At 40.3% G+C, this 121,896-nt stretch overlaps 2 protein-coding genes across 45 annotated transcripts; one reads left to right on the forward strand and one right to left on the reverse strand.

The window, feature by feature from the left end:
- The first annotated feature begins 10,158 nt into the window (after positions 1-10,158).
- On the forward strand, positions 10,159-120,355 carry LOC146665411 (NT-3 growth factor receptor-like). 3 transcript variants are annotated; one of them, XM_085413086.1, is made up of 19 exons: positions 10,159-10,809; positions 25,343-25,417; positions 31,722-31,793; positions 62,522-62,593; positions 71,047-71,201; positions 76,387-76,529; positions 82,522-82,663; positions 86,210-86,322; positions 87,745-87,925; positions 89,296-89,310; positions 90,519-90,533; positions 90,680-90,726; positions 91,175-91,280; positions 99,420-99,608; positions 101,454-101,584; positions 104,151-104,323; positions 105,853-106,096; positions 111,186-111,344; positions 114,938-120,355. In XM_085413086.1, the coding sequence occupies exons 1-19, from the start codon at positions 10,553-10,555 to the stop codon at positions 115,121-115,123; spliced, it is 2,475 nt and encodes an 824-aa protein (XP_085269212.1). In that variant the 5' UTR covers positions 10,159-10,552; the 3' UTR covers positions 115,124-120,355. The 3 variants fall into 3 exon arrangements, with proteins under 3 accessions (XP_085269212.1, XP_085269213.1, XP_085269214.1); XM_085413087.1 differs by lacking the exon at positions 114,938-120,355 and adding an exon at positions 112,658-112,914; XM_085413088.1 differs by lacking the exons at positions 105,853-106,096; positions 111,186-111,344; positions 114,938-120,355 and adding an exon at positions 104,511-105,816.
- LOC146665412 (N-lysine methyltransferase KMT5A-like) lies at positions 32,551-50,552 on the reverse strand. Of its 42 annotated transcripts, none has more exons than XM_085413040.1 (15): positions 46,892-50,552; positions 46,161-46,304; positions 44,844-45,006; positions 44,564-44,756; positions 41,273-41,350; positions 40,524-40,601; positions 39,777-39,854; positions 39,028-39,105; positions 38,281-38,358; positions 37,532-37,609; positions 36,598-36,651; positions 34,430-36,419; positions 34,245-34,310; positions 33,518-33,796; positions 32,551-33,023 (listed from the first exon to the last, which is right to left on the reverse strand). In XM_085413040.1, exons 1-15 carry the CDS (start codon positions 46,932-46,934, stop codon positions 32,809-32,811), a joined length of 3,615 nt encoding a protein of 1,204 aa, XP_085269166.1. In that variant the 5' UTR covers positions 46,935-50,552; the 3' UTR covers positions 32,551-32,808. The 42 variants fall into 42 exon arrangements, with proteins under 42 accessions (XP_085269166.1, XP_085269175.1, XP_085269172.1 ...); XM_085413049.1 differs by having other exon boundaries at positions 41,306-41,350; positions 46,892-50,550; XM_085413046.1 differs by having other exon boundaries at positions 40,557-40,601; positions 46,892-50,549.
- Positions 120,356-121,896: the final 1,541 nt, after the last annotated feature.

Consider the following 121,896-nt stretch of genomic DNA (forward strand, 5'->3'; position numbering starts at 1 on the left):
GGACACCGTAAAGAACATCGACTTCGATAGAGTACATCGCTTGGGGGGCGCGCGGTCGCGGACCGGGAGACCACGGCCTATTGTGGCCAAATTCAGCCAATTCAAACAAAAGGAACAGGTGAAGAGTCGCGGCAGAGAGCTGAAAGGAACGGACTTCAGCGTGAACGACCAGTTCCCCAAAGAGATCCTGGAACGACGCAAGGTCCTGTTCCCAGTTCGACGTAGCTTTATCCAGAAAGGCTCCCGTGCTGTCATCGCTGTGGACCGGCTCTACGTGGACGGACAGCTGTACCGCGACCCCGGCACCACACCGTGGTTATACTGACTGCACTCCAGATAAGAACCCGCTACACTCTTTTCTTATTCATTCACACTTTCTCCTTTAAAATGTGTTTAACCTAGTAATATCAGTAGGATGTCATAGCAGATATAACACCGTCACCCTCCGTCATTGCTTTAATTGGAATGTTTCCGTTTCGTCTCTTTTTTTTTGTTGTCGCTCACAGTTCATGTGGTTTCTTTCTTTCTCTTGTCTTTCACTGCTGTGGTCACCTACTTCCCCACTCACCTACAAACAACACCCTCTATTTCTCCATATTTTCACAACACGATCACGCAAACACATCAGCTCAACGGCAGCACATTCACAACAGCCTCACAGCACGCACAGACTTGCAGGACACATAAGCAAGCCACGCTTGTTCATATTAGTGAATATTCACACACATAGTCAGACTTATGGAGTCTCTCACCACACTTCTTTTTCTCTTTCTATTTACAAACAAGGGATGTTTCCACATTCTCTCCACCTGTCTAAACGAAACACCCAGCATACATCATTAAACATACACGCACAATTAAGGGCATGCTGAGGTTTGTCACATGGAATGTAAATGGAGCTGGCACCAGAGGAAAGAGGTTAAAAATATTTAACCAGCTTAAAAAACTACAGGCAGATGTTGTTTTATTACAAGAAACTCACAAACCTGTCACAGGTTTAAATGAACTTAAAACACCTGAGTTTCCTAACGTGTTTGCAGCCGGTTATAATTCTAGACAACGGGGAGTAGCAATTTTAATACATAAAAATGTTAATTTTACAGTACTCGATACAGTTATAGATCCAGAGGGTAGATTTCTAATTATTAAACTATCAATATTGAACAAAAAACTATGTATTGTTAGTATATATGGTCCAAATGTTGATGAACCCTCATTCTTCCACGGTTTTTTTAGTGCACTCTCTGAACACCTTGATTGCACACTCATTCTTGGCGGTGACCTCAACCTTGGACTAAATGAAGAAATGGATAGGCTCAACACAACAGGAACTCAGCGTAATTGGCAGTCCACAAATATAATCAAACAGTATATGAACGACTTTGGTCTTTGCGATGCATGGCGCTCTCTTCACCCCACCAGTAAGGAATATACTTTTTTCTCGCATGTTCATCACTCTTACTCTCGTCTGGATTATTTTTTGGTCAGCAGCTCACTGCTGTGTGACATTTCAGACACTGAGATTCATCCTATAGCTGTCAGCGATCATGCTCCTGTATCTTTAACACTAATGCACAAGAATAATACTACACCGAGTAAAAACTGGAGATTTAATATATCACTACTTAAAGATGAAGACTTTATTAAATACTTTAAAAAGGAATGGACTTCATATTTAGACTTTAATGACACTCCCGGAATATCTGCTTCTGTTCTATGGGAAGCAGGGAAAGCTGTGATGAGAGGTAAAATAATTTCTTTCTCATCACACAAAAAGAAAGAAGAAAACAAAAATATTCAGGAATTAGAAAAAAACATCAAATCACTAGAAGAAGCCTACGCGTCCCACCAAGATCAGGAAACATTGAACAAAATATGCAAAACAAAACTAGAATTAAATGAAACTATTAATAAAAAAACACAATTCCTTATACAAAGACTTCGCTTGCAGAATTTTGAACACAGTAACAAATCAGGTCGATTTCTAGCTAACCAGCTAAAAATAAATAAAGAAAAAACAACTATATGTGCTGCTAAAGATTTATCGGGGAACACAATATATGATCCTGGAAGAATAAACAACATTTTTAGGGATTTCTATGAAACTTTATACTCACCACAAATAAACCCATCTAAAAATGAAATTGATCTGTTTCTTGACAACGTAACTCTTCCAAAATTACTAGACAGTCAAGCAATGGAATTGGATTCGCCACTGACGCCAAGTGAACTCCAGGAAGCCCTGATAAGTATGCCCAATAATAAGGCTCCAGGTCCAGACGGCTTCCCTGCAGAATTCTACAAAGAATTCTGGACAATTTTGGCACCAGTATTCCACAGCATGTTGCAGGAAATCGAGGAAAAGGGCAGATTACCACCAAATATGAATTCTGCCAACATTAGTCTCCTGCTAAAACCAGGCAAAGACCCTTTATTTCCCTCAAGCTATCGTCCAATTTCTCTTTTAAATGTAGACCTTAAAATAATCTGCAAAGCTCTCTCAAAGAGATTAGAGAAAATGACCCCCCTCTTAATTCATCCTGACCAAACTGGTTTCATAAAAGGTCGGCACTCCTCAACAAACACTCGTAGATTACTTAATTTAATAGACTACTCATACGATAAAAACATCGAAGCCATAATATTATCTCTAGATGCAGAAAAAGCATTTGACAGAGTTAATTGGAAATTTTTATTCGCAACTTTACACAAATTTGGTTTTGGAAACTCTTTCATAAACTGGATAAGAATATTATACAATTCCCCAACGGCTCGTATCAGAACAAATGACCAGACATCCTCCAGCTTCTGTCTCCTGAGGGGCACCAGACAGGGATGCCCACTCTCCCCCTCACTTTTTGCAATTTTTATCGAACCTCTAGCAGCAGCATTTAGACAGGCTACAACAATTAAGGGCATAAAATGTAAGAACATAGAACATAAAATCAGTCTCTATGCGGATGATGTGTTGCTTTTTCTGCAAAACACACAAACCAACCTCTCTGAGGTAATTACTTTAATAAACTGGTTTTCAAGAGTTTCAGATTATTCAATTAACTGGCCAAAATCTACAGTTCTCCCCATTAACTGCTCCTTCCATAATTCTTCCTCTGCCCCACTGCAATCCGGAAACATTAAATATTTAGGTATTAATATCTCTCCTAAGCTTTCAGACTTAACTAAACTAAACCACATCCCACTTCTAAAGAAAGTAGAAGGCGATCTGACTAGATGGAAATCTTTACCCATATCACTCATGGGAAGGGTCGCCACTATAAAAATGATGATCTTGCCAAAAATAAATTACTTATTTTTGATGATCCCTAACAAACCATCACAAGATTGGTTCAGATCTCTGGATTCATATATTTCCAAATTCCTTTGGAAAGATAAACCCCCGCGTATTAGCTTAAAAACGCTACAAAGAACCAAGGATAGAGGAGGATTAGATCTGCCTAATTTTCACCAATACTTCTTAGCCAACAGGCTTCAGTTCATCTCAGAATGGTTAAAACATACCTTCTTAGTTGAGCCCTGGCTAGATGTTGAACAGGCACTATGCAAGGATCTAGAGATTTCAGACCTACCATTTATTAGCTCAAACATCAAAAGACATGAATGCTTTAAAAGTATCAACATCAGCTTTTCTCTAACAGCATGGTGGGAGTTTCTAAAAATAACGGAGTCTTCATTAATCCCATGCAAACGTACACCTATCTGGAATAACCCTGACATATTACAAAACAATAATATGATTAATTTCCCAGAATGGAGTTGTAAAGGAATTAAATACTTAGAACATATATTAGAGGGAACAGAATTTATTCCATTTGACAGACTAGTTGAACAATATGGGATCAACAAGACAAGGTTTTTAGAATATCAACAAATTAAATCCATAGTAAAAAAGAAATTTAACCTCAGTCAAGTTGAATTACAAACACCACTAAGTGCGGCACATTTTCTTACTCTTAAATCCCCCAAATTATTATCTAAAATATACAGAACACTTTCTAAATTAGATGAATCAATATCCCTTCCTACTGCAAAGTGGGAAGCAGATTTATCAGTCAACCTAGACCAAAACTTCTGGTCTCAGATTTGCTTAAAAACTTTTAAATTAATTAAAAATCCCAGTCTGCAATTAATACAATACAAAATACTTCATAGAGTGCACTATACAGGTCATCGGATGTTCAAGATGGGCTTTACATCTTCCAACAACTGCTCACACTGTCAAGGCAATACACCAGACAATTACATCCACGCTCTTTGGTTCTGTCCACCAGTGCAAAAGTTTTGGCGCGAGATATGTGAAGACTTATCAAAGTGTCTGAAATGTAACATTCCAACTTCCCCCTTAGTGTGTTTGTTGGGCAGCTTAGATAATGTCACTTCAGAAAAGAATATAGCCCATATGATCTTCACTGCCCTATGCATAGCCAAGAAAACAGTCCTCATGAACTGGAAAAATAAAAATAATCTTAATTCTAACCAATATAGAAATTATCTATTAGATTACATTAGTCTTGACACAGCCTCTGCCACCACATCAGATCAATTGCTCTGGGCCCCTTTTATCAGCTCCATCACCTAGTGGGGGTGGGGGGTCATAGTTTGGTCCCGCCTTCACTGTTGTGATTGGTGAGGGGGTAGGGACAGGCTTAGGGCGTCGGGGGGTTCCCCGGAGGCATCTTCCTTGGGGGGCTCAACCCGGGGTAGCGGTCACGTCCGGTTGAGGGCTCTGTTGGCTCTCAGGTGACTGTTTCCTCGCGGCTGCGTGCAGCGGGGCTAGGGGAGGGTCTGTGCTGACGGACGTGGGTTACTGACCTGGCAACCTGGCTGCCCCTGGGTGGGTCCGGGATGGGCGTGAGGTTCTGGGGGTGCTCCGTCTCTGGGCGGGGGCCCGGGCCGGGCCTCGGGGGCTCGGGTCCTGGTTGGTGTGTTGCCGGGGTTGTGGGCGGGTGGGTGCATGGGGGCCCGGCCCTGGAGCAGGGTGCCGCCGGTGCATCGAGCCGCCTGGGGGGCTCTTCAACTGGTGGGGGGGATGGTCACATCTGGCAGGAGCTTTCTTCTCTCAGGAACTCTCTGCAGGAGGGGGAGATACAGGAGAGGTGGAGGAAGATCTCAGCCTGGGCGTTTACCGTCTTATGTAGTCTGGAAGATGTGTGGTTGGTGGGGTGGGTGCAGTTTTCTCTGTGGTGGGGTTGGGTGGACTGTCCAGGGCTCTGTGGAGCCGGGGGGCGCTACTGCACTGGGCCCCGGTCTGATGGGCCTGGGCCCCCCTTCCCTGGCGGGTCGCGGAGGGTGGGAGTGCCTACTGGGGTCAGCGGGGGAGCTGGCCCCAGGGAGGGGTTACCTGCCCCTCCCTTCCTTCCCTCCCCATCTCCAGCTGCCTCCCTCTTCCCGCTCCTCCACAACCACCCACACATGCAGGGCCTTGGAGTGGGGGTATGTCACCAGGGTGCAGAGGAGGCTACCCCCCCCCCTGTCCCCTTCTGGCTGCCTCTGCCTCAATTTTATCCCACATCTTAGACATTCACATTATTCACACTCTCATTACACATACATATAGGATCTTGGGGGTGGGCACAATCACGGAGTCCAAATCACCATCAGGGTGTATACCTCACCCCTGACGTCGTTGCCCACCTCTCAATTTTAAATACACTTAGTCATTGAGGGTTAGCAGGAGGGACTATGCGCTTACCTGCTGCTCCTTGGCAGGTAGCTCCATGCCCTCCTGGGTTTTAATTGCACCTTAGAACACATATGCATCAACACTACAATGAGCGGGTGGAGGGAGGTTTGGAGTCTTCTCCCACCCCCATTCTCTGCGGCCTGCTGGAGCGGGAGGGCTAGTAGGAGGAGTTGGCCGTCCGACTGCGGTCTGGGGTGTGGGGCCTCCCTGCTGCTGCGGAGTCGGGGTGGTCTGCCTCTCCCCACCGCAGGGAAAAGGGTAACACCACCTGGGTCTGGGTGCAATTCCCCCCTCCAGGGGCAAGGGTACCTAGACCCGGATTGTAGAGTACGCTTGGGGAGTGTGATTGTGTGTACAGCGTCTCTTTATGTCTGTCTCCACGTTGGTTGAGTGTGGAGTGAGTGCATATGAGAGCATGAGGGTGGGAATGGATGTTTGTGTCTGTGTGTGCCTGTATGTCTGTGTCTGTATGTCAGGTTGGGTATCAGACGCCACCTCTCTGGGGACACCTCAGGCCCTCCAAGGTTTGGAGGCCTATCTCCACCCACCACCACTTCCCCTGCCGGTGGCGGACTCCCTCAGGTGTCGGTGTGTTGGTGGTTCTTTGTGTCTGGGGGTGGGCGTCCGGGTACACACCGGCTCACTCCTTGGCGGCCGCTTGTCGGGGCCTGGGGCCTGGGGCTCGCTCGGGCCCCCTTTGGAGGTGGGGTGCCCCCGGCCTCTCGGCCTAGGGCTCGGTCACTCAGGCGCAGCTGGGGGCCGGCGGAGCTCACGGGCGCGTCACTGCAACCCCCCCTGGCTTCTGCTCCGCGGCTGCTGAGTGAGCCCTCATCTGGGACTCTCCTCAGCTCTTACTGGAACAGTGGCGCGGCTGCCCCTCTGTTGGTCTTCCATGGTCTTTTGTGTTCTGGGGGCCTCTGGATGTCTGGAGTTTTGATCTCCTCCATACCCGCTTCACACCCTGGAGGACGGGGCTGAGGCCCCCCCACACTCCCTAGCAGATCATTACATGGAGAAACCTTTGGAATGCAAGCATGCTGATCCACACAGGTATGCACACATGGGTATTCACAGACGCGGACTAAAGCTTTCTTGGCTGCTGCCTCAAAGCACACTGTGCGCTGTCTATCTTGCGTGCTGCACAATATTGTTTATTACTTAGTAAATACTGATATCTATGACTAGCTAGTTTATTGTGATGGTGCTTTGTTTTCTCTATTATTATGTTGCTCTTTGTTATTTGCTGTCTCCTTTGTTTGTTTGTTTGTTTGTTTGTTTTTTTTTTCTCCATACAGGTGACCCAGGAGGTTTTTTTTTTTTTTTTTTTTTTTGTCTCTCTTCCCCCCCCTTCTCACCGTCTCTTCTCCCCTTTGGTTTTCTTTCTTTCTCTCCCCCTCTCTCTCTCATTCATTCCCCCTGTCCTATTTATTAAAAAAAAAAAAAAAAAAAAAAAAAAAATGACAAAGGATGAACTGAAGCTCTGCCATCACGTAATGTCGCATACTGCTGTTTCTGATGTCATTTAGAGAAAAAAAAAAAAAAAAAAAAAAAAAAAAAAGATCCAACTATTTGCAGCAATGTGGGCCTAGTCTTGCAATGGTTATACAGTGACTGAAAGGCTCATAGCAGTGGACCCCCCACAGGGTCCCCCAAGAGATGCAGTTCAGTGTCTTCTCCAAGTCCACAAAACACATGTGGACTGGATGGGCGAACTCCCATGCATATTTGAATATCCTGAAGAGGATAAAGAACTGGTTTACATTCCTCAACTAAGATGAAAATGACATCGTTCCTCCTTAATCTGAAGTTTGACTAATTAGCTCTCCTTTCCTGTACCCTACTATAGAGCTTCCTATTAGTAAAACAGAGTGATGGTAACAAAAGTAGTTAATTTTATTATTTCTAGGCTGAACTATTATAATTGATTATTATTGGGTTGCCTTAAAACTCACTAAAAGCCTTCCCTTGATCCAAAATGTTGCACTAAGAGAACTGAAATAGACTAGAAACAGAAGAGTATATTTCTATACGGGCTTCTCTTCATTGGCTCCCTGGTAAATCCAGAATAGAAATTAAAATCCTACTTCTTGCATACAAGGCCTTGAATAATCAAGCTTAATCTAATCTAAAAGACCTCATGGTATCACCCCAATAAAGCACTTTTCTCTCAGACTGCAAGCTTACTTGTGGTGCTTTGGGTATTAAAAGGAGAATGGCGGGCAGAGCCTTCAGCTTCCAGGCTTCCTTCTGTGAAACCAGCTTCCAGTTTGAATTCACAGGACAAAAACCCTCTCTACTACTCTACTCAAAGAATACGGTTAAAAACTTCCTTTTTAATAAAGTATATAATTAGGGCTGGATCAGGTGACCCTGAATTGTCACTTATAACTTTTTTTCCATTACTACCTAATGGCTTGATACAGTTTTTAGGGTTTTCCATTTGATGATAGTCCCTCATACCAGCTACTTTTTTAGTAGCTACTTGAAGTGGTTTGAACGATCCAAAAAATGTGACATTCACAGCCTACGTGCCGATTGGCTAGTCAGTGGCGTCACTCGATGAGTCATGAGAGCGTGTCTTTGAGAAAAATCAAACCACCATTTTTGAAACTCGGCAATGAAGGAAACAGCTGCACAAAAACAACACTGTGGTCATCGAGCCTGACCAAAAACAACAGACCAAGCAGCAGGTATACCGTTGCCTCAAGATCCACCTTTGTTGCGGCATTCATGTCGCATACAAATATTTCGCCGCATTGCTGTAACGAGCCAATACACATTAGATGGTACTCGATTGTAATGGAATACAAGTCAAACTGACTCGACTTGTTTTAAAATGCGAGTAAATTGGGCAATAAGTATGCTTTCAATTCTTTTGCATTCACTTCATGTCTGGAAATTTGCTTCATAGCTGCAATGAAAGATACTGCCTATGGAGGTCAGGCTCCCCCAACACTCACACGCACTGCCCTGCCTATAGTTGTTGTTGAGATATTTTGATCAGAATTTATATCATTGATACTCTATAAAAGAGAGAGAAAATTAATTTCATAAATGATACTGAGATTTGATAAAGATTTATTCCAACCAGGTTGTTTTTTTTAAATATCTTTTTGACCTCTTTTATATCGATCAAAAAATAGAAAAGGATTAACAACTTCTTCCTCAGTGGACCAGTTATCAATGCCTGAGATCAGTTGTGTACCACTCCAGCTGAAGTGCAGGATGATACAGGATGCATCATCATTCTGTTTTGTCTGCCCCTGATATCAATTGCGAGTATACGTGGAATATATTGATATACAAATATACACCACTCCTAGTGTTGGTAATTTTTTCAAATTTTATACACATACCAGTGAACATGACTGTGCCATCGGGTAGAAAGAGCCCACTAGAGACACTGTGGTGGCTCCCACACAAACTCTTCCCCCTCGGTGTAAATTTGCCATCTGTACATAAAACTAGTGATAGGTCTCAAACAGTCATTAAAGTGGATATCCTCCTTATGAGTCCTTTTAATATTACAGGCCAAGTGACTATGAGATGAAAGTCACATTTTCAACTGATATCCCTGGATGGAGGAAAACTGCCTGACGATCAGTTTGATAAGCTGTGATTAAACGGAGACAGAGGAAAACATGAATGGAAGAATAATGGTCAGCAGGCTCATTGCTCTACATTAACATTCACGAGATGCTTTGTATAGACCGTTTATTGTTGAGTGAGAGTGTGTGGAGAACAGAATATGGGGGTAATATGTGTGGACACATTTCCAGGTGAACTGTGATTTCCACAGGACATGATCTGCAGGGGAGGAGAATCTGTGTAACATCTCCTTGGGATCCAACACGTATGCAGACACATATACTTACACGTAGATCACAGTATGCTCCAAAACTGGAGCTATACATTATGTTAGAAAGGAAAACTAAGCCTGTATGATCCCACAGCTACACTCTGTCATTCAGGGACCTCTAGTGGTCACATAATGCTATAGTTTCAGTCAGGCCAAACAGGGAGCGCTGTGGCTCAGCGGTCACAGCGCAGCTGCCTCAAAGGCCAGCTTTCATCCACCTAACCAAACCTTTACTCTTGCACCGTCACCTGAGAAAGAGTAGCTGCTCATTTTACAACAGTTCGAGAGCTTGATGGAGATAATATAACACACATATGTGTCTGATAATCACGAACTCGGCGTCATATTTATCCCAATTGCTATTTAAACTGTTCTTTACTGTAACTCAGCCTGATCAGAGCAGTGTGAATATCTCTCTCTTTCTCTCGCTCGTGTGTGTGCGTGCGCACAAAAGCAAAGCTGACGCGTGTCCACTGCGCTCCTCTGCCCAGCAGGTGGACTCAGGATGGGGCCTCTCTCTCTCTCTCTCTCACTCGACCCCTGGTGGAAGAAACGCCACGGGGAGCGAGAGAGAAAGAGAGAGAGTGTGTGGGAGAGACTGAGAGATGGACAGATGACTCAAAAAGGAGATGAAAATGAGAGAAATGCTCACTGCGACCGTACACATCAAACAGCGGGAGAATATTCTGGATTTTTCTTATTTTGTCCTCTTTGTTCCATCCAAACGTTGTTGGTGTGACGAGCAGGGAGGGGGGCGTGACTGGCATCATTAAAACCTCTGATACCCCCACAAGCACGCGCACACTCAGACACGCGTGAACACACGGAGGGAGATGTTTACAGCTTTGACCGTTTGGACTCCACTGAGCGGAATAAGGCGAGCGCAGCGTTCACACGGCTTCAGACTCTGACGGACTGAGTCATTTTCATTTTTAGTCATTTTCATTCTCGTTCAGCTTCAAAGTTGGAATCTGGGACTGAATCGTGACAGCATGGATTTGTTCGGCGCGCGTCGCCTTCTCGGGATCCGGTGCTGCTGGAAGGTTTCCGTTCTGCTCAGCGTTTTCTTTCACAGCTGCCCGAGCTCCTTGTTGGACTGTCCCCCCACCTGCACCTGCTCTCCCACTGAAATCTTCTGCAGTAAGTCCGACAACAGCCAGTTCTTCCCGCTGCTGTCCTTCCAGGGGACCGGGAATGCTGGGAATAATACCGGGAGCATCGAGGATCTTTTCCAGAACATCACCTCCATGTGAGTGCTGCTTCTCTAGATCAAAGCTTTAAGGATATTTAAGAGAAGTTTTGTCCTTTTAATTGGTGAATTTATTATAGTTTTTTTTTTTTTTTAACAAGTGGACTAAAAACCCACGATAAGATCCAGCTACAGAAATGAGTGATGGTTCCTCGGTTGGGGCAAAAAGGCGAGATTCCTGGTTCAAACAGTTCTGGTGTTTTTCTTTTCATAGAATAAAATTGAAATCACAGAATTGTTCAAAAAATGTAAACTTTTTGAAAATCTGGCAAATTTTAAATATAATACTTAAAATATATAAAAAAATAAAAATAATAAAATGAAATAAAATAAAATGATTCTTCTTCTTGTTAATGATACTATTAATAAATATTACTATGAATAACAGCAACATCAATAATGATCCAGATGACTCAGGGATCCAGGCTCAGAATACCGAAGAATGATTATGCAAATAAATGTTCCACTTGACTCAAATAATAAATGTACCTGCTTTATTCAGGACTTTATAATGAACCATCTTAAACATCCTCTTAAACATTTTTTGAGAAACTTCAGTCTTCTCCAAAACGTCCCTTCATCTGTGCACATGTGCAGTGGTTCCTCACTTTCGGGAACCGTACACTGTGATTAATGGTGATGGTAAAACCCCATCAGAACAAGCAGAGCTGGCAGGTCTGGAGTTACTTTATAAAAATTACATTCTGTTATTAATTTCTTGTAAAATAAATGAGCAATCTAAATGTAAAAGAATTGAGCAGGTCTAAAAAGATTAGAATGATGATGAATATGGTTTATCTCACATGAGGAGGCTTGATCTTTGTCTGTGTTTAGGGTATTAAACAGGTCTTTGGTATGCCACAAGTGTTCAAGTGTTCAAATTCAAGTGTTCAAATTCCGAATTCCGAACTGATCTAAAAGATGTGAATGAATAAATTTATATAGGAAATGGAAATCTGAAATGCATGAATATATTTGATACTTTTAAACATAGCCATCTGTTGATGGAAAGTGTGCCTCTCCCTTAGCTGTTCCTGCATAACATTGCTAAATGCCATGGTTTTATAGGAAACAGTCCAGCGTGAGAGGTAATAGGTCCAGATGTTTCCAAATAGCTTTTTTATTGCATTATAAGAACAGTCATGACTCAGATAATATTAAGCAAATTTTAGTGCAGAAGTCTGTTTCTTTAAGATGAAGAGCCAACCAGCCATCCAGATATCCATGAAAAATGTTATCTGGGCAGATACTGAAAACTGACCACATCAGACCACAAGTGAATTTTTCTCAAAAACTTTCTTCTTGCTTTGGAAGAGAGTGGCAAACAGTCCTCAGTATATCATAAGGTTTTAATATAACTAAATTTATATTCATTTCTTTGGTGAGGAAATGTTGTAATAATAATAATAATAATAATAATAATAATAATAATGATGGATTACATTTATATAGCGCTTTTCGAGACCCTCAAAGCATTTTACAATGCCACTATTCATTCACTCTCACATCCACACACTGGTGGAGGCAGCTACAGTTGTAGCCACAGCTGCCCCGGGGCAGACTGACAGAAGCGAGGCTGCCATATCGCACCATCGGCCCCTCTGGCCAACACCAGTAGGCGGTAGGTGAAGTGTCTTGCCCAAGGACACAACGACTGAGATGTGTGTGTGAGTGGGTTAATGTGGCTTTTTGTATAAATAAATAAATGTAGCACTCTGTCTAAGTTTAGGGATAGTGTTTAGTTACTGGTCTGTGACTAAACCAAAGTCCAGTCTTCTTCTGAGCCTTTAGTCTCTTGCTCAGCATTGCTCGTGCTCTTTTTGGTGGCCTGCTTAGTTCAGCATATGCCATGGCTGCATTTGTCAAATCACACTGACTTTCGCTGTACAGTATGTTTCCTTACTGTGAATTCAATCAGTCACTTTGCCCAGGAGGTAGACCAGCTCATCCATTAGCTGGAAGGGTGATGCTTTAAATCCTAATTCATTAAATCAAATATATGTTGAAATGTCCATGGGTGACATACTGAACCCCAAAATGGTGTGGTCAAAGTCCTCTAAGGGTGAGTGTGGTTGTAGTGTCGGGGTTAGTATATAAATATATAAATTTTCCTGATGCTCTGATAACTCTTCCTCATTAACTACAGATTGGTTTTATCTGAGAAGATGTGGTGTCTTCTCTCCTTGTCATATTCTTCCAGAGCCTCTTTGAGAACGTAGGTCATGCTGAGTGGACATCCTGCTTTGGGAGTGGCACTGCAGTCACTTTGATCAGAAGATCCAGATCATTACTGCCTCTTGTCTCCTCTAGTTGTCAGGAGTGCACCTGCTGCAGCACTGACAGTTTATATTAGAGCTTTGCTATAAACCCTTTCCTTTTAATATAAAGTCCACTCTAGTATTAGGTAAAGTTTACGTGGACAGTCCTAATCTCAGTGACCAGTCAAAGTGATTTTAAACTACAAAACCTCACCCCGCCATTCACACACATACACATGTGCTCAAGGGCTCAGGGATAATGCACATACACATACACGCGTGCGCACAGGCTGTGGTCCATCATGTTGTTGTTGTGGACTGAAGTGGACCTGACTGTCACAGCATCTGTAGGTTCTTTGTTTTTATCTCTTATGTAGCCAACAAAACACACATCTTGTACACACACTACAGTAAAACACACAGTAATTAATAAGAACGGGAAGAGTTTGTAAACTGTGGCCAGTCTACAACAAGATGGCAGAACACATTGCTACACGCACAGATTATTTTGTGAGCACAAAACCTCACTTCATTATTAACCTGGTTTTCTGAAAAATTATTACTGATCAAAGGAGCTGCTGAACATCGAATTCCCTCCTGCTTCTCCAACACTGATCGCTACACCCGGAAAAATAAGGGAACCGTGTAAAAAAGCAGTTTTACTTGCAATAATAATGATAATAATAATAATAATAATAATAGCCAGGAAGCCTAAGCAGAATAAGTGAAGCATGTGTAGTGTCAGATGTCAGCTCCATTGTTCCGTGTGCTCATCAGCACAATAGTGGAAAACTGGTTGAAAAACACAGGATTGGTTTCAGTTGCATATCCCACACAGTTAAGTGAGGGGTTGAGTTTTAACATGTAATAATATGAGATAAAGTGTGTGTAAGTACAGGAAATAAAGTTTATTTGAAGTCATGTCAGGATATTAACGTGAATAAAAGCATCTTTTCATTTCTGAAAGGAGCTTCGTTTAACTACGAGACCACCAGCATATCCTGGGTGGTTACGGTAACTTGATTAATAAAATGGTCAAATTGGCACAAATCATCATGAATAATTGTATTTATTGTGTAAGAATGTACTTTTTAGTAGGTTTGGGTTATCTTTAATTTGAAGTAAATTCACGATTTAATATATTTGGCTTTGAATTTAAATTTTTGGGGGGATAATTTTTACTTTGGATTTTTGTCTATTTCATTTTAAGTTTAATTTCAGAGAAAAGTATTTAAGGTTTAATATAATTCATTGCCACTAAATTATCATGGTTTCTGGCACTTTTCCCCCTTTAGCAGCCATTGTTTAAAGTTAAAATAAATTCAGTGGATATATATAGTAGATTTCTGAAATTTATGATGATGGAAAAGTGCCAGGAAAATCAACCAACGACTAATTTAAAATCATTAATTATTTGCTGTGAACAAACCAACATGCTGACTTTAAGAGCTGTATTCATTAAACAGTCATACTGACAATAAACATGTGACTGTGTCCTCTTTTTCATGCCTTTATGTATTTAACTGAGCTGTTTTTGAAAGACATTATGACACAACATCAATACTGTGCTGACATCAATATTAAAATGCTGTCATTTATGACCATGAAGATAAAGTCAATAAGTTCTTCACTAATGCACTAACTGAAATTACAGATTACGCAGAGAACAAAGAGATGTCTGATATGTCACAGTAAGTCAGAGAGTAAATAAAGTATCTGTTATCTGGAAAACAGTTTTTTTGTAATTGAATTGTGATTTAATAATAATAATGATAATAACAGTAATATCTTGGCATGAGTAGGATGGGTTAGGCTTTGAGGACTACAGACTGGAATGTACAATGTGACCCACATAGGGAGTACAGTTTAAATGTATCAAATTCTGTGAACATACCATCTTACCAACCATGGCTGTAAGACAATTTAAAACAATTAAAAAAAAAACAACTATAATTTAAGATATTATTATTTTAAGAAGAAAACCTGAATTTCTGAAGATGGGGACAAACTGAGGAGAGCATAGTACGACCTAAGGGTGAAACTGAGGACTCCTGCAAGAGGAAGCTGGACAGTATGAGCAGAACAGTGTGAGGGATGTGTGGAGTGAAATGAAGAAAATCACTGGTTTTAAGGTGACGGACAATAACCGGCACCAGCAAGGAAACCTGAAGGGAGCAGAAAAGCTGAACGATTTTTAAAACACTTTTGGTTCACAGCCCTCTGCTGCTTTTCCCCACAACACACTCTACACACTATGGCCCTTACACACATTCATTGCCTTCAGGGGTATTAAAAAAATTAGGCTAGATTAATGCTTCCCATGCCAACCCAGTACACACTCACAAAGGATATTCTCTGTCTCCAGATATTCACTTCCTGATTAAATAAAGTTTAAAAAAGAAGTGGATTAGCAGACTCTGTTTCCTAAGTACACTGAGCTCCTTTAATGTAAAAACATGGCTATTTCCTGTCAGTCAGTTGTGGTGTGTACACAGTATACTCACCAACAGACTAATAAACTGATCAGGACAGATTTTTCTGTGATTGGCTGCAAACTGGAGACTTCTGAAGTTGTGGTGTAAAGGAGGTCACTGAACAAACTGTTATGCATAGATAGTTCTGATCACTACCAAATAGTTTTACTATTGTACACCATGTTTTCTTATTTATTTATTTATTTAATTTTTATTATATTTCAAGTTTTAAGGTTAAGTCAAGTAAAATAAACTAAGCCATAAAAATTACCTGAATTTGTTCTTCTTGGAAAACGGTCTTACATTAATAGGAGCAAAAAGAGTTCTGACAGTGTTGTATCTCCTGGATGATGTGGATTTAGTGTGTGTGTTTCTGCATATTTAAGTGTGTAAGTGAATGAGTTTGTGTCTGTACGCCTTTAAAGGAGTATGTGGCGGCTGCAATAAACAAAGGCAGCATCTCAGCATTCTCAAGTCTGCCCGGTGTTTTAATGCAACATTTTTGTGCCGAAAACAGACATTATGTTGGTGTAGATGTTAATAATTAATGTTAATAATAGCTAAGTGTCCAACCCAACAGCCCTGAGTCAGTGGCCCAGAGTTTTACTGATCCATGTAGAATTTTATTGGCCTGTGGGAAAAAAAAAAGCTTTTATTTTTGAATTTTTAAAATATTAAAACAATTTAATAAATGTGATATTTACATTATTTTACTTTATATCTGAAAAATGTTTCAAAAGCTTTGAAATAAATATGGTCTAGTACACCCAATGCCGCCGTTTATACTCACTCCTCCTTGTTCTGCTTGCAGGTATCGCTGCCATGTAAAATGCAATTAGGCATGCAAGCTGCCTAATTTAAATATTTTATTTGACTAAAATTAACAGTTCTGTATATTTTAATGTAACTTCTGTAGCTTTACTGTAGATTTTTGCTGTGTATAAGAAATGAAGTTCACTTTCCTTCACATCAGAGCTTATTAAACAGGTGGTTATATGAAGCTAGCTTTTTCCAAGTAAACATCTTGATGGTGATAGCTGTGCTGCTCATTGGGATGCTGGAAAAAACTTTTCTTTCACTCCACCTGAAGTGACTGTCTCAGTAACAGCTCCGCGTCTTTGCTCTTTACGGGGTGTGTGCAGACGCACTCTGGCTCCATGTTCAACTATGACGGCATGATTGTCACTGCTGCCGTTTATCTGTGTTATCCATCTTTTTGTTTAAAAACTGGGGGCTGCATGGGCCTAATGTTGTCAGACTTTTTATTCACACACTGCTCCTTGATGCATGTCTAATGCACATCTCTTTTTAGTTGCAATGGAAAATGAAATGATTGCATTCACATGATGATATAGAGCTGTCCGTTTAACAAAACATCAAAGCAAAAACATTGTGTTGAGGATTCTTTATAATTGAGTTATTCCAATTACTCGATAAACGGTTGCAGTCCTTTATAGTTCTAATTCACATTTTGTTGCTGACCCTTGTGCTGCTGTAATGTGAATATCCCCATTGTGGGATTAATGTCTAAAAAAGTCAAGTCTAAGTCTATATATAATGGCTGCAGTAACCACTGCAGTCTCAAAGTGAGATGGAAGGAGGTGATTCAAATATATTATGTAAAAAAAGGTAAATGCCATCCATCTATTTTCTTTTGCTTATCCAGAAGCAGTTTGTGATGCCCAAATCTCCCTCTCCCCAGCCATCTCCTCCAACTTATCTGGGGTAACACCTAGGCTTTCCCAGGACAGCCGAGATATGTAATATCTCAGCTGTCCTGAGGCTGTCCCAGGACACCATGGAGTCCTCAATCCAGGTTGGTCCTTTCAAATTCTCCTCCCTCCAGTTAGCTGGGGATTCCAAATCGGCACCAGCCTGCATTCTGTGTACCTATGGAGAAACGGAAAACAAAGGCAGGGAAAAAACAAACAGTCTGCAAGACACATGCCCTTACAAGTCCAAGCAAGATGAGATCAAGATCATAGGGCACATGACAGTGCATCAGCCAAGACTCACCCTGTACAAGTTCCTCGGGCTATGTTTGGACAAAAAACTGAACTGGTCATGCAACACACTGCACCTGTATTAAAAAAGCCCAAAGCAGACTGTACTCCCTCAGGAGACTGAACTACTGCAGGAAGCTCCTGAGGATGTTTTACCAGTTAGTGGTTGCCGGAGTACTATTCTATGTTGTGGTTTACTGGGGGAGCAGCACAGCAAAGAAGGACTCATCCAGGCTGGAAAAACTAATCAGGAAGGCTGGCTCTGTGGTTGGCATGAAGCTGGACACTCTGGTGACAGTGGCAGAGCAGAGGACATTAAAGAAACTGCAGGACATTATGGAGAAAGCCGGGCATCCTCTGCATATGAAAGTAGCAAGGTGGTCAGCCCAATGATTGGAGTGCACGATGACCTCATAAAGATATACTCTGCAGTTTGGCACATCACACAGTGCTTTGTTTACAAGCTTGCCAATATCCTTTCAACATGTCAAGTTTACTGATATATGTGGCAGGTCCAATGTCATCAATGCAGTCAAGTGACATTTTGCCCGAGCTTGTGTCAATAGGTTCTGGTATGGATATAGTGACTTGATTAGTACTAAATTTGGAATCATGTGGTAATAATAGCCAAGAATTTCCTCACCAGCAGCTCTTAGAAGCAGGTTTCGAGGGTTGCTGAAAACCAGCACTGGACAGCTCTGCTGACAGTGTTTCCTCCTGCTGAATGCAAAGTAATTTTAGAGAACAGCTGATCCCAGGCTTTGTGGGTGTGTCGTGGTTGCCGTGGCTACTTTGGCTTCAGCGTTTGGAATTTGTTTGGACCACAAGCCTTTTAAATTAAATTTTAAGTCACACCACAATGCTGTATGTAATCTTGTGAAAATATTTCAAAAGTAGTGAAATAAACAAATTTGCCTTGTTTGGGGATTTGTGTTCAGTTGTATGGGTGGATTCTTGAATCTTAAGACTTTTTAGTGAAAACACTATGTTAAGTGATCTTGATGACCATGTTATCATGGCTCATACAATTGAATGCCACAACTAAAAACATATACCGTGGCCTATAACTTTTCTCGAGATTATGTGATGGAGATGTATCTGAGAATGCAAATGGGTATTAAATGGTCTTCAAAATCACTATGATATTCAATTTGCAGCAGTGTGATAATAGATAAGATAAGATAGATCTTTATTGTCACTGTTACCAGAACAATGAACACAGTTTAGCATCTCTCCATTGGCAGCTTGTAGGTTTTTACATTCACATTCTTCAGATAAGAGAATAGTATAAATAAAGATAAAATAAGTGCAAGTTACAGTCCAGAGAATTCATGCATGTTATTTGTAGCTCCTGTCTTATGTCTTGCCCAGTCTATCCAGGCAGCACTTTTGCCTAAAATAGACAAAGTATTTCCAGGAGTAGGAACATGACTATTGTGAGCTAAGTGCAAAAAAAGGAAACTTCAGATAATGTTCTAGCCTAGTTTCCTCTAATAGTCATGTGTGAAAAGACCTTTAGAGTCTTGTTAAGCTGGTGAAGTCAGATGAAGTCTAAACAAAATCTTTAAATTAATACTCAAAGAAAATGTATCTTTCTTTAGCATACTGATGACCATTTACATTTACCATTTACTGTGTTTTGAACATTTGTCTTCTTCTCTTCAACCCAAAATTTAGAGCTTTTTAATTATTAATGGAAATTATTGATTTAAGTCATTAATCCCCTCTTCTGCTTTTTTGTTTTTCTTACTCTGTTATGTGATCACTACCTGTCAACAGGTAAGATAATTGACACTCATGTCAAAAATGAAAGTAAAACAATGAGCAGTGGATGAACCATAATATTTTGGTGTCAGTCGGGATAAAGTTTTTTAACTTTGTGAGTCAGGACTACAGCGATGGTGGGTGATATACTCTGAGATGTTTCATTGGTAATTGATATCTAATGCTAAATGCTAATGCTAAAGACACACTGATGTATTACATATTATGTAAACAGACTGATTTTTTGCTAAATTAGCTCTAACAGGACAGAGGTAATGCAAGCATATAACATCCTTGTGAAACATGATATAGAGATAGATTAACTTACCTTAAAATTCATACATGATATGAACATCTATAATATGTACACTATATTGCATTTATCTTAACATGAGTTGGCATCTTATTCTTAATCCATTGGGTTTAAAAGGATGTCAGCCCACCCTGCAGCTATAACAGGTTTAATTCTTCTGGGAAGGCTTTCCACAATGGTTTAGGAGTGTGTTTATGGGAATTTTTGACCTTTCTTTCATAAACATATTCGTGAGATCAGACAGTGATGTTAGACGAGAAGGCCTGGCTCACAGTATCCACTCGAATTCATCACAAAGTTGTTCTATAGGGTTGAGATCAGGACTCCGTGCAGGTCAGTCAAGTTCTTGCACACCAAACTGACTCAGATGTTTATGGGCCTTGCTTTATACACTGGTGTGCAGTCATGTTGGAACATGAATGAGCCATTCCCAAACTGTTCCCACAAAGTTGGGAGCCTGACATTGTCCAAAATGTCCTGGTATGCTAAAGCATTAAGAGTTCCATACACTGCTAGTAGGGAGGTGAACTCCTGAAAAACATCCCTCACACCATAATTCCACCTCCACCAAACTTTTAACTTGAGACATTGGGGTTAGTATCTTGCCCTAGGATATTTGTCATAGCGATGGAGTAGCCAGGGATCGATAGTAGATGACTTGCTGAATTCTAACCTTCATTACTTTTTCCTGAAGTTCACTGATGAGCACTGAGTGTTTTAATTTTTAAGAATATGGCTTAATCATTTATTTCTTACAGTTTAAGCACAGAGAGTCATGCTGACAGATTTAATTCACCGACTACAGCAGCATCCTTTTTATGATTTAGAAAAAAATAGACATACTCGTGCAGTTATTTCTTATTCTGAGATATCACGGGGATTAAATGTGTAATTGAAGTTTAAAATGACAGACAGGGAAGTTTCAGATCTTTCCCAGTTGGCACTGTATGGATGATCAGAAACTGACGGTACCTGTCTGTGTATATAATTACATCAATTTTCACAACGCTGGCTGAAATTCAGCCCAAAAACATGTCAGCGCCTCCATCGTGTTTTACAGATGGCTACAGACTCATTGTTCTACCTTTCTTTTGAACACCTCCGTACTAAATAACAAATTAAATTTTTGAACCAAAAATTGAGAAGTGTTTTTGAGATGTATATGCTTATTTGTATATTTTGCACTTTATTTATGCTGATACGTGTGAATAAATAACAATTCCACAATTTTAAAAAATCTCTGTTTGACCCATTCAGCAAAAATCATGGTTATGATATGGCATGATTCAGCTTTCTAACAGGAAATAAAGGTATATTTAATGTATCAGTGTACACTTTATTTTATCACAAACATACAATTGATCACAGCTTGTGTTCTTTTTAAAGTCAAGAATTTTCTTGAGTTTTTACTGAAGCTCGCTATTTGAATTCAATTTCACTACTGTAAATTTAGAATTAAAAATATTTCATATTATAATACAATAAATGTAATGTTGACCATATTATATTAGCTAATGTAGTATATAATACAATTATTGTTTATTAGCTAATACTAAAATAATAATAATAATAATGGATTGCATCTATTTAGCGCTTTTCGAGACCCTCAAAGCGCTTTACAATTCCACTATTCATTCACTCTCACATCCACACACTGGTGGAGGCAAGCTGCAGTTGTAGCCACAGCTGCCCTGGGGCAGACTGACAGAAGCAAGGCTGCCATATCGCGCCATCGGCCCCTCTGGCCATCACCAGTAGGCGGTAGGTGAAGTGTCTTGCCCAAGGACACAACGACCGAGACTGTCCGAGCCGGGGCTCGAACCAGCAACCTTCCGATTACAAGACGAACTGCCAACTCTTGAGCCACAATCGCCCAAAATGACTGTTGTAGCCTAATAGTCATGGTTTTTCAGTCCCATGGGGACTGGTTTTTCAGTCCACCCCCCCAAAGCTTTTGCTGTGCAATTCCTGGACAGGGAGCGAGCTCACACTATCTATGTCCCAGGAAGCACCTGGCACTGGTCTTTCTAGGAGTTTCATCCTTCTACACCCTAACAGTCGGCAGATAACATAGTTAAGCAGCCTACAGCAGATCATATTGACACATATATCCTTCACCTAAGAGATAAAAGAAAATACAAAATCCTACAGTGAAATTCTAAGCACCTAAATATAAATATGAGAATAAACTAGAAATTTTCCATCCAAAAATTTCAAGGTCACTTTAAAGGTGGAAAGCTTTTAGTTTTTTTTAAGCTGACATCACCCATGTTTTAACAGTTTAACAAAACATTAAAAAAAACCCACTAAGACATATAAAACAAATGCTTCTATGAATGGGTGAATGAGGCATGTTATATAAAGCACTCTGCATGCTCAAGTAGAGTAAGCACTGTAAAATAATCGGTCCATTTACAGACATCCCAAGTTGACTGTTCTGTGCATACACCACATTGGTTCATTACTTGAGTTAGGTGTTTTTTTATGCTTGGGTGATTCAGGTCAATGATAAATGAATTGCACAATAATAAACTAAGTGAAAAAGTCCAAAGAAAAACTTTGACAGACCTGGACTGTTACTCAAGATCACTTGAATTATTTAATTAAGAGTCTGGCTCCATGTAAGTAAAATACAAAGCAATGGGGATTGCTCAAGACTTTTGCACAACACTGTATGTGCAATAAAATGTGCTTTTTAAAACAATATATTGATATATATTTGTTGTAATTACATCAAATAAGAAGGGAAACGAATAAAGACTTTAGCAATAAACTGCTCTTTCAGCTCCACACTTGGCAGTCATCATCCCTACGACCAAACAGATGACATTCGGTCTGTGAATTTCTTTCCAAATTTGCTTTCCCTCTCTCTACGGCTGTGTTTCTCACACTTTGGAGGCAGAGTGTGTAGGAGGCTGCTGTAACATTGCAGTTCCTTCTGGCAAGCAAACATTGATGGTTTGTTTGTGACTTTTCAAACAGTGCCAAGTTAAGGAAGGAAAGAGGAGAGGGGTAGAAATAGAAAGGAGGACTAGAGAGAGGAGGAGGAGTAAGGACAGGCAGTAGTAGTACTGTTGGGCACAAAAATAGTTGGTTTGAACATTTTCTGTTATATTTAGTAACCTCAAGACTACAGTATGTGCATGCTTTACCTGGGGGTTACGTAATAGCACTACTGCTCAAAATGTGGTTGACCACTTTTTTAACTGTCTGCTGTAAATATGCAATATGGAGAGAAATACTCAGAGATATCTGGACTGGTGTTGTGTCTAGCTGATCAATTTCTAGAGTGCAGTATTCACTGATCTCCACCAAATATTCATCTCTTTAATTAAGTCTGTGTTCAGCATTTTCTCTTTCTATGTGCTATAGCTTTGTAATTACAGGACAGTTTGGGCAATGAGCTACCAAAACTTCTTCTGCAGTTTTACACCTTTATTTCTTAAAATTAAAGCCAAAAACGTCAAACGGACACTTTTCATTAACTAAAGCAGTATTTTCTAATCTTTTGGAAAAACTGAGACAACCAATTGAAATTAAATGTATAAGTAAACTTTAAAATGACACAAAGAAGAGTTTCACTGGTCCAGTCAGTCTACCATGGTGAGTCTCATCAACACCGGCTTAAATCAGTCTCAGTTCATCTAATATGGTGATACCCATAGGGATATAGAGACTCTGACCCGTTAGATGGAGAGCTGGTCCAGACCTCCTGTACAGGGGTAACTGGGATCTAACCGACTATTTAATATCAAAGTGGGCTGTATGTGACCTACCATGTAAAATGAGTTTGATATCCCTGCTCTAATGTATTTATACCATGTCATATGGCAATCATCAGTTCAACCACTCTGCTCAAAGTTATCAAATATTTATTTTGCTACAGCAACGTTAGAATAATCAGTCAACCTAACATGTCACACTTCAGTGTCCTTGGACTGTGGCAGGAGGCCAGCATAACTGGAGGAAACCAACTGGGCTACAGGGCTAACTATCTGACATGTTATAGAATAAACTAGGGTGACCATATTTAGATTTCCAACAAAGAGGACACTTGGCTCAGTCATGAAGAACTTGCTTAAAGAAACATAAAATCGTCCCCGGCATTTTGACTACAGACCGGCCCACCAGGTATTATAGGAAAAACCATAAAGCCTTTGAATGAAAACAAACGCTGTTGTGACAGTGATATACACTGTCTTGTTGGTATATGTATGATTTCTATACATTTTACATCAGGTAAAAACTTTGGTTGTAAGATTCAGATAATAGTTTAATAAAAGTGAGAGATTTTAAATGAGAATAAGAAAGAAAAGTATTTCTTTGTGTCCCCCTCTCCCTATTAATGCCCTACCTGCCCCCCTGGCAAAGCTTTGCTAGACCCACCCCTGCACAGTTACCAGCTGTCAGCTACATAAAAAAGGATCCTGGTGTTATTTGTCTCTCAGAAACAGTTCATAACTTCCCTTCAACTCATTCATGTCACCTAAAAGGTAAACCTGTTTCTCCATCACTTGTTCAGCTCTGATGATTCAGTAAGGACATCTCCTGGTTTCATCCTCATGTTTCCCTCTCACCACATATCCAAACCGACATCATGACCAGCAGCTTTTACAGCTGTGGCTCCAGCAAACATCAGCTGATACTAGAAATTAATATTAAATAAATTCTAACAACAGCTGATCAAGCTTAAACGTGCTGCTGTTGTTTAGCGCGACATCTGGCGGTATCTTCTTTCTGTTCTTCTTTCACTTATCACTGATCAGTGTCATGATTGAAGGAGCAACAGGAGAGAGAGGGGGAGAGAATGAGAGAAGAAGAAGCAGCTGTGCAGCGTAATGATGCAGAATAACTCCAGCTTTGTGTCTTTTTCCATTCTAGCTGAAGTCCAGGACAAACTGTTCCTTTTCACCTCAATACGAAATGCTTAATATTTCCTCTGAATACGGGACGATTCCGCTTTTTACAGGACGGTTGGCAACTCTAATAACTAACCTTGTGAATAAAGTTCAACATCAGTAGCATCATAGCACCCACCCAGCTGTAGAAACTCTGTCATGCTAGCTAGTACGCAGTGCGAGTTATTGTAACTGACTGTAAAAGGTCAGCATAATGAAAATAAACTCCACCTAAATTTGGTTTATATCTGACTCAGACTGCAGGTCATAACTTCTTACCTGAAGTTCATTTCACCTGCAACCGCCTCGGGTCTCTCCTCCTCCTGCCTCCCCTTTCCCTCATCCACCTGCTGACCTCTGTGGAAGCTCCGCCACAGCCACCACCAAACAACTGAGTTATTTTTACACATCGGCCAGCATCTGGCCAATCCACCACCTTTCATTGTTTATACCGTTACAAAAAAAACCCCATCGGCCCATAAAAACGAAAAATCACCATCCAGCTATGGTCGGTACGAGGGAAATTTCTTTTGCAGTTCGTCTGAAAGATGGACTTGCGCTTTGGGATCTTTTAAACATCATTAGGTGCGTTGCTACGCGCTGTCTGTCCTGTCTGTGAGCGCAGAACAAGCAGCAGTTTGGGGGTGATGTCACACACACGGGTCCTCTGTCAGAATATAGGAAAAGAGGACGGTTGGTCACCCTAGAATAAACAGCCCAACAAATCTGATCCATGAAATAAATTGTTAGTTTATTAATTTGTTACTTGTAACTTGATACATTATACACCCTACTACAGTGTCTTGCCTGTATTCCTTTACAGACACATCGAGAATTGGACTGGTCTGCAGACCTTGAGGGATTTCGATATGGAGCTCTACACCGGCTTACAGAGGCTGTAAGTAGTAAGGCATTTTCTACAACATGTTATCACTGAAATGTCTGGCCAGTGAAATTTAACTTTATTCTTGGGGATCAGACCAGTGCTTTAAAAACACATGCGCAAAAGCAAATGTTTCCTCTAAAGAGGTTCAAGCAGCCCTGCACACTTCAAAGACCCACTGACCCAAGCATGGGGTTCTAATAATATTTAGACCCAGAGATATCCCAATCTCAGGAAAGAATCTGTTCACAATTCACAGTTTAGTCTACAGCAGATGAAAGGAAGCACCTCAGCATACTTTGGAGCTGGACCACTTGGGAAGTAAACAATATTGTCCAGTAAGGCTGTTAGCAGTGCTTTGATACATAGTTGTGTGTTGAATTTCAAATCCTGTTTCTTATTAAATATCTTCAGTTTGTTTTAATCTTTATGGAGTCCCTTAGTGTTTTCCAGCCTTTCCCTTCTGTGTTAATTCCCCCATGTTTAGTTCTATGTCTGTTTCCCTCACTTCCTGTTTTATTGTGGTAGCAAAATAATTTGTGGTGCAGATTACGTGCAGAATTCAATGCATGCATGCACACAAATGGCTAGTCTGGAGTTGCCTTTGTCATTTATTTCAAATCTAGGTAAGAGAGGGCGTCGAGGAAAACAGCATTTAACAGTGCATGAATAGGTTGGTTTGCTTTCACCCCAATTGCTGGTGACTTACTTAAACCAGCTTTTCTTTGTTTTTTACTTTTACTATTGTCAAAGCTATTAGGACTTTATTTCACTGATTCCATTCAATTAGATATTTAATTGTAATTAGATTTACTTCCATAAATACAGGTAGACTAATGACATAAACATTCTTTCACTATCATGGTATTAGAATTTCAATAGGAAAACAAACTTAAAGTAACCTGCATAGCTTTATAGTTATTTTTCTTCCAACAATAGGTAATAGATGTGTTTCCTCCACGTGCAATTGTTCTGTTGGTATCAGAAATAGCTAAAGTTTTTCAAAATAAATTAAAGCAAAATCCTTAATTTTTAAAATAGAAAGGAAAACAACAAGGAGCTACATATTAAAAAAAGAGTGAGCAAAATTCCTTTGCGATGTGACATGCTGAAAGTCCACCAGCTCCACAAGTTATTGTATTACAGGGTGTAGTCATTGGTTAAATTCAACTGAGTAATTACATCTGATAGGCAGTTGACTACAAAATAGGGTAATGTGAAGTGAGAATTTTTCATGGACTGCAGCCTGGTAGTTGATGCTAAACTGAGTATTTTACAGCATTGTGGTACAGGACCATCTCTGTGAACTAAGCCTGCTAAAGAAATTGTTTAGCTCATTCGCTCTATACTGAGTGAGTGTATGAGTTGTAAATAGTGAGCATGACTGTGTGAAAAACTAGAATGCTATTAAAATAGAGGAGACAGGTGTGACACCAGTCCCAGCAGTGGTCATCTTTGTATATTGCATATTTGTACAAGTACATTGTATAAGTTGTAAGAAGGGCTTTTAGTCATTTTGAATGTATTTAAGCGTATTTGTGTTCAGAAGTTGTGATTTGGATTGACGGAAAGATATCACTCTCACTTTGTAGTCGGAAGATTGAATCATCATTTTTTAATAAAAACTTACTATATACAGTAAGCTTTTATTACAAATTTTGATATACAGAAATGTAAAAATTCTGTTACCAAAGTAGGTATTTCTAAGTTCAGTTGATCGGGATTAAATCTTTCCTGTGTGATACATTTCAGTTGCTGATAATCAAGAAACTTAGTGTTGCTGATTCCATGTCTTGATGAGAGTTCCTGAAATTAAATGAAATGGCATTAAAGTTTTCCCCTTGAATAACATTTCCTACGTGTTTTATCCCTTTCTCGTTCCATGGTGAAAGGTTTATGCCTTATGAAAAGCAGATTAGAGATTTTTACTTTTCCACAGAGTGCTTGTCCTAGGTCCAGCCATGGGCTACCTAGCGAGCTTGATTTGATGCATTTTGAAGCATATAAGCAATCTATTGGATAAGAAATAATAATAAGAATTTGGTAGTTTTAAACCACCATTGTGTTTTGGCTTTTGTAGAGTTTTCAAACTTGAGATGTTTGAGTCCAGTGTCTTAAACCAGGCAGTAAATGGTTTGTTAGGGATCAGTGAGAACAAGTAGTTTATTTTAGGCAGATTTTAATTGTGACGACTGATCATTGAGTGCTATAGGTAAAGTTTTCCAAAACGTGAGATTATCTTCTACCATTTCTACTAGAGGGATATGGTTCAATCATACCGAGAGGCTGGTGGAAAAAATTATACCTAAATACCTAATGTTGCCCGACTGTAGTGTAGTGATGGAGGTCTTCTGAAATTTACAGTTCAGAGGCAGAACTGTTGAGTTAATGGAGTAGTCTGACATGGATGAGAACTTATCTATGAGTGTGATTGTCTTCAGAAGAGAGGTTTGTGAGTTCCCAAGGAACAGTAATGCATCATCAGCATACAGGCTTATCTTGTGGTCTGTATCTATTTATATCTACATTTTGTCGGATTGCTGCTGCTAGTAGTGTCATGGAATTTTGTAAATAAAGTCTGCAACATGGAAAGAGCTGTGATCAAGCTATTTATTACTGCGCAGGAGAGCCAACACACACATCAACCATCACAGTTCACAGTCATGCCAGCTCTGCCCTTGGGATGTCTCAGCTCCTCTTTTATACCCCTCCACACACAACTCTCTGCATCTTTTTAGTTACAACAGGTTTCTGTCCCACGGGCTGTTGCTGGGCAGAGAGCAACTGCCACTATCTTTTCCCAGGAAGCTCCTGACACCGGTCATCTTGGGAGTTTCGTCCTTCCACAATATCGTTAGGCGTAGCTAAGCAGTTCTTTGTGAGGTCATACTGACACACACTTGCTTCATCTTAAGCAGGCAAAGGTTTATACAAAATCATACAGTAAGATTCTAAACATATAAATCTAAATGTGAGGATAAACTAGAATTTTTCCATAACAGTAGTTTGATGAAAATGACTAAAACTGAGGTTGAAAGCAGACAGCGCTGTCTGGTGTCCCTCTTTAGATTGAAGCTTTGGAAAGTAAGGTCATTTGTCCTAACACGTGCATTTTGAGAACTGCTTAGTGTTTTGATCCAATACATGAAGAATGAACCAAATCCAAATTTTTGTAGAACTGTTGACATCCTATGAGAGAGCAAATGAAGATTTTGTGCTCAAAGTTGATGTGTTAAGAACAGAAAAAAATGGGAAAGCATGAGCATTTGAGTGATTTTGACTCACTGCACTGCGACGCTGCAGCAGTGTCGGTTCTGACAGAGGGTCCAGGGATTTCATCCTCATACCTAATGGCAGTCAGGGTGCCTGTAGAGGTCTGTGTGTCCCTCCATGGACATGTCTTCCCAGACCGTTGCTGACCCACCACCAAACCGGTCATGCTGAACAATGTTACAGGCAGCATAATGTTAACCGCAGATGTGCTCAGGGTGAACCTGTTCTCATCTGTGAAAAGCACAGGGTGCCAGTAGTGGACCCGCCAATTCTGGTACTCTATGGCAAATGCCAGTCAGGCTCCACGGTTCTCTTATTGTTTCTTCTCTAGTGCATCTTTAATTTAATTTATACCAACGAAGCTGAAACCAATCAACACCCCCCTCTGCCAATTAACTTACCAGATCAACATCCCAGAAGTTTGACTGACTCGATGCTGTACTAGGATTAAAAAGTGATCATTTTATATCTTTGAGCTTATATAAGATGACAGTCCCCTGGAGCAATACATATTGGCTTCAATTTTGCATAGTGGGAGGAAGTGGAGCCAGGTCTTCCATCTTTTGTACAGTCATTTTGCTTCACTGTTGGTTGCAACCAATACCATTGCAAGCACCTGATGAAGCCGGAAGAGCTACATCATCCGCCCAAAATAGAGGTGATCCTGAGGCCACCAAACCAAAAACCCTTTGTCACTTGGCCACACCTAAAATGTGGCTTTACTGTGCCTTAAAACAAACAACAGAGCAGCTTTTCACTGGCCTCCACATCAAATTTTTCTTCACTTTGTTAAATCATTATGATTTACTAGCAATAGGTTACTATAGTTACAGCTTTTTTTAAGATTCAATTTTGGCCTTAAATTTTCATTTATTTTTTTGGCAGGACAATAGTGCAGACAGGAAAGGATGGACAGGGAGCAAGTGAAATGATCCGCAGGGAATGTCCTGGCATGGGGAATCAGATCTGCAGTAGCCGTTCAGCATTTGGGTCGGCTGCTCAACCCACTGGGGTATACTGGTACTCAAATCATACTTGTTTTTTAATGAACCATAAAACTTCCAAACAAGAGACACAGCTGCTCTGTTCTTTCTGTGCATCTCTGACCAGTCAATTTTTTTCTTTTATCATCCTCCATTTCTTTCTTTTCTCTTCTTGTTATGCTAAACATTTATTGTCTCCACAACAAGATGCAAGTTATAGATGAGATTTGTTTCATCCCAGCTGCCATAACTCCTGTATGCTTTTGAGTTCAAAATGACATACTGCTGTCTAAAATCAGTGTGTATCTTAACATGTATTAAGAGTTTGGTTAAGGACTAAGAGGCACTTCTAGGGAAATATTAGAAAGGCTCACTATCGTTTGGACTTTCCTCCTCAGAACCGTGGAAAAAAGAATCTTTCCATTGAACTTTTGTTGTGATTTCCTTTCTCTTTGGATCTAATAGAGGCCACACAAACACATGAGAAATCAATGGAAAGCCCAGGTTGTACTCTTTTTAGTACATCAAGACTTAGTAGAGTAGCTCAAATAAGTCAAACGATAGAGAACGAAAACAAATGTCCATCACAGAGGACATCAATGAATAGGCTGGTTCTCTGGAGGCTATTACTCTACAACCATTTCCATTAATGTTTCTCATAGAAAACACTAAATAGCCTCTATTATAGCTTTATTTCACAGACATACATAATACTGTGCTGATATATAATTTCCTATTAAATGATTTTCAGCATGTTCTAGGTGAGCAAATTGTTGTAAATCTGTTTAGTTTATTAATTAGTGCGCTTAACACTGTGGAATAGCAAAGATCTCCAAAAAAACCAAAATCACTTACTTTCGATCACCTTCGTATCTTGATGAAATCTTTGCCTTAGCTCATCACTGACATCGCCCAGATTTGGTGGAAGAAAGTCAAAGTGTGATTTCAAAAAGTGCATCTTCACTGACATTCTGTCACTCATTAGCTGATGTGCTTTCATGTTATCCAAAGCTCTTTGTAATTGTGTGCTCTGATTGACAACCTGTATGAATCCTTCCCATGCCACTCATTCAGTTGACTTGAGTTTCCTTTTTAACTCATCATTAAATATCAGATCATGGATTTTTAGAACCAGCAACAACACCTTTCTTAATTTTGGCCTCACTTTTCTTGAGACCAAACTTATTTCTTTAAATGTTGTAAATAACATTTGTTACAGTACAGGTGAAAGAGTCTGAGTAGCAAAATGTGCTAGTTGTTGGCCATTGACCTTTAAAAATTGTCAGATTTACTGCTGCCTCAACGGTTGGGCAGTGCTGCTTATTAACTCGCACAGCCTACTTTCCCCTCCGGATTTAAAGTGGACCAGAATTGGCTGAAATCTTTTGCTTCTACAGGTATATGCTAAATGTTGGTTGTTGTGCAGCTCTCTTCATACACTTTCACATGACATATACAGTGGCTTGCAAAAGTATTTGGCCCCCTTGAACTTTCCCATATTTTGTCACATTACAGCCACAAACATGAATCAATGTTATTGGAATTACGCACACCCCACTTTTCAGTTATTTATTTGTAAAAAATGTTTGGAATCATGTATGATTTTCATTCCACTTCTCACGTGTACACCACTTTGTGTTGGTCTTTCACATGTAATTCCAATAAAATTGATTCATGTTTGTGGCTGTAATGTGACAAAATGCAGAAAAGTTCAAGGGGGCCGAATACTTTTGCAAGCCACTGTATATAAGTTAAGCAGAGAGCAAATATACAGATGTACTACGAGCAAAAATGGAAAATAATCCATTCATTGGCGCTGTTTCAAGCAAGAAACTCACTGTCAGAAGTGGGATAATAAGTTCTAATAATAATATACTTTCACTGATTTTCACATTTGTTGTGTAGTTGACCTGATTTTGATCCAACTATAAATCGTCTCGAGTTGTTAAGTTGTTATCTGCTCATTCGTTCATTCATTTTTAATTGTCTGTTTGTCAGAGTAACAGAGCTGAAAGTTATTCAAAGTGCTTTCTCTCTTCTTTGTCTGTGTGTGTGTGTGGTAGAACCATTATGAGGAGCAACCTACATACGATCCAGGCTCGCGTTTTCTCCAAGAACCCACACCTGCGCTACATGTGAGTATACACACACACACACACACACACACACACACACACACACACACACACACACACACACACACACACACACACACACACACACACACACACACACACACACACACACACACACACACACATACGTGTTTTCATGATATATCAGTACCTATGACAAAAATGTGACAAATGGGAACGTGCCTTTCTGAAGGTCCTAGAGGCATGGGAATCACAAAAAAATTTGACCCATGCTTCCAGGAACACGCCCATCTGTTGAGATTTTGGCTAGGGTTAAATTTTGGTCAAACCTGAATTTACTGCTACTTATGAGGACACTGTCAGGTTTATGTGACTTATGAGTACCATAAGGTCACACACACTGATATTTCATGTTTAGGTGAATTGTGAAGCCCATGGATACACACATAATTTTCAAGTATACATGACTTATAAGGACCAGGTAAGGGTAGGGTCTGTATTTTCAGCTTGGCTCCTTTTGAGATTACAATATAATAGGCATGGATGCACAATAGTAATGCTCACCAGTCGGGTAACTTCTGACAGAAATATCAGACATTCATGTGTTAATACAACACAGTAAATCTGAGCTGTATAGAGACTTAAAAAGAGACATAGCTCAAAAATGTGGTCAGTCTACTTTTTAAGTCTTAATATTGTATTGCATTAATTTTGCAGTGAATGTTTATGTGAATAAAAACATGGAACATTTTCTGCCTTTCTTATTTTTTAATTACAAAATGCACCCATAATAAACAGATTTATGGGTATAAACAATGCAATGCAGAGACCTGTAATACTGAAATAACTGAGTGACCTGCAATACTGAAATAACTGAGAGTAACAAACTATCTCCCTTGAGTATTAACTTATGATGGCAAAAACCAGGAGAAAGGACTGAGTAACTTAGTCATTACTAACCCAACAGACAAAGTCAAAAATTAAAAAAAAAATAAAAATGAAAATCAAGTTAATTTTAACTGATGCAGCATTCCTGAACCTGCATTTTGTAATTTTATTTATTCATCTTTCTTTTCAATGCTACGATCCTGTTGTGGATGTAATACTTTATGGCAACCCAGTCTCTGCCTTTCAGAGCTGCCGGCTCTGCTTGGATGCAGGAGTCACATTCCTTTTTGCCAGGTACTTTGCAGCTTGTTATGAAATGAAGTAAGTGCCGCTCAACAGCCTTTACTTCATCATCTGTCCACTTGCACCTTGCCTTCCCAGCTGTCATAAATGGAAACAAAAAATATATATCTTAATGCGAATGTAAGATAAGAGAGAAAATATTCTAGTTTCTAATGTGAATACAAAATGTTCTTAAACCTTGCTTTCTACTGGAGCACTTTAAAGGAGCAATAAGCACAATTCATCATACTTAGGTTGAAGGAATTAAAAATGGCTATGTGAATAATTAGAGGTGTAATTTCATCTGGAGTACAGCATGAAGTCACAATCCCTCTCTCTGTGTTGATCTCCAGCCATAGACTTTGGTTTGGTTTACAGGCAGTGCAAAACAGCACACCTAGCAGTGAAAAGATATTGCTTATTGCTCCTTTAAGGATGCTTGGAATGAACCATTTGAAGTGCTGTGTTCTGCTGGGAATCAAATAAGATGAAATGATTTATGATAAAAGCTCTGAATAGTGTCATGCCTGAAAAGAATAAACATGTCCATTGATAACAAGTATATTCACTTAAAACATTTTGTATATGGGTACCTTTACCCTTTCCTGGTGCAGTGTTGCTGATGTTTTTGCTGTCCAGGGTGGTTGAGGCAGAAGCGCCCTCCATATTGTCCAGGGTGGTTGAGGCAGAAGCGCCCTCCATATTGTCCAGGGTGGTTGAGGCAGAAGCGCCCTCCATGTTGTCCAGGGTGGTTGAGGCAGAAGCGCCCTCCATGTTGTCCAGGGTGGTTGAGGCAGAAGCGCCCTCCATATTGTCCAGGGAAGCTGAGTAAAGTGTGTGGCTTTGGTTCCCAGAATTCTTGGTCCTTGAGCCTTTGAAAAGTAACAGTGAAATATGAGAATTAATGCATTTTTTGTTTGCATTGTAGGCAAAGTCAGCATTGGGCAGTGTGTAATTTTACATTTGATATGAATATTTTACATGTGAACATAATCTACTAATAATACTCATCAATACTCAGGCATCTCCCTAGAAACACATTACTTGCATGCACTACCTCTCAACTTGTGTGCCTAATCTCACAGAAGTGGACCTCCTAATCCTTATATTTAATATTTGCCTTTGTATTGCTTATTTATGCATTTTGCCAGACTTCAATGTATCCAGATCTTTTAGTACCATATTAATGAATGGTGTCTACCATTCTGTCTAATTTATATACTGCTGTCCCTTAAGCCCATCTAACATGACATGAACCTATTAACTGTCTCCAGTCTCATAACTTAAAGATATTATCACACACTGGGCAAGTCAAGATACCTTTGTGTTGTTGAGGGTCAGTGATGGTTTCTCCACTGGAATCATCATCACTTGTAACTGCTTCATCTTGTTGGGGAAAAATAATCAAGACAAAATATTTATATTAGAATCTGCTGAACATTCACAAATGTTATATTCAAAGATAACTATGTTTCAAAAAAAAAAAAGAAAGAAAAAGAATTCACCATCAGGATTGATCACGATGTCATCCAGCCCTTTCCCCTGCAGGTCAGACAGTTTTCCTTTCTCCATTGCAATCAACAGTTTGCTGACTTTTGCAAGCTGCAGGGTACTCTCTGGAAGCCGGTAGAATTCTCGATGGACACGGATGTCGTGTCCGAGAAAGGTGGCAAGTTGATCCATTTCATTTTCTTTTAGATTTAGTACTGTGGACAAAGTGGCAACTTGTTTCCGCAATCTTGTTGAGGTAAGGGCCTCTGGGTACTTTGCACCACATTTATTTGCATACTTGCGAAAGCAGTCAGAGCCTCTGTAATGGGAAAGGACACCTGGGCGTGCAAACAAGTACACATTCTCTGTGTGGACTTGACACTCACTTCTGGCTTTTGCGAGGAGCTCCATTGCAGTGATCATGTCAGGTGTGAGAAGCACAGGTACCATTCTTGATCTTTTACCACGAATCTCAACTCTGTCAAAGTGCTTTGCAAGTTTCCTTTCAAACTCAGTTAGGCCGATCATAATGTCAGGATTCAACTCTGTGCGATTCCGGGATGTAAAAACCTGGAGCTCCATTTTTGAAACTTCTCCTTGCCTTTTTCTGTTAAATAGCACTACCTGCGTCAAAGTCACTTGAGCAAGATTTCCGAAGGTTGTGCTGTTGGGTTTTTCCTCAAGGTCCTTCATGTACATTGCGGACTTAGTAGCAAGAAACTTATGCAGCAGTGACACATCCTGTGTAAATGGCAAAATCTGTGGTTTATTCCATTTGGCTTGTTGAAGTGTGCCCAATGCAGCAGCTGAAATGGACTCTGACCACTTTTTTTCATACAGAGTGGCAAACTGCTTGGCTGACTCTGCAACATCATAGCGATTTGCAATGATGGCTTTACACTGCACAATGCTTGCAACTTTAGCCAAACTGTGTCCCAATTTCAAAGCCAAGGATGGGGTTTTATATGAGTTGCTCTCCTGCTCATAACCAGCAACAGCTCTGACTGCTTGTATGACATGGGGAAAGTTAGTAGGCATAACAAGGTCTTCTGTGCTCTTCAAAGGTGTCATAGCTCTGGCGGTTATCAATAACCTTGCGATCTCTCTCATTTTTTGGCGTATGTAATCATTCCTTTTCTCATTTGGTTTTCTGCCATTGTACAGTGACTCACCAAGGCTAAGAATGTCTCTTTCACTCGTTACTACAAAGGAAATGTCATCCTGATTCATTTCACAAGCAATCTTCCATACAGCTTCATGAACTTGATCAGGTTTCGGTAATTGCAGATGCATCCGTCTTTGCCCAGAGGGAGCTTCCTCATTAAACCTCTGAGGGCACCTTCTCACATGCCTCCAAAGGCAATTTCTTGCATATAGTCCTTGACAAAATTTACAATGACGGTAGTCCTCAGATCCTGTTGCAGTAGTGGGTCTTCGACAAGCAACCATTTCTCCAGCACCAGAAGTTGCCACAGTAGCATTATGGTTAAAGTTTCCCCTCTTCTTAATAGAGCGCAACAAATCTCTTCTTTTGCAGGATCTTTTATCATAACTGAAGGCGCTTGCAACTTCCGGCACATTACCGTGGGCAGATTCAAGGTGCCTTGCCAATTTAGCAATGGCCTTTTTACAATATAGACAGTATTGCTTCTTGTTGTACTTGCTTTGTCTTTCCGTGTTTGGCAAAGGTAGGACTTTTATGGAGCTGTTTTTAGGTGATGTGACCCCTGATGAATCAAAACTGCGGCTTGTTACCGAAGTACTGTGACTGCTACTTCTCAGTGACAAACTAAATGTTGTAGGTTTCTCTGAACTGGTGATCTTCCCACTGTGTCCTGAAGCCGTCTCCAATGCCATGTCATTTAACGTATTTTGGGGAACCACACATTCTGTGATTTTCATGTCCACACTATGGAGACTTGTGTCAGAGGAACTGCCACATGAATCTGGGAAATAGTCTTTATCTTCATAATCCGTACAATCTGAGAATTCATCAGTAGAGATCTGAACGAAAATGGAGAAAAAGCATCTTTGTATTTATTAATAGCTAGAATGTCATTCCCCCTCCAGTAGCAGAACATTCTGCAATCCATGACTTGATGAAAATGCATTCATGTAGTAAATATGCATAATTACATAGCATAAACAATTTGAATGAAGAAGAAAAAGGCAGCTGGCTTACCTGCTCTGAGGTAGCTGTCTGGTGAAAGGTGAGAACTCGAGATTTTTGTCTGGCCTTACATGAAACGTAACAAATTCAATGTTTGTAATTATAATTCATTTGAAAACTAACTCAAAATTATTATGCAATTCAGTATACTGTAAAAAACATTGCTAGTAGGTTAAGAAATGAAAAACAATGCATTGTAACTTAATAGTGAGAATGATTTAACATACATATCACACACTTTGTGTCATGTCATTTTGACATAAAATCTTGGGTGAAAATTCATTTGTGAACCCTGTCAATCATTAATTATATTTGCTGAGATGAAAGGCTGCATTGAGTTCACATATATGTCACAGATACATTAGTGAACATTATTGACAGGAGGATCTGAGTTCCTTATTCTAGATATTATAGAAACTTAACACAGTACAGTTCTGCTACCCAACAATATGAGGACAGTGTAACACACACACTAGAGTTGTTGGTCCAACCATATGAGGACGTATTCTGAAACACACTCATGTTCTTCACAGCTTGAAACAATATGAGGACATGACGACTGAACACATGTAGAGTTCATGTTCCTGACTTCTAACTTGTCCTGCTGTTGTCAATAAAAGCTCTAAACCCAACACTGATGTAAAGCCATCTATTTCCCCAGAAATCCAATCATGTAAACTGATCAGCTTCAGGTTAAATGGACAAAAACATGTGTAAAAGGACAAAAATATTAAATTTAATTGGAATAAAGACCAAATTGATGCTTTAAAGGGAAAGTTTGGACTAACAACTGGTATAGCTAATTTCCTTCTCCTAATGCTAATGTTGATTTTGGGAAACTTTCACTCAAACTGATTGTTTTAATACAATCAAAGTGCATTTCATTTATGCACTAGGCCCAACTGACTCATATACTTGATTCCAAATACAAAAATTTATGCGTAACCTGTTGGAGGAATGAAGTGGATTTGTCACTCACTTCTTGGTCTGTAGGAGGTTGGGACAGGGTCACAACACTTGGTGTCTGCAACAAAAGACAACAATATAATGTCAGAAACATTCTGTACTACAAATGCTGACTAGCTCATTAACTACAGATCATACTTGTTTCAGTGAACATTATTACAGAAGGATCTGACTTCCTTATGCCAGATTCTATAGAAACTTAACACAGTACAGTTCTGCTACCCAACAATATGAGGACAGTGTAACACACACACACTAGAGTTGTTGGTCCAACCATATGAGGACGTATTCTGAAACACACTCATGTTCTTCACAGCTTGAAACAATATGAGGACATGACGACTGAACACATGTAGAGTTCATGTTCCTGACTTCTAACTTGTCCTGCTGTTGTCAATAAAAGCTCTAAACCCAACACTGATGTAAAGCCATCTATTTCCCCAGAAATCCAATCATGTAAACTGATCAGCTTCAGGTTAAATGGACAAAAACATGTGTAAAAGGACAAAAATATTAAATTTAATTGGAATAAAGACCAAATTGATGCTTTAAAGGGAAAGTTTGGACTAACAACTGGTATAGCTAATTTCCTTCTCCTAATGCTAATGTTGATTTTGGGAAACTTTCACTCAAACTGATTGTTTTAATACAATCAAAGTGCATTTCATTTATGCACTAGGCCCAACTGACTCATATACTTGATTCCAAATACAAAAATTTATGCGTAACCTGTTGGAGGAATGAAGTGGATTTGTCACTCACTTCTTGGTCTGTAGGAGGTTGGGACAGGGTCTCAACACTTGGTGTCTGCAACAAAAGACAACAATATAATGTCAGAAACATTCTGTACTACAAATGCTGACTAGCTCATTAACTACAGATCATACTTGTTTCAGTGAACATTATTACAGAAGGATCTGACTTCCTTATGCCAGATTCTATAGAAACTTAACACAGTACAGTTCTGCTACCCAACAATATGAGGACAGTGTAACACACACACTAGAGTTGTTGGTCCAACCATATGAGGACGTATTCTGAAACACACTCATGTTCTTCACAGCTTGAAACAATATGAGGACATGACGACTGAACACATGTAGAGTTCATGTTCCTGACTTCTAACTTGTCCTGCTGTTGTCAATAAAAGCTCTAAACCCAACACTGATGTAAAGCCATCTATTTCCCCAGAAATCCAATCATGTAAACTGATCAGCTTCAGGTTAAATGGACAAAAACATGTGTAAAAGGACAAAAATATTAAATTTAATTGGAATAAAGACCAAATTGATGCTTTAAAGGGAAAGTTTGGACTAACAACTGGTATAGCCAATTTCCTTCTCCTAATGCTAATGTTGATTTTGGGAAACTTTCACTCAAACTGATTGTTTTAATACAATCAAAGTGCATTTCATTTATGCACTAGGCCCAACTGACTCATATACTTGATTCCAAATACAAAAATTTATGCGTAACCTGTTGGAGGAATGAAGTGGATTTGTCACTCACTTCTTGGTCTGTAGGAGGTTGGGACAGGGTCACAACACTTGGTGTCTGCAACAAAAGACAACAATATAATGTCAGAAACATTCTGTACTACAAATGCTGACTAGCTCATTAACTACAGATCATACTTGTTTCAGTGAACATTATTACAGAAGGATCTGACTTCCTTATGCCAGATTCTATAGAAACTTAACACAGTACAGTTCTGCTACCCAACAATATGAGGACAGTGTAACACACACACACTAGAGTTGTTGGTCCAACCATATGAGGACGTATTCTGAAACACACTCATGTTCTTCACAGCTTGAAACAATATGAGGACATGACGACTGAACACATGTAGAGTTCATGTTCCTGACTTCTAACTTGTCCTGCTGTTGTCAATAAAAGCTCTAAACCCAACACTGATGTAAAGCCATCTATTTCCCCAGAAATCCAATCATGTAAACTGATCAGCTTCAGGTTAAATGGACAAAAACATGTGTAAAAGGACAAAAATATTAAATTTAATTGGAATAAAGACCAAATTGATGCTTTAAAGGGAAAGTTTGGACTAACAACTGGTATAGCTAATTTCCTTCTCCTAATGCTAATGTTGATTTTGGGAAACTTTCACTCAAACTGATTGTTTTAATACAATCAAAGTGCATTTCATTTATGCACTAGGCCCAACTGACTCATATACTTGATTCCAAATACAAAAATTTATGCGTAACCTGTTGGAGGAATGAAGTGGATTTGTCACTCACTTCTTGGTCTGTAGGAGGTTGGGACAGGGTCTCAACACTTGGTGTCTGCAACAAAAGACAACAATATAATGTCAGAAACATTCTGTACTACAAATGCTGACTAGCTCATTAACTACAGATCATACTTGTTTCAGTGAACATTATTACAGAAGGATCTGACTTCCTTATGCCAGATTCTATAGAAACTTAACACAGTACAGTTCTGCTACCCAACAATATGAGGACAGTGTAACACACACACTAGAGTTGTTGGTCCAACCATATGAGGACGTATTCTGAAACACACTCATGTTCTTCACAGCTTGAAACAATATGAGGACATGACGACTGAACACATGTAGAGTTCATGTTCCTGACTTCTAACTTGTCCTGCTGTTGTCAATAAAAGCTCTAAACCCAACACTGATGTAAAGCCATCTATTTCCCCAGAAATCCAATCATGTAAACTGATCAGCTTCAGGTTAAATGGACAAAAACATGTGTAAAAGGACAAAAATATTAAATTTAATTGGAATAAAGACCAAATTGATGCTTTAAAGGGAAAGTTTGGACTAACAACTGGTATAGCTAATTTCCTTCTCCTAATGCTAATGTTGATTTTGGGAAACTTTCACTCAAACTGATTGTTTTAATACAATCAAAGTGCATTTCATTTATGCACTAGGCCCAACTGACTCATATACTTGATTCCAAATACAAAAATTTATGCGTAACCTGTTGGAGGAATGAAGTGGATTTGTCACTCACTTCTTGGTCTGTAGGAGGTTGGGACAGGGTCACAACACTTGGTGTCTGCAACAAAAGACAACAATATAATGTCAGAAACATTCTGTACTACAAATGCTGACTAGCTCATTAACTACAGATCATACTTGTTTCAGTGAACATTATTACAGAAGGATCTGACTTCCTTATGCCAGATTCTATAGAAACTTAACACAGTACAGTTCTGCTACCCAACAATATGAGGACAGTGTAACACACACACACTAGAGTTGTTGGTCCAACCATATGAGGACGTATTCTGAAACACACTCATGTTCTTCACAGCTTGAAACAATATGAGGACATGACGACTGAACACATGTAGAGTTCATGTTCCTGACTTCCAACTTGTCCTGCTGTTGTCAATAAAAGCTCTAAACCCAACACTGATGTAAAGCCATCTATTTCCCCAGAAATCCAATCATGTAAACTGATCAGCTTCAGGTTAAATGGACAAAAACATGTGTAAAAGGACAAAAATATTAAATTTAATTGGAATAAAGACCAAATTGATGCTTTAAAGGGAAAGTTTGGACTAACAACTGGTATAGCCAATTTCCTTCTCCTAATGCTAATGTTGATTTTGGGAAACTTTCACTCAAACTGATTGTTTTAATACAATCAAAGTGCATTTCATTTATGCACTAGGCCCAACTGACTCATATACTTGATTCCAAATACAAAAATTTATGCGTAACCTGTTGGAGGAATGAAGTGGATTTGTCACTCACTTCTTGGTCTGTAGGAGGTTGGGACAGGGTCTCAACACTTGGTGTCTGCAACAAAAGACAACAATATAATGTCAGAAACATTCTGTACTACAAATGCTGACTAGCTCATTAACTACAGATCATACTTGTTTCAGTGAACATTATTACAGAAGGATCTGACTTCCTTATGCCAGATTCTATAGAAACTTAACACAGTACAGTTCTGCTACCCAACAATATGAGGACAGTGTAACACACACACACTAGAGTTGTTGGTCCAACCATATGAGGACGTATTCTGAAACACACTCATGTTCTTCACAGCTTGAAACAATATGAGGACATGACGACTGAACACATGTAGAGTTCATGTTCCTGACTTCTAACTTGTCCTGCTGTTGTCAATAAAAGCTCTAAACCCAACACTGATGTAAAGCCATCTATTTCCCCAGAAATCCAATCATGTAAACTGATCAGCTTCAGGTTAAATGGACAAAAACATGTGTAAAAGGACAAAAATATTACATTTAATTGGAATAAAGACCAAATTGATGCTTTAAAACCCTCGGAGGGTTTAAGTCAAAATAGGGATCCTTTGGATTTTTGATTCTCAATATATCAATCATTTTAAAGACTAGTTGCATGAAACTTGGCCATGAGGTGCATTTTAGGATTATTTTTAAAATTCAATGATCCCCTCTATGGTGTGGTATATAGCAAAGGAGATTCACATAAGTGTTACCTCCTGTGTTCCTCGTACCATTTTGGGTCCCATTGACTCCCATTATAATCACATATTTTCGATATACTGTAATCCTGACATGTGATGATGCCTTTCTCGTGAATACCTAATGGATCTAAGCCTCAGCCTTCAAAATAAAGGAAAAATAGGTTTTGGATCAAATGAGCAAAATATTAGGTACAGCACCACCATAGACATTTTCAGTGGTTTTGAATGCAGGACATGGTTATCTTACTATGCAAAATACATGACAATAAAACAGCTCATCACCATAAAATAGTCTTGATGTAGTGGAACTGATATAACAGAGTGGTGTGAATGTGATTGAGAATATATTTATACTGTGTGTCGGTCGCAAACAAAACAGCCTATAGAGCCGCCTTCTTGAAGTGAACAACGGCAGCCTGCTCCGTTTTTTGTTTTTTTTCCCTTCTCTGAACCTCTGTCAGTGTTATGTTGCTCCACTTTGCACACACTGGCTCTGAGCAAGTGAGTGGAGGGGTGCAAAAGCAGCCACGTGTTTGCAGAGCAGAGGGGGGAGGGGTGCAAAAACAGCCACCTGTTTGCAGAGCAGAGGGGGGAGGGGCAGTTGTTACTCTCTCAGTGGCAAGTCAGCAGAGCTGGGGGAGAGACAGAGAGAGATCCTTTTCTATCTTCTTGGATTCAAGTGCACATTTGAAGTCTGTGAGAATAGTTTGCAGCCTTGTCTTGCGAGTCATTTCTGCACAGACGCCACGAAATGCACAGATGCGCGTACGGACAACACAAAGCGCACGGTCAATTTCGGGGAGGCTCTTGCTGAGAAAGAGCAGCAGTGCTCATCGTGCAAACAGCACATTATTATCGTAACTGCTGCAAAGATATATATATTCTGAAACACACTCATGTTCTTCACAGCTTGAAACAATATGAGGACATGACGACTGAACACATGTAGAGTTCATGTTCCTGACTTCTAACTTGTCCTGCTGTTGGCAATAAAAGCTCTAAACCCAACACTGATGTAAAGCCATCTATTTCCCCAGAAATCCAATCATGTAAACTGATCAGCTTCAGGTTAAATGGACAAAAACATGTGTAAAAGGACAAAAATATTAAATTTAATTGGAATAAAGACCAAATTGATGCTTTAAAACCCTCGGAGGGTTTAAGTCAAAATAGGGACCCTTTGGATTTTTGATTCTCAATATATCAATCATTTTAAAGACTAGTTGCATGAAACTTGGCCATGAGGTGCATTTTAGGATTATTTTTAAAATTCAATGATCCCCTCTATGGTGTGGTATATAGCAAAGGAGATTCACATAAGTGTTACCTCCTGTGTTCCTCGTACCATTTTGGGTCCCATTGACTCCCATTATAATCACATATTTTCGATATACTGTAATCCTGACATGTGATGATGCCTTTCTCGTGAATACCTAATGGATCTAAGCCTCAGCCTTCAAAATAAAGGAAAAATAGGTTTTGGATCAAATGAGCAAAATATTAGGTACAGCACCACCATAGACATTTTCAGTGGTTTTGAATGCAGGACATGGTTATCTTACTATGCAAAATACATGACAATAAAACAGCTCACCACCATAAAATAGTCTTGATGTAGTGGAACTGATATAACAGAGTGGTGTGAATGTGATTGAGAATATATTTATACTGTGTGTCGGTCGCAAACAAAACAGCCTATAGAGCCGCCTTCGTGAAGTGAACAACGGCAGCCTGCTCCGTTTTTTGTTTTTTTTCCCTTCTCTGAACCTCTGTCAGTGTTATGTTGCTCCACTTTGCACACACTGGCTCTGAGCAAGTGAGTGGAGGGGTGCAAAAGCAGCCATGTGTTTGCAGAGCAGAGGGGGGAGGGGTGCAAAAACAGCCACCTGTTTGCAGAGCAGAGGGGGGAGGGGCAGTTGTTACTCTCTCAGTGGCAAGTCAGCAGAGCTGGGGGAGAGACAGAGAGAGATCCTTTTCTATCTTCTTGGATTCAAGTGCACATTTGAAGTCTGTGAGAATAGTTTGCAGCCTTGTCTTGCGAGTCATTTCTGCACAGACGCCACGAAATGCACAGATGCGCGTACGGACAACACAAAGCGCACGGTCAATTTCGGGGAGGCTCTTGCTGAGAAAGAGCAGCAGTGCTCATCGTGCAAACAGCACATTATTATCGTAACTGCTGCAAAGATATATATATTCTGAAACACACTCATGTTCTTCACAGCTTGAAACAATATGAGGACATGACGACTGAACACATGTAGAGTTCATGTTCCTGACTTCTAACTTGTCCTGCTGTTGTCAATAAAAGCTCTAAACCCAACACTGATGTAAAGCCATCTATTTCCCCAGAAATCTAATCATGTAAACTGATCAGCTTCAGGTTAAATGGACAAAAACATCTGTAAAAGGACAAAAATATCAAATTTTGTCAATAAAACCCTGCACTGATCTACTCTGGTCTTCATAACTAGAATAATATCTATCTTTTCATCTACTAATATTTAACATTCCCTGTACTGCACAATCTATGAAGAGGATTTACTTACCAGAGCTCGCCATGGCCACATAGATTCTCCATAGTCATAGGTGATTTCACTCTCCGCTTGGATATTTTCAATAGCAAACAAGCAGAGATGAGGTTTATCCTGGACTGCCAGCTGTTTCATCTTGCAGTTTGGGTACTTGTGGTCATCATTAACCAGCCGGCCAAGTGAGTCGTCTTCACGGGAGGCATCAATGCTAAAAGTGAAGAAAAGAACATATGTTTTGTTCACTAAAAACATAATGTTGTAAAGAACAACTGATATTGTATATGCCTTTACTTACCACCATGTGCTATTTTTCCATTTAAAATCAAATAGGAAAGCAGTTTGCTTTTCTGTGTACTTTTTCTGCCGCTTGTCCCGTTCATGTTCTGAGATAAGCTCCCCACGGTACTCGACCACAAAGGATCCCTTTTCAATTGGTTCAGAGGCAAATACACCACGTCCTAATACAAGATGTTCAATAAGTAGCGTTAAGTAATACAATCCAAATCAGGTTTACTGCAGCTGATCAGCCACTGACAAAACATATGCAGAACAAACAATCACAAAATGTTTTAATTGTGAGGGGAACATCTAGATCAGGGGTGCCCAATCCCGGTCCTCGAGAGCTACTGTCCTGCAGCTTTTAGATGCATCCTTGTTCCCACACACCTGAATCAAATGAATGGCTTGTTATCAGGCCTTTGCCAAACATGATGGCATGCTGAAGAGATCAAACCATTTGATTCAGGTGTGTGGGAACAAGGATGCATCTAAAAGCTGCAGGACGGTAGCTCTCGAGGACCGGGATTGGGCACCCCTGATCTAGATGCTTACGTTCAGGGCTGCAACAAATGAGTTGATACAATAAATAAATGCTAATAATAAAAAAAACAATTATTAAAATAGTTGGCAACAAATTTCAAATACATGAAAATATAAAACATTTTTTAATCTAGATGATAGATAGATAGCTAGCTAGCTTTGGGAGGTTCCCTCAGGGAAACTGAAGCAATTGTTATATATTTGTCACGGTCCGGGGCAGCGGCCGTGTGGAGAGTGGAAGGAGGACCCAAAACGCAGCACTTATTCAGGTGTGAGGGTGATTTATTGATAATATCAAACACAAAGTGGAGATGGCAAACAGAACTAAGGACGAAACTAAACTGGGATAAACTACACAGAGGAGTGGGAAACCTGAACATGAAGGGAGAACAGCAGGGAGAGCACGCAGAGGATTACACCAGGTATGAACACAGACGACGCGACGAGGAACAGAGGCAAACACACACTATAAATACACAGAGAGACACTGGGAAGTCACACACAGGTGGGAGACACAGCTGGACCTGATTAACCTGATGAGACAGGGGAACACTAACACCAGGGACCAACAGAGGGAGCACAAACCCAGAACCCAGTGTCTAAAATCCCAAACACAAACCATCCCAAAACAGCCATGAATAATAATGAAAGTAATAACAATAAAGAACATAAACACAAAGTCACCGAGTCATGGTCGCAGGGCCATGACAATATTATTAAATATTATAATAAACATTAGTTGCAGCTCTGGTAATATTCATGCAGTAGCCATAAGGAACAACATATAACATACCTTTATAGTCATTGATCCATTGGGCCTTTAAACAAGTCTTGTCACTTCCAGATAAAATAAAGTGAGCAGCCTCTGCTTCAGGACGAAGTCTGAGTCTTCTTTTTGACATGTTCTTCACTCTCAATCTGCTCAACCTGTACACATCTTCATGAGAAAATGACGAAAAGTCAGCAAGACAAAACCAACCAGTACTTTCTTTACATGGTATTTTAAATAGTATTTTTCTGCCTTAAATCACAATGCATTTGCTAATCAGACTAATATACCAGTGCAAACACTTTGCAAATGTAATGTGACATTAAAATTACCTTCACGAATAATTTTAACATGCCAATACACGGACAAATACTGTAAACTGTGCACTTTACTACCATTACTGAAACACTAATGTCATTGATTTGTGCTAAACAGGAAAACATTAATATTATCATTTAAATCCCAGAAAACATATCTTGAAATAAAATGCGTGTTGCAGTAGCCTACACTTAAAAAGAGCTTAGACTGACTGTCTCTGCAGTTGCAGATGCAGAGAGGGCCGCAGGCCCTTTAACTCCAGTGGAAATTTAAAAACAATTAAATTTAACTTCTAATATCTGTTGCTGAAGATAAAGCTAAAGTATATTTATTACCATTTATCATCATGCACCATTTTAACTTTATTCAAATCGATTGTGTGTTGTTTCCATTCCATTTAGCTAACATTAATTAGCTTGTTAAACATACAACTTTACCTCGAAGCGTGCGTGAAATCATGGATATCAAAGGTAAATACATACGTCAAGATAAATCTCTCCTGAGTGCTGAAGGTCCCGGATGTGCCGTTCACGCAGAGCTCCGGCGAGTTTGTATCTTGCCGTGACCAGCAGCTCTTTGGTTGAGGCTTTCGAACAATCAGATGCATCTTTACTCACTTGTTGACCAATCAGAGACGTCGTTCTATGCTCCACTGACGAAATGCTGCATCCTCTCACCAGCCACGGTCTCTCCTCGTCCATTTAACAACAAAAACACAGCAACACGTGCTGTATTTGAGGTAGGAACACTTGAGAACTGTCACAATGTTTTGCAAACTGCTGTTACAGTTAATTTCGTTCCGTTAATTTGTTTGGTTCCTATTCTGAAGTAACACTTAATACACATGGGGTTAGCTTGCTGGTCTAGTTTAAGTTAGCATGGGCATGCTGTTCACTGATAGAGTAAGGCCAAAATTGTCCTGATATTGTCAGTGTGTTATCATAAACATGTCCTAATTTGTCATGAAAAGAAGAGCAGCACCCCTAGACCCCCAAGTGAAAATACAGATAATAGATAAGCAATTTAAGAAAATAAGTATAATGTATATAATAAATGATTTTACTGTCACTTTCCTGGGTCTGTTGACCCAGCGTTTTAAGTTTTAGTTTGTTTGGATGTCGATGTTTGTTTATAAGTTCTTTAGGTTTGCTAAGTTCATTTGTTTATTAGATTACCCTTGTGATGTCTGTTTTATTGGGAAAGTCCTTGTCCTATATGCAATGAGTCTAGTTTTGTTTCCCCTTGTCCCAGCTGTTCCTCATCCCCTCATTATCTCTCTGTGTACTTACAGTGGCTTGCAAAAGTATTCGTCCCTCTTTTCCACATTTTGTCACATTACTGCCACAAACACAAATTGTCATGGTCCTGGGTCGGTGACCTAGCGCTTTTAGTTTATTATCATTTTCTAGTTTATTATTATGATGATGATTATTATTATTGTTTGAGTTCTATGTCTTATATTTGGTCTGCCTCTGAGTCTGTGTCTCTGTCTATGGTGTCACCCCGTCTGTTTGTGAATCTGTCTGTTTAGTTCTGTGTCTTGTTTGGTTCCCCGTGTCTGAGTTTCCTGTTTTATTGTGAAGGTCTCTGTCTGATGTGAGTGTGTTCACTTTACGTTTCCCCTGTCCCGTCAGCTCTGATTCCTCCCAGCCGTATTGCCCTCCTGTCTCTCATCCCCTGATTACTGGTGTGTGTATTTAAGCCCTGTGTGTTCTCCTGCCTGTTGCCGGTTTGTCTGTGTTCCTCCGTGTCAGTCTGTGTTACTCGGTGTCCTGCTGGTCGTCGTCTCGGCCTCTCAGCCCTTTGTCGTATGCTCCCAGGTCTGTTATTTTAGTTCTTCCCAGTTTAGGTGTCTTCAGTTATTTGTCATGCCCCACTGCTTGTTTGCCACTACACCTTGTAAATAAACTTCACTAGCATTTTCATCCACTGCTTGCATCTCGGGTCCTCCTTCCTCCACACCACACGGCTCGCCTTCCCAGCCGTGACACAAATCAATTTTAATGGAATCCAATTGCAGCAAAAGGTGGTTCTACAAAGTATTGACTCAGGGGGCTGAATAATTGCGCACACCCCACTTTTCAGTTATTTATTTGTAAAAAATGTTTGGAATCATGTATGATTTTCGTTCCACTTCTCACGTGTGCACCACTTTGTGTTGGTCTTTCACGTGGAATTCCAATAAAATTGATTCATGTTTGTGGCTGTAATGTGACAAAATGTGGGAAAGTTAAAGGGGGCCGAATACTTTTGCAAGCCACTGTAAGTCCTGTCCTAATTTGTTCAGTGTCAGGTCATCTGTTGTCTTTGGTGCCACGTTTCCATGTTCCAGGTATCTTTGTATCCATGTCAGGTTTCATGGTTTTTTTGTTTTTTGTTTTTTTAATAAAAAATATTTTCCCCAGGTTAGGTTATTGTTTATCTTCACCTCTGCCTTCTGTTTTGTAATCTTTTAATTAAATTAAATTTTATTTATATAGCGCCAAATCACAACAACAATCGCCTGAAGGCGCTTTATATTGTACAGTAGATTGCACAATAATAGATACAGAGGAAAAACCCAACAATCATAGGACCACCTATGAGCAAGCGCTTTGGCGACAGTGGGAAGGAAAAACTCCCTTTTAACAGGAAGAAACCTCTGGCAGAACCAGGCTCAGGGAGCGGCGGGCATCTGCTGTGACTAGTTGGGGTGAGAAAAGGAAGACAGGACAAAGACATGCTGTGGATTAATAACAAGTATGATTCAGTGCAGAGAGGTCTATTAACACACAGTGAGTGAGAAAGGTGACTGGAAAGGAAAAAACTCAGTGCTTCATGGGAATCCCCTGGCAGCCTACATCTACTGCAGCACAACTAAGGGAGGATCCAGGGTCATCTGATCCAGCCCTAACTATATGCTTTAGCAAAAAGGAAAGTTTGAAGCCTAATCTTAAAAGTAGAGATTAATAAACGGCTTGCTTTCTGTTAATATTCAAATTTTCTTTCACGTTCCTTTGTGTCTGCGTTTTGGTTCCACTCCTCAAATTCATACATATGTCTAACCGTTTTTCCCCACTCGGCGACACACCCGTCGGGGGTCAAACTCTGGTAATTCTGTTCTCAGACATGTGAAGCTAGAGACACCGGCAACCATAGTCAATTGTCTTCCAGGGGCCAGAGCAGGCGACATTGAAGGAAATTTAAAACTGCTGGCTAAGGGTAAACGTAAATTCAGTAAAATCATAATTCACGTCGGCAGTAATGACACCCGGTTACGCCAATCGGAGGTCACTAAAATCAATATTGAATCGGTGTGTAACTTTGCCAAAACAATGTCGGACTCTGTAGTTTTCTCTGGTCCCCTCCCCAATCAGACCAGGAGTGACATGTTTAGCCGCATGTTCTCCTTAAATTGCTGGCTGTCTGAGTGGTGTCCCAGAAACGATGTGGGCTTCATAGATAATTGGCAAACCTTCTGAAGGAAACCTGGTCTTGTAAGGAGAGACGGCATCCATCCCACTTTGGATGGAGCAGCTCTCATTTCTAGAAATATGGACAAATTAATTAAACCCCCCATAATATGACTATCCAGAGTTGGGACCAGGAAGCAGAGTTGCAGTCTTACACGCCTCTCTGCAGCTTCTCTTCTCCTGTTACCCCCCCCCAAAAAAAAACATCTCCTTTGAGACTGTGTCAGCTCCCAAACAGACGAAAAACAAAATAAAAACCAGCAACAAACAACTTAAACATAAACAATTACAAAGAAAGAACAATCGATTTGCCTTACAGAAACCTGGTTGTAGCAGGATGATTATGTTAGTTTAAATGAATCAACACCCCCGAGTCATTCTAACTACCAGAAACCTCGAAGCACAGGCCGAGGGGGCGGTGTGGCAGCAATTTTTCACACCAGCCTATTAATTAATGAAAGACCAAGACAGACTTTTAATTCATTTGAAAGCCTGATGCTTAACATTGTCCACCCCAGCTGAAAAATTTTAGAAACCAGTCTTATTTGTTATCATCTATTGTCCACCTGGGCCTTACACAGAGTTTCTCTCTGATTTCTCAGACTTTTTATCTGATTTAGTGCTCAGCTCAAATAAAATAATTATTGTTGGTGATTTTAACATCCATGTAGATGCTAAGAATGACAGCCTCAACATGGCATTTAATCTGTTATTAGACTCAATTGGCTTCTCTCAAAATGTAAAAGAACCCACCCACCACTTTAATCACACTCTAGATCTTGTTTTTAACATATGGCATAGAAACTGAACATTTAACAGTGTTTCCTGAAAACCCTCTCCTGTCTGATCATTTCCTGATAACATTTACATTTACAATAATTGATTACACAGCAGTGGAGAGTAGACTTTATCACAGATGTCTTTCTGAAAGCGCTGTAACTATGTTTAAGAATGTAATCCACCCACTGTTATCATCTTCAATGACCTGTACCAACACAGAGCAGAGCAGCTATCTGAACGCTACCCCAACAGAGGTCAATTATCTTGTTAATAATAATTTTACCTCCTCACTACATATGACTCTGGATACTGTAGCTCCTGTGAAAACTAAGGTCTCAGATCAGAAGTACCTGACTCTGTGGTATAATTCTCAAACACGTAGCCTAAAGCAGATGACTCGTAAGCTGGAGAGGAAATGGCGTGTCACAAATTTAGAGGATCATCATAATTGGAGAAATATTTTGCTGATTTATAAGAAAGCCCCCCCAAAGCCAGAACATCTTACTATTCATCACTGATTGAAGAAAATAAGAACAACCCCAGGTTTCTCTTCAGCACTGTAGCCAGGCTGACAAACAATCAGAGCACTTTTGAGCCAACCATCGTTAACTAGTAATGACTTCATGAACTTCTTCACAAATAAAATTCTTATCATTAGAGAAAAAATTACCAATAATCATCCCACAGATGTAATATTATCTACAGCTACTTTTAGTACCGTTGATGTTAAGTTACTCTTTTTCTCCAATTGATCTTTCTGAGTTAACTTCTATAATTATTTCCTCCAAACCTCCGTGTCTTTTAGACCCCATTCCTACAAAACTGCTCAAAGAAGTCCTGCCATTAATTAATGCTTCAATCTTAAATATGATCAACCTATCTCTAATAATCGGCTATGTACCACAGGCCTTCAAGCTGGCTGTAGTTAAACCTTTACTCAAAAAGCCATCTCTAGACCCAGCAGTCTTAGCTAATTATAGGCCAATCTCCAACCTTCCTTTCATATCAAAAATCCTTGAAAGAGTAGTTGTCAAACAGCTAACAGATCATCTGCAGAGGAATGGTTTATTTGAAGAGTTTCAGTCAGGTTTCAGAGCTTATCACAGCACAGAAACAGCTTTAGTGAAGGTTACAAATGATCTTCTTATGGCCTCTGACAGTGGACTCATCTCTGTGCTTGTCCTGCTAGGCCTTAGTGCAGCGTTCGATACTGTTGACCATAATATCCTATTAGAGCGATTAGAGCATGCTGTAGGTATTACAGGTACTGCACTCCAGTGGTTTGTATCATATCTATCTAATAGACTACAATTTGTTCATGTAAATGGAGAGTCCTCTTCACCCACTAAGGTCAATTATGGAGTTCCACAGGGTTCAGTGCTAGGACCAATTCTGTTTACATTATACATGCTTCCCCTAGGCAGTATCATTAGAAGACATAGCATACATTTACACTGCTATGCAGATGACACGCAGCTCTGTCCATGAAGCCAGATAACACACACCAATTAGTTAAAGTGCAGGAATGTCTTAAAGACATAAAGACCTGGATGGCCGCTAACTTTCTGCTTCTTAATTCAGATCAAACTGAGGTTATTGTACTCGGCCCTGAAAATCTTAGAAATATGGTATCTAAGCAGATTCTTACCCTGGATGGCATTACCTTGGCCTCCAGTTATACTGTGAGGAACCTTGGAGTCATTTTTGACCAAGACATGTCCTTCAATGCACATATTAAACAAATATGTAAGCCTGCTTTCTTTCATTTGTGCAACATCTCTAAAGTTAGAAATATCCTGTCTCTTAGTGACGCTGAAAAACTAGTTCATGCATTTATTACTTCCAGGCTGGACTACTGTAATTCATTATTATCAGAATGTCCTAAAAACTCCCTGAAAAGCCTTCAGCTAATCCAAAATGCTGCAGCAAGAGTACTGACAGGGACTAGAAAGAGAGAGCAGATTTCTCCTGTTTTGGCTTCCCTTCATTGGCTTCCTGTTAAATCCAGAATTAAATTCAAAATTCTACTCCTCACATACAAGGTCTTAAATAACCAGGCCCCATCTTATCTTAATGACCTTGTAGTACCATATCACCCTATTAGAGCACTTCGCTCTCACTCTGCAGGCCTACTTGTTGTTCCTAGAGTATTTAAAAGTAGAATGGGAGGCAGAGCCTTCAGTTTTCAGGCCCCTTTTCTGTGGAACCAGCTTCCAGTTTGGATTTGGGAGACAGACACTATCTCTACTTTCAAGATTAGGCTTAAAACGTTCCTTTTAGCTGAAGCATATAGTTAGGGCTGGACCAGGTGACCATGAATCCTCCCTTAGTTATGCTGCAATAGACGTAGGCAGCCGGGGATTCCCATGATGCATTGAGTTTTTCCTTTCCAGTCACCTTTATAACTCAGTATGTGTTAATAGACCTCTCTGCATTGAATCATATCTGTTATTAACCTCTGTCTCTCTTCCACAGCATGTCTTTCATCCTGTTTTCCTTCTCTCACCCCAACCAGTCGCAACAGATGGCCGCCCCTCCCTGAGCCTGGTTCTGCCAGAGGTTTCTTCCTGTTAAAAGGGAGTTTTTCATTTCCACTGTTGCCAAAGCGCTTGCTCATAGGGGGTCATACAGTATGATTGTTGGGTTTTTCTCTGTACCTATGAAGCGCCTTGAGGCGACTTTTTTTGTGATTTGGTGCTATATAAATAAAATTGAATTGAAATTGAATTGTACTTCTGTATACTGTGACATTTACAGTTGCTTAGTTAATTAAGTGACTTAATTACTCACTTTTATTTACTAATTGAATTACTAAATGAAGCTGGAATTGTGCATTCTGCAGTTTTTAATAGTGTGTTATTAGTTTTTAAAGAAACAATATGCATTTTATACCATATTGTAAAAAGTATAAGGTAAGTTGAATTTAAAATATAATTAATAAAGTGTTGACTTTTTTCATCAATTCTTGTAGATACACAGAGTCGAGACTGAGCCTGATGATCATACTGAATCAGATGACAGCGGCAGGAATCTCCAAGTTCAACTGCGGATTGCAGATGCAATTATATTAATTCAGATTAATATAAACTCTTCAAGGGTCAAAATCTGCACACACATCATTCTGCATAGTGAAGGTCAGACAATTTGTGCATTGATCTTGAGAAGTAAGACTCATTAATTAATAGTAATATAATTAGACAAATGTTGAAACTTTGTATTTCGATACATTTTGTCAACAACAAAAGAAACCAAGCTGTGCAGGCACTGATAACTGAACCTAAAGACCTTCATTTTTGTCAAGATTTGCCTGATTTAACTGTTGTTACCCTTGTTTAGAGTTCACCTTAATATGTATAAAAATGTGAAAAGATTTTGATGTGTGTTAGAATGATTGTTTAATTGGCAAGGTTTGAACGAACAATTTTCAGAAGCCTCAAAATTCATCTGTTACTATTCCACGAATGTTTCAAATAAATTTCACCTCCATTTCAACATTGAATACGACTGTGGACATAAGAGCTAAAAGGTGCTGTCCACGCATGTGTCCGCTAAGCCCCAGAAGGGTATAACCTGGGTCAAATGTGTTATTGTGTCTGACACACCTACAATATGAGGACTCGCAGAGTGACGTCACTGAAAGTGTGTTTAAAGTGTGTTAAGTTCCAAAACTGGCCAGTAGGCGGTGAAACTGAAAGTGAGCAAAAACGCTAAACACACTTAAACACACTTTTTCATAAAATTGTGATGTTTCAGGACTTCCGAGATTTTTGGTTTGGGAGCATGTTGGGAGCCTCTAGAACACTTTAGAAGGCTCAGAAAAATGAGGACCTCAAAAATGTCCTCATTTTTCTGAGCGTCCTCATTTTGTGAGTGTGTTATCATAAAATTGTCCTAAGATGTCATGAAAACAAGTACACACACACACACACACACACACACACACACACACAAAAACTTGATTGATAATACTGATACTGAAACACTTACCGTTTTTGGGCACATACAAACCCTTTGTCCTGTCCATGCTGCACCCTGCACATATCGACTGTCTCTTTAACACAGTAACACAGGACACTTTTGAATTGGACTGATAAAAAAAACCTAATAAACTAGTAGCAGAGTGTATTAATGGAAATAAACATTGTGTCCCTTTAAAGTTTTTTTAGTGTTTACAAGCAGGGAACTCTATTAAAACTGAAGCACAATTAGTGGTTTGGTGAGCAGAACAGACAGAACTTAGACTGACACATGAAACAACCACACACTCAGTATTGTGTCACAGACAGAGTGAATGACTGACCGCAACAACACCTGTCATTTCACATCTGTCACTTCTGAAAATAGCACATACTAATCACCAGTGCTTGTGTTTAGTATTGTACTCAGATAAGATTTCACTACAGTCACTACAGATATGCATTACTGTAATATATGCAGTCATCCATGGATCCATGAGTATAGGGAGTGTTGCACTGATTCCACTACCCATAAACTCCCATCACAGATTCAGATGTAGATCACATGTAGATACATTAATATTACAGCTGTCCTTATTTATGTCTCAGGAGCTTGGAAAGAAAGCAACTGGACTTTTTAAAGTTTTGTGAAGATGTTTCACCTCTCATCCAAGAGGCTGCTTCAGTTCTAAAATCAAATGGTTTAAGGAGTGGCTGTTTGGTTTCGCCAAGGAATTGCATGCTGTGTGGACAAATGTTTGTGCATGTCGGAGGCATTTCCCATTTTTGTTGTGATCAGTGTTAAGGTCATTACTCAAAAAAGTAATCTATTGCACATTACTCGTTACAGTAATTATTACTCTCCAAAGAAAGTAATTTGTTACATATTACATTACTTTCTTGTTCCTTTGTAAAATGACCTGAAACATATTTACCATTTTATAATATAAACCTACAGACTATCGTCCCACATACCAACACAAATCCCTATACTATGAAGACACATACTCTTTCTCTTAGTATTTACGCATGAACACAAAGCTGACAGCCACAGCGATTCTACTTTAGAAACATGAACAGTTAGAAAGACAGACTGTTTAACCCCTTGTTATTTGTTGAAGGTCAGGGTCAGACTGCTGGGCTGAGGTCAGCATTCACTCGGCTTTAATATCAGTCTGGGTTCTTGGCTAGCTGGATGCAGTTTGCACTTTACCATCACACACTTATGTTCTTGAGCAATATAAATTAGTGTGTGTGTGTGTGTGTGTGTGTGTGTGTTAAGAAGGTTGAAGATAAATCTGTAGTCCCACCATCCTCAGAGTGCATGACATGCAACACAATGGTCGTTAGTACAAACAGAAATTTGAGAATGGTAGAATATTAGTCTTATATGATCAGTTGTAGTGATTATGACACTGTGGTAGTGTGTGCAGTACTGTGAGTGAAATACTTTTTTTTTTCTAATTTCATGTAATTTTTATGCTCTAAATTATTTTAAAGCAGGAAATGCTGCCAGTAAGATCTGTGATTACTGGTTTGTATAGAGAAAGGCTGACAGGAATAAGGAGGGTTTTATAAAATGAGACCTGGATTTTTATCATCACTATATTTTCTATTTTTACCTCTATTGTGAATCACTGGGTACAGCAAAATACATCCAAAGATCACATTTCGACTCTTTAATGCTGTTTGTCAAACAGCATTAAAGACTCATCAGAAATTACATAAAAAAATATGTATTTTATATTTCTTGCATGCTTTTTCTCTCCCAATCCTGAGTGGAATACTGATGAGGTATTGGATCTCAGCAGCTATGAATAATAAACACTCTTACATCACCAGCTGAAAGAAGAGGAGAGGAACAAATAGAACAAAATCAAAGAATTTGTGACCACAGAAGAGAAAAACAGAGTTTATTGTTTGTGAGCAGTGGGCATTTTGGTTTGTTGTAGCAGGAAATGGACAAGTTGATGACACTTAAAACTGAATCCCATTTAAGAAAGCTAATTGTCATGTGCACTTCATTTACTCTCACAGAATCTGAAATGAAAAGTATTGCTGCACCTAGAACTTTTCTGGAGAAGATGGAGAATTATATTTCTTTTGGTGATTAGAATTAGCTAAAAGCTACAGCTGTCAGATAAATGTACTGGGAATATTCAAGCGCAGTCCTCAACAGCAGGTTTGTCCAATGGATAGCTTGAAATGGTACAAATGTAAGTGGTGAACTGCCAGAGATTGAAAAAAATAAGCTAAGGTTACCTAAAACTGAAAAATAATCTACATTTCAGAATTATACAAAAAAGCTTTTTTCAACGAACACAAAATGGGTCAACAATGTAAAGCTGTTCTGCAGCTATGAAGGTTTATCAAGTCTTGAAAGCTGGTGCTACTAATTCCTACAGGTGTTCCAACTTTTCAGGATTACTTACCACCCCCTCTGTCTGCATAAGGGTTTATGTTGGAACACACTGTTGCAGCATACCCTCATTAGTATCAATGGAACATTATTGTACTGCAGAACAATAGTTCTCTGTGTTGCTACAAAAATGACAAGAAAAAGGCAATTAACAATGAAAGAGAGACAGACCATCATAACACTTATAAATGCAGGTCTTTCCTACAGAGAAATTGCAAAGAAAGTCAAGGTGTCAGTGATTCCAGTTTCCTTCACCATAAAAAGGAAAAGAAACTGAATCAGAGGGTGAGTTTTTGAGAGTTAACAGGTGGCTCAAAGCACAACAGCTTCAAGCACAGCTTAATAGAGGTCGTAGTGAGCAAGTTTCATTGTCAACTGTCAAGAGAAGACTTTGAGCTGCAGGTTTGACAGGATGAGTTGCAGCAAGAAAGCCATTGCTAAGATGTCAGAATAAGACAAAGAGGCTTTTCTGGGCCATTAAACACCATCATTGGACTACTCAAGTCTGGAAGAAGGTATTACGGACTGATGAATCAAAATCTGAAATCTTTGGTTCATCACTCAGGATCTTTGTACGCCGTAGAGTAGACGAAAGGATGGTTCCACAGTGTGTGGCATCAACTGTCCAACATGGAGGAGGAAGTGTGACGGTCTGGGGCTGTTTTGCTGGATCCAGGGTCGTTGACTTGTACAGAGTGAGAGGATCACTGAACCAAAACAGCTACCACAGCATTCTGCAGCGCCATGCAATACCCTCTGATATGCGCCTAATTGATCAGGGGTCATCCTACAGCAAGATAATGACCCAAAACATAAGTCTATGCCAGAACTACCTTAGGAAAAAAAAGAACAAGACAGTCAGTTGAAAACATGGAGTGACCAGCACAGTCTCCAGACTTAAACCCCATCAAACTGGTTTGGGATGAACTGGACAGAAGAGTGAAAGCAAAGCAACCTACAAGTGCCACACAATTATGGGAATTTCTGCAAAAGATATGGGAAGAAATTTCTTAATAATATTTGTTATTACTAATAGTTTTATTAATGTTAATATTGAATATTTATTTCTATTGTAGAAAGAATGCCACGGGTGTGTGCAGCTGTTAAATCTGCCAAAGGTGGTTTAGAATACATTTTGGTCTATAAATTTATTCCACAATTTCTCTTTTTAACTCAAATTGCTTATTTGTACTATGCTTTCATTTCAGAGTGTAATGAAATCTTAAACTGTCTAAATTTCAATTAAAAACTGGAACAATTGGGGTGTTCTAAAACTTTTGACCAGTAGTGTGCATTCAGTGGGCTACATATTCTTCATCACTGCTTGTGGTGTGAGTGGTAGTCTCTTCTTCAAACCGTCAGCTTCGCTTTTCTAATAAATTTTTCTTTCTCTCCTCCAAATTTTTTTGTTCCTCTTTCTGTTTTTTTCCTTCTCTGTGTTTTCTTCCACCCTCTAATTTCTCAGCTGAAAAGGACAAAGCACTATCAGCTGCTTTAATCCTATCACTATACAAAAGTTCAGATGAAAGCAAGAACATACTGCAGAACATCTGATGTGTGTGTGTGTGTGTGTGTGTGTGTGTGTGTGTGTGTGTGTGTGTGTGTGTGTGTGTGTGTGTGTGTGTGTGTGTGTGTGTGTGTGTGTTGCTGTTTTCACAGTTTTCTTATGGAAGCAGATAAATGAGATTCAAACCACTGCAGGGTGATTATTTAAATACCTGTTCTGTGTTCTATCAAAGGAGGTCAGGACAAGTAATCAATTAGTACATTGACCATAAGCTCACTAGTATTTGTTTTCAACTGAGTTCAATTTTATTTATATAGCAGCGAGTCACAACAACAGTTGCTTCAAGGCACTTTATATTTGAAGGTTAAGACACTACAATAATACAAAGAAAACAGACAGAACCCCAAAAGTCATATACCCCCTTTGAGCAAGTGCTTTGGTGACAGAGGGAAGGAAAAGTACATTTTAACAAGAAAAAACCTCCTGTAGAACCAGGGTTGGGGAGGGACAGCCAGAAGCAGAAAATTAGAGGTCATCTGTGTCTTTATGTCTTCAAGAAGACATTCCTGCAGTTTAACTAATTGGTGTGTGTTATCTGGCTTCATGGATAGATAAAGTTATGTGTCATCTGCACAGCAGTGAAAATGTTATGCTATAACTTTTAATGATACTGCGTAAGGGAAGCATGTATAATGTAAACAGAACTAGTCCTAGCACAGAACCCTGTGGAACTCCATAATTATCCTTGGTTTGTTCACGTACATGGAGAGTCCTCTTCACACACTGAGCCATAAGAAGATAAGAAGCCATAAGAAGGCAGCCAGCAATTTAAGGAGAACATGCAGCTGTGGTAAACTCTAAATGCTGAATGTAACTCTTTGAATAAACTGCTCTTTTGTAGATGATCAGTTAATTTAAAAAGCCTTTGCTTTTTAAAAAAGTGGTGTAATTATTGCAACCTTAAAAGCATGTGATACAGATCTCTATAAAGATTGATCATATTTCAGATTAAAGAATGAATTAATGGTAGGATCTGGAGTCAAGTAGATATGTTAATGGTTTGGAGGAAGTAATTGAAGTGACTGAAAAATCACTGAGGAAAGACAATACAAGTAAATATCAGCAGTTCTTTATTTTAAAAGTGGTTGTACCTAATGATGTATCTGAGGAATGGTTGGTTCTTTATGGTTAATTATGAAGAAATTTGTGAAGTCCTCACTATTGCTCTGGGTAGCTCCCCAACTGGGTCTAGACTGGGTCTAGAGAGTACTTTAAATTCAGGGAATTTAAAATAGAAAGTAGCTCGTCTACAGAAGGACTGGTAGCTCCCCTTGCGATAAGGGTTCAGATCGCGCGAACAGGTGTGAAATGTGTGTGTTTAGTTAGTTTGTTTGTTTGCTTGTTTTAATCAATTTTAAATCATGCTTTTTATTTGTTTTTGTTTCTAATGTCTCTGTAAAGCACTTTGAATCACCTTGTTGTTGAATTGTGCTATACAAATAAATTTGCCTTGCCTTGCCTTGCCTATTTCAAGTTAAAGGAATACTCGGCTAAACAGAGCTCTGATTCCTTGTCAGCCTCTTTGCAGCACTGAAGAGAAACCTGGGCTTATTCCTATAGTTGTGAGGGAGTGCTATGGGCTCAAATTGTGGTCATAAATATTTTGTACTTGTAAATCAGGATTTATATGTGTAAAAAGAATTTGTGTGTGCGTAAAAAAGATTTGTGTGTGGACATAGCCAAAAAATACGTGTGAAACGCTGCACTCAGGTTTCAACTTACAAGTATGGATTTTGACCCGATTTTTCTTCCTTTCAGCTGATTGGTCAATGTCATGTCAATCACAAATTTAACTATCGAATCAGAGAACAGATGGGTTTGGCTGTCTGAGGGGCGCTTTTCTGAACTGCAGGTCCTTGAAGGGTAATACCGTTTGAGGCTGGAGGATCTTTATATAAATATCCCATAAGGCTCATACAAGCTAGGTCCTTTAACGTTTGGTAGCTGTTGAAAGGGTACAGTTGTGGTATACCAGTGGTCAGAAACACTATTACTGTTCACATCTGCTCAAACAACTTTCATTAAGTGGGAAAATGAACCAGAGTCGATTTAAACTGACTAAACACCCTAAGTGGAATTCTGCTCTTTTATGAATTTCACTTTTCCCTCGTGTTTTGCACTCATTACAAAACATCATGTAGAAAACCTAACATCCATGAGCTTTTATTGTCACGTTTTTTTTTTGTTTTTTGTTTTTTTTTTCTTTTTTTTCTTGGTGTCTCCAGACAGCTGAGTCAACAACAACAGCTGGTTAAAAACATTATGACAGGTAACGTTAGTTATTGTTGCGAAACATGGCAGCACTTCTTTATCAGTTTTGAAAATCACTTCCAGTTCATTTCTTTGTAAGAGAACTGAACCTTTTATTTGTATTTTATATTTTTACTGACTCATCTATGTCCTAGTCTACTCATCTGAGATGTAAAACAGTGGCATGAATGTTTCTGTTGTATTTTAGCATCTTATATGAGCTCTGTCGTCACATCTGTTTTCCACCGGTTATCTGACCTCAGAACAGATTTAAATAAGTTAAATACAGGAAATAAATAGAACAGGTACAAACAGTGTATATATCACAGTAATATGCTGATTTATGAGTGTTATAGAGGAGGAGCATCACAGCAGCAACAGCTTCACCTAATGTACAAAGTAACATTCAAAGAATCTCACAGAAATGCTGCAGTTTGAACATCAACACTCAGCTACAGTTAGAGCTGAAATGAGCCTGTCTGTCCAGATGGTGGCACTGTAAGCTCACTTTTCCTGCTCTGTTACAGACATGATCTTATATTCTGTTTTTTTTTTTTTGTTTTTTGTTGTTTTTTTAATAAATAGGACAGGGGGAATGAATGAGAGAAAGAGGGGGAGAGAAAGAAAGAAAACCAAAGGGGAGAAGAGACGGTGAGAAGGGGGGGGAAGAGAGAGAGAGAAAAAAAAAAGAACTCCTGGGTCACCTGTATGGAGAAAAAAAAAAAACAAACAAAAACAAACAAACAGAGGAGACAGCAAACAACAAAGAGCAACATAATAATAGAGAAAACAAAGCACCATCACAATAAACTAGCTAGTCATAGATATCAATATTTACTAAATAATAAACGATATTGTGCAGCACGCAAGATAGACAGCGCACAGTGTGCTTTGAGGCAGTAGCCAAGAAAGCTTTAGTCCGCGTCTGTGAATACCCATGTGTGCATACCTGTGTGGATCAGCATGCTTGCATTCCAAAGGTTTCTCCATGTAATGATCTGCTAGGGAGTGTGGGGGGGCCACAGCCCCGTCCTCCAGGGTGTGAAGTGGGTATGGAGGAGATCAAAACTCCAGACATCCAGAGGCCCCCAGAACACAAGAGACCATGGAAGACCAACAGAGGGGCAGCCGCGCCACTGTTCCAGTAAGAGCTGAGGAGAGTCCCAGATGAGGGCTCGCCCAGCAGCCGCGGAGCAGAAGTCAGGGGGAGTTGCAGTGACGCGCCCGTGAGCTCCGCCGGCCCCCAGCTGTGCCTGAGTGACCGAGCCCCAGGCCGAGAGGCCGGGGGCACCCCACCTCCAAAGGGGCCCGAGCGAGCCCCAGGCCCCAGGCCCCGACAAGCGGCCGCCAAGGAGTGAGCCGGTGTGTACCCGGACGCCCACCCCCAGACACAAAGAACCACCAACACACCGACACCTGAGGGAGTCCGCCACCGGCAGGGGAAGTGGTGGTGGGTGGAGATAGGCCTCCAAACCTTGGAGGGCCTGAGGTGGAATTCTGCTCTTTTATGAATTTCACTTTTCCCTCGTGTTTTGCACTCATTACAAAACATCATGTAGAAAACCTAACATCCATGAGCTTTTATTGTCACGTTGAAGTGAGGTTTCTGACACTCTCTGTTACTTTCTTGTTCTCTTTCTTAGAAACCTGTCCAAGAACCCCATGTTGACCACGTTGTCCTGGCAGATCTTTGAACATCTGCCGCTTTTGGAGCTGTAAGTAGACCCATGTCTTTTTCTTAGTTCATTGCTGCTGACACACAGTAGACCTGAATACATCTGCAAGGAAATGGGTTGATGTCTTTTTCAACCGAGTTAATATGATCAGTGAATTGTGTTATGTCCTGAAATGGCACCTCAGTGGCACCTTTTCTACTCTAGACTCAAAGCACTTTAAACAACACACTTCATTCACCCATTTACAAACATTCATACAAGCAATTTTATCTACACCTAAGTGCTTTCTAGCTAACATTCATGCATTCAAACATTGCCCAAGGATATTTGGCATGCAGAATGGAGACTGGAGCAGCTAGAGATCGAACTACCAACCTTAAAGGGAACATGAAATGCTCCACACATACAGGCTAATATACACCCTTAAGCTCTGCTCTCAAAAATGAACAGTGTCTGTGACGCTGGATTTAAGAAATCAGTGCCCGAAGTTAAAGTTTGAAAAACATGCATAGCGCCATCTTCTGTCAGTACAACGCCACAACATGACGTCATGCGGTTGGTTGGTTGTGGCTAATAGACTTACATTAGTTTGTTCGCTAACTAGTGACATAATCGATAACTCAAAGTAAGAATTCTTCCTTTTAACTGGCTATCCAAACATTCATTAAAACCATCAGCATAATAAACAAAGTGGAGTCGATCATGTTCGTTATAGCTGCATTTTCCATTTCATGCCATAACCTGGTGATAAATTTAGAGGTTTTCTTTGTGTTTGTTTGTTTTTTGTTAAATGACCCGCTGAACTCTGAACATTGTAATGCTGGAATAAAAACTACTTCTTGAGTAGTTGCTGGATGAAGGACAGAATGCTATATAACCTCGAGATTATGATCTATATTAACTGATAAAAATGTGCTTAAGTTTCTGTATAATCAGTTTTCATTAGTAATGTACTTTGTTGTATTGCAGTCTTTAGGATAACCATAATTTTTACTTCAGGTTAGCTGGGATAACTGATGGATGGAGGAAATTTTTCTGCAGTCATAGAAATGCTGAACATAGAGAAGGAAATGAGTTACACGGCAGATTAATAAAGGAAAATAAGAGGAATTTAAGTTTTATATGATAGTCAGATTTACTTAATGAGGCAAATTGTTGTGATGTCCCAATCACAGGGTGATATACTAACAATGCACTATAATTTACTGTGTATACAAAGATGCAGGGAGTTCACTTCAGTAAAACCAGCATTCTGCAGAAAGAATACAAATTAGTGGTTCAAAACTCATCCAAGACCCACTAAAAGGTCTATTTCGGTTTTTTGATCAAATCCGATTTTTTTTTTGTCTGGTTGTTCACACTACAAATAAAATGTGACAGCAAACGCGCGCTAGTGTGAACGGTTCACGGCCCTCAAAGCGGCCCACATGAGGAAAAGAAGACGTCACACACAACCCGCTCTGTTTACAGAAGTAAAAATGGTGGCTACAGAGCTAGTAGGTGTTGTAACCGACAGAATTTTGACAAATTAATTAGAGAAAGAAGGACACTGAGAAAAAAGTCCGTGCTTTAACAATAGCCTTGTTTGGAGCAGTGGCTGCTACCTCAGAGGTTTATATGGACACGGAGTCATTTAGCTTGAATAGAATTGTCTCCCCATATGTTTTTTTTTTCCCCCCATATGTTAATCAAGTCCAAAACCTCAGTTTCTGTCCATTGACTTGCTCCGTCTCCAGTTTCCGCCGCCATGCTTTCTCATTTGTCTTCTCCGGCGCTGATAATTGGCTTCTGTCTTGTGTCAGTAACATAAAGGACGGATTTAATGCGACATGACCATTCAAACAGCAGTTGCTTTCTAAAACATCAGATATGTATCGGATTCAGTACCACATACGAAAGTGACCCAGGTCGGATTTGAAAATATTGGATTTGTGCTGTTCAAACTGTCATACCATGACCGGAAATGGGTCGCATAGGATCAAAAATGGCGGATTTGTTGCGCTTTTGCCTGCAGTGTGAACGTAGCCTTTGTCTGATCCTGAGACACCAGCAACTTAGACTTTAAGTTTGCAGATGATACAAAGGCCATGTTTTATTACATTTTCACTCTTCTCAGTGGTTGATCCTCCTTTTGATTTTTGACTCTCTCATTTTATTATCCAAATCATTTTCAGTTTTTGAAGTTTTTTTGTGTTTTTCTTTTTGCGTTTAAGTTTATAGTAGTGTATCCAGAACTTGTCTGCAATATTTTCAGAAGGTTTATTTGTTTAGGAGAGAATTGATACATATCATGCATTTTGTCTGCTTACCACAGATAGCCATGGCAAGCAGTATTTTCAATAGTGCCAACTTTTTACCCCTCCGTCATAAAAGACCGATGGTGTCATCACCCCATCAGTGGCGTAGACACCTAAATTCTGAATATGATAACTGGAGAATGCAATGTAGGAGCTTCAAATTGATACCACAAGTGCATCTAAAGAAAAATCTCTAGATGGTGCAAGACTGCATCCAGTAAAATAAATATTACATTATAATAATAGGAATATAGAAGATCAAAAAGTTTAAAGAACAGATTACAAGCTTTTGCTGATTTGGCCAATCTTATGTTTGAGGCTTTGTGAGAATAACCCAATATATTATCTCTCCCTATTTGCTTCTCTCTTATCTGTATTCTTATCTATAAAGTTTCAGCATGGCAAATTTGGTAAGCGATGAACAAAAAATAGTTTTTGTACAGTGTTTTTTACAGTGTGCTCTGAGATAGGCATGAGATGATGCCATACATCATTTCCTCTGAAGGTTCTCCCTCAGACACCTTAGAACATGACATTAGAAGAGAACACTGACATTCTCACTCTGGGGGATAAGGTCATGCTGCACAACCCAATGTTGAAAAAACCCAAAAGATTTTAAAAAAGAAACTGACCCAAATATGGTGTAGAGTAGGGCTGGGCCATATTATACCGTTCACGGTAATACCGGTATAATGTTAGGCAACGATAGGAAAATGAAATATCGCGATAGAATATGAGTAAAACGAGCATGCGCAGAGCCTTTGTTTTCATATGCACATGGCCGATTGTTGAGTGAAACAGATGAACCAGATTTGGTTTGTAAAAACGGTGCAACTTCAGTGATGTGGAACTGGTTTGGTGTTTGTCCGTCAGATACACAACAAAGCACATTTTTTTGCAGAACATGCAAGCGGCCGTCGTTATTGTCGTATTTGTCGGACTAAGATGCTCTTAAATCTGGGAGTAATCTGGGTCCTAAACTCCGTATCGTTCAGGTCAAAAGAACACTGCAGCATCACTGAGAGTTTAAAAACTGTCTAAATTCTTTCATCTTTAATAAAACGATCAGAATTGCTGCTTTACCAGGTGTATCTATGAAGTTTAACTTCCAGGCATCCATGAAAACAAAATTTATTACATTTAACAGAGTTAGAAGTTAGCAGGAAGCTAGCGGACGTTAGCTCGCTAGTTTCGCTAGTTACCTAAGCATGATATTGCATGTTCTGACTGAGAGATTTCTGAAAAAATTCAAACGTACAGCTCTGCTATCACTTCCAACATAAATGAAGACAGGAAACTAAACAGCAGTGACGTTTGTAGGGTTACTGAAGTTGGGCAAGCTGGTATACAATGATGTGCTACGTGATCGCTAGCGACACAGCTATGTTAGTATAACATACACAGTGAAGCTGGAGGACGAACACTAACACTTTTCCACTTATAAAAGTTAACATGAAGGCTCCTCATGGTTAGAGACAAATGCAATCGCATGGCAGGATGCTGTAAACGGACCAAACTTCAGTCAGGAGAACAACTGAGATAATCCATCCACAATACGAGGTTAGTCATTAATATACTGCAACAACATGGGAATAGAGCCGCTGCCAGAGAATTCAACATTAATGAATCAATGGTACAGAAATGGAGGAAGCAAGAAGAATGAGTTTAATAAAGTTTGATTTATCTGACTGCTTTGTTTCGATTAATGTGCCTTATAATCCCGCGCACCTTATGGTCCGAAAAATACGTACTGCACACTGCAGTTTAATGTTGCAAAGCACCTCTTTTTAACTTCAGTGGATATTATACATGGTTATGCTCAGGATATGTCAGCCCATTTCTACTGGAAATGCCTTTTGGTTAAACTTTCAGCAAGGAATTTGCATTTGCACTGTTACGTTTTTATAAAGCTTTAATGTACATAAAAAACAGCTTCTTGTTTAAGTGAAAATAAATGGAAGGTTGTCTTTTTGCGCTAGTAATGTTGTGGAGTTGTATTTTGTCTCGCATCAATTATATCGTCAGTTATATCGTTATCGCAAATTTTCATATATATATATCGTGATAAATATTTTTGGCCATATCGCCCTGCTCTAGTGTAGAGGATCATCATTGGTGATGTTGGTTTAAAGCAGAGGTTAATACAAATGTATTAAATGTTTATTCCCATAAACAAATAATGTATTGATAGTTTCCTTTTTAACATTCTCCATTTCTTTTAAGTGTAATATAGAAATGTTTTCAGACAATAATGATAACTAGTGATCAAAAGATTTGACAATGATGCACAATTATTGATATAAATATACCATTTTGTAAAGAACTGGCACCAAATAAGTAGCTTTTGAGCATCAAACCGGACACATCTCCCCATCTGTTTTGTAGTGCTTGTAAAAAATGCAGCCGTGTATTTATTATTTAATAGCACATTTAATTCAATTTTATATAGCGCAAAACCACAACAACAGTTGCCTGAAGGTGCTTTTTAAGATAAAAACCCTACAATAATAGAAAACCAAAACAATCAAGCACTTGGCAAAAGTGGGAAGGAAAAAATTCCCTGTCAGATGAAAAAAAAACCTCTGGCAGAAGGTGCAGACATCTGATGCAAAAGACAGAAATTAATAATAACTAAGAGTAGAAAGAGGCAAGTAAAGAAGAAGCGCCCAGTGCATTATGAGAAACCCCAAGAAGCCTGGGAGGATTCAGAGTCACCTGATCCAGCCCTAACTATATGGTTTAGGAAAAAGGAACGATTTAAACCTAATCTTAAAAGTTGAGAATGTGTCTCCCTCCCACGTCTAAACTGGGAGCTGGATCCACAAAAGAAGAGCCTGAAAACTGAAGGGCAAAATATTTCCAAGCATTTTGAATACAAATTTTTCAAGTGATTTCAAGTGAAGGAGCTTCAAGAAAAACCTGATAATAATGAATTACAGTAGCCCAGCCTAGAAGTAATAAATGCATGAACTAGTTTTCCCCACAGCTGTCAGACTCCTGAACTCTGCCTCCTGACATCTGACCCATGTTATCACATGGACTGGACATACACACACCCACAACCACCTACACACACAATGGACAACTGTACCCTCATACACACAATAATAACATGGACTGAACCACCACTCACAACCACTTGCACTTTATATAGCCTCTGTAGACATTATCCACATATCTCACTTATCTTAACTGCACTACTGTATAATTCTGTGTAAATAATCATTCTGTACATACGATAAATTTTAAATCTACAACTGTTTATAACTTGCATAGTTCACATTTCTGTATAGCTGTATAGCTCATATTTCTGTATAGTTTTTCATATTTATATCCTGTTTATAGCCGGTACATAGCTTGTACTCAATACAGCCTGTACATACTTATAGTTATAGCATATTCATAACATACTTCATACCGTGTACATTATAACATACCATAATAGACCCATTTCTGTAATATACTCACATATCTATATTATTGCTAATATATACTGTAATATATCTATATCATGGCTAAAGCACTTCTGGATGAATGCAAACTGCATTTCGTTGCCTTGTACCTGTGACATGTGCAATGACAATAAAGTTGAATTCTAATTCTAATTCTAGTTTTTCAGCATCCTTTTGAAACATGATATTTCTAATTTTAGAGATATTACGCAAATAGAAGAAAGTAGTCCTACAAATTTCTTTAATATGTGCATTGAAGGACATATCCTGGTCAAAAAGTATTCCAAGATTCCTCACAGTGTTACTGGGCCAAGGTAATGCCATCCAGAGTAAGTATCTGGTTTCTAATAAAGTTGGGTATCATCTGTAGAGCAATGAAAATGTATCCTATGCCAGGGGTGTCGAACTCCAGACCTCGAGGGCCGGTGTCCTGCAGGTTTTAGATATCCCCCTGGGTCAACACACCTGAATCAAATGACGAGTTCATTACCAGGCCTCTCAAGAACTTTAAGATATGTTGAGGAGGCAATGTAGCCATTTAAATCGGCTGTGTAGGATCAAGAACACATCTAAAACCTGAAGGACACCGGCCCTCAAGGCCTGGAGTTCGACACCTGTGTCCTATGCCAATGAATGGAGGAAAGATTGGGTAACAAAAAGTTTTTAAATACCGTATTTTTCGGACCATAAGGCACACAGGATTATAAGGCGCATTAAGCAAAACAAAACAATCAGATAAGTCAAACTTTACTCAACTCATTCTTCTTGCTTCCTCCACTTCCGTACCATTGATTCATCCATCCATCCATCTTCATCCGCTTTATCCGGGGCCGGGTCACGGGGGCAGCAGCCTAAGCAAAGAGGCCCAGACCTCCCTCTCCCCAGCCACCTCCTCCAGCTTATCCGGGGGAATACCAAGGCGTTCCCAGGCCAGCCGAGAGATATAATCTCTCCAGCGTGTCCTGGGTCTGCCCCGGGGCCTCCTTCCGGTGGGACATGCCTGGAACACCTCACCCAGGAGGCGCCCAGGGGGCATCCTTGTCAGATGCCCAAACCACCTCAGCTGGCTCCTTTCGATGTGGAGCAGCAGCTGCTCTACTCTGAGCCCCTCCCGGATGGCCGAACTTCTCACCCTATCTCTAAGGGAGAGGCCAGCCACCCTTCGGAGGAAGCTCATTTCTGCCGCTTGTATCCGCGATCTCGTTCTTTCGGTCACTACCCACAGCTCGTGGCCATAGGTGAGGGTAGGGACGTAGATCGACCGGTAAATTGAGAGCTTCGCTTTTACACTCAGCTCCCTCTTCACCACGACGGACCGGTGCAGCGTCTGCATTACTGCAGCTGCAGCCCCAATCCGTCTGTCGATCTCCGGCTCCCTTCTCGCATTACTCGCGAACAAGACCCCGAGATACTTGAACTCCTCCACTTGGGGCAGGAACTCATCCCCGACCCGGAGTGGGCACTCCACCCTTTTCCGGCTGAGAACCATGGCCTCAGATTTGGAGGTGCTGATCCTCATTCCCGCTGCTTCACACTCGGCTGCGAACCGCTCCAGTGCGAGCTGGAGGCCCTCACCCGATGAAGCCAACAGAACCACATCATCTGCAAAAATCAGAGATGAGATTCTGAGGCCACCAAAGCGAAAGCCGTCCGCCACTTGGCTGCGCCTAGAAATCCTGTCCATAAAAATTATGAACAGAACCGGAGACAAAGGGCAGCCCTGGCGGAGCCCATCACCCACCGGGAACGAGTCCGACTTATTGCCGGCAATGCGGACCAAGCTCTTGCAACGGTTGTATAGGGATCGAATGGCCCGTAGCAATGGGCCAGACACCCCATACTCCCGCAACACCTCCCACAGGACACCCCTAGGGACACGGTCGAATGCCTTCTCCAAGTCCACAAAACACATGTAGACTGGTTGGGCAAACTCCCATGCACCCTCAAGTATCCTGGAGAGGATAAAGAGCTGGAATTTCAAGCAGTACAACATTTTGCGGCAACAACAAAACGTGAGACATTTGTTGTTTTTATGTTTATTTATTGTTTTTATGTTCAGTCTCAACTGTTACGAAGTTGATGTGCAGTTAATAAGTGCAATAAATATTTATACTGGAAAAGAAAATCGTGAGAGAATCGTGATCTCAATTCTAAGCCAAAAAATCGTGATTCTCATTTTATGCAAAATCGTGCAGCCCTACTTCACATTAACTTTCATCGAGTAGAAAAAAGTTGTGCTAACATAGCTGTGTCGCTAGCGATCACGTAGCACATCATTATATACCAGCTAGCTGATTTGTGCTGATGTTGGTAAGATTCCAGTATGGTTGTCTTTCTCTAAATTTATGCCAGAAGTTTCTAAAAATATCTTAAATACAAGCTGACTCATTTATTTTAATATAATTACTTGGCTGATTCATTTCACCAGCCTGAAAATGCACAGTTCAAAGGAAATAGACCCAAATAGACCCATTAATGTTCACTGTTACACCAGTCTTTGTTGCCATGGATTCCAGGACTTCCAAACTGGAGTGTGTTCGGCTTAGGCCCGCTGGGGAGCAAGTCACCTCATGGAACATTGCACTTCTTGATTAGATGCTAGTTCTATAGAACTAACATCTAATCAGAACCTTCTTAAAAAGTTTTGAAAATGACAAACGTTCTTGTTCCGCTGGCAGTGAGTCTAAAGGTGAGTATGAGATTTAGAGCATTGCTAATTCTGTCAGTGCTCTTCTCTTTTCAGGCATTTGGAGGATGTGGTGTTCACCTGTGGCTGTGAGATTCGCTGGCTGCAGCTATGGCAACAGAGAGGAGAGGCAGGTCTTAGCAGCCAGCAGTTATACTGTGCTGACAGCTACAGGAGAATATTGCTTCAAGATATGAACATCAGCAGTTGTGGTAAGCTTGTGTGGTTATATTTATACTCTAAATATACACATTAACCATGGTATTCTGACTGCTGATTCCATTTAATTGCAGCCAGTAAATCTCCAGTAGTTGATTCTGTTCATCTGGATGTAGCGTTTTGTAGGAGAAATGTTTCGTCACTCATCCAAGTGACTTCTTCAGTCCCAGCTGACTGCAGGTTTCATCTTATAAACAGTACATTTGCACAATGACTGAAACCAGCCCACTGAAGGAACAATGGGCTGGGAGGTCAGTTCCTTAATCTTAATTATGCAAATTCTCATGACCGTTGATCAACAACCACTGACTAAAACCCACTGATCAAAGACCATTGATCAATGGGTATGAGTACCATTCACCAAGAGTTGGGGAATGGCTGCAATCACAGCATTGTAAGATGGCGAAAGATGTACCCTTAGGCGCTCTCCTCGATTCAGAGATGGTCTTTCCCTTTTCATGTAAATGGCCTCCTTGACTCCGCACTCAAACCAGCGTTCCTCCCTGTCCAAGATGTGTACATCCTCATCATTGAAAGAGTGTCCACGGGCCTGTAGGTGTGAATAGACTGCAGAGTCCTGGCCTGACGAGGTGGCTCTTCTGTGTTGTGCCATCCACTTTGCCAGAGGTTGTTTTGTTTCCCCGATGTATAAATCCTGACAATCCTCCTGGCATTTAACAGCGTACACTATGTTACTCTGTTTGTGTCGGGGGACCCGATCCTTGGGGTGGACCCATTTTTGGCGCAGCGTGTATTGGTGTTTAAAAGCCACAGAGACCTGGTGTTTAGAAAAAATGTGTCTCAACTGCTCTGACACGTACGGAATCACTACAGGTTTTCGCTTAAGCAGTGGTTGTCCTTTTCTCCTGGATCGGCTGGAGCTTGCTTTTGGCGCCTTCCCAGCTTTGACAAAAGTCCAGCTGGAATAACCACATTTACTCAGGGCCTTCTTGAGGTGCTGTTCTTCTGCTTCCCTGGCCGCTGTGTCTGTGGTGATGGTGTTCGCTCTGTGTTGTAGCGTCCTGATGACACCCAGTTTATGCTCCAGTGGATGATGAGAGTCAAACCTTAAATACAGATCCGTATGCGTAGGTTTACGGTACACATCAGCTTTTAGATGTCCCCCATTGCTGATGGAAATCTCACAGTCTAAGAAGGCTAACCTGCCACTTTTCATATCCTCCCTGGTGAATTTGATGTGATATGAACAGAATCAGCTATTGGAGATTTACTTACCTGGATGATTGAGCATCCATCAAGATGCAGCCAGTAAAATGATGGTCAGAGCATTTGTCTTTCTTTCAGTAATGCTGGGCATACGCTGTGTGATTTTTGGCCCATTTTGAGCGTGCGACCGACTTCATCGTGTGTCGTGCATCATGTAGTATACATGGGTAACGAGAAGCGATTAACACCTCACGTCCAGCTCCCGATCATCAATCGTTTGGTCATAAGAAAATCAAACCTGTTTGAAATCTTGTCGGCCTCACAAAATTATCACGACTACAACAACCGTGAAAATAATTGGATGGACATTGCTGCTCAATCACAGCTGCCTGTTCATAGTTTTTTATTAGCAATTTAGCAAGGTTGATGGTGGTGGTGTGCGTGTCTGTGTGAGTGAAAGACAGAGAGGAAGAGAGAGGGAGAGCGAGCGACAGATTTTCTGCTATAACCTTCATGTTATGGACGCACAGTGTGAGCACTCAGGTCGCATCAGAGCCTCGGGCTTTATAGTGTGAGACTCTGCATCGTGACCTACGAACTTCTAACCCCTGCAAGTCAATCATACAGTTTGAGCAGGAGCTGAATAACGCGACTGAAAAAATCGCACAGTGTTTGCACAGCTTAAGTCTGTCGATGCTACTGAGGTATCCCTGTCAACCTCATAAAATCAGCAGAGAGAAAAACTGAACACAGCACCTTTAAACAAAAATGGATAAAAGTCACTAGCTTGAGGATGATGATGATGATGATTATTGTTGTTGTTTTTATTGTTATTAAAAGATAATAATAATAATAATAATAATAGTAATAATAATAATAGAAATGTTGGCAGAAATGTTTTTTTACACACACACAAACATACACCATATACTGTATACTAGAAATGCTAGTTGGTTAAATTATTCTTATATGTTCAGTTATCAGTTACCTGTTGGTTCAAAGATCAAAGAAGAAGGCACCTGCCACTGACTGGACCTGCAGCTCCAGCAGATAGCTGTTCTTTCCCCCCCTTTGTACACACACAGGCACACTCTTACTAAAGTAATCAAGCAAAACACAATCGTCTAAGAATGTGTATCTCTTTGTTCTTCTTTGTTCTGTCTCTCTGTATTCATATTACCATGGTGCTGTGTTGAGATGCAAGCTGTTGCAGTAGCCCTTGTGTTTATGACTTTGCTACTTAAACACATTTTTTTTCTCATTGGGCTTTTTTTCTTTAATTTAGGTTTTTTTTTAACACTGGTGAGCAAGACCTGGTATTCTAAGGAGAATAATCTGTCTCTTCCGGAGGAGACAATGGGCTTGCATGGGTAAAGCTAAGTGATTCGAAAATAAGAGATGTAACCTGTCCATTCCAGCTAACATCATGGGGAATGTGAGTTCCTTGAGCATAGGATAGATTAAAGAGGGCTGATTATGACACAGAGGGACTACTGTGAGTTTAGTATGTTGTGCATCATCTAAACATGGCTGAACTCACACATCCCAGATGACAGCATTAGTGACTGAAAAATGGTACAATCCTGGACATGTTACTATGTGGGCCAGATATTGATCTGGATGGTGTTAGACTGCATTCATAGTACTTCTTATCGGTTATTGTTGGTGTTGTTTACATTGAACCATCAGCTGATGAAGATGCAGCATGTAACATCACTCTTTCCTCGGTAAAATGCCTGCCAGCCCTGAATTCTGGGGTTTTTATTGTTGTCACTGCAATCCCTCTTCTGACCATCTGACCACAATGTAGTCCTGCTGACACCAAGGTATGTTCCTCTTGCTTAACAACACATTGTATCTACAAGAGTTGTTCATGAGGCTGTGAAGACACTGCAGGTCTGCTTTGAGTCTGGAGCCTGGAAAGTACTTTATAATCTGCATGGAGGAGACATTAACAGTTTCCCTTGCTGCATCACAGACTAACAAAATGAACAATAAGCCTTGCATTGCTAGTGACCAAAAGGAACTACTTAATTAAAGGGTTAAATCCAACATCTTCAGGTTCGGGCACAGAGAAGAACTGAGGAGAATGCAGCATGACCAAAGGGTGAGGCAAAGGAAATGCTAGGACCCTAGGAGAGCTGGACAAGGACGTAGAAGGCCCTTAACCAATCAGTAGGACCAATACCTGCTGCTTTGTGCAAGGAGGAACAGGATGAGCACTGCCAGAGCTACAAAATTACCTCCATCAAGCAACTGATGTGAATATCTTTGACCAAACTATCAGAAACAGAATTAGGAGGGTGGCCTCAGGGCCCAACATCCCCTAGTGGGCCCTGTCCTGACTGCCTGGCACCATGAAGCCCAATGAGCGTTTGCCATTGAGTAATAATAATAATAATAATAATAATGGATTGGATTTATATAGCGCTTTTCAAGGAACCCAAAGCGCTTTACAATACCACTATTCATTCACTCTCACATTCATACACTGGTGGAGGCAGCTACAGTTGTAGCCACAGCTGCCCTGGGGCAGACTGACAGAAGCGAGGCTGCCATATCGCGCCATCGGCCCCTCTGGCCAACATCAGTAGGCAAGTAGGGTAAAGTGTCTTGCCCAAGGACAAAACGACCAGGACAGAGAGCCCAGGGATCGAACCGGCGACCTTCCGGTTACAGATGCAATTCCCAACCCCCTGAGCCACAGTCGCCCAGTACCAGAATTGGCAGCTTCACCTCTGGCATTGTGTGCAGATGAGAGCAGTTGAACCCTGAGCACATGTGACAGATGTGAAAGGGTCTGGAGAAGCTGTGGAGAGCATTATGCTGACGGTAATGTTGTTCAGCATGACTGGTTTGATGGTGGGTCAGTGATGGTAGGAATAGGAGGGACACACAGACCTCTACATGCTTGGCAACGGCATCCTCACTGCCATTAGGTGTGAGATGAGAATATGCTGGAAATTGCTCAAGGATGAAGGAATTGATACCATTGACTGGGCCCACGCTTGCCTGACATAAATCCAATAGAACCCCTTTGGGACATTATGTTTCAGTCCATCCAATCCCACCAGGTTCCATCTGTCCTGGATCTTAGTGATGCCCTGGTCCACACTGAGCTAGGTCAATTTATTTATAATCAAAATTTAAAAACAAAAAGGGTTAACAAAAGTGTTGTATAAATAAAAGGAATAAAACAGAGCAGGAAAATGCAGAAAAAAACTTAAGACAGACAAGAAAAAAAACATAGTGTCACATTTAAACACAAGGGCGTAAAGATATGGGTGTAAAGATAGGTCTTCAAGTGTTTAAAGGTATTAAGTGTTGGTGAGTTCCTAATTTAAAGAAGCAGACTGTTGCAAATTTTAGGTGCAGCTACAGCAATGGCCTGATCTTTTCTATGCTTTAGTCTGCTTTTGGAAAACCAGAAGAATCTGATCAGCTGACCCTAAAGTTCTATTAGACGTGCATTGTTAAAATTTTGGAAAGGTGAGAGCGTGCTAATCTATTTAAAGACTTAAAATGACAAAAAATTCTAAAATGTACTGGAGGTCAGTCTAAAGAAGTCAAAAAATCGGAAATATGGTCTTACTCTATTTGCATGCACATGTCAGGAGGAGCTGATATGGTGGGGCAAGTACCTGGACATCCACAGTGACAACTTGGTGAACTTGAAACCTAACACAGTTGGAAATTTTAGCCATTTTCAAACATTTAAAAAAAAAAATCTCTTTGGGGTGGTATCAGATCAGTTTCAGTTTGAATCTCAGTGGTAGAGCATACTCAGGGTGGAGAGAGCAGTGATTAGAGCAGACTTTAATAGACCTGTAGCTGAAGGGAACAGAGGTGATGAGGAGGTATTAGGTAGGTATGGTGTTACGGAGAGATTGTTCAGATGATGGTGGGTTTTGTGAAAAGGATGGAAACGACTTTGGTGAATACATACTTTAAGAAGGAGGAACATAGGATAACATATTTTTCTCTTTCTCCTTCTCTGTATTCCCTTCTCAGACCTACCAGATATCAGCGTCAGCCACAGCAACCTCACAGTTGTCGAAGGTGATCAAGTAACGGCAATCTGTAATGGCTCTGGTTCACCATTACCTGAAGTGGATTGGCCTGTCACTGGCTTGCACTCCATCAATGCACAAGAGGTAGGGAGGGCATGCACAAATTCACAACTTCACAGAGAACGGACTAATCCTAGGCTTGAAATGACGGCATTCCGTAAATTGATACCAAATGGCAGCAGGACGTTCCTTCATAAATAGCTTTTCTATGTCTTCTTGGTATCATTTATTGACATAATTATTACTAGAAAGAGACCACTGTACTCTTTGGATTTATTTTAAAAGTTAGCTTTAGCTACTGATATGAAGGGGTTAATTAACAAAGCTGCAACAACTAATTGTTGTAGCTCAATCACTTGCCTGTTTTTTATGGGAGTTGATTTTAACAATCACGTAGAAGCTTGAAATAACTGCCTCAAGACTACTTTTAATTTAATATTTGAGTCAACAGGCTGACCTCAAAATTAAAATAAGCTTACTCACAAGTTTAATCGCATTCTGATCTTGTCCTGGGATAGGACATAAAAACTGATCATATACCAAAAAACCCCTCCTTTTTTAATGACCATTTTTGACAACTTTTAAATTTACCATAATCAATAGAATCAGGGGTTTAGAGCAAGGGTTCCCCACAGAGAGCCTTCTTCACCAACACATATGCCACCTAACACTGCCCCGTCTACCGAACCAGACTCGGGGCACCCTTTTGGGGGGCTGGTCAGCTCTGTGAAGTTGAGAACGAACCCGCCGTCATAGCCAGCAAGCCCCCAAAAACTGCCTCACCTCTTTGTTAGTCTTCAGCTGTTCTACCAACCTGTCAGCCGAGGGTGGTAGACCCTGGTCCGAGCAGATTTTATGCTCAGTAATTCTGGCGACTATACTGTATATTAATACAAAAAGGATTACAAATGGAAGCAATGGTTTCTACAATCTTCATTCTCCAGCTTCGACTTTACCTCATTTCAAATAAGTCGCACTAACCCAGTTTTCTGTGCTGTCATCTGCAGCTGCCTGAAATACAATAAGAACTTCATAAACAACTTCCCTGATTTTTTTTTTTTTTTTATACAGTGGGGCAAAAAAGTATTTAGTCAGCCACCGATTGTGCAAGTTCCCCCACCTAAAATGATGACAGAGGTCAGTAATTTGCACCAGAGGTACACTTCAACTGTGAGAGACAGAATGTGAAAAAAAAAAATCCATGAATCCACATGGTAGGATTTGTAAAGAATTTATTCGTAAATCAGGGTGGAAAATAAGTATTTGGTCAATAACAAAAATACAACTCAATACTTTGTAACATAACCTTTGTTGGCAATAACAGAGGTCAAACGTTTACTATAGGTCTCTACCAGGTTTCGCACACACAGTAGTTGGTATTTTGGCCCATTCCTCCATGCAGATCTTCTTGAGAGCAGTGATGTTTTGGGGCTGTCGCCGAGCAACACGGACTTTCAACTCCCGCCACAGATTTTCTATGGGGTTGAGGTCTGGAGACTGGCTAGGCCACTCCAGGACTTTCAAATGCTTCTTACGGAGCCACTCCTTTGTTGCCCGGGCGGTGTGTTTTGGATCATTGTCATGTTGGAAGACCCAGCCTCGTTTCATCTTCAAAGTTCTCACTGATGGAAGGAGGTTTTGGCTCAAAATCTCACGATACATGGCCCCATTCATTCTGTCCTTAACACTGATCAGTCGTCCTGTCCCCTTGGCAGAAAAACAGCCCCATAGCATGATGTTTCCACCCCCATGCTTCACAGTAGGTATGGTGTTCTTGGGATGCAACTCAGTATTCTTCTTCCTCCAAACACGACGAGTTGAGTTTATACCAAAAAGTTCTACTTTGGTTTCATCTGACCACATGACATTCTCCCAATCCTCTGCTGTATCATCCATGTGCTCTCTGGCAAACTTCAGACGGGCCTGGACATGCACTGGCTTCAGCAGCGGAACACGTCTGGCACTGCGGGATTTGATTCCCTGCCGTTGTAGTGTGTTACTGATGGTGACCTTTGTTACTTTGGTCCCAGCTCTCTGCAGGTCATTCACCAGGTCCCCCCGTGTGGTTCTGGGATCTTTGCTCACCGTTCTCATGATCATTTAGACCCCATGGGATGAGATCTTGCGTGGAGCCCCAGATCGAGGGAGATTATCAGTGGCCTTGTATGTCTTCCATTTTCTGATGATTGCTCCCACAGTTGATTTTTTCACACCAAGCTGCTTGCCTATTGTAGATTCACTCTTCCCAGTCTGGTGCAGGTCTACAATACTTTTCCTGGTGTCCTTCGAAAGCTCTTTGGTCTTGGCCATGGCGGAGTTTGGAGTCTGACTGTTTGAGGCTGTGGACAGGTGTCTTTTATACAGATGATGAGTTCAAACAGGTGCCATTCATACAGGTAACGAGTGGGGGACAGAAAAGCTTCTTACAGAAGACTTTACAGGTCTGTGAGAGCCAGAGATTTTCCTTGTTTGGGGTGACCAAATACTTATTTTCCACCCTAATTTATGAATAAATTCTTTACAAATCCTACCATGTGGATTCATGGATTTTCTTTTCACATTAGGTCTCTCACAGTTGAAGTGTACCTCTGGTGCAAATTACTGACCTCTGTCATCATTTTAAGTGGGGGAACTTGCACAATCGGTGGCTGACTAAATACTTTTTTGCCCCACTGTAGCTGGGATTATGCCCAACTATGATTGTGTTCTCATTGTTAGAGATTTTAATATACATGTGTGTTGGCTCGCTGGTCGATGGCAGCAGACCTACTGTGCAGTCTCTCCAAGAAGGCACTGAACAAATTTTTTGTAGACCACTGTTACGTTCCCCTGGGGGGGGTCTAGGCGGTGAGGGGGAAGTAACAAAAGTGACCGGGTCAGAAAAAGGAGTCAAGGAGGCGAAACAGTTTAAATAAAACAGTTTTATTGAAGTAAGTCAACTAAAAGAGACGGACAAGCCGTTATCACCATAAAACACCAACAAAACACAAACAAAACTCAGGCGTTGGTCAAATAAAGCAAAAAGTCAAAAGGAAAGCGCAGCTCACTAGCTGGACAACACACTACACAGCTCACTAGCTGGACAACACACTACACAGCTCACTAGCTGGAAACCACCGCAAACACTCAGCTCACTAGCTGTACCCACACAAAATGGCACTCTGGCCCAGAGCTCACCCTGCTCTGGGCTTAAATACCCTTAATTGCTGATGGGAGTCAGCTGCGCCGGAGGGAAAGGTGGCATCTCAGGTAGGAGGTAGTGGGACACGCCCACACAGGCACCCTCAGGAGAGAGAGAGGCCCTGCTAGGGCCGTAACACCCCCTCCCATAAATGCAAACCCATGGTTTGTCAAATTTATGTTAGCAAGGGGTGCAGATCTGAAGGGTGGTTTTGAACATGAACCGGAGAAAGGATCAACCAGCGGCAGCTCAGGGTTAGTTGGCCTCGTACACCGATTACGGGGTGCTACCGAGCAATTGTGCTCCAGGTTTAGCCTTTCCGTAGGCCTGGCAAGCTTGTCAGTTTGAGAGCCACGACTGACTTTTCTCAAAACAGGCCCCTTTTGTGTTGAGTGGGCTTTCTGTTTGAGTGCCAGTTTGACACAATTGGCAACCACATGGCCAGGCTTGTGACAGAAAAAACACAGTTTGGGCCTAGGTCTTAACACCATAACTGCATTTTCCTTCTTAGCTGGCCCACTTTTACCTGTCCAGGCTGCGCTATAGTGCAGAGGGATATCCTGTCCTACCGCACTTGCTGTATGAATCAGCTTAAACTCATCTGCCAGGGTGGCAGCTTGCTGTAGAGTTGTAACCCTCTGTTCACTTAAAGGGCCACAGACTTAGGAACAGAGTTTTTAAAATCCTCCACCAGCATAAGCTCACGTATGGACCCCACATCATTAACCTGGCTTTCCGCACACCACCTATCAAAGAGCCTTGCCTTCTCCCTGGCGAAGTCAAGATAGGACTGTCCCTGCGCCAACTCTGAAAAAGCTGTGAACACTGGATTCACAGAAGTCTGGAACCAGGTGAATGTTATTGCTCACAAACGAGCCTCTAGACACCTGTACACTAGCAGCTGTGTCAACCATTTTGGGGATGGTGAAGAGTTAGAAAAACACAACCTAATTAAGACAGTTAACAGACCACTACACAACTTCCTTTAGCTGACCAACTAACCTCCCGCCACACACACACACACACACACACACACGTTAACAAAACAACTTACCCAGTTCCAAAACCTTGCCCTGTCTATCTTCCGGAGCGTGCTGGGCTCGAGGCAACTTTAAAGGCAGAACTTCAGCGACCGGAGCCCTGAATTGCCTACCCCCGACAGAGAATTAATCCCCACCCAGGATTACTCCAAAAACAACAAAGGCAAAATAACAAGAGTGCCCGAAGGAGGAACTTAAAAAGCTCAGCTGGGCACTCACCTACCTTAACTGGGAAGTTATTAATCTCTAAAAGGTGCCAAAGCGAGATAATCAAAAAGAAAACCAAATCCAACACAGAACTCCCTTTTCAAATATCCCGGACGAGCCCCCACTTGTTACGTTCCCCTGGGGGGGGGGGGGGGGTCTAGGCGGTGAGGGGGAAGTAACAAAAGTGACCGGGTCAGAAAAAGGAGTCAAGGAGGCGAAACAGTTTAAATAAAACAGTTTTATTGAAGTAAGTCAACTAAAAGAGACGGACAAGCCGTTATCACCATAAAACACCAACAAAACACAAACAAAACTCAGGCGTTGGTCAAATAAAGCAAAAAGTCAAAAGGAAAGCGCAGCTCACTAGCTGGACAACACACTACACAGCTCACTAGCTGGAAACCACCGCAAACACTCAGCTCACTAGCTGTACCCACACAAAATGGCACTCTGGCCCAGAGCTCACCCTGCTCTGGGCTTAAATACCCTTAATTGCTGATGGGAGTCAGCTGCGCCGGAGGGAAAGGTGGCATCTCAGGTAGGAGCAGCGTCTCCAGGACATTGCATCTGGTGCTCAGCTTAGTATTGCAATTTTTCCATTTATTTAGTGCAGCTACACTCCAAAACTTGTGCTCTTGGTTTGAGTTGTAGTATAATTCTCAAACGCACTCCTTAAAACAGATAACCCAGTAGCTCGAAAGTGTTTCCGTAATTTAGTAGATATTTATTAAAAATGTTTTGTTACTCTAAGTTTAAAAAAAAAAAAAAAAAAACCTTAGTAAAGAAAAGACATCTTACTACTCGTCACTGATAGAGGAAAACTGGAACAAGACCAAGTTTCTTTCTTCAGATTAAGAACTCTGAGCTGTGTGTTTTTAAACTAGCGATGAATTTCTTCATAAATAAAAGTATAACTAACCGCTGAGACTGTTTCTCTTCGATTGGTCTTGCTGAGTATAGTTCATTAATTGCTTCCTCTGTCATATTTAGGCTGTGTGCAGGCAGGATGAGGACCCAAGCGCAAACTCACGGGAGAACAGGACTGAACTCAAAGTACAGCTTTATTGCTGATGGAAGTTAAGGCGATACAAAATAATATGAAACTAAACTGGGGAGTCATAAAGGAACTGACTCACGAGGAAACACACGGAGGGGCACACAGTCATGAGGGAGAACGCGACACTGAACTGAGGGAGACGCGGACATAAATACTCAGAGGGTTAACAAGGGAAGTAGGAGCACACGGGGAACACAGGTGACACTGATAATTATAACAAGACACGGCAGGAGTAAACAACACTGATGGGAGACTGACAAAGTGAAACAGGAAGTGCACAGAGGTGCAGACAGGAGGGGAGAGAGAGAACAGACATAACGGGCTGGGGAAAACATTGAATGAAACACAAGGAGGGGAAATGAGGGCTCACAGATACACAGAGGGGCACACAGGGGGTAATCAAATAAGGAACATTTTAACAGGACAACCTGGGAACCAAGGCATAAATAAAGAAAAATACAAGACGCATGAAAACTGAGAATGCTGGGCCAACATGGCCCAGGACCATGACATCCTCTAAACAATCAATGTTTCTATTGGACCATATTTTTGTTGCTTATGCTTGTTTATTTTATCTTGTTGTCCCTCCAGGCTAGAGTCTACGACAATACTATTCACTCCATCAACATAACCTTGGTCAATGTAAGCAGAGATGACAACAACTTCCTATTAGTATGCACTGCCACCAACATAGTGGGCATGACCAACGCTTCAGTTCAGCTAACTGTTCACTGTAAGTAGATACACCACAGACACAACGTTATACACAAAACTGCACTCCATAAAAACTGTGAAAAGTAGCATTATAAATAGTTGTGGAAATGTGAGTTGGCTACTGTATCCATTTTAAGCTCTCTTCTTTTAAATATATAAATCTTAGTAAGATGCACTCATAAATTAAAACTCTAGCTTTACTTTACGAGATTGTCTTTGAGATTTCTATGAGGCAGTTAAGTGACTGAAATACTGTGGAAGAGATTAATAATAGTAATAACTAGTTAAAGATGGGAGCTGACAAATTCATTGTTAAAATTTTGACTTTACATCTATTTTTGTTTTAGTTCTATTTTAGCTGCCAAATTTTGTAATTGTCTTGAATCAATATTTATAAGTATTAGTATATAGTAGTATATAATATATTAGCGTTATTAGATAGCTGCTTCTTTGTACTTAGGTTAATGTTTGTGCAAATCTTAGAATATTGCAGGGAGAAATTACTGTGGTATCAGTTGTCTTCTTTGAGTGCATACTAGTGGTATTTAAGGTTTATTGCAGCCAAGGGTACTGTATATGCAGAGGGCTAAATAATGTCACACAGTGACTAATATGTTGCAGCTGTGTTTGAGATTGTAGGGTAGGCCTTGGATTGTAAAGGACTGAAGCGGCTGCAAGAATATTATAGCAATAAAGGCCTATGCACAACAGACATGTAAAATCAGTGGACATATTTTATGTGTTAAAACTAGTTTTCAGACTCAACTATTCTTAATGCAGCTGTTTACACCAACCATGTAACTGGCGGAATTTATGTTTTCAAACCAAGCTCGATTCTTTTTAAATTTTCAGAACCAGTACTGATAAAAAAAAAAGATTTGGGAAATAGTAGAGTAATCCTATTTAATCTCAGACCCACAGCTACAGTAGATGCTGCTCTGGGTCAGTGGGCACTCTAAAAGGATTTCACTGCCTCCTTAGATGTGGTCCCAACTCTGCCAGCAAGAGCTCAAACTGTCCCACTGACATCCTGAAATATGTATAAAAGCCATTATACAGCTTTAACTCCTGGATCAAACCAGTCTCCCTGCTGCTGCTTCTCCTCAGAATTGGATGGAACGGAATCTCAGTTTCTTACATTTCTTGTTTGGAAACATCACGGCCAGCTCATGATCACTACATGTTGACTTCATTTTCTTACAGTGTGGTTTTGTTTTCTGCCAGTCCAGAAGTGGCACTTCTGGATGTATGCAAACTGCATTTCGTTGCCTTGTACTTGTGACATGTGCAATGACAATAAAGTTGAATTCTATTCTATTCTATTCTATTCTATTCTATTCTATTCTTGGTACCTAGTCTCACACTAAGTGTTGTAGAGGCTGTGTTCAACTGCCGAAAGACCACTTTGTTTTTGTGATGTATACTATAACTATTTTGGTTATTTTTTATTTCTATTATTATTTAGCAGTGTTTAAAGTGGGATCTGGCAGGTGGAGAAACCGAGTTCAGGGTTAACAATGCAGTAATACAGGGGGATGAGTCACCTGGAAATAAGCTGCATAATTATTTTTTTAAGCTGCAGTAGATTTTTTCCCTCATCTGTATCAACAGCAGGTTATTGTAGTATATTGATCTGGACCAGTCTGAATAACCCCATGAGGGGGCAGCAAATGCAAAGAAACCAATAAGCTGTCTCCCAGCATAGTGTGGGGGCTTTTTTGGCAGGGGTCATGCACTGGGTCATCCTCCCTTTGATCAAGACAGCTGTGTGATTCCAGTCTAAACATCTGTGTAATGCTATTCTTAGTAACCATTAAAAGTGAGGAAGGTCTCCATTATACAGAGATCTATATATTTATCAAATTTCCTGACTTGCTTGGGCTCACTCTGCTGAGCTGCCCGGGACCTCTGACCATATAGTTTTTATTTTGTATGTATTCATTTTTTAAATTAATTATTGTATTGCTCCAATTTCCAGGTATTTTCAGGTATTTAGGGATTACCCACTATATTTCACCTATTTACTGGGGTAGCTATAATCTAGTCTAGTCTGCATGCAAAAGTGTCCTTGGGCAAGATACTAACCCCAAGTTGCTCTCCAATGCATCCATTAATGTGTTAATATGTGTATTAATCTGTGTGAATGAATAAAAAGAAGTGCTTGTATGAATCGGTGAATGGGGTACCTTCTATAAAACACTTCGATTACTCAGGTAGAGAAGAAAAGCTTTAGGACAAGGACATGCCCTAGAGATGAAAAGGAATACAGAAATGAGACTGACTTCAGGACAGGACAGACTGGACACAAAGGGGAATTAACACAGTTAAACAAGGAACTAGAAACAAAACACAGAGGCACTAGCAAGAGCTATACTCAAGACTAAATAATGCAGAACTAAATTTAAAAGCAACAAATTATGAGCCCAAAACAAAAACTCAAAATACTTGGTAGAAACCCGGGGACATGACCAGTCCATTTACCATTACCACCCAAGCTTTTTTTTTTTCTTTTTCTTTTTTTTAATGTGTTCATTACAGCTTTAAATATCTATATACAATCATCCATTTATGTATAATGATATTTGTTGTTATTTTTTATCATTATTATTGTTATTATTATAATAAACTTTGTTTAACTCGGAAGTCCCACTGACATCAAAACCCGTTTTAATGGAGACCTGTCCAAGGTAACAGCTATATAAACTCAGTACATCTAGAAAAACATCATCTAATATTATCACCTCTTGAGACATCTCCACTGTGTTCCTGATGATGTATAAATTCAGCACTAGATGTAAGCATGTTTAAGTTCAAGTTCATCCCATACACAAGCATAGTTACACACAAAGGGATCCATGAGGAGGAGCATAGAGGATTATTATTGGTACTAAAACAGAAAATGTTACAAAGGTAAACTGGTTTATGTAATTTACTCAGTATTAGTTTATTGAAAAAATTATACCAGCTATGGCCAACTGACCAAAAGAACATGTAATGAACATGAGCCGAGTCTGGCTGTGGAACTTGCTGCACTGTCTATCCGCTATCTTGGTGTTGTTAAAGGCAAAATTATTTAAAATACCTATAAAAATAATTTCATACTTGAAGTTTTGTCCACATGCAAATACCCTTTAAATTTGTCCTGATGTGTAGTTTGCTTTGATGAGACTTTCTGGAGGCTGATGGTGAAGTGGGATTTAATTTCTGACACAAGCAGATCAGGTGGTAGAAAGGGTAGAAATACTTCTGTCATTTTGTTGCTTTCTACAAGACAGCCAAAATCATTCAGTTTTTCTCAATCTTTTTTTTTAAAACTGCTACTTTAAAACCTTAAAAACCTTAAACCTGAAAGGAAATCCAATGCAATTTCAGAAGTGCACATTTCAGTGTTTTAAGGTTTTTTGACAGTAAAAACGATCAAGTTTATATGGGAAACACAAAAATAGTTTACTTCTTTCTTTGGTTTAATTTTAACTTAGGCAGGTGAGTACCTGTTAACATGTGCTATACAAGTGCAGATCGTTTACATTTTTTTCTTTATTCTTTGTCCTCTTTGTCTCTCAAGTTCCTCCCACCATTATTAGGCTGAAGGAGCCAGAACGCCGCCATGACACGTGCATTGAGTTTACCGTTCGTGGTTCACCCCACCCAGTCTTACGATGGTTCTATCAAGATAAGGTATATTTTTAATTTCATGCTCGTAAATCTATTGTGCACTTTTTTTTTTGTTTGATAAAAATGTGTTGTGTACTTGTTACTCTCTGTAAAAGGAAATGTCATTTATGAAAAAACAGAATTTCTGTGCTCATCAAAAAAGCGGTTACATTTACAGCCCCTTGGTTAGTATTTACTCAGTACATTACAGTAAATTGTTGGGTAAATGCCACTGGGAAGAGGTAAATAAAATAAAAAAAGACATACTCATCAACTCTAATACAAGTACTGCGAGGTTGTGACTGGTTTAGGTTGAAAGTAACTCAGCAACCATTTATTAGAAACATATTGTCTGTAAAGCTTCAATTCCACTTACAATTGTAGTTATCCAAGGTTTATTTTGGTAATTCTAATAACCTTACTATGGATTATATAAAGTTGAAAATAGTCCTTTCAGATTTTAGTTTTTTGGTTTGTTTCATGTACCATAGAAATGCTAAATTTGTTATTTGTAATCCTAAATGGGGATGAGATAGGATTAGAACTGAGCATATGAGTGGGACAGTTCAGGTTTTGAGGCAAGACTGAAATAGTTTGGATATGTGCAGATGAGGGGTACAGGGAACTTTCATGGATTAAGTGGAGGAGGACAAGCAGAGGGTTGGTGTGACAGAGGAGGATTCTAGAAATAAGAAGAGATGGAGGCAGTTGATCTGCTGTGACTTCTAAAGGGAGCAGCTGACAGAAGAAGAAAAGTTATTTCTGATTAAATATTCATATTTCCTGTGGCACCCCTCAGACTTGTTGCTGTTTCCCCAAGTGACAAGTCCTTTGAAAGATCCTGGAAACAACCGTGCTAGTATGTATGTGGCATTGCAGTTAGAATTTAAAAACAGGAGGTGACTGACACTAAGCATAAAAATACAATTTGGGTCCACTGAATCATAATGCAATATGAATTAGCAAATGCTAGATATGTTGTTCTATTTTATGAAATGCAGGAGAAAAGGTTTGTTTAACAGTCCAAATGTTACACAGAAGCTACCATAACTGTTTCCATGTCATTTTCTTCACATCATTACCTCAAAACAGCCAAAAGGGCAATGTTTGGAACATAGGGGAAGATGAATTTCAATTAATATCAAATATCATCCATTGTTATCAGCTTATTAATATATTTTATTTAGACTTCTATCTAGCTTTATCATTACATTTCTGAGGGACTACTATTTGCTGTTTGGTTTAAGAAAAAACCTGCTTTGTTAACTACCAACAATAACTACTAGGGTTTTAGAAAAAAATATTAAACTTACTTTTAAAGTAAAGGTTTCTACAAAGTCTTAGAAGAAATGTTACAGAGCTCTGTATACTGTATCATGCACATAAGTTTTCAGGGCTGTAGCTGATCTCTTTCACATCAATCCTTGTCATTTTTTGACAATGTAGGAAATTTCCCACACTGAGTATGTGCGGCCTGACATGGATATTTACCTGGACTACATAGAGGGATGCCTAACCTTTAAAAACCCAACACACCACAATAATGGCAATTATACTCTGGAGGCCAGAAACTACCTGGGCATAGCCACCAGTACTGTGTATGGGCACTTCCTGGAAAAGCCTTTTGGTAAGTTCAATCATTTAGAGTTATACTAAAGTAAATCAAAAGCTTTGCCTTCACCCCAGCTGTGTCTTCACCACAGCACCTGCATCGCTGTCGGCACTACATCAATCTGTCACTCACCTGCTCCAGTTTCCCCTTACTTTTGAACAAGACTCAGAGAAAGGGCAGTACATTTTGAGTGGGCACTCCATCCTTTTCTGATTGAGAGCCGTGGCTTTGAATGTCGAGTTCCTAATTCTTTTTCCTGCCAGTTCAGATGAGCTGCAAACCATCTTAGTATTGGCTGGAAGTCAAACCACGGTTCTCCGTCTGGGAATCCGATAGTTTGCATTGTTTCTTCTGAATCCGAGGTTTAACTAATTGCATCCAGTCCAATACCCTGGCATAGATCTACCTAGGGAGGCTGAGGAATGGGATCCTCTTGTAGCTGGAGCACATTTTCCAGTCCCTTTCTTAAAAGGTTTAAATGTCATCCATTTCTGCCAGTCCAGAGAGAAATCTACATGTATCATTGCAGATGTGTTCCATGCCATTTCTATTTTATCAAAATCTTTCACAAACTAGAACAAGAAGAATGTTTATCCTGTAAAAGTTACGCAACCTTTTTGGGCTACAGCACCATAGGGTCCCACTCTTGCAAGTGCCCCCTGTTAAAGTGAACATGGAAGTTTCAAATGTATCAGTTGTCTGAATCAAGGAAAAATCTTTACTCTTGAACATGACCCTGAATTATTAGTCTGCATGGTGATCGAATGTTAAACAATGGCAATAATGAAACTCAAAAACTGCTTTGCCACATTAAAAGTAATATTCAAACAAACAAAACATGAAATGTTCCCTGTCTAATTTAGCCTTGTACCACAAGGAACCACTGCATTATTCTGCTGCTTTCAAGCTCAGTTTTCAGTTTTGTTTAGAACCTTTGCAGGAAAAAGTAAAAAAAAACAAAACAACAAGTTTCTGCTAAAGGGACATTTTAGTTCCCTGTGCTTTATCAGAGATTACGATCAAGCACACTGTCATGACTTAGCATTCAGTTTGACTCAGTGTCACAGTTTTCTTATAAAACAAAACATGCTCTAATCATCGCCCTGTGTTAGTACTGGATATAGTTGTGAAATAATGCTTATATTTAGCCTAAGTGTAAATTAGATGCGGAGAAATTAGAAAAGTCATACAGGATATGATAAGCTTCTTAGTAGTGTTATTTATTTCCAAATTTTTCACATTTTCAGTTTTAAGTCATTTTCAGTCATTTACACCTGCTTTCTTTGAAGTGATGCCGTAGGTTGTTTGATCAGATTCCTTTGTAGAGTATGCCTTACAGAGGATCTTTTCCAATCGTCACTTTTTCTCTTCTCTTTCTTTTATAGATGATTACGATTATGGTGAGTTTTATTATCCATCAATACATTATCAGAATCAGAATACTTTATTGATCACTAGGGGAAATTATGTAGTTTTCCATTTCATTTGTTTTCCTTTAAAAAAAAAAAAAAAAAAACAATACAATGAAAAGCCCAACAATCATTTGACCCCACTATGAGCAAGCACTTTAGTGATGGTGGGAAAGAAAAACTCCCTTGTAACAGGAAGAAACCTTCAGCAGAATCAGGCTTACAGAACTGGCAGCCATCTGCCGTGTGAGGGGAGGAAGACAAAGACACACTGTGGAAAAGAGTCAGGGATTATTAATAAATAATAATCATTGAATTCAGAGAGGTGCATAAACACAAAGTGAGTGAAAAAGCTGAAACACTCAAGGCATCATCAGCCTAGAGCTATTGCAGCTGAGGATTCAGGGTCAAGCCCTAACTAATTCCTTACTAACGCTAATAACATTTACAATAATAGATTACAGATTATTTGGGAATAAATTTCATTGCAGTAAATGTCTTTCTGAAAGTGGTCTAACTAAATTTAAGGATATAATTCCCTCACTGTCAACTTGAGTGTCATGTGCTAACACAATACAGAACAGCTTCCTGAACTCGACTCCCACAGAGGTAAATTATATTACTAATAGTTTTACATCTTCACTGTGTAAGACTCCATACTGTGGTTCCTCTGGGAAACACTACCAGTACTTGAATCATTGGTATAACTCTTAAACACACACCTTAGAGCAAATAACTCATATGCTGAAGATGAAGTGGTGCTTGTTTATGTAATTACAGACCCCTCTTCACACACCAAGGTTTAATATGGAGTAATGCAGGCCGTGGCAGATAGTTGCTCCTCCAATGAGCCTGGTTCTGTTTGAGGTTTCTTCCTGATAAAGGGGATGTTTTCCTTCCCAATGTCACCAAAGTGCTTGTTCATAGGGGTTCATAGGGTTTTCCTCTGTTTTCTCTGTATTATTGTAGGGTCCCTTATCTTACAATAAAAAGCCCCATGAGGAAATTACTGTTGTGATTTAGCAGTATACAAATAAAACTGAATTGAGTTGAATTGTTGCATGTATTATTTTTTGTTGTTTTGTCTAACATTATGAAAAAAAACATTCAACAAACGAAACTGTTCAGCAGCAGAAATCATATCAAGCAAAACTGCAAGAATTTGTTAATAATGTGTGATTTCTTTCTTTTTCTTAAAGGACCCACAGAAAAAGGTGAGTGGAATAAGATGCCACCGCCTAAAACGAGTCAGTTATGTTGCCCCAAACACTAACCAGCTACACCCAACAACTAAGAGATGCACCTGTACTTTACCTCTGCCTGGGAAAACAAACTAACATTTTTTGTGTTTTTCTTACAGTAATTCCAACTGCAGAGACTCACATACCGGAGGAAGATACTTTTGGGGTAAGAGAAACTGTCTGCTGCCTACAGTGCAGTTTTTAGACCCCTTCCCAGGCATCTCAACTGCCATTCACATCTTGCATCAGGTGATTTCAGTGGGTCAAATAATAGGGTGAGCTAAGGTCTCCCAATCGTTTCACCCGAAACCTCTGCTGATAATGACCCACAGCTTTTTTCACACCTTGGCATGTGGTGAGGCCCATGATTGATAGTGAGCTGACGACCCTCATATCTAGGGATTAAATACTTGGGATTCTTCACCATTTGGTTTTAGAACTTAAAAATCTTAGTAGTTCAAAGATTACTGCCTGCTGAAGACAGTATTTTGTGATGTTTGTGGGTCTAAAGATACTGAGTCCTCGCTCCTGAAAATACTTTAGAAGTCAGGTACTTTCAATTCAATGCCGTGAAACTGTGTGACTGTGACGTTTAGACTTCATGTGATTTACAGGTATCCATAGCAGTGGGCCTGGCAGGGTTTGCCCTAAGTTTAATGCTGGTGGTTCTCTTTCTTCTCATCAACAAGTATGGTGGACGATCCAAGTTTGGCATGAAAGGTAAGAGCGAATGTATTTTTAGTCTTTCTACTCTGTCTTTGATCTGGAATAAAAATCACATGTGTGACTTGTATGAAGGTGGGCAGCAGAAAGAGGAGCTCACAGTGCTGATTGTAGTCGTTCTAAATCTGCACTATAGAAATAAAATTGAACTGAATCCTTGGAAGGAAATATTAAAAGTGTGAAATCTGCTTTGCTCGTTTTTTCATTGTGTGCACACACTCATATGAGTATATAGTGTGGTGGGCTGCAGAAAATTGCAGATAATATTTGTGACATACTATGCAAACATGGTACTATACTATGCAAGCAATACAAGTGCAGTCAAGACCAAATGGAGGAACAATGGAAGAACACATAGGAGACAACAAAGTGCCAAAAAAACAGTTTGACTGTTTGGCCAGTCTGGGCGTTTTTTCACCTTTGACCTCTACAGCATCTTTCTTTTCCCCCTTTGTCACTTGATGCATGCTGGGATGAAATCATTTTTTTGGTTGGATAAGACTTTTATTTTATATTATTTACTGACTAGTAAGGAACAACCAGCACAGCATTCTGTTGAAATCTATATGAACTGATTATGATAACATATTGCAAGACTAAGCAATACATTGTGTTGTATGTTATTTGATTAGCTATACTGCTGATGGCAAAGATATTGGGATTTTTAGCTTGCTAAATGTCACAAGTGTGTACAAAAGCAGTACAATTCCTTGGAAATATTGGGAAACAGATGTTTCCATGCATAATTTATTCTCCCTATTGTTATTCTGAGAAGCAATTAGAAACATGCTCGGTATTATTGTAGGGTCTATACCTAACAATGTAAAGTACCTTCAAGCAACTGTTGCTCTGATTTGGCGCTATGTAAATAAAACTGAATTGAATTGAAATCAAAATGTTACATTGAAAATAAATGGGGAGACACTAGTGGTGAAAACTTGACTATAAAAAAATCAACAAAGAGAAGCATGCTACTGGCATGCAGTATGGGTGGAACGGGTACACTGAGTAGCATGTGGCCTTTGCCGTGCAGTAGTACACACTCCTAGCTGAGTGTCTGCAGCAGAACAGAGGTTTAAAGCTACTGCATGTCAACTCACACACTGCCATCATGAGGTGGTATCTAGAGGTGGGTGTTTGCACACATCAAATCTAGAAATAGTGAAAGTAAACTGTCCACAGAATGCTCATGTTTACCAGCCTGACTCATATCAGTGGATTCGAAAGGGATTAGAGTGGGAAAAGGTCCAGGCATGATGAGTCAAGCTTGGATTTTTCTCAGCTTCACATTGTCACTCTGTTTGGTTGGAGAGTTTATGTGCTTCAGTTCAAACCAAATTTTCTTTTTAGTGTCTTGATGAGAATTAAAGTTACTAGACAATTTTTATTTCTTCTGTGCACCAACACAATCCATAAATCGAACAATTGAGATGTGATTGAAGTGCAGCTTTTACATTTTTAATTTAAAGGGTTTCACAAAGGTGTAAAAGAAAGAGGCAACAAAAGCCCAATTAGATGAATGTTTTCTATCCTGAAACTGCTGTCAGGCAGCTTTTTCTGAAGAGAAACTGACAAAAAAAATGGTGTTTCACCTTGCAGAAGGCACAATCACTTTGTGACTTGTGTGTAGGTTCATTCTTAATAAAACTAAAGGCTGTTAAATATTGGAGTTGCAAAGATACCCTGTGCTCTCTGAGGTAAAATGAGTTGAACCACTTAAGGTGATGATGTTCTTACACAAATGAGAAACCCCATAGTTGCAGTTATTATGATAATTATTAGCTTTGACAGTATGCACACAGGTCAGAGCTCAGTGATGGGTGACCATTAACTGTGATACTTATTGGGACAATTTCTCATCAACAGAGAAATACTGAGTGTATCACTTCATCTTCACATTGCTGTACTGCAGTGTAGTTAGATTACAGTTGTTTCGTAGTCTCCACAGAGAGATTGAAAATTTCAAGAATATTGTGCTTCTCCAACATTCCTTAATTGTGTCTCAAACTTTTGGGCACATATTTTGGCAATGAAAGGAAGTTTGGAAATGGGCCTGTAGGTTTTCTTCAGTGGTGTGTCAATGTTTGTTTTTCAGTGGTGGTTGGATAAACCCGTTTAAAGCATCTGGCGACACAACCTGAACGCAAAGAGCAATATATCAGAGTGACTACAGAGGACTGAGGTTTCATTTTGGTCAATATTTCAGATATATCTTCTAAGTCATTTTAAGACCTCATAGGGGTCTTCAAAAGACCCCTATGAGTAGAACATTGAGGGAACAGTTTACCCAGCCTGGGATAGGATTACCAGGGCTCCCAACCATGGAGCCAGGCCCGGGGAGGGCAAACGTCTGGCGGCCAGGCCTTAGTCCATTGGGCCCAGCCAGGTACAACCTGAAAAAGTGACATGAGCTCATCCTCCTGTAGGCCCACCACCCACAGCAGAAGCCGTAGGGTTTGGGTGCAATGTGTGTCGGGAGGCAGCCAGGAGCAGGGGCCCTGGCAGACTGATAACCGACTACCAAAACTAATGGGACATGGAATGTTACCTCCCAGGTGGAGAAGGAGTCTGAGTTAGTGCCTGAGGTTGAGAAGTACTGGCTAGATATAGTGGGGCTCACCTCAACACATGGCTTGGGGTCTCAAACCAGTCTCTTGGAGAGGGGCTGGACTCTGTCTCAGTCTGGAGTTGCCCATGGAGAGAGGTGGTGAGCCGGGGTGGGTATCCTAGTATCAACCCAGTTTCCTGCCTGTACATTTGGGTTTCTCCCAGTAGATGAGCAGGTTTGTTTCCTGCACCTTCAGGTTGGGGAACGGGTCCTGACTATTGTCTGCGCTTATGCGTTTTATGGCAAACTCCCCTAAAACTGTGGATGGATTCAGAGATCCAAGGAGTGCTGGCTTGACTAAAGTGGCACTTTGCTAGTATATTTAAACACAGTGAAAGCAGCACACACTTCCATATCATCACAAAGATATTTCTAGCAAAAAGTTCTCCAAATTTTCTCCACCAGTAATGTGTCAAGAGTACTTGGTATGTGCAATAGAGAAGCTGTCAAGGCTAAAAAACAAACAAACCATCAAATAAAAGACATTATAATCACTAATAAAAATGTCCAGGCCAAGTGACAGAATCATAGTTGGTTGGCTGGGCCAGCTATGTGTTTACCGAGTCACATGTTGAATAAAATGAAAAGATTCTAGAAGATTATGAAAGTCAGAAGCTATGGAGCACAAGCTGTAATCAACATGAAAATTTAAACTCCCCAACAGAATGATTCTTTCCAACTTAATGGAGGACAATAAGAAATCACCAAAATACACTAAGAAACTCACAGCTGATCCTGATGGTCTACAGATTAAAATGACATAGAAAGGATGAATCCAACCAATCGTCATCATCTGTATCTCAAAGGATTTAAAAGAAGAATTATTCAACATTTGACAAAAAAATATTGCTAAAAATTACAGCCAGCGAATGGCAAACATCATTAATAATTTTGTAACTAATTGTTACAAAGCATAATTAATTGTATCTAATTGATATAGATTATGAAAAGAGATTGTTAGGAGAGTAAATTCAATTCAATTTTATTTATATAGCGCCAAATCACAACAAAAGTCGCCTCAAGGCGCTTCATAGATACAGAGAAAAACCCAACAATCATATGACCCCCTATGAGCAAGCACTTTGGCGACAGTGGGAAGGAAAAACTCCCTTTTAACAGGAAGAAACCTCCAGCAGAACCAGGCTCATGGAATGAGCCTGGTTGAATGAGATGATAAATGATATGATATGATGAGATGAATGAGATGATAAATGAGATGCCAATTTTACTTTACATTAAAATACATCAGTGACCTATGTCTGGCCCTCAGTGTGATCAGTGTGGCCTGAGTGAAGCCCTAGAGAAACTGTGTTTTAATTCTTAACTTACAAAATATCTGAATTGTAACTTTATTGTATTGAGAGGGTTCTTTTTCATTGTGTCTGAGGGATTAAATTTTAGCCGCCCCCCCTTTAACAAGCTGCACATGTTAAAACTATATTCATCTGTGGATTAATCACATATTCTTTTTTTTATTCAGTTCATTTCTTCAAAGAATGTCATGTTTGCAGTTTGTCAACACTGCTGTAACATTCAAGGCACAAAGCAGCAACCAGCATCACAATGAGTTTGTTGCTGTGACAACTGAGTGTTTTCTCTGAGTTTCCCACCCAAGCCAGTGAAAAGGCTCTGAGTGTTTTAGCCATCTTTATATAGTCCGTCTGTGGCTGTACACTCACTTTTTCGTGAGCGTACAGCCTTTTTTGGCAACTATGACTAAATTATCTAATAAAGGATAAACAGTTTCGAACTCAAATGTTCTTAAAGGTCAGGAAGTGAACTCACAGCCAAACCATAATCATCCATCCATCCATCCATTCGCTTCCGCTTATCCTTTTCAAGGTCGCGGGGGACGCTGGAGCCTATCCCAGCTGTCATAGGGCGAAAGGCGGGGTACAACCTGGACAGGTCGCCAGTCTGTCACAGGGCTAACACACAGGGACAGGGACAACCATTCACACTCAGATTCATTCGCACATTCACACCTAGTGGCAATTTGGTTTATCCAATTAACCTATCCCCACAAGCTGCATGTCTTTGGAGGGAGGTGGGAGGAAGCCGGAGTACCCGGAGGGAACCCACGCAAACACGGGGAGAACATGCAAACTCCACACAGAAAGACCCCGGCCTGATGTTGGAATTGAACTCAGGACCTTCTTGCTGTGCGGCAACAGTGCTAACCACCGTGCCACCGTGCTGCCTTATTAATACACCTTAATCATAAAAAACAAAAAATGATACAGCAGTCTAGCTGCGTCATTTGTTATATTGTAATTGTTTACACTGATATCTGCGATAGATATCCAAATATTTGAGTGAAGATGAGGTTGAAATTATTTGAAGTCAGTAGTAGGGGTGCAACGATACACAAAATTCACGGTTCGGTTCGGTTCGGTTCGATACTTTGGTGTCACGGTTCGATATTTTTTCGATACAAAAAAAATGTTCATGCCTTTTTAATTTGTCATTTATTAAAATTATAAATATATATTTTAACTCAAAAGTACAGTTTTTAAATTTAACCCTAACCCTTGTGCGTGTTTTTTATTTTGACAGCGAATGCGCACCTGCGGACCACTTATGTGCAGCCCTGGTTATTTAGCTCGTCATATTGCAGCCACAGAAATTCTTTTGTCCATGAAACCATAAAGCTGCACTTTCTTTTTGCCTTATAGTCTGATTTGTCATAACTTCTCCTGCTGCTTTTACACACACTCACATAAGCTCAGCGATTCTCTGCGCAATCAACCTCTCACATGTTTAAGCTGCGGGAGATTTCACTTGTCATGTTTGCATAGTAAGCTAACAATTAATAAGACGATGTCAGAGGAATTGGTGCACAAATTATCATCACTCACAGATCAGTGCTGTCGCTCTCTATACACAGTTCGCACGATTGCAAAGTGAAAGCAAAAAAACAAGCGCAAATTCAAACGCGATTTCAATATGTCACATATTGACAGTGGCTCACCGATGCCAATGACATAATTACCCAGCTACATTTCTGAAAGAATGCAAAAGCATTGACATATATTTTTCCTTCCTACAATAGCCCGACGGGTAGGGAAGAGATAGATTTTGGTAGCCCGACTGAAAAAAATACCGCGGTAAAGTGAGCCGTCATTTGTGAGCCGCGGTCAAGCCAGCCGCCTCTTATCCGCCGCATAAATTTCCTTGCGCTTTTACACCAGTCTTTACGGTAGCGCCTTTTCGCTTTATGTGCCGATTGAAAGCCTATACCCGCGCACGTACTATATGAGCAATATATATATGGACATCAACTACTCAGGATGACTTTTAATGAATTTTTGAAATAAACATAATTATAGTGTATTGACTGTATTGCACTGAATATGAGTTTACTGTGATTTCTGAGTAATATTACAGTAAATCTGGGTAAAACCTGGCCCAGAGGTAAAGTAGGTGTCCGAGAAGAGGATTGTGTTGAAAGCTTGGCATCAACTTTTAAGAATGATTTTTAATGAATTTTTGAATATGCAACCAGACTGTCACGATGGCTGTATTGGGCTGTTCCATTGTAATTTGTGTTCGCGCGCGCGCACGTGTGCGCGAGTCTAGGCTTTCAATCAGGATATAAAGCGAAAAGGCGCTACCGTAAAGACTGGTGTAAAAGCGCAAGGAAATTTATGCGGCGGATAGGAGGCGGCTGGCTTGACCGCGGCTCACAAATGACGGCTCACTTTACCGCGGTAAAAAAAATCGCTAGCCCCAGGACGTCGGGCTAGCGATATTGCAAGCCCTGTATCTGATTGAGGAATCATGCATCTTTGGAAAAGAGAGTTTATTACAGAGAAATGTCTCTTTCCAAAATAAAAGCTATACTATCCGCTTCTTCTGGGCTTTATTCTCAGCAGCATAAGGAGAATCATGTGCTAACAGCTGTCTAAATGACTCGGCTAAAGTTAGTAGCATGCTTGTTGTTTTTGTCTTTGCACTAGGATGATGTCGGCGTAAATGTGCAGTCATATTCGTTGTGTTCCCACTAGTGCTTTCAGGTTAATCTCGTTGAAATGACCTTAACACCACAACACGGCAAATCTCCGTTAACGAGCTACCACCGATCGCCCCGTGCATGGGGCTGGACAGCCAACACGTTAACGAGCTAACTGCGCTAACACACTAGTTCCCACCCATGTAATTGAGCATTGCATGGCACATCCAACATACTGTTTTACTTTAGTCCATGACTCGCTTACCTTCAGGGTCATACGTCACATGAAAACCAAAATAATTCCAAACGCCAGATCTGAATGAGGGTGGGGGAGGTCCATGTTGCAAGGAGAGCTTAACTTCTGTCTTGCTAGCTTGCCCTGCGCTCTTCCTTCTGACTATGCTGTCTGTGTTGAGCGCTCAGTGGATCTGCGCTCGACAGTGCAGCCTAGGCGGAGTAGTCAAACGCAGATTCACTGAGCGCTCAACACAGACAGCATCGTCAGAAGGAAAGTTGATAAAATAAATTACAAATGTTGTATTGTTCATACATATGCGTACCGAACCGAAAGCACTGTATCGAACGGTTCAATATCGATACGAATATCGTTGCACCCCTAGTCAGTAGGTAGTGATTTTAAATCAGTTGATCTCGAATCTGCAGTGCATGTTACTATGGAGATTGTACTTCGATAAATAATCAACCACCTTCATAGTACAGAAAACCCAGGGTTAACCCTGACGTTACAGAGATAAGGTGAAATCCTGCTTCGTAGTACAGTCCTCTGGGCAGCACAGATACATAAAAACTCTGGACTGACCTACTGAGTAAACAGTTGACAACTTAGTAGGATTGCTAATAAGGCAGATAAGACAAAGCTGTAGTACTGACAAAATTATTCACTCACCCATCTGAATCATGGAATTCAGAAGTTCCAATAACTTCCACTGCCACAGGTGTATAAAACCAAGCACCTTGGCATCCAGACTGCTTTTGCAAACATTTGTGAAAGAATGGGTCGCTCTCAGGAGCTCAGTAATTTCCATGATACTGTGATAGGATGCCACCTGTGCAAGTCCAACTATGAAATGTCCTCACTACTAAATATCCCACAGTCTACTGTCAACAGAGAGAATTAAAGCACTTTAAACAACTACTGTCACTAAGACAACAATATAATTCATGTTTGCCTTGTTTTTATATTTGTCATGTTTGTGACATAAAGTATATCTTGAACTGGCTTTGAAGTACAAGCTGTTTGGATTCTAGTATGTTGATTGATTGTTATGACTGATTGTTAAGGTTAGCTATATCGTCCTAAAACACAGCCTATTCATTATGTCCTCTGTAGCGCATAAAAACCGTTGAACTGAAAGATACTTTTTTCCTCGGTTCTCAGGAGGATAAGTCAGTGAAGAAACTCTGCTTTTACCCTTGCATCACATCCCTTTGTTTCAGAGACTCTTCTTATAATAACAGGAAATATTTGAGGAAGTGTCCTAGACTTAGAAACAGTTAGTGACTGACAGTATAGAGATATTCATCCAATCTAAACACTCCATCTGTGTCTTTGTAGGTCCGGTGGCAGTGATAAGTGGTGAGGAAGACTCTGCCAGTCCCCTTCATCATGTTAACCATGGGATCATTAGCCCCTGTACACTGGATGCTGGACCAGCTGCAGTGGTGATTGGAATGACTAGAATTCCTGTTATAGAGAACCCACAGTACTTCAGACATGGCCACAACTGCAACAAACCTACCACCTGTAAGTGAAAACATGTATTCAGTTTTCAGTTCGATTCACTTCAGTTTTACCTATATAGCACCGATTCACAACAACACTCTTGGAGTATTTTATATTGTAAGGTAAAGACAGAGGAAACCCAACAATCAGACGACCCCTATGAGTAAGCACTTGGGGATAGAAAAAGTCCCTTTTAACAGGAAGAACTGGTTGCAGAACAAGGCTCAGGGAAGTGAGTCCATCTGGCGCGACCATTTGGGGACGAGGGGAGGACAAAGACATGCTGTGAAATAGAACCAGAGATTAATAATAACTAATGTCTTGATGCATGCTCAATCAACCAGGTAAGTAAATGCCAGAAGCTTGATTCTGTTCATCTGGACGAAACGTTTTCAGTGAGAGAAGTGCGCTTTGACAGTCATCCAAGTGACTTCTTCAGTCTCAGCTGACTGCAGTTTCCCCCAACCTTATAAACAGTACATTTGCACAATAACTGAAACCAGCCCACTGAATGAACAATGGGCTGTGAGGTCAGGTCTTTGATCATTAATATCCAAATTGTCATGACCATTGATCAACAACCATTGATCAGACCACTGATCATTGATCGGAGACCATTGATTAGTCGCCATGAGTACCACTCACAGAGAGTTGGGGAATGGCTGCAATCACAGCAGCCACTGTGTACTCATTGTTAACAGTTCGATTACTGTGCTCTTAAAAAAATATCAATATGGACTTAAAATAGAGGTGGATTTAGTCTGATATATTTGTCTCTGAATAGCTTCCCCTTGAAAATGAGGGAACTGTTCAGATGCAGGTATTCAGATTCTCTCTCTCACACACACATACACACACAAATTTTGAGAGGAGAATATTTAAATGAATCTTACAATGATTCACTAAGGCAAACTGTGCTTTGCACTTGATATGGTTCTGGTGGAGCAGAGCTTCACACATTTCTGAGCATTAGAGGCAGGGACAAGAAACGCCACAAAAGGCCTTATACCCCTGACATTAAATGGTCAAATGCCAATAAACTGGTTCACTGTTAAATAAAATCTTGATGCTGATGTTTTTGAATAATTCCACAAAGTGTTATTCAGTCATGAAACTCATTGATTGCGTATGTAACAATGTTATCTTTATTATCATTTTATTCCGATGATTATTATGATATGCACTTACTCTGCTGCCATCACCTTCCTCAGCTGTGGTAGCAGCTGTGTGTAAGAAACTCAATGATGATGAGTCCCATGGTATATTACAGTGGCATTAATTGTGACCCAGTGGTGGAACAGTTTTCAGTGTGTGTGTGTGTGTGTGTGTGTCTTAGATAACTTCCTCCTTAATGACAGTAACTGTACTAATTACCAAGCAGCCATATAATCACATAAATTTATATTAAAATAATTCCTTGCATAAATATACGCTATTTGAGATATAATATTAAGGTGTAATCGAAGCCCATTTTAGTCTCTGAAAATGTGTCATTCACTGCTACAGGCAGGAAAAATATCTGTTGTAAATAAAATCCACTTGTGCTAAATCCCAAAACAGTGTGTTCAAATGAAAAAAATCTTCTTTTTTTTAATCCACAAAACACATGTAAAAAAAACAAACCCAAAACTATTTTAGATCATCCACAGAGAACAGTTTCAGTAATCTTCTGTTTGATTAGTTTAAAGTAGATCTATTCATAAGTTTTGCAGTTTTATTCAACTTCATGATGTAAATTGTAGCCAACAGGTGGCAATCAAACATAAGCAGCGGGAATGAATACTTGGGAGGTTTCATTTGAGTGGCTGCTTTGTAGTAATAATAATGGCTGAAAACTCATTTCCTCCTTATCTCTGTCTTTTTCAGATGTTCAGCATATTAAGCGACGGGACATAATTCTGAAAAGAGAGCTTGGTGAGGGAGCCTTCGGTAAGGTGTTCCTGGCCGAGTGTTACAACCTGAGTCCCACTAAGGACAAGATGCTGGTGGCTGTAAAGGTAAGCTACATAGATATAACTAGTGTGTGTGTGTGTGTGTGTGTGTGTGTGTGTGTGTGTGTGTGTGTGTGTGTGTGTGTGTGTGTGTGTGTGTGTGTGTGTGTGTGTGTGTGTGTGTGTGTGTGTGTGTGTGTGTGTGTGTGTGCGCTCAGAGCATTATAGAAACAGACTACTGTCTAAAGAGGCTTTAGCTCAGGTGGTAGAGCGGGTCATCTACTGATCGGAAGGTTGGTGGTTCGATCCCTGCCTTCCCCAGTCTGCATGCCAAATATCCTTGGGCAAGACACTAACCCCAAATTGCTCTCTGATGCATCCATCGGAGTATGAGTGTGTGTGTGTGAATGTTACTGTATTTCCCGGACTACAAAGCGCACCTGAATATTAGCCGCACAAGCTAAAATCAGGGGAAAATCCTGTTTTGTACATACATTAGCCGCACGTGACTAAAAGCCGCAGGTGTTTCAATTTTGACTTATCATATGTAAGAGAATATGCACAAAGGGAATTGTCAGGAAAAAGATGGCTGTTTGGAGACATCACTTTTATTAATATTTTGAAAAACAAGTTATGGGTACATATTTGCATAACTTTTTAGGTATATGTACAAGTAGTGGTAATTACAAGTACGAAACGTACTGTGCTTCATAAATGAGTAACAAATGTAGTACATAACAATAACCTACAGCACACCAGAAAAATAGATCCGGACTACCTTTTAGGCTCAGGTGCAGTGACACGGCTTTAACAAGAAGAAAAGTCAGTCATTCACCACCATCTTCCTGCGCACTAAAACCACCAAAGTCCTCTCCTCCAGTGTCGGATACGAACAGGCTCAGGATGGCTACGTCATCCACTCTCCGCTTCTTTCCTTCGTTGTCACTTTCAAAACCAAACAAATCCTCGTTGTCAGTGTCGGAGTCGAACACCCTCAGAAGGGCCGTGGCGGTGTCCTCCTCTCCATCATGCAGCAGTCCAGCCCTTCAAAATCCGTTGGTGATCGTGGATGTTTGCACACTTTTCCACGCTGTCAGATTCCACCGGTGGAGTTGAGCATAACTTGCTTTTCGCAAGTTTATCGCCGCTCGTCATCCACGACTCCCGCTGAATGCGTAGCGCTACTTTGAAGTTTGTTTTTCGCACTATGTTGCCTGGCGGATGGACATGTGACCAACATACCACTCTTGAACCCCGATACTGTGTGTCTGATCACACGCCCTTCCGCCAGGCAACGTAGTGCCGTACAACAGCGGAACAAACAAAACAAATCGTCTTAGGATATGACAAAAATCATAGACAATCCATAGAAAAGCTGCACCTGACTAAAAGCCACAGGGTTCAAAACTTGTGCAAAAAGTAGCGGCTTGTAGCCCGACAATTACGGTACTTAGAAAGCACTTAGAAAAATGTGCTGGTGTGAATGGGTGAATGTACAGGTTGTGTACTTGTACATTGTGTACTTGTAGAAAAGCGCTATATAAGAACCAGTCCATTTACCATTTACTATGACCTGGATGACTGAGAACCTACACAGATGAGTCAGACTACTACACTCTCTTCGGTGTCTTTTAACTTGACCTCTGATGTTGCCCAACCCAAAACCCTGACTTCTTTAAAATATTTCTGGCCCATTCTTAAAAGCTGGGTCTGTGGCAGGAAATCAACCAATTTAAATCAACTCTACCAATTCTGCCAAGAACTGTGGTCAAATATCCAGCCAGAATTATGTCAGAAGCTTGGTGATGACTACCAAAAGCATCTGGTCGAAGTTAAAATATATTAGTGAAGGAATCTAAGCACTGTGTTGATTCAAACTGAGTTCAAAGAGCAATGGCAATAACCCTTCACAAACAGTGCAGTCTCTGCACATTTCTCATTAACATTGAGGTTATCATCCCTGTCCACTCAAAAAGCCAGTGTGAGTGTGAACACATCTCCATGAAACACTGCAAACTGCATTCACAGTTTTCCTTTATTCTGTTAATAAGCTTACCTAGCTCGTCCACCCTATTTTCCAAGGACTTTACATCAATTACAGCTGGTACATCCTGTTTATATTTCTTCTTAGCTGTCCACTTACTTCATGGTCTGTCTCCCCTGTGGCTCCTTCAGAATTACAAGTCTTACTCCAGGCTGTAGGACATGAGATGCAAAACAATGAGTTATCTCAACTTAGTTGTGCAAGGAAGGTCAACCTTATCGGGTGATAAAGTCATTTAAAACAGCACAGCAACAACAATAATGGGAAGTGCTGTAACAGGCTGCCACTTAACAGGGTGCCAAAAAATGGAAGTCTGTGTGACAACTCACCGGTGTTAAGTACAGAAAATAACTGGCATTTGTGGTCAGATGCTGGCAGAATCTGGCCCAATTTAAGGATCATTTACTGTAAGTAATTAATGAAGTTTCTGTTGAAAAGTTCACGAGTGCATATAACTCCCTTGCTTTGAAAAGCTTATGGATATACACATGAGGGAGGACTGTTACCATAGCTATCCGAGCTATCCGAGTGTAACATTTGTGCTGTGATACCATTGTATGACAACAGAATACTCTCTGAATCTCCCAGACGCTGAAGGATCCCACACTTGCAGCCAGAAAGGATTTCCAGCGTGAGGCTGAGCTCCTCACTAACCTTCAACACGAGCATATAGTGAAGTTCTACGGAGTGTGTGTGGATGGAGACCCTCTCATCATGGTCTTTGAGTACATGAAGCACGGAGATCTCAATAAGTTTCTCAGGTAAGTCAAGCATTGAAGCAGCAGGTGTGTCTTTCTTCTTCTACAGGGTTTTGATGACAGTTTTACCAGTAGATTCTACTTGTAACAGTGCTATTCACTAATGTGTGTCTGTGAGAGATATGATGACAATATTAAAACATCTATCCATCCATCCATCCATCCATTCGCTTCCGCTTATCCTTTTCAGGGTCGCGGGGGGCGCTGGAGCCTATCCCAGCTGTCATAGGGCGAGAGGCGGGGTACACCCTGGACAGGTCGCCAGTCTGTCGCAGGGCCAACACACAGGGACAGACAACCATTCGCACTCACATTCACTCGCACATTCACACATTAAAACATCTATTGTTTCATATTGTACTCTATTATTTATTTCGTGATGTTGCAAAACACACTGTTTACTGTCAACATTTTTCATTGCTTTAGATAACAGTAATGGTCACCAAAGAACTTCCTAAACGAGGGGCTACCTCTGTAGCATGGACATGGTTTATTATGGAAAGTCTGACACTAAGCAGGAAACTGTATTGAACAAATTACGCAGCAAACATGTCCTACAGACATTAACACAACAAACCTCTTCCACAACCTAAGCAAGACTCATAAAAGAGTATGGACTCAAAGGTTAGAACTGGCTTTTCCCAGTAGCACGCCATATAATAAAGACTCATGGAGATAATTGCAGCCATTACACTTCCATCTATAAATACAGTTATGGCCAAAATGATCGGCACCCCTGGAAGTTTTCCAAAAAATGCACAATTTCTCCCATAAAATTGTTACAATTACATTTGTTTTGGTGTACACATCTTTATTTCCTTTGTGTGCAGTGGATCAACATAAACAAACTTGAATTTGACAGCTTTTCCCACAAAATGCAAAAACTGGGCTGGACAAAATTATTGGCACCTTCAACTTAATATTTGGTTGCACTCTCTTTTGGTACTGCAATCATTCACTTCCTATGACCATCAACAAGCTTTTTACACCTCTCAACTGGAATTTTAGACCATTCTGCATTTGCAAACTGCTCAAGGCCCCTCAGATTTGAAGGGCACCTTCTCCCAACAGCAGTTTTGAGATCTCTCCATAAGTGTTCAATTGGATCTAGATCCGGACTCATTGCTGGCCACTTCAGAACTCTCCAGCACTTTGTCTTCAACCATTTCTGAGTGCTTTGAGAGATGTTTGGGGTCACTGTGTTGCTGGAACACCTATGACCTCTAATGCAGACCCAGCTTTCTGGCACTGGGCCCTACATTGACTTCCAAAATGTTTTGGTAGTCTTCAGATTTAGTGATGCCTTGCACACAGTCAAGACATCCACTGCCAGAAGCAGCAAAACATCCCCAAAACACCTTAGAACCTCCACCATGTTTGTCTGTGGTAGGTGTTGTGTTCTTTTCTTCGTAGGCCTCATTCCGTTTTCTTTGCAGAAGATTACGTTTTTTAAGTCGAACCGTCTTGCATTAAAATTGTCCTGAATGTCCTGCAATTCTAACAGTGCAACCCTCTGATGATTTTCTCATCAGAGCCCATGGGCCAGATGCCATGATCCTAGTGGATGGACAGCCTTTGCAGACGAGTGGTGAACTCGGTCTGTCCCAGATGCTTCATATAGCCAGCCAAATTGCAGCTGGGATGATCTACTTGGCATCTCAACACTTTGTGCATCGTGATCTGGCAACCAGGAACTGCTTGGTGGGGAATGGTCTTCTGGTCAAAATAGGAGATTTTGGCATGTCCAGAGACATTTACAGCACAGATTATTACAGGGTAAGGACATTTTTCTTCTTGTATTTTTGTCTTCCTCTTTTTTATCAAAACTGGAAATGTTTTCAAAGATGAGCAATGAAATGGTAAGTTTAATTAAGTGCAGCTCTTCACATATGGTACACTTATACTGTGAGGTGTTACAGCAGTAATCTGTGGAATGTTTACATTTACCTTCAAGTTATATTAGTAAAGCATGGTTATAAATCAAGTCAAATAATCAAATCTTTAAAAAAATCATGGACATTGTGCCTATACTGCATCAGTTTGGTTAATAAGGCCACCACTCTTCCCCTCACACCCCCTTCTCTGGTCTGTGGATTTTTGAGTCACTAATTTAGGCTGCTCAGTCAAAATGGTGGTTATTACTGAGGCGAACACGCTTTGCCCAGAACAATCTAAATTAGTTTTATTTGCAGATGGGCAACATTGCTAAATTGTAGACTTGTAGTCAAGATTGCCAAAACCAAGACCAAAACAATACCAAGACCAGAGGGTATCGAGACCAAGACGAGACCGAGACAAAAAAGTCTTTAAACTGCAGCCAGATGCTGCTTCGTTTACGGGTGTCAGGCATATTTATGTGTTTTTGCGATGCACTCGCACAGCCCTCCTCACCACTGTCTACTGTCTCACTCACTTACTGAGAGGACAGACGCACGCTCCACTTGACTGTCGCGTCTCTCACCCTCTCTGTTTTTCACATAATGATATTATCCTATATCCTCGCATGTGATTGGCCACAATATGGAGGGATTGGAGCATAGCTGAGCCACTGTGTGAGAGCTGAGCAGTGAAAGGAAATTGAGTGAGGAGCCGGCTCTCGCTCAATGGGAGTCGACTCTTCTTACTCACTACAAAGCACTCTCTAAGCACGGCGCTTAGAGCTGATGCTTTTGCACACAACACATTAACAAACGTAACGTTGTGTGTCATGGATACTGTTGACTCCAAATCTCCCGACCACTATGTCGATCTGAAGCTGCAAGACCGAGACAGCGAGACCAAGACAAGACCAAGACCAAAGTCCGTCAAACTAAGACAAGACAAAGACCACATAAAGTGGCCTTGTGACCGGATGTAGAGTTGGATGTCTCGAGACCGGTCTTGGTCTCGAGACATCCAACTCTACTGAATTGTTCATCATTAATGTAAGACCTGTAGTATCAAAAGCCTTTTTAAAAGGCAAGAAATACACAAAGTGTTTCTTCGTGAGTACCATTGCATTTGACATATCTTCTACACGTTTCATTACAGTTACACTGATGTGTTTACTCTGAAGACATATTGGTAAACGCTTAATGCCAGTTTATAAAAACAGCTTTTCTGAAATTTTCAAGAGCTGGAAAAGCAGAGGAATTGTTCTGTAACATCTGTTTTATGACAGGGACCTTTGCAAGTGCATCCAGAAAGCGTTGACAGCACTTCTTTTGTTCCACATTGTGTCATGTTACACCCTTATTCCAAAAGAGATTACATTTATTTATTTATTTTTCACCTCAAAATTTTACACATAATAGCCCATAATGATGAAGTGAAAATTTTTTGTGTGAAATTCCTGCAAATTTATTAAAAACAAAAATATGATATGTTCTATATATTTTCTGAATACAGGGTGGGCCATTTATATGGATACACCGTAATAAAATGGGAATGCTTGGTGATATTAAATTCCTGTTTGTGGCACATTAGTATATTCGAGGGGGCAAACTCCTCAAGATGGGTGGTGACCATGGTGGCCATTTAGACGTCGGCGATCTTGGATACAACTTTTGTATTTTCAATAGGAAGAGGGCCATGTGACACATCAAACTTATTATTGTCGCAAGTAATGTAATTGTCGCGCTGACCTAGTAGGTCTGTGTGGCTGTTACTCCTCTCTTCCTCCTCCTGCTCACTACCTGCTCTGTGCTGCTGCTTGCGCGTGGCCGCTAATTAGACCTTGTGCAATCTACAACTAAGCGCGGCCTGGTGCGAGCTGCTCCGCCAGGTGAGCTGAATTAGAGCAATCAAGGGCTGGCGTGCCTAGTAGACCTTAAAATGCATGCAGCAGTCATTTGACCTGGGTGCAACATACTGAGAGGACAGCAAACAAAGCACAATCCACTTTCCACTGTGAGGAAGACTTTGAACTAGATGGGTTATCGGTTTTTCACCTATCCATCTACCTACCTACCTACCTACCTACCTACCTATCCATCTACCTATCCATCTATCTACCTATCAGCTATCTAACTAGCTGGTCAAAATAAAGTGAGTGAAATTCAAAGTCTGGTCTTTTTCAAGTGTGGGCACCTCACAGACAGAGAACACTTGACAGTAATGTTAAGTAATGTCACAAGAAAAACAATGGTGTGCTTGGTTTCACCGTAACTTTATTCTTTCATGAGTTATTTACAAGTTTCTGACCACTTATAAAATGTGTTCAATGTGCTGCCCATTGTGTTGGATTGTCAATGCAACCCTCTTCTCCCACTCTTCACACACTGATAGCAACACCGCAGGAGAAATGCCAGCACAGGCATCCAGCATCCATTGTTTCAGGTGCTGCACATCTCGTATCTTCACACCATAGACAATTGCCTTCAGATGACCCCAAAGATAAAAGTCTAAGTTCGGGAGACCTTGGGGGCCATTCAACTGGCCCACGACGACCAATCCACTTTCCAGGAAACTGTTCATCTAGGAATGCTTGGACCTGGCACCCCATAATGTGGTGGTGCACCATCTTGCTGGGAAAACTCAGGGAACGTGCCAGCTTCAGTGCATAAAGAGAGAAACACATCATCATGTAGCAATTTCAAATATCCAGTGGCCTTGAGGTTTCCATTGATGAAGAATGGACCCACTATCGTTGTACCCCATATACCACACCAAACCATCACTTTTGTTGTTCCAACAGTCTTGGAGGGATCCATCCAATGTGGGTTAGTGTCAGACCAATAGCGGTGGTTTTGTTTGTTAACTTCACCATTCACGTTCATGAGTTATTTACAGGTTTCTCTTTGTTCACAACCATTGACATGTCGAAGAGGTTAACACGTGAGGAGCGGATCGAAATTGTGTTGATATCTGGTGAACGCAGTAACCGGGTCATTGCAGCAGATTTCAATGCAAGACACCCTACGAGACCACCCATCTCCCATGCTACAGTTAGCAAACTGCTTGCTAAGTTTTGTGAAACTGGTTCAGTGTTGGATTTGCCAAAATGTGGATGCAAGAAAACTGTCACTAATGAAGAAACATCAGTGGCTGTCCTAGCTTCATTCAGCAAGAGCCCACAGCGTGGCACTAGCCGCATGTCACTGGAGAGTGGCATTAGTCCAACATCCCTTCGGCAGATATTAGCTACTCACAAATGGCACCCTTACAAACTCCAGCTACTGCAGCATCTCAACGAGGATGACCCAGATCGGTGCACAGAATTTGCAGAATGGGCAAAACAAAAATTGGAACAGGACCCTCAGTTCATGCAGAAGATTTTGTTCAGTGATGAGGCAAACTTTTATGTGAATGGTGAAGTTAACAAACTTTGTTTGTTAACTTCTGGGTCAATCTGGGTCAATCTGGGTCATCCTCGTTGAGATGCTGCAGTAGCTGGAGTTTGTAAGGGTGCCATTTGTGAGTAGCTAATATCTGCCGAAGGGATGTTGGACTAATGCCACTCTCCAGTGACATGCGGCTAGTGCCACGCTGTGGGCTCTTGCTGAATGAAGCTAGGACAGCCACTGATGTTTCTTCATTAGTGACAGTTTTCTTGCATCCACATTTTGGCAAATCCAACACTGAACCAGTTTCACAAAACTTAGCAAGCAGTTTGCTAACTGTAGCATGGGAGATGGGTGGTCTCGTAGGGTGTCTTGCATTGAAATCTGCTGCAATGACCCGGTTACTGCGTTCACCAGATATCAACACAATTTCGATCCGCTCCTCACGTGTTAACCTCTTCGACATGTCAATGGTTGTGAACAAAGAGAAACCTGTAAATAACTCATGAACGTGAATGGTGAAGTTAACAAACAAAACCACCGCTATTGGTCTGACACTAACCCACATTGGATGGATCCCTCCAAGACTGTTGGAACAACAAAAGTGATGGTTTGGTGTGGTATATGGGGTACAACGATAGTGGGCTCTTTGGGGTCATCTGAAGGCAATTGTCTATGGTGTGAAGATACGAGATGTGCAGCACCTGAAACTACAGATACTGGATGCCTGTGCTGGCATTTCTCCTGCGGTGTTGCTATCAGTGTGTGAAGAGTGGGAGAATAGGGTTGCATTGACAATCCAACACAATGGGCAGCACATTGAACACATTTTATAAGTGGTCAGAAAATTGTAAATAACTCATGAAAGAATAAAGTTACGTTGAAACCAAGCACACCATTGTTTTTCTTGTGACATTACTTAACATTACATTACTTGTGACAATAATAAGTTTGATGTGTCACATGGCCCTCTGCCTATTGAAAAAACAAAAGTTGTATCCAAGATGGCCGACGTCTAAATGGCCATCATGGTCACCACCCATCTTGAGGAGTTTGCCCCCTCACATATACTAATGTGCCACAAACAGGACTTTAATATCACCAACCATTCCCATTTTATTATGGTGTATCCATATAAATGGCCCACCCTGTACAGTGCACACATGAAGGCTAAAAATATAGACAACATTTTTAAACTTTAGATGGGCTATTCTGGTACATTTACATTTGGTGTATGGCATAATTTTCTTTTACATTTTCTGAAGACAGGTAATCTAAGTGTGATGTCATTCTTCTACAGCCATTGCATTGTGAAGTCAGCATTTATTTTATAACGTGTTAAAGCCAAGAAAATGTCTTTTGCTTGTTTGAGTAACTAAGTGGAATGTGTTACTTTGTTATCTGCAAAAAAGACTATGAGTGCCCAAAATTCAGTCCAGCATGAATTCATGTATTTACTTTTATATTCAAATGATTATCACAAATGTATAAGTCAGATTTGCCATGTTGATTCTGACTTGTTTGTGTACGTTTTGAAGTTATCATACTGCTTATACCTTTCCCATAAAGCATTTCAATGTGTGTGTATGTATCTGTATGTTCAGGTGGGAGGTCACACCATGCTGCCTATCCGCTGGATGCCCCCAGAGAGCATCATGTACAGAAAATTCACCACAGAAAGTGATGTGTGGAGCTTTGGCGTTATTCTGTGGGAGATCTTCACTTATGGAAAACAGCCATGGTTCCAGCTCGCCAATAATGAGGTAAACTATTATTTCAACACTGTCATTTGCTGAGGACATGATGTAATTACCAGGAACAAAACATTTGAACATTTTACTCAAATTAGCTTTTTCCCCTAGGGACCCAATTTATTAGTCCAGCTTTGTGAAAAAAAATAGAGGTGCATATATCACTGTAACTTAATGAGCAGAACTAATAGCCACTCTCATTTTACCTAACTTCTCCAAAAACTTATGAATTTCCACAAAATAATGTTGTAGGGTCTTTAACTTACATTGTAAAGCACCTTGAAGCAATTCTTGCTGTGCTTTTGTGCTATATAAATAAATTTCAGTTGGACTGAATCTGTCTTTTGGTGGTGTAATTTTCTTGGAATGCTCAGTTGGTGCCCTGTCTCTGACATCCCCTGTTATATGGAACTGGGCCTTCAATTTAGAGATGCTACTAGGACTCACTCCAGATACTTCTGCCACTTGGTTTTGCAGAACATCAGCTTATGGTTGCCCTATGGCACGAGTCCTAGCTAATTTAGTCAAACATGGCAAGTTCAGAACAGACACCAACTGACCACTGTAGCAGGGTCCAAACTCACAGGTATCCTTAATCAGATAACTGATTGTCAGTACCTTGGGTACCAGAAGCTCAAAAGAATTGTCAACAGCAATTGACAATAAGCTGTTTGTTGTTGTTTAGAGTCTAAGCTGTGTTTAATTACTACAATGTCAAGTGCTTGATGTAGTTTACAAGATACTGTAACCACTCCCTTTTGGATATAACAAATAAAACCAAACACCCTCAACTTAGACCAGAAAGTTACAGAGATACTCCAGGGGACTGAGACTTCTCTGCTGGATTACCACATCAACGGACTCTATCTCACCCAGAGAGGAGACACTGGGGCAGTGAGAGAGAGCACAAGTGGGACAAGTATGAAGGTATCTAGATTAGGCTAGCCACTAGCCTAAAGAGGCCATTCTGGCCAATGTTCACTCATTAAACAACAAAATTGATCCAGTATATCTTACACACAGTGCAAGATGTGCTTTTATTTTCATGGAATCCTGGACTACATCCTGGACTCTTCCATTCAGCTAGATCAGGTAACAATCTATCATGCCAACCAAGTCTTAATGGAAGGAGGAAGGACTTGTGGCAGGGCAGTGTTGATGTTTACATCAGCAGCGTTTGGTACTGAAATCTACTGCTGTGCACAAACACTGTTCTCCACTGTCGGAGTTTGTTATCATTAAGTGCCAACCAGTCTACCTAGCAAGGGAATTTACATCGATTGACCTTATTGCTGTTTGCATCCCTCCCACCACTAACGCCACAGCTAGGACCGTGGAAGATAACTACTGGATGCTGAGTACACCAAGTCAGGCTCTCTGATCACATCACCATCATTCTGAGACCTGCATACAGACCCAGAGTGAGGGCCTTCAGACCAACACAAAATCAGATGTGTGTAGCCAGAGGGGGCCTCCTCTGCTCTGAAGGATTGCTTCAGCACTACAAACTGGTACATCTGACCGGTGATCAGCATCGCGGAGCACGACGTCCGAACGGCATTGAGGAGAGTGAACACAAGGACAAGAAACAGGGTAACTATGTGAGAATGCTGTTTGTTTATTACAGTTCAGCGTTTAACACAATAGTGCCCTGCAGACTGTTCACAAAGCTCAGGGATCTGGGACTCAATAGCCGTCTGTGTGCTTGGGTGTTAGACTTCCCCACTGGCAGAACTCAGGTGGTGAGGGTGGGCAGATGTGTCTCTAACAGCATCAACACAGGAGCACCACAGGGATGTGTCCACCCACGGCTCCAACACCATTGTGAAGTTTGCTGACGACACAGTGGTGTTGGGCGCCATCTCCAACAACGATGAGACGGCCTATATGGATGAAGTGAAGAATCTGGCATCGTGGTGCCAGGAAAACCACCTCCAGCTGAACGTTGGCAAGACCAAGGAGCTGGTGGTGGACTTCAGAAGGAGTCAGCACAGAGACTACAAGCCCATTATCATCAATGGAGCTCCAGTGGAGAGGGTGCAGTCCTTCAAGTATCTCAGTCTCCACATCTCCTCAGACCTGACATGTCTGCCCACATTCAGGTCCAGACCAAAAAGGCTAGGCAGCGCCTGTATCACCTACGACAACTGAGGAAGTTCAGGGTCTCTCCAAAGATCCTCAGGATTTTCTATACAGGCGCTGTGGAGAGCATCCTCACACAGAACATGACATCGTGGTTTGGGAACAGCTGTGTGAAGGACCAAAAAGCTCTCCAGAGAGTGATCCGTACAGCAGAACGCTGCTGCAGGATTGCTCTCCCCCCGCTTCAGGACACCTACACCAGGAGATGCCGGACTAGAGCAACGCAGATACTGAAGGACCCGTCCCATCCTGGCAACAAACTGTTCCAACTTCTGCAATCTGGTAGAAGGTTCCGCATCTTCCGGGCAAGGACAGAGAGACTCAAGAGGAGCTTCTATCCCCAAGCCATCCGGGCCCTAACTATGCATGTGACAAATAAAAAACCTTGAACCTTGATCATCAAACAATCACCCACCTAAAACAGACATTAAGGAATACGCTGACGCTGTTGCAGCATACATTGCAAAATGCACTGATAATGTCACTCACTGCAAAACTGTTACTGTCCATGCTCACCAGAAGCCATCGCTCACAGGACAGGTTCATAGGCCCCCCAAGGCAGCCTTTAGGGCCGGTGACACTACAGGACTTGCAACAGCTATAGAAAACCTACCCTGTGGTATCAGGAAAACAAAATGACAGTACAGTAAGAAAATATCTGGTCCTTTCACAGTAACAACAGAGGTCTTTCTGCAGGGTCTTTCTGGTGTGGAATCCAATCCTCAGTGGACACTTGAGTGCCCATTGAGGTCATTACTGGCGTAACAAGGGAAGAGTCTGTTAATGATCTACAGATGACGACACAATTATTAGCCCCCCTATTAAAAATTAGGTCAAAATTATTACCCCAATCATGCTAAAAGTAGGTTGTGTATCCTTGTTGTAAGGTTTCATACATGTTTTCTGAGCAATCCCAGGCTATTTTTGTTGGACCTTAGTCTTCAGGTCACCCCGTGGGTTTCCAGTGGAATTTAAGTCAGAGTTTGAAGCAATAACCCAGACCCAGTTTTGCTTCAAAATCTTCACATATCCTTATTTCTTTCTTATGATGCAGATGACACAAACAAGTACAATCACTGGCTTTAACAATGTTCAGATTTTCCTCATACTCCTGGCATTAACAGGAAAACTCAGTAGATGTACTGCTTGGTTTCATTTGTAAGAAGGGTATTTAAAAGAAGTCTTCCTAAGGTTCAAACATTTTAACATTATTGTTAAAAGGCTGTTTTGTTTTCTAAAACTGTACTCTACAGGATAATATGTACCTGGATTATTTGTATGATGTAGTCATTATATACTGTGTGCATCACTTGTTGCCTGTCAGTGTAATGACACTCCACAATACAGCCATAGCCCCGGCCAGTGCATTGCACAACTGATGCAAGTCTGGTTGCATAGCAGTCCTTTCTTAAACAAGACAGTAAAGTATCTCTGCTCAACTACTGGTCTCTGTGTCTTTACAGGTAATCGAGTGTATTACTCAAGGCAGAGTACTGGAGCGCCCAAGACTCTGTCCTAAGGAAATCTACGATATTATGCTTGGCTGCTGGCAGAGGGAACCGCAACAACGTCTCAACATTAAGGACATCCAGAAGATGCTGTTTACTTTGATGAAAGCCACACCAGTCTATCTGGACATACTGGGATAATAATAGCCCCAAGGAGACACTAATGGAATATATTCAAAGCACTGAATTGCCCCCGAACAGAAGTGATCTGTCTGCATACTCTGTGGATTAGGGGCTGAAAATACCCTGTTTTCATCTGCCAGATATTTGAGGACTGCAACTAACACATTGTATATTATGTTTATTTAACTGGACCAAAATGATCTGAATTGCATCAGTACCTAATAATCTGGAACCTGCAAATTCTATACCCATTTTGTTTTTTCAAATGGAATTGTAACTAAAAAGACTTAAGTATACAGTATATATTGCAACGATGTGGAGTGATTATGCTGATTGTTCTGATGTGGTATAGTTAAGGTGTCACATCATAATAATGTGGGTTTCACCCTGTTTTGATCATAGCAGCACTAGTTCTAATCAACTGTTAATAAACCCTGACCTGGACTGGTAGTTTACTGGTAGTAATCCTGCCCAGGATTACATTGATCTCAGTTGGTTTCACAAACCTTAAGTAACCTTCTAGTCTTCCTTTGGCTTATCTTCGCCAGGTCTTCATTTGTGAAATGTGAAAAGTCAGAAGGATTAATTTATTCTCTTTTTAATTATTTAAATTTTTATCTGTGCCCAAGCTGGTCAATTTCCCAAAATCTTTCTCATACCTTGGGTTGCAATGGTAGCCATCTTTAATCTAAAGTAATGATAGTGACTATAAAGTTTCAAAGTACTAGCATTTCTGTTTTCTGTTTTTAACTTTTGGCTACCCCAGAAACCAATGGCAGAGCCAAAATATTTTCAGGGGTGGCCAGGCTGAAAGGCTGAGGTTGAGCACAGAAAATTCACTTTCTTTTTAGAGCCCTTTCCATCCCCCCTTTTTCAGAGAAACAGTATTCACTAGATGTAATTCAGTTTCGTGGATCAGCACATGGATCCCTAAAACGTTTTGCTGTTGGTTGTTTATGTTACACTGTGGCCACAATTTGGCTCTGCCTCTGCCTGAAACCACCAACAGTCTTGTGACTTGTGACACAGTTGTTCTGACGCAGGTATTTGGGGAATAGACCACAGTTATTGAGCATTTACAAAGACCAGATAGTTGTATCTTAATGTCAAGGAAATGTGTAGTTTGTGTGACCATGTGCAGATTATATTTCTTGACTTTTCTTTCTGTTCATGTATAAATTAAGGAAGGAGGTGAAAAAATAGAACAATGCACATAAATCAAATATTTCATGTACAGCAGCTGCTACACATGACTGCTGTTCTTAAGTGCTAGTTCAGTGGCAGCTTGCAACACAGTTTTTATCTGAAACATCATTGTTACAACACTTTTAAGTCCTGAGCTCATGATAGCTCACTGAGCTGCTTAGCTTTACAAGACCCTGACCATACCTTCCAATCCTGAGCCTGGAAGCATGGCCTGAGTGACTGTCTGCCACTATAGAAATGGACCTAAGTGCCTCCTACTTCTTTCTGAACACTAGGAACCAGGAAAGTAGTCTTTCAAAATAATAGCACTTTTACATTTTGTTTACCTGCCTAATGGCCACTAGCTGTAAACTCTTGTTTTTCTTATTACCTAGTTTCATAAGTATCTACTGTATTTAAAAAAATTAAATTTAAAGCAAAAAAAAAAAAAAAAAATTAAAAGCCAAACTACCCAACGTGAAATTGAAATTACATTACATATACACTAACCAGTCAATTTATTAGGTATACCTGTTAAACTGGTCATTAGCATAAGTATTAAATCAGCCAATCACATGACAGCAACCCAGTATATTTAGACATATTTAGACATTGTTGTTGACCATAACTATGATCACAGTATACCCATCTTTTGGGGTGTGGTGAGACCACAGCTTCACGTTGTGGATGTAGAACCAAAAAAACTGTACTAACTGTGTCAGCATGGATCAGAATCTCTGAGAAATGTTTGGGGTACCTTGTTGATTTTATGGCGCAAAGAATTATGGCAGTTTTGAAATTAGAAACTGGCCCAACTCACTATTAGCAAGGTGTGCTACTAGACCATTTACAAATAACCTTTTGCCATTTTCCAAAGCTAAAAAAAATGAATGAACTGATATATGTGTGAACTGAAAGGATAATACTTGAGACACTAGGATGTATATACTGTAAATCTGTCTGTCTTAAGATATTTATTTTGTTTTCCTATGTTGGATTATTTTCTTGTTTCTCAATATGTTATTATATGATTAATTTAAATCTAATAGATCTTTTGATTTGCTTTCCAGTTGTAATTTACTGTCACGAGTTGCATTTATCTCATTAGAGACTGGCTAAAAAAAATCTAGATTTAAGAAATGTCAATTTGTTTTGTGTCATTTTATACTATGCATCCATCGATTCATCCATATTCTTCCTCTTATCCAATTCAGGGTTGTGAGGCATTTCATATAATTGAAATAAATTAATAAAAAATAATAAGTCAGGAAAACCGATTAAAACTACAAAGTTACAAATGCTAAAAAGTCAATGTTTTATTGCCCTCTTCAAGAACTGTTCAAGGATCAAATGCATTCTTTAATTTAAAAGAAATAGTTTGTCATTCATCGACCACAGTCAAAAAATGACAACACTTTCATCAGTGTGTCTAATGATGTGTCGTGCACCTAGTCTCTACACTGTATTTGAGATTTTAACTGTTTTGTCCATACTGGCCTAAAGAATTTAAAATCTAGTCTCACAAGGAATTCAGTGCATAAAGTTGTTAACTTCATATGCTCTTGGGTCAATGAGTGAGTACTGGGTTTAGCATTGCCTTACTGACTCTATACCTCAGTTTTCAGCGAGCATCATGAGATGCAGGAATCGGTATTTTTCTTTATGTTACTTGAATCAACAAAGGGCAGCAGCATGCTGTCCATTAGCTTGATACATGAAACCCCTCCTAAGCCATTAGAAGAGTCATCTGAAGAGCAAAATGAAAAGCCTTTAATTAATTATTTATTGATATTTGAATGTATCATCAGTCTACAGTGAAAGACAGACTTCATTTATTCCGTCCCTTATTGTTAAATGAGACAGATTTACAATACTGTGAGTCACTGTCATCCTATTCTGTGCGTGATGTTTGAGTGTCACGTAGTTGGTGTTGGTTTTTATAAGATTTTGTTTCCCAAAAGTGTATTTATTCTAAAACAGTTCATCTAAAATAACTGAACATATACCTGGGATTTGCATTGATATATAGGTATATTGTATAAACATTAAGCAGGTGCATCACCTGCATTGCCTGGGTAGTATGAAGAAATCTGATTCTGTATCTTTTCTAAATTTAGATTAGAGCTGTGTAATTAAAGATATGTGCATTTCTAAACTGCAATCCTAATGCTAGGATAAAACATGATCAAAGTTATCTTACAGTAGACTTGCTTACCAAGTATCATCCATAATGTGAACTCTTGTTTCTAAGCTATTCATTTCATTTGAGCAAATTGATTATATTTGCATTAGTGTCAGTGCTTTAAATTGTGTCTTTCTCTCACTATGAGTGTTTGCTTACTCCAAGTCCTCCAGGAAGTCAGTATTACTTAGTGAATTACAGAATTAAATTTTGTTTCATTTGTTTTCTACACACAAAAGAAAATCCAGATTTTAGAGAAATTTCAACACATTTCTAGAAAAAGTCGGTTGCACAGAACTCTAAACATAAAATCAAAGAAGTTAACTCTTTCAACATGAAACACAGCACCCTCAAAACTGATTCTTTCCAACTAAACAACACAAACAGCTATTATACGATTAAGAGAGAATAAAAAACACTGATTGGATCAATTCAAAACCTACCATCAGAGGTGTTTGACTATGTCTTGGCTTGGCTTGGCCATGGTACATACTTTTTTTTGTTTTGGAAAAGTATACATGTTTATTTTTATTTTGTCCTTAGATACCATTTACAGTTATCTAGTGCATTATAACCTTTGTAATGGAAATAAATGAGAAACAAAACAAAGCAAATCAGTGCACAGATTTTTAGAAAAAACGTAACAAACAAAACATTTATTTGTTACCACAATACAAAGTTTTCAGATGAACTGACAAAAATAAAAGAATGCCTTCTTCCTCCTAGGCTTTTTTCTTACCTTTCCTCTTCCTTTGTGTTTTGGTTGCTTCATCTTCTCCCTATCACTTGAAGCTGATGCTATCCTCTGATACAGGATCGTTCTTCCGGTTGAGTGGTTCAAAGGAGGAGCATGAGCGAGATGAATTAATAGTCAGAGTGTACTTTGAGGCCATGTTTCTAGAACAAAATGTGTTTGTGTTCAGAGATTTGCAAAACTGTGATTTAGATTTGAGTGAGAGCAGTGGAACTCTTCCTAGCAGCTTGGAGTTATGATGATGATACAAAAACTTTATATTTTTACAATTTTGTACATAGTTCCACTTTTTGTTTGTAAGAAATGGGCAAAAGATCATTCATCTCAATTTTATTTTTATGCTCAAGCCAAAATTAGGGACCCAACAAGCCATGTTAGAAGAAACTGAAGAACAGAACCATATTCAATTCAGTTCAGTTCAATTTTATTTATATAGCTCCAAATCAGAACAACACTCATCTCAGGGTGCTTCATACTGTAAGGTAAAGACCCTACAATAATATGGAGAAAACCTTTACAATCAAACAACATCCTTGGTAACACTGGGAAGAAAAAACTATCTTTTAACAGGAAGAAACCTCCAGCAGAACCAGGCTCAGGGAGGGGCAGCTATGAGTGGTTAACCTTATCCTGTTTTCTCAAGAGACTTTCCTAAATGCTGCAAGCATGCTATTTTGATACATGCAAGCTTCCTGGAGGACACAATTGGCTAGCAAAATACATCAAATTGTATTACAAAACAGAAATCACCAGATAAATGTTTCCTGTATGATCAAGCCTTAAGCTTTCACAGACTGACAATCTTGGTTGTTTCTAATGATATTTGGGTTAAATTAAATCTTTCTCTCTGTTTGCTCTTTGTATTCTTCTTTTTCGTCTATTGTGTTCTCATTTATTCTCTTCCCCTTTCCCACTGTCACTTCACCATACAAAGTTTCTAAGCTGAATATGTAAGAAACATCATTACTCTATTAAGAATCCATGTCTTTTCTAATTGTTGTATATCCATCTCAACACATATGTATGTGAATCATTTGACTTATAAAACTTGTATAACATCTTTCTGAAAAGCTTAGACGTGGTGATTTTTTAAGGTGGCTCTGTGTATCATTCTGACTCTCAATTCTCATTAAAACTGACTTCAATGATCTTTGCGTTCACTTATTTTTTAACCAGAAAAAAGGGGAAATAAGTGACTCATACTCATTATGTAACATCAATTCCCTACTTCAAAATTATATTATTCCCCAGACATTTATATACATATCTGGAAACTGTGGCTCAGTTTCTCAAAGCTCTGAACACAAACTGTGTTAATTGGTTTGTTTTAATTGTTAATTGGTTCATCAAAACTCTCCATCTTGCGAAATGAAAATGCAGCACTCAAAACCATAGCATAGCTTGAGTAGTAAAAATGACTGTTCTGATGGCTGAGTTTTGTTTGTGTGTGTGTGTGTGTGTGTGTGTGTGTGTGTGTGTGTGTGTGTGTGTGTGTGTGTGTGTGTGTGTGTGTGTGTGTGTGTGTGTGTGTGTGAGCTTCAACCTTAAGAGTTTTGTGTGTATCTGGAGGAATCCAGGAAGATAAGAAGTGTGTCAAACTGAGAGCTGGTTCCACATAAGAGAGGTCTGAAAGCTGAAGGCTCTGCCTCCCATTCTACTTTTAAATAACCTAAAAATCACAAGTAAGCCTGCAGTCTGAGAGAGAAGTAATCTATTGGGGTGATACAGTACTATGAGGTCTGATTAGTCTGTGCTTTGGGGCGTAGCCAGGCAAGCTTAAAGAATTATAAATAAATACATGTACATATGAACATACCCTGTACATATGGAAAACTGTCCCTCAGTCCTCATTGGTCAACTCACCATTTTTTATGTCTCTCTCTCTCTCTCTCTCTCTCTCTCTCTCTCCTTCTTTCTCTCTCCTTTTCTCTCTTTACTCTGTTGTGTGTGTGTTCTGGTTTTGGTGCAGAAGTGGGACTTTCGGGGTTCCTGGCCTAATCACTCACCTGCTTCTGATTACCTCTTTGTACCTTCTTCCTACCTGTCCAGATGCTCTACGGGCTAAGGAAGGCCAATTCTTCTGCATCTTAACCATGGGGACAAAGGACCTCAGGCCTCAGCTAGAGACTTTTCACAGGCGTAACTTAAAAGTCCTCCAAGCATTATTGCCTTCCAACTGGAGAATTCCCTGCTACAGAATGGTCAGCTATGTTTGGATTGAAAGACATTCGCCAAATAGTTTAAAAACTGTGGACAGCCATACTAGAGTCTCTGATTTTTATTGGAGATTATGTATCGGAATTTCAGGAGCGGGACCACGCCTCCAAACACGCTCCTTCCAGTTGTCATCTGTATAGGTTCCCCCAGTTCTGCAAGCTGTTCATTCTAGTTTACGTGCCCCACCCTCCCTTCCTCCCTCCTTGTTCTCAGTTCTTTAACTTCTTCATTTCTGTTTAGTGCACGGGGATCTGCCAGGCCCGGGAGCCATTGCCAGTCCCCTTCGATGCCTTCCCCAAACAGCAGCTCAATTCATGTCAAAGCATTTACTTTTACCTACTAAAACGCTGTCAAACCTAAAATGAGGACGTGGGCCCAGCTAGTGAATTAGCACACTAAACTTTGACTTGGAACTCCACGTGAATCCAATTTGTGTCCATACCTTGACAGAAT

This window comes from Rhamphochromis longiceps, linkage group LG7 (genome assembly GCF_057381845.1).
Source record: "Rhamphochromis longiceps isolate RC_006_pf linkage group LG7, R_longiceps_female_GT1.1, whole genome shotgun sequence".
NCBI lineage: Eukaryota > Metazoa > Chordata > Actinopteri > Cichliformes > Cichlidae > Rhamphochromis > Rhamphochromis longiceps.

Coding starts and splice junctions, on each gene's coding strand:
- LOC146665412 (XM_085413040.1), bottom strand. CDS start 46,934: ATGTATTTACCTTTGATATCCATGATTTCACGCACGCTTCGAG. Junction 37,610..38,280: donor CCACTTCATTCCTCCAACAG/GTTACGCATAAA, acceptor CTTTTGTTGCAG/ACACCAAGTGTTGTGACCCT. Junction 33,024..33,517: donor TGCACCAGGAAAGGGTAAAG/GTACCCATATAC, acceptor CATTTATGACAG/CTGGGAAGGCAAGGTGCAAG.
- LOC146665411 (XM_085413086.1), top strand. CDS start 10,553: ATGGATTTGTTCGGCGCGCGTCGCCTTCTCGGGATCCGGTGCTGCTGG. Junction 104,324..105,852: donor GATCTCAATAAGTTTCTCAG/GTAAGTCAAGCA, acceptor TTTTCTCATCAG/AGCCCATGGGCCAGATGCCA. Junction 111,345..114,937: donor TCCAGCTCGCCAATAATGAG/GTAAACTATTAT, acceptor GTGTCTTTACAG/GTAATCGAGTGTATTACTCA.